This window comes from Nerophis lumbriciformis, linkage group LG08 (assembly GCF_033978685.3).
Source record: "Nerophis lumbriciformis linkage group LG08, RoL_Nlum_v2.1, whole genome shotgun sequence".
Classification (NCBI taxonomy): Eukaryota; Metazoa; Chordata; class Actinopteri; order Syngnathiformes; family Syngnathidae; genus Nerophis; species Nerophis lumbriciformis.
In genome coordinates this window covers 18747880-18892058 of record NC_084555.2, presented here as the reverse complement: position 1 = coordinate 18892058, position 144179 = coordinate 18747880, and the positions used below count along the sequence as shown (strand labels likewise).

At 39.5% G+C, this 144179-nt stretch overlaps 3 protein-coding genes across 7 annotated transcripts in view; 1 reads left to right on the top strand and 2 right to left on the bottom strand.

Moving 5' to 3' along the window:
• LOC133611528 (disintegrin and metalloproteinase domain-containing protein 17-like) overlaps positions 1 to 23987 on the bottom strand; it is a 32629-nt gene extending 8642 nt beyond the window's left edge. The window contains exons 1-19 of one of the 3 annotated variants that reach the window (XM_061968395.2): positions 23478 to 23987; positions 23122 to 23254; positions 19913 to 20046; positions 16546 to 16634; positions 13901 to 14090; positions 11541 to 11671; positions 11362 to 11448; positions 9738 to 9863; positions 9453 to 9597; positions 7798 to 7889; positions 7428 to 7580; positions 4558 to 4757; positions 4318 to 4421; positions 4101 to 4235; positions 3753 to 3883; positions 3591 to 3669; positions 3431 to 3519; positions 3285 to 3344; positions 2075 to 3162 (exon numbers count right to left, since the gene is read on the bottom strand). In XM_061968395.2, coding sequence (XP_061824379.1) covers positions 3079 to 3162; positions 3285 to 3344; positions 3431 to 3519; positions 3591 to 3669; positions 3753 to 3883; positions 4101 to 4235; positions 4318 to 4421; positions 4558 to 4757; positions 7428 to 7580; positions 7798 to 7889; positions 9453 to 9597; positions 9738 to 9863; positions 11362 to 11448; positions 11541 to 11671; positions 13901 to 14090; positions 16546 to 16634; positions 19913 to 20046; positions 23122 to 23254; positions 23478 to 23583 — 2268 coding nt within the window. In that variant the 5' untranslated portion in view covers positions 23584 to 23987 and the 3' untranslated portion in view covers positions 2075 to 3078. Of the gene's footprint in view, positions 1 to 2074; positions 3163 to 3284; positions 3345 to 3430; positions 3520 to 3590; positions 3670 to 3752; positions 3884 to 4100; positions 4236 to 4317; positions 4422 to 4557; positions 4758 to 7427; positions 7581 to 7797; positions 7890 to 9452; positions 9598 to 9737; positions 9864 to 11361; positions 11449 to 11540; positions 11672 to 13900; positions 14091 to 16545; positions 16635 to 19912; positions 20047 to 23121; positions 23255 to 23477 lie in introns of those variants that run through there. The other 2 variants (XM_061968393.1, XM_061968394.1) reach the window with 2 other exon arrangements.
• A 142-nt stretch (positions 23988 to 24129) lies between these two features.
• LOC133611529 (14-3-3 protein beta/alpha-like) lies at positions 24130 to 29858 on the bottom strand. Of its 2 annotated transcripts, none has more exons than XM_061968396.1 (6): positions 29702 to 29858; positions 28788 to 29208; positions 26191 to 26314; positions 25713 to 25876; positions 25542 to 25637; positions 24130 to 25130 (listed from the first exon to the last, which is right to left on the bottom strand). In XM_061968396.1, the coding sequence occupies exons 1-6, from the start codon at positions 29818 to 29820 to the stop codon at positions 25056 to 25058; spliced, it is 999 nt and encodes a 332-aa protein (XP_061824380.1). In that variant the 5' UTR covers positions 29821 to 29858; the 3' UTR covers positions 24130 to 25055. The 2 variants fall into 2 exon arrangements, with proteins under 2 accessions (XP_061824380.1, XP_061824381.1); XM_061968397.1 differs by having other exon boundaries at positions 28788 to 29147; positions 29702 to 29839.
• Positions 29859 to 56910: 27052 nt separating this feature from the next.
• On the top strand, positions 56911 to 138985 carry grhl1 (grainyhead-like transcription factor 1). Of its 2 annotated transcripts, XM_061968390.2 has the most exons (18): positions 56911 to 56970; positions 99195 to 99294; positions 99387 to 99525; positions 104579 to 104768; positions 108857 to 108930; positions 111721 to 111854; positions 111927 to 112159; positions 117354 to 117436; positions 117582 to 117735; positions 117821 to 117932; positions 118042 to 118136; positions 121860 to 122103; positions 122196 to 122323; positions 124945 to 124973; positions 125163 to 125248; positions 131897 to 131982; positions 132120 to 132184; positions 137623 to 138983. In XM_061968390.2, exons 3-18 carry the CDS (start codon positions 99506 to 99508, stop codon positions 137735 to 137737), a joined length of 1848 nt encoding a protein of 615 aa, XP_061824374.1. In that variant the 5' UTR covers positions 56911 to 56970; positions 99195 to 99294; positions 99387 to 99505; the 3' UTR covers positions 137738 to 138983. The 2 variants fall into 2 exon arrangements, with proteins under 2 accessions (XP_061824374.1, XP_061824376.1); XM_061968392.1 differs by lacking the exons at positions 56911 to 56970; positions 99195 to 99294 and having other exon boundaries at positions 99340 to 99525; positions 111927 to 111985; positions 112064 to 112159; positions 137623 to 138985.
• Positions 138986 to 144179: the final 5194 nt, after the last annotated feature.

Below are 144179 nucleotides of genomic sequence, written 5' to 3'. Positions count from 1 at the left end.
TAGTGGAAGATGGCAGAGGGATTTTCTTCCTTAGATTTTTCTTTTAGTGATATAGATGACATCCTGGAAACCCACAATGCGTCTATTTGGCCACATTTGGACAAATGTATGCGTTTGGATAAAACAATACCCAAAACGTTCATTTTAGTTGTTTACCTTGTAAGCCCAAATCAAAACTGCCCTCGACATGGAAGATGTGGGACACACATTAAAGTGAGTTGCGTTCAAAGTTTTACTTCACAAAACTATTATCAACTGTTCCCAAACACCACGCAAGTCAGTGTTTTTATGCCAAGCTTTAGATATATGCTGTTTTTATTTACTGTAGGTAGAGAAAATGAATAACATTTTAGGGGTGGGCCAAACAAAAGGCACACTAAAATAAATACATACAGTGGAGTGTGGGGACCCCCAGAGGGAGTTGTATGGTGTCCCCAGCTAAATGACAGTTAATAGTAATAGACCCTTATTGGGGCCATTTGGTTCCATATGTACACTCTCAGTTACATTAAGATAATTACCTATATAAGAACTTAAATGTAGGAGTTGGGGAAAAATGTCATTTTGTTTGACTCTGTTCCACAGTCAGGAAAATATTTACTTTAAATATGTTTAGTTTTATTGATATCGTTCATGCGTAGATGGAGTTTGATAAATGGAACGTGCACTTAAAAAAAAAATGTTGCCTAAAACATCTAAACACCTCAATTAAGGTTTTATATACCTGATCTAACTACATATGTAAGATAATAACAGGCACATGTATAATAAGATGTAATATTTACATAGTTTGATCATTTTAAGCATACATGACGCATTATTTTAAAAACGCATAACGACTTAAGCTTTTTTCCCCAACAACATACCGGTAACTGATTACTGCTCACTGCAGACTTCATGAGAGCCAACAAACACAATAAAATGTCACTTACTGTACAAGGTCTACTGTCATTAGGATGCCGACTGATATAATCTTGTTATATTCCCGTTTAGATGAAGAATGATTTATAATCCTCACGAAGAAAAGGTAGGTGGAGCCAAGTGACTTTTTTGTCGTTCTCGGCATTACAGGGTCTAAAGTGGCTGTCAAAATGTACCAACTTGTTGGAATTTGCCTTAGCCTTCTTCTATCCAGGTAAGATGCATGATTTATAATGTACAATTAACTTTCAAGGAGCAGGGAAGCGAGGAAACAGCTGACTACTCGATGATATAAACATAGCAGCATAAACTGGTGATCACGTTGCTGCTATAAATAGTTTGTCTGTGTTAGCGCTTACATTAACAATATCACTAATACATGGTTAATATTCTAGTCACGACATGTAAATAGAGTATTTTTGGTGCTTTTTGGATTCATGGGCGGAATAGAGAACCTCCCATTGGCTCCACTGTAAGCTGACATTTATATATGTTTATTTACAAGTTAGAATGCATTACAAAAAAACACATCCGTCATGTCTTTCGTAATGATTGTGAACAATAGGCAAAATTCCAAAAAAGTGCAGTTCCCCTTTAATGTCTCTTTTGTGAGACAAATATTTAGTTCCTTTGTCATTTTGACACTGGGGTTTCTGTTAAAACAGTAATTTAGCCTGTTCTGAAAATACTCCATTAGAGTATATATTATGGTGTTTGTTTATTACTATTATTGTTTCACTGTCTTTTATATATTTATTTGTTTCCTGTGTTTTTTCCCTCATTTTGTACATGGTATGCAATTTAAAAGAAATGTTAAAAAGCCAGACAAAAAGCATGTTTCTAGCTAGTGTTTATTCTAATAAACAATCAAACTGAGCATTTTTTCTCTTGTTTGTTGGAAAGTTGTACATTCATTTGTATATTTATATAATGTAGCTTTAATGTAGCAAGCTACTTTTGCTGTGTAGCTTGCTACAATTCTCTAGGGATAGCGTCCCTTGTAGCTTAGCTACATTTGATCAAGAGTAACTTGTATCTTAGCTTACTACATTTTCCAAGTAGCTTGCCCATCACTGCTAATACTTGGTTAATATTGAAGTCACGAAATGTAAATGGGTTATTGTTGACGCTTTTTGAATGCTTATTTATCGGATTTTATGGGCAAAATAGTGGAGCTCCCATTGGCTCTGCTGTAAGCAGACTTTAATTTACGTTCTTTTAATATTTAGAATGCGTTAAAAAAAATCCATCCGTCGTCATGTCTTTCATGATTGTGAATGATAGGCAAAATTCCAAAAAAAGTGCAGTTCCCCTTTAACATGTCTGACTAGGTCCCCACTTCAGGACAATGTTAAAATAAGCAAGGGCATGTCCACATTTTTATATTTAATCATGCTAAATCATTAAAAAATGTTTATTCAGGAACTTAGGTACAATACAGTGTCAAACTAGCTGCAACATTAGGAACACCTGCAAAGCCCAATACAAGAGGTGTATTTAGGTGTTTGTTACATTTGTCTTCTATAAAACGCCTCTAAGTATGAAGTAGAATTTGAGGCCACTGCAAACTAGTCATCCATACTATACAATTACAAATACAATAAGTAAAGTTTGGAGGCATACTAATAAGCAGCATATCATGCAAAGTATTGGCTAGCCACATCCCGGCTTTAAAATGTGCTCAAGTGATGTGTTCTGCTTTGCTTTGCCTTTGCTTTGTTGGCAACATCAGAATTAATTATGCTTCAAATTGTGCAAAGTATCTGCTGGAGAATTGTCCAGATCCACTTTGACGTGGAGGAGTGCTTTTGTGACAATCATTTGGTCAAGACTGCTTGCCTTGTATGCCTTCACAATTAAAAAGGCGTAATTTACTCCTGCTCAATATCAAAGTGGACATATGATTATTTTAATCTACATTTACGCCAAAGTCACGTCTAAACGCATGAACTTCATGATGTGATGCTTTGGCATTATTTAACGCAAGTATTCAACATTATAACAACATAAGTCAGAAAGACTAAATTAATTATGGGTCCCCTTTAAATACTATTATTACTATTTTTATTATTTGCACATACTTGATTACCTTTACCCAAAGATACAACTCTTGTACTGGGTTTCAATAAAATTTCAGGTGTAGCTAGATTTACGTTTTTATTTACAAGCCCTATTCATGCCCGGTGAGTGTAATTGAGCTACAGTAGATTGTTTTGAGGGATTGATGAACATGAATGGAACCTATGGAAGGAAGGGGGACTTAGTTGAAGTAAAAGGCTTCAAGCCCAACACAACATTTTTGATAAAAGTTGCAAAATACACAAAGGATTAGCTGATTATGGTGAGTGTGGCAGTACACTTACATTTAGAGGACGGTAGAGGGACATTGTGTTTTCTTCATACTGCTGGTCAAGTCTCTTGTCCTGCAGAGGAAAACAAGCATAATGATGAGGAAAAAGATTTTAAAGAGCTAAAGCTGCTTAAAAAGTAACTTCTGGGAGTTTCTTACCACACAGTGAACCAGAATGCTCAGAGGAATCCAGAAGACGAGCGAGAAAACGACAACCGACCCCACTATGTTATCAGCCAGGAACTTTCCTGATGGCAAGACATTAACCATGAGTACAAAAACATGTTTTCAGCAGGCTGTGTGATGTCAAACCATTCACCAAATGTGTTTATGTCCAGTTTGTCAATAAAGTCCCAGAGACGCTCAATCACATCCTGCACCTGCTTCATGCATTTTCCCTGTAGGAGGATCAACATAAGTAAACTGACAACGATGTAGTGCTGCCCAGAGTGCAGGGTTAATCGTAGCGGTTAACACTCACGTTCTCAACACAGAAGCCAACAGTGCACGGTTTTCCTTTGCGCAAGAAAAGGAAACTGCCATTCGTCAAGACGAAGGGCGAGCAGGTGCCGTCTTTTCCCCGGCAGCAGACTTTACAGGAATCCTCGGTTTCTGCACAGAAAATAGTGGAATAACCAACGTAATTCCACACTGGGGTAGTGGCACTAATAGTGTGTCTTGGAAGTTTTAAGCAGAACAGGAGATTGAGAAGTCACAGTCTAACAATCAAAATAAGATTAACAACTGTTCTAGGGCAGATGAAGATTTTAACAGACTTGTGCCACCCTAGTTTCGTGTTGGAGAAGACATGCGCACAACTGCAATGTACCATTGCAGGCACAGGATTGGAGGTTCTGCATTGCCTCACAGAACGGGTTGCACTCTCCATTGAGGCACCGGCCGTTGTCCACGCACACCGTATTGTCTGCGGCATTTGCAGGGGGTGGACACTGGCTGCTGTTGCCTTGAAGCGAACCAAAACAAAGTTGTAAGACAATGCAGGAATGTGCTGCAGTTATGGCATATAACCAACAGGGGGCGCATACCGGTGCAGGAGGATATGCCTTTACATGTAGCACTGATGGGCTCTTGGCATCTTGTACCAGCTTGCTCAAACCTGCAGTTCCTGCAGCATGGGCTGTTTCTGTCACTGTAAAAGAAAAGAGTAATGTGTGCACACATTCATAGTCTATCTTTTAGCAGTGCATTGTTTTTAAACAATATAGGGTAGGTAAAGCAGAATACTAAGTGCATTTTTGTTTGGCGTCTTGAGACAGATGTCTTACCTACACTCTGAACCGAACTTAAAATTGCAGCTGGACGAGCAGCAAGAGTCGTCATTGAGGTGGAGCAAGCCCGGGTCGCACTCCTCCCCTTCTTCCACTCGGGAGTTGCCGCACACCTTGCTGTTCCTCTCCTTGAAGCACACAGGGGCCTTGAAGCGCAGCGTCTTTCCGATGGAGATCTTGCTGCATTTGGAGAAACGCTGGAGGGAGACAGGCTTTATCGGTGCATTGGCGACAATAAAACAACAGAACTTTGCTCCATCAACTGTAGTCTTGAAAATGCTTGCTGCCAAGGCACAGAGGACTCCAGTTTGCTCATTTAAAAAAAAATTGCCATTCACACTTTGTATCACACGTTGCATCAATGACTGGACTAATTCCATGTCTTTCGTCATCAGCACTTTTACCAGTTGCAGTTATGTATACTGTACCAGTCTTCTGGCAAATTGAAAAGTCGCCTACATGGACAATCTGCGGCGATGGCAGCAAAGATGACTGCCTAAAAATGTATCTATGCAACATCTATGATGTGTTGCATTTTGATTCGCATAGCCCGCTGACTAGGCAGTGAATATCAATGCCTTTTATGTAAAATTACCAAAGTTTGCACGATAAATTGGGAACATTTTGGGTCATTAAAAAATGACCAGGAAGTTATTGAAGACAATGGTTCACCCATTTGCAAAACCTAAATCTAATGCAATCCAAATCTAATCCAAAAGGATCATTACGTAGTTTTACAGGCCAACTTAAAAGTAAGACATAATAACCGAGTTAAATTATGTTAGTGGCAAGTTACTCCATGAAGAATTTAAATAAATATAAAGGTGTCACAATCAGTAGCTTAGTATTGAGTCAGTTAAGTGTAAACAAACAGCCACAAGTACTCCTGTCAAGGGCTTCATTCAGTCACCATTTAATGTTGCTTCTTCATTTCTGTGTTGAATAAATTACAAGCATTGTAAGTTATTATAGCAAGTGGAAAACACTAACAAAACATCAAAAGCCTGTAGGATAGCAGCACTATACCATGGGATATAATTATGTGTATTGCAGTTATAATTAACGCAACATGAAATAATTATCAAAAATGAATAAATATGCATGGATGACAAGTACACTTGAGTTTATTACTCACATGAGTAACATTTTCCCCTGGGGATCAATAAAGGTGATCTTAGTTTTATATTAAAATACAATTAATAATTTATTTATTCATAATTAATAATACTTTGTTTATTTGTATTATTTTGTACTGCTATCATGTTATTAGTTGATTACTGTTATATCAAACAGTAATAAATAAGACTTTAAAATCTATGCCTATTTGATTTTATATTTTTCCCCGCTTTTTTAATAATCAATGAATGCACAATCATTGTGATAAACGTGAAACAGTGATTATTAGACTATAACCATTCCGTCAAAATCTATTATTGTTGCATCATTTAGGGCCACTTAAAGAAGCGAGGAAACAACAAACCACACGATGATGTAAACATAGGGACACCCGGAAGTGATCAAGGCACCGCTCTAAATAGTTTGTCTGCGTTAGCGTTTATAATATCACAAATACTTGGTTAATATTCAAGTCATGAAATGTAAATTGAGAATTGTTGGCGTGTATTTAATATTTAGAATGTATCTTTTTTTTTAAATCCATCTGTCGTCATGTCTTTCATGATGATTGTGAATGATGGGAAAAATTCCAAAAACAGTGCAGTTCCCCTTTGAAGCTGGAATGTACTCTTGTATCACGTAGCTTGTGACCCCTCTGACGGCACCTTGATCCATTTATAGATCTTCTGTGGGGGCTGGCGCATGACTTGTAATCCTCCTCTAAAACAATAATGGGCAGAATCTCCTGAATGAGCAAACACAGCTGTTAACTCGATATTTACCTTGTTGTGAAGAGTGAGCAACATTGACACATTTGTTGCCACTGGAAATAATCATTCAGAAACATTTACCGGTATTTAGTTTTAAGGGATGTTTTACTCATAAACCATAGGAAAAGACCTTCGTAAAAATGGACTGGGCAACCCCTGAACAAGTCACAGCAGTGAACAGGCGAATTTGCAATGCTATTCGGCCTTTCGGGACATGGGACAAGAGAGCTATACAGTAATTGAAAATTTACAAAGCCTATAAATAATTATTGTAACAACCTGCTGGTAATGTTTAAGTTAATTTGTTACTGGTGTTCAGTGTTCCCATGTTCGTGAACATACCCTGCCTGAAAGATGAATGACGGGGAATGAGGAAGCGTTGTATGTGAGAAAAAAAAAAAGACAGAGATAGACGTGTGTTCACGAAAAAAGAATATGTCTCAGAATTGAATCTGTCAGCACAAGAATGGCAATACAAGTTAAAAAGAGTGTCATACTTTGTGTGACTTTTTCTGGACAAAACAACACAAGTTGAAAAACGACACATTCAGTAATTGTTTTTAAAACGCACCGAGATATTATGTACACAATGTCAGTTTGTATACAAATGTTCAATTGTCAATTATCCCATACAATAATGTTTGCATTTCAGAAAACGTTTCCTCTCCTGTACTTAGGGATCTTCCTTGGCAAAAAGGGACCAATCACAGCTCTGCGGTCTGTGTCGCTGCCGCAAAGCTACAATTTATTGGAGCTGCACGTCAAATTCTGTGGCAGCCTGCAGGATATGCAGGGGGAGGAGCAAGACAGCGTCGCTTACGCAAGTTACGTGACGCGAGAATATATACCAGGCTTTAGTGGTATGGCATGGTTTACTGGTCCAGTTTAGGCTTAAAAATGCCAGCAGCGAGAACTGGCATAGTCACAGTTTGTTACAGCAATATGTAGTGTATGTAGTAGTTTAGGTTTGCAAATAGGTACCTTGTTGTTGACATGGTCTCCGCTCACAGCGATTGGGTACATGACAAACTTGCCCCCATGATCGTCACTGGGAGCACAGTATGGAATGTTGTCCGGATCGTGCTCTGCGCCAAAGTTATGACCCAGCTCATGAGTGGTGACCAAATCCGCCTCCTTAAGAGAACACATCAGTGAGTTTGTGGTAAACATACGGCAGTGTTTTCATTGGTTTAGGGGTGTCAAAGTAACAAATATGTGCTCACATAGTAGTATCAACATGAACGTATACACATTTAATAAACAAGATTTATTACATCACAGAAATTGCGGTCAACAGGGTGCTGCAGAAATTATAGGAATGATGTTTGTTTTGAGTGAAGGTGAACTAGACCTTTGTTAAAATGGTTTTGCCATAATTCTTGGTGCTGGTCAAGCCGGTGTTGAGGTAAGTTGGCTTCTTAGCGGACAAAGATGGATAATATGCTGTTCAAATAACACAAACAAACATTAGTATTTGCCTGCTATAATGTACATGCTATGGATGTTTAATACAGTGGAACCTCGATTTACAAACCCCCTCATTGTAAAAACTTTTCAGTTTACGAACTGCAGACCAAATAAAAATATGCTTTGCTGTACGAGCCTTGTCTTGGTGTACCAACTTTTCATGCACACACTGTGTTCCTGCAGGGCAGTCATTTTGTGCTTGACAGCATATCCATCTCGAGTGTTCATTTAGTCAGTCAGCAGAGTCCTGCCTTTAGGTACTGTTGTACTTTGTGGGCTTTTAAAGTTTTTCTTTTAGCCTTTTTACAATATATATTTAGTTATGCTAGCTCATTATGTGCCCAAAAAAACAATGGAGAAGCGATGTGTGGTTTAAATCATTCAGTTTATCCACAGCGCTGCTGACACTGCCCCCACCCCAAATCATTGTAGAGACCTACAGTTTGAAATCTTAAAACACCATACTTTGAGTGCACCACAGGGCTAGTGACTGTGTGTGTGTGTGTGTGTGTGTATGTGTGTGTGTGTGGACTGTAGAAGCAGGGCGGCTGCATAGACATGAAAATATAAACGGTAATAATGATAACCAAGGTAAAACTCCAGAGGATTAGTATTATGGTTTCAAATTGAAATTACCGAAAAACCGTGACTGATAACTGCACTTTGATAAACTCAAGAACTAACTGGCGCCAGCTCGCAAGCTTAGATGCATTAAGAAACTACTTACCCCACTTTAAACTCATGTAAACACATTGATGTCTGAACAACTGTGCACATTCAACCTACAAGGTGTGCTGTCTTAAAACAGTAATCGTTCTATACTCAGAGGAATAAGGTTAACGTTTCAAGGAGGCTTTATTTGTACCTGTATGTAGGTTTGTTTTGCATTGTAAAATAGAGGATGACATCTGCATGACATTAAAATGTACCCTATATATATGTTTCAAATACAATCTTAGCCATTAAAACACATAAACACTAAAACACTATCAGTGAAGCATAAGAAACATGCAACATAGTGGGTTTTCTAACAATGAGTCTATTTTAGTTATCTAAAAAAATACCATCATCAAAAGATTTCAGTGTGTGTACAAGTACTTTTTGAACACATTCAACAATTATAATAATAATAATAAAGATAATTTTGGTCACGTTAACTGTAATATGAAATTTTCATGTCGTTACATTCCTAAGGCGGTTTAAGGAGGACAGTTCAGTTAGTTGTCGTTTTTTGGCTTTGTTTATAAAGGGATAGTTAATCCATTACGCCCTTGTTATGTTTATTTGTTATACAATACTGAATAGCGCTTTCTATTTTTAACTAAAATATAGACTTTTGGCAGGGCTGGATCCGAATTCGTATGTTTAAATTGTTTCTTATGAAAATATTTGCTTCAATATACAAACTTTTCTATTAACGAACCCTGTTAAAAAACGATTGAGTCTGTAAAGGAAGGTTCCACTGTATACACAAACAGCACAATTGGAAGACTAACCCATTTTACAACGGTTTTATCAAAACAAGGCTGGGCTTCTTACGTTTTGGGCAGAGGCCGCCAAGGGCCTGAGCTTTGGAGGGAGCCACGTATGCAAGACCAAGGGTGCCCTCGTCAAAATCCTGGTAGGTGAAGAGGTGGGCCAGACACACAGTGGAGGCGTTGTCAGCAATGTCTGAGCTGAATTGCTGAACGACACAGGAGATAATTTAGGAGCCAACGTTACCAACTGATAAGAACATTCTTCAAATGGGGAGGCCTAAGATGTTTTATATTCACTTTGCCACATTTTGAAAGCTCCTATTTATAGTAGTTTATCTCCACCTACCTCCAGAAGCTTCTTTACATCCCACACCGCCTTTCCTCGCACAGGACTGTTCTCCATGTTGTAGTGGACCCAGCCAGTACCTGCGCGGCCCGGGGGGGGTTTTGTGGGCTCCTTGTGAATGATCATCTGCCAATGAGAGTACATATTTCTTTAATATAAATTATTTTTTGCAAAAGACAGCAACTTTTGCTACCATCCTAACTTTAAACCAAAGTAAAGTCAATCAACAATAAATACATGTGTTGTGTTTTAAACCATAAATATGCCCCTTAAGGACTGAGGTCATATTTTCTTCACATTCAGGGTAAAAAAAAAGAACACAACTGGCGTGGATGAATGAATCATGAATGCATATCTTTTGAGTGAGAAAAGGGTAGTCAGAGTACAATAAACAGTGTCTCTATTCATTGCCAAAGCCAGCGGAACAAACTTAATGAGCCGAAGACAAAAGCTTTCAGTTCCTCTTAAAGATGTATTTTCTTCAATGCGGGAGGCAGTTTTAGTCTACTACTGACTTCCTGGGGTGACTAGGCCAGAATGGAAGACACACACCTAGGGGTGTAACGGTACGTGTATTTGTATTGAACCGTTTCGGTACGGGGGTTTCGGTTCGGTTTGGAGGTGTACAAAACGAGTTTCCACACGAACATATGAAGTAGCCGCCTAAGCTAAAGTCTTAACAAACTGCTCCGCTTTCTGCCTCTTCTCTGTCAGTACTCTGCACAGCACCCAGCATTGTACCACCCACACAACCATCTGATTGGTTACACGCTTAGCGGTAACAGCCAATCAGCAGTACGTATTCAGAGCGAGACTCTCCTCAAATTATAATAAACACTTCCCAGTCAACTACTAGTAACATCACTATGAGCCCGTTGACCTTCTAGAAATATAAAAGGCAGCTCAGCTCGCTCGCAGTCCTGGCTTGAGGTGAAGGCTAATTAGCTTTTAGCGTAACGTTAGCTCATTTTGCGGTGTGTGTGTGTGTTACGGACAGCAAAGCCCTGTCTGTCTGTTATTTCACTTTACCTTTTTCTGTGTTGAAGCAGCAAAAAAGGACATTATGTTAAATGAAGAGTTTGTGTCTCTGATAGTTGATATAATAATGTAACTGCATCATTAAGCCTACATGAACTCCATGGTGTTCAGGGATTAATAATCTCTCCTATTGCTATTGTACTATTTTTTTCAGCTATAGTTACATTAATCATTAGTAATGGAGCAGCCTAGTTTTGAATGGCAGGGTCCCTGCTATCACATGTTGATAAAAATATAACATTTACATATTAAAAATCAACTACAGGCTTCCCAAATGCTGTAATAAATTAAGCATGATGAGTTGACTTGAAACAGTTTAATGTTGCACTTTTTATATGTAGAAAAAAAGTTTTGTCATTTTATTTAATCTGAGGCAGTTTAATGTTGATTAACGTGGGCAGAATTATTATAGTGTTCCCAATATTAAAAGGATAAAGCCATTGTTTACAAATTTGGTACATAAATAACCAAAAAATTTATATTTTGTTGTTTTCTTACTGTACCGAAAATGAACCGAACCGTGACCTCTAAACCGAGGTACGTACCGAACCGAAATGTTTGTGTACCGTTACACCCCTACACACACCTGATTTATTTGGACACCATAGCCTATAAACTCATCGTCCCAGGTTGTGTTTCGGTAAATGTCATCTACTCGATCAATCAGCTCAATCTAAAACAAAGAAAAAAAGCGATTAATATTATAACAATACATCTTAGTAGACATATTACAAAAGCTGAGGTGGCAATTGAAGTATGTCTGACCAGATAGTTGAGAGTGACGCTCTCTTGTCCGCGTCCCATGTGTTTAAAGAAGCGGTGATCTGCAACCAGTAAAAGAGGGCACGTGTTCTTCTTGTGGTCGTGGACCTGACGCTTTTCTCGGGGATGAAAATCTGCAAAGGGTTCCGGTATGGATTATATAGTTTCTAAAAATACATACTGAACAAGAGTGATACCTTGTGACTTATTACTGACATACGTGCAAAAAGATAAACATTACCGATATGATACACACATAAAAGCATAAGCCCTGAAAGCATGAGTTTTCAGAGTGTTGCACTGTGAGTCTCCCCTCAAAGACTAGACTAATTAGGGGTAATCCAAACCTCTTTACCCATTACAATATTGATTATGAGCCTCAAGTATTGACATACAGATGCGATAAGATATTAGCGGGAATTATAGAGGGCAGCATGGCTCAGGTAATAGAGTGGATGGCCCCTAACCTGACGGTTGCAGGTTCGATCCTCTGTACCCCACTGACCATCTTTGAGGAAAATATTGAATCCCAAGTTGCTCCTGATGCTGCATCATTAGTAGGTGAATGTGGTACTGTAATAGTGTCAAAGTACCCAGACAACTTTTGAAGGTAGAAAAGTGCTATACAAGTATTTAGCTTTTATACATACTTTTATTTTGTAGTGTGGTATGTTAGAAAAGGCTCGATTAAGTAAAATTACTCAAAAAGAGATAAATAGTAGGTATAGAAAACACTAACCCATTTAATAATTACCGCCTGGATGGATGTATGCTGTCTTTAAGCTGAAGGGGAGTGGTAAATACTTTTTGACCACAATAGTTAAGTTAAGCTCATGACACAGTAAATTGAATAATGCGAACACTTTTGTTACTGGATACTTACTAATACGCTTCTGTCTTTATTCGTAGTATGTAATTACAATCGGATACTTGTTTACATTGACAAATATGTTTTAGACTCTAATATTGTTAAATTAAGTACACCTACTATGTGGCTTGTGTGCTATTGTGTGCATAGCTGTTGTGTAGCTGCTAACTCCTAGTAGCCTATAGCCTACCAAGTTTTATCTTTTGTAAATGCCATCCATCCATCCATTTCCTACCGCTTGTCCTTCCCGGACTGGAGCCTATCCCAGCTGCATTTGGGCGGAAGGCGGCGTACACCCTGGACAAGTCCTTTTTGTAAATGACCACTAAAATACAAGAAGAGACTGTCCTTGTGTACCTACTAGAGGACATTTAGATCTTAACTTGCTGTCCAGCATTAAAGGCTCTACAGGACTGCTTGTATCGGAGATACTAAATGCAAGCCAATATAATTTGATATTTGTTTTTTTTGTTGTTGCTGATATTGGACCGATCCAAAATCAATATCAGATCGTGACACCCCGAACTATAAAATTATAGTACAACACTATAAAATAATTTTCTGCTCACCGTAGACTCTGCTTACACACTCACTGTAAAGACAAGAATGTATTTTGCTGAGTTAAGTGAGTATATCACGTTTGAAAATGTTTTATTTTTCTTGAACTGCTGCAGCTCTCCTGACACCTTCTGTAAACAATGTAAATCAAGTTCCCAGCTAGCTTATTCTTGTATTAAAATCTTAAATTTCTTATGCTAGATTCAGCTGTCAGTATGATGCGAACGAGCATGCAACTATGTGAATTTGTGTGAATTATATTTATATAGCGCTTTTCTCTAGTGACTCAAAGTGCTTAACATAGTGAAACCCAAAATCTAAATTACATGTAAACTAGTGTGTGGGTGGCACTGGGAGCAGGTGGCTAAAGTGTCTTGCCCAAAGACACAACGGCAGTGACTAGGATGGATGGATGTGTACAAGTGGGCGTGTTTGTGTAAGCATAAAATTTGCAATACTCTCTCCAGAGATGTGGGTGTGCTCTTGTCTTTGACAACAAGCACTGGAAGACAATGCAGATTCATCTCATTGGCTAGGAATTTTAATGCCTCCTTCAAGCAGAACTTTGACCTCAACTCACGTCCCCTGTGAGTACTTTCGACCATCCAGTGGGAGGTGTCAGTTTTACATTAGTCTCTTTTAATGTTCAATGCTTTACTTTTCCAAAACAGCACTGTTGTTTTACACAATACTCTACAATCAAAATAGTGTATGTGCACAAAAACACTTATGACAGCTCCACAATCTCACACCCACGCCTTATGTCCCTAACTACTAGGGCCTCCTTCCGCTTAGACATTTGTTATCCTCCTACTCTTTGTTTCCCCTTAATCATCAACTTTTTTCATACAGTATATGATCTTAAACCACTTCAACGCCTCATCTTCCTCTAACGAAATGCATAAAAATTATGAGGGGCAAGTAAAAGCAGACACACCGTTTGTATTGTCTGTCACCTCAGGCTCGCCCCGACCCGCTCTGGTGAACTCTGGCAGCAGGTCGTTGGTGTCTGCGTGCATGTAACCACACACTTTAGGAGAGGCGATGCGGCTTAGATTCTTGATGTCTTCAGAGCGATACACCAGCAGCCTGCCATCGGCGACGGTGTCTGTAAATCTCCATAAGGGCTGGGGCAGAAAATAAATGGCAAATAATGGACACAACTAATTAATAAATCAGGGTGGAAAAAAATCTTATTGCATTGACTAATACAGGGTAACCTCTACATTAAAACACCTCTAATGTGGTACAATTTGACCAAAAGTTTCTGGGTAAAATCATACGAGACCTCATGATCTCTCACTATCTCACAAGACTTTAGCTTAGTGACAATCTACAGGAATATTAACTCCTTCGGCCATACCAGCAATGGCAACACAGTAATTGGTGATTATAACCATAGAACAGGGTTATGTCCTGGTTGCTCAGTAAAATACAATGTTAGGTTCATGGCTGAAACCTCAGGTTTGCTATGGTCCCAAGTCCCTACCATTTTAGGGGCACATGATAAATACAATGAATGTTAACTATGTATTAAAGATGGACGAATTTACAGTCTTTATGGGCCCCCATTGGCTCAATCATAACTCAAACCCTGCATAAGTCAGCAATAAATCAACAACAATAAAATAAAATTGCACTAGAAAGTAGATTGCATTTATGTAACAACTTTGGTCATACACAACATCAAAGTTAAGGGGAATACACACTTTTTATTTGCCCGCCACAAATAAACTTGAACCGCCACAATTAAATTTGGTGAAACCTCTCGCTAATAAACACATTATGATGTCTGTAAAGTAAGCTTGTCGTTAGTTGACATGGTAACTATGCTACTTAACACATCCCATAAGCACCTGGGGCCTCATGTTCAGAGAGTTGCGTGGCTTTCCTACTAAATATGGATGTATGATCAAATCCAGAAAATGGCGTATGCCAGTAAAAATTTAGATGTATGAAAATGTTTGCACGCACAAATCCAAGCACATTTCTTTGTTACATGGCAGTCTACTTGTAATCGACGGCAGATGTGCGTGGCTTGGCACGCCCAGGGTACACTCCCTTATAAATATGCAAATCATATTGAAAGTAGCCATGTGACTGACAACAAGCACTGCCCAATGAGGCTTCTTTCTGCTGACACAGAAAACAGCACACAAGCTATGAAGAAAAAAAAATTGTTCGGGCATCAGGAAAAAAAATGAAGAAAAAGATGAATGTACATCACCAAAAAAGACGAGCGTTTGAAAAGATAATCGCTGAAACTGTCCCTATCCTTCGCCGCAACTGTGTCCCTGCTGCTCAACCCCCCCACCCCCACCGCCCGCCACCAGAGGGACCGCCACGCCCTAGCCCTCCCCCCCACGGATGACCATCCCCGGTATGATACGTAAAACTTTATAAGGGTGGGTGACTCTGATTCCTCCTTATAGAAATATAATTTGTGTAACTTAAAACAAAATGTGCTTATACAGTATACCTGCTGGCCCCAGCGAGATTATACAGTAGTTTTGTGGGAAAAAAATGTGTTTTGATTATATATAACATTTTAACGCTATAAAAATGGATATGAAAGACTTTGACTCTTGTTTTATTACTCAACATATTATTACAATATACAGGCGAGGACTGTCGCAGCGGTCCAGTACGTGACAGAGTCAACCCAAACCCTCCTGCTGCTGCCTGCTGGAGTCACAGAAAGACATTGTGGCGAAAAGATTGCCTAGATAAATTATAACATGTCCTTGCCAATAGTAATATCAACGTGAAGCATCAAATGCATTGGCCAAAAAAAATGATTTTTTGTTCTTGCCTCGATTTTTTTTTTCTCCAAATGTAGTTGAGTCCGAATGCCGAGGGGAATGGGGTGTAATTGTACACAAGTCTTTGATGAGCACATCAATCAGTTTGAGAAGTAAAAATGTGCACATTTTTATGTGAACTGTTACCCAGCATCACTTGTGTGTGTAGCTAAAGTATCCACAGTTTGTAGAAATGTGTGTACGCCAGCTATGATGAGTTGCCGTGAGCCAGCGCACATTTCCACGTCAATGTCAGTTTTGATACAGCTCACCTTTGCCGTAAAAAAGGGCATACGGCAGATTTTTGTGCATATGCTAGCTTTATACATGATGCCCCTGGTGTATTAAGAAGAAGTAGCAGGAGTAGGGATCGGTGAGTGCTGCCAACTTAGTGGCATTATCCATATATTTAGGGAGTGTTCAGACTGCTCTAAATTGTCTTTTCCAAAAAGGGGACAAGCGAGTAATCCAGGCACATTTTCTGGTCCTGTTGGACACTTTTGGAAACTAAGGTAAAAGCACGTATTCTCCCACAGATAGATTGCAGTCCTGCAGCAACACATTATATGCAATGGTTAACTGTCTTTACACTTTTATGACCAATAAAAATGTTACAATAATTGCCTGTAGTGTGTACCTAATAAATGTTTTATAGTGTCAACAGCTTGTCTATTAAAACACATTCACTTTCATTATTTGCCATAGTTCAAATGTTGTGTTTCAAAATAAGAGCGGCGTTGATTGCTGATCACAGGAAAATGACAATGACTTATCCTCTGACCTCTACATTGTACTCTGCTTCTTCAGTTAAAATGTGAGCTGAAAACTCCTCTCCATCGATGTGTGCCTGCACACGAGAGTTCTCGTCACCTGAAAGCACAAACATAAAAGCAGCAAATAATTTTGAAGATCGTTTTCTTGTTAAATGATGAAAATCGTTACCAGAACAACACAACTTACTACACAACGGATTTGTCTTAAGGATTTTTAAACAACAAAGAAATCCTAGATTAGGGTTGTAGGGTATACCAGTTACGAACAAAGTACCATGGTACTAATGAATTTAAAAAAGGTACAATATTGCCCTTGAAAAATACTGGTACTTTATCCACATGTTGCCGCGCTGCAGTGACGTCAGGGCCGGCCCGTGGCATAGGCCGTATAGGCAAATGCTAAGGGCGCCGTCCATCAGGGGGCGCCACGCCAGTGCCACAAATGTTGGAGAAAAAAAAAGAAAAGAAAAAAAGTTGGTACTATTATTTCTAAATACAAAAAATAATCCCACGTTAATTAAAATGCAAAGTAAAGCCTATTTAATAGAAATATTATTTGTTACAACATTACGCCCCCTCCCCCCCCTGTCCCCCCGCACGGTGCGCCCCCTCCCTTCCCGTATCATGACTCTTTTTGGACGTCACCACATCAAAAAATCAACACAAGATGTCAAAACGGCCAAAACTGTCAGGTGCCCAGGGAAGAAAAAAGAGAAAAGAAGAGGAGGAGAAACGAGAGGTAGCAGGTAGGTGAGCCGAACATGAAATGATTTGTCTGTTACAGAATGTGATAGTAACCCGGCTTTTTAGCATTAAGCTAATGTCACATGATTCGGCAATTGCTAATCAATAAATAGCTAGTTCTGTTTTAATGTCGGGTTAATATTGTGGAGGGGGCTAAATTGTTATGGAAAATAATAATGTAACGTTAGGTAATTACAGTACTCCCACCTTACATTTTTCAGGGACATTTGTATTAGATCTTTTAAGCAGCTGTTTTTTGTTTACATTGTTATTGCCTTCTGGTTAGCTATGTTTGCCCTGCAGGTAATAGTCACTTTTCCACCCCTTTATATATTAGGTATAGTTGTAAGTAAAAAAAAAAAAGGTGAAAGACAAAGCTATTCGGTTTCTTGTGAGTATATACACTTCACTGCCGATGTGGGGGGGGGGCGGCACCTAAAATCTTGCCTAGGGCGCCAGATTGGTTAGGGCCGGGCCTGAGTGACGTTACTGGTAATATGAGCCCCGGCGCATTGTGGAGTTAAAAACTCAGAAGTGTCAGTCAAGTGTCAATCCATGCCCTACATGGTGGAAAACTACATGGTCAAAACAATTGAGAACTACAATTCCCAGAATGCCAAGGGAAAATGGCCGCCAAATTACTGATTGACGGCACCTGAAAAGGAATGGAGGTTCAGTCAAACTCATTCACCAAACAAGCTGCATGCAAGGAAGAACAGCAAGCGGCCATAACCACAAGATCTATTCTACAATTTTCTCCAAACACACCAATGGTCAGTGAATATGCTTGTTCATTTGATGATGATTGAAATGCTTAACTTGTACCTGCAAGCTTCTTAAGTTGCTTACTCAACTACGGTATCTTAATTTGTGTTCCCATGTTTAGTTTTTACTCGTTTTTACTAATTGATTTTTATCTAGTCTGCACTTTGTCTGTGTTATTATTATTATTGGCTTTCATCTAGTTTGCACTTTGTCTATATTATTACTATTATCATTATTATCGACTCATTCTATTTTTTATTTTCCTATTTTAATGATGTTGGATCTGTGTTGTTGTTGGGGACAAGTGTTGTAAATTAGCTTTGGCTACAAACACTGTGATGCATACATTGGATAACTGTTTCAGATGTCTGTTTTTGTATCTGTCCCTATTTCAAATAAACCTATATGTATGTATGTATGTATGTATGTATGTGTTTGTTTGAACTGCTGGGTTTAAGTTGAATTACTGCATTTCAGTTTGAGCATTGATTGCATACTGTGTTTCACAAGTTAAAAGCAAGTTGTTTAAAGTTTAAAGCACGCGTACAAGTTTAAAGCTTAAGTTAAAATGTTAAATGGGATGAGATGGCGACTTGTCCAGGGTGTACCCCGCCTTCCGCCCGAATGCAGCCGAGATAGGCTCCAGCACCCCTCGCGACCCCCAAAAAAGGGACAAGCGGTAGAAAATGGATGGATGGGTTTAAGCTTAAATTAAAATTGCAAATGGTTAAAGTCAAAACGTTTAAAGTCAAAGCTTATGGTTTGTTTTAAAGTTAAAAGTACAGAAGATTAATGCAAAGTTAAAGGATAAATTCCCGTTTGTTTAACTCTTGCTAAAAGTTAAGCTTGAATTTAGAATGTTAATGTTTAAGACTTCGAGAAAAGACTATCTACAAGCTCGTAGCCATTCTTGTACTTTCTTTATTCCCTTTTAATTACTCTAATTGTTGAATGGATTTAGTTCAGTTCATTTAACCTGCTTGTTCCATTCAATTGATTTAGGTTAATTAATTCATTTAAAATGGTTAATTCGTTGAACTTTAAATTGTTTTAAATGCTTATCCGAATTAAACCATTAATACTTAAAACGATTAATTCATTTTGACAAGCAATGTGTTTGTTTAAATCATTATTTAAAAGTTTAAGGTTTACAAATTCAAGTCAAACCGATTCTTTAAAGCCTGTTTGAGTTTAAGTGTTTAGAAACATTAGGTTTAAACACCTAATTGGAAAGTTAAAACATTATGTAGAAAGTTTAAAACATTCAGAGGTTTAAAAGCATTTGTAAAACATTGTTTGAAAATACCTGTGTAATTACATTGTTAACATCTCTGTTTCTGTGGTTTGAAGGTTTACAACCTGATGATTATTTGAAGATCAGCTGAAATGAAACCAACAATGCTTCAAGTTGGAAAATAAAAAGTTGATCAACTGGAAATCATGAGTTGTCCGTGTGTCCTTTTGGAGTAGAAGAGTGGAACTTAACACACATATTGAGTAGCATGCACACACAAGGAGCGCATGCAAGCTGAAACTACCGTATGTGGAGACAAAAGGGAGAATGGCAAAAAAAACAGCAATTCTACTGGTTAAAGAGGGAGCATGAAACGCAATATGGAGGTGTTTTGGTTTCAAAACTAATCAAGGTGACTCTTTAAACACTGAAGCACCGCTGAGTAAGCGATGCTTTAAAATATGCCTTGCCAAAGTTGGCAATACTATAAACTTATGTTAACATTCAAAGAACATCCAGATCTGCACAAGGAGTTTAAAGAGCGACAGGTAATGTAGTTAACTAGCTCTCCAGCTGGTTAACTACATACCTTTTTTTTTTTTAAATATAAAAATGATCTAAAATCAACTCACCGACAACGTGTCCTGTGAAATAGTTCTGACGTTGAACATCGTAATTCTCCTCCCTTCCAAGTTTATCAACAAACACGGCTTGAAAGTTCTTTGTGAAAAGGTCTGTGTTGGTGGTTAAGTACAGCTTGAAATATCTGAAAACATAAGTATGTATTAGTGCTGTCAAACCATTAATTTTTCTAATCAGATGAATCACACTTTGGAATTTGGATTAATTGTGATTAATCACAGGTTATTGCCTGCTTGCAAAAATTAACTTTAATTGAAAGATCCCAATATTTGAACACATGCAATTTTGTCATCCAGAAACATTTTTTTAATGTTTTACTTGAATGCACATAATTTGGTCGAAACTTGGTAACAGTTTTATCTATAGTCCAGTCAGAGTGAATTCTGAAGTGAAATTTGCCAGCGAGCGCACCTGTCGGTCCCCTTATTCATCTTTGCACTGACTTATGCATTGACATGACTGACCGTAGAACAACCTGCTTCTCCATTTAGGTAACCATTTTTAAGGTAAAGGAGCATCCATTCATCCATTTGCTACCGCTTATTCCCTTCGGGGTCGCGAGGGACGCTGGAGTCTATCTGAGCTACAATCGGGCGAAAGGCGGGGTACACCCTGGACAAGTCGCCACCTCATCGCAGGGCCAACACAGATAGACAACATTCACACTCACATTCACACACTAGGGCCAATTTAGTGTTGCCAATCAACCTATCCCCAGGTGCATGTTTTTGGAGGTGGGAGGAAGCCGTAGTGCCCCTAGGGAACCCACGCAGTCACGGGGAGAACATGCAAACTCCACACAGAAAGATCCCGAGCCCGGGATTGAACACAGGACTACTCAGGACCTTCGTATTGTGAGGCAGACTCACTAACCCCTCTTCCACCGTGCTGCCCAGGTAAAGGAGCATGTACGCTCAAAATAACGTAATTAAAGAGGCTGTTATAGGGCGTTAACTCAAATACATACGTATGTAACAACACGCACCCTCATTAGCTTTGGGTGTTACTAGCTAATGATAGTAAATTGGAACGTTAGTGTTAGCTATTAATGAATGTATATTGTATCATAAAAACAAGACTGCTAATTGTTTGTTGCTTCACTTGGACTGCTTTTGTATGTGTGCACCCGCTCACTGAGCGTACGTGTGGACAAGACATGGTGAGTGACTGTCGTGAACGCCAATCTTTTTTTCGCACCGGTAAAACTTTTTATTACACAAACTTAGTAATTGTGAAAAATATACACAATTCTAACACAAATGTATTCTGTTAAACCACTAATGGTAACATAAGCTACCCAATAGTACATTTTTGTTTTGAAAAATTTAACTGTTGCACACAGCCCCTATAATCTGCATATGTACACGACGCATGGCGCAGTGAAAGAATGGCCGTGCGCGACCCGAGGGTCCCTGGTTCAATCCCCACCTAGTACCAACCTCGTCATGTCCGTTGTGTCCTGAGCAAGACACTTCACCCTTGCTCCTGATGGGTGCTGGTTAGCGCCTTGCATGGCAGCTCCCTCCATCAGTGTGTGAATGTGTGTGTGAATGAGTAAATGTGGAAGTAGTGTCAAAGCGCTTTGAGTACCTTGAAGGTAGAAAAGCGCTATACAAGTACAACCCATTTATTAATCAAATTAGTTAACTAAATATTTTTGACAACCCTGCTGTATATTACTACAGTGATACCTCGGTTTTCGTATGCCCCACTTTTTGACAAAAAAAACACTCCCACAGCTTGCCCCATTTTCTCTAAACATTGTGCGTAACAAAATAGTCCACATATCATTTTACGGGATTGAGTACCCAAACAAAGACTCCCACGCATAAGTGACTTGGTCTTTATGCTTTCATTGTTGAGTACGATTTCAAAATTTGCCTCCACTAGGCCAGAGAAAGTGGTAAATGACAGCACTTAAATGAAAAAGGAGAGAAACACTATTGAATAAAATAAATAACTCATAGCAAAGTATGAAAGTGGTGTTTTCTTCGCTCTTCCTGCCCCTCCTCTCTCACTCACTGCCGTCTTCCCCAAGAAAAATCTTCAGTAAATGTAAAAGTGATGTGAAATGTTTGTTTATTCATTTTTATTTATTCATATGTATTTTGCATGTATAACTAATTATTCCCTATGAAATGTGTTCTGCATGTTAATATTTTTAGTGTCTAACGGATTTATTGGACTTTCATGATTTCTTATGGGTAAAATTGATTCCATTTTCATCTGATTTAGTCTTTGTGAGGGATGTTCCGATCAGGGTTTTATCTTGTCTATTCCGATGATCAAGAAGTGAAATTGGCCGATACCAATACTGTTCACATGTATTAACTGTAAATATGTTTATCTATAGTGAGTGGTATTGCCAGTTTAACAAAATCAACATAATATTCAAACTAGTTACTTCTTTTTGTGTATTACGTACAATTGTTTGAGCAAAACAAAGTCAATAGTACACAATAACCCTTGAATATGTAAACAGCTAGTTTAGCTATTAGTATGCTTGCTCCTAGTTTGCTCTTGGTGTGTAACATGTTTATTCTCATCCCCCAGTGGTAATTCACCGTACTTAAAATACTAAGAAATGCAGTTTATTTGGCGTGATGGAGGTGATTACTATTAGCTTACGGGAGCAGCTCCACACCGTATGGAGACACATAATTAGCTGCCAGCCGCCTGTTAAAATAAATACAGTGTAGCCCGAGGAGATTTGCAATAGCATTATTTGGAAATGACAATCAAAACTTTTTCACAAAAATCGGCCAATACCGATCCGTGGCCGAACAATTTGCACATACTTTATTGGCTACACCCAAGTCCTTATTCAACCCTTTGCAACAGATTACTATTAAAAAGCGAGGTACTACAGGACTCATATTTCAAACTGCACAATTAAATAACATCTGGATAATTTAGATCAAGGAATCAATGCTTATTAGAGGTTACATTTTTGTATTGATGCACGCATGCATCACAACAAGGGAGAATACTAATTCAATTACTACAAATAAGAGGTATTTAGTTCAATGCCAAGGCCAAAATGTTACAAATTCTTATGATACAGTGGTGGGTGTAGCCAATGAAGTATCCCTCAATGGGTTCTATAGTACATACGCACAAAAGTAAACTATGCATACTTTTAACCTAACATGTACAGTATTCTTAATTCTACAGGAACCACAAGATAAATATTTCCAACCTTTGCAAGGCTCTGAAGATGACCAAACGCTCTAGGTGGGACGGAGTGTTTACGTCCCTCTTTCTCACAGAGTGTAGCTGGAGGTCTGACACTGGAAGGACCTCAAAATCAGACAGAATGGAATGAAGCGCATCTAGAAGACATGGAGAAGACGATTTAGGTGGATTATCCTGGTATTTACTGTATTTAGAACAGCAGTCTGGCTAAAAACAAGTTTTTTGTAACTGGCCCAACCAAATAACCTCCCAATTTTACAAAAAGCTATTATAATTAAAGCAGTTACAGCTAAAATATCATGTATAATTATATTAGTAAACGATGTTATTTACATATAGAAAACGGCTAGCTAAACTTACCAATCTCGGCGCGTGCTTCGCTGTTTTCTTCTCTGGTAATTATTGCCTTAACTGCTCCGAAAACACAAAAATGACCTAGAAAAACATATAACCATATGCTCAACATTGTGGGAAAAAACAATAAAAAATTACAACGACGCCGTCATTGTCACTAAGTTTTGTCAGCTCGTCGGGGAGGCTAGAGCTAGCCGCGTAACCCGGAAGTTCACACTTGACAACGCGGCGACTTCCGCTTTTACAATAAAAAAAAGGTCACTCCGAAAAAATATTTTCCTATATGTCATGAGAAGTGGTTTAGCAAGACAGAGGTGGACAATTAGAACATGTATAAGTTTGTTATAGTTGAAGTAGATCAATATAAACAGAGACATAATAGCTCTTATGTGCACGTAACATATGACGTCAAACATATACTGCGCAAGTCTACAAATTTGTGAAATATTTCTTCCGGTCACGTAACATATGACGTCAAACATATACTGCGCAAGTCTACAAATTTGTGAAATATTTATTTTCTGTGCTTAATGCAGTTAAACGGTGCAGAAAATATGTATTTATTTTTTAAACACCAGTCCCATATTTCCTCAAGCTATATTTCACCTGCGATATGTGGAAGTAAAGTACATTGACAGACACACTAGGAAAAAGCAGATGGTTTATAAAATGATTTATTGATGTTAACATAGCTGTTACACAGGGATTCAAACGGTTCCACAAGGCTTTATAGGGGACTACAATTGAATGAATAGCAAAACAATAGTGGTCCAAATCTCTAATGACAATCACTGGACAGACACACAGTTCACCCTCTTTTAGGATGTGTAGAAACCTGCATTGAAAAATATTTAACTTGACACTTGTACTTATGTGTTACAGCATTTGTTCCCATTCCAGTGTACTATCTCAAGAGACATGCAATGACAGAATTGTATTTATCTTCCCATTAAAAAGGTCCCTGCATGTAAATCAGTCAAGCCTCCCCACAATTTCCCCCTCCCCCCAACAGACATGCTTCAGTGAAAAAGTGGCATCATAACCAGGGCATAAAGTGAGGATTAATCCAATGAGCACTAAGTATTTGCTGCCAGCATGCACAGAACACTGGCATTCCCTGCAGCATGAAAAAAAATAAACATCTGAAGCTGAATTTCAGAATCTCTAACCGTACCACATAATTTTGTTTAGACAGGCCAGGAAGAACAAACCAGATTACTCCCTAGAACAAGAAGACAAATCCGAAGATGAGCTTGCAGTTTGATGTTGGGGACATTTAGGGCTTCTGCCTAACTTTAGGAAAGAGCATAATACCATATCAAGCGATCAATACTTTTCTACAGCTGAAATTGCACATACTGAAAGGCCAGGACAGACAAACCAAGGGAATGGAAGGTTTTGCTTTAATAAGTCATCCTAATCCATTAATGTACTTTTTTCTTCTCCAATTCATTTTTTCATGATTTTTTTTTTTTTCAACAATGGTAGAATGTTGGATTGGAGGAAAAGGAATGAACGATGTGTAAAAAGTTTTTTTTTTTTATCCTTTTGTTGTTGGAGACCAAGGACTCTTCTTTCTCTCTTTTAGTTCTCAGTGTCGCCGCCCTCGCCTCTTTCGCCGGCATCGCCCTCCTCGCCAGCGGTGTCTGATGTCCATAGCTGAGAACATACAAAACATCAAATAGTCAGTTCACAATTTAATGCAGTGGGTTTTTCGTGAGGCAACAGAAGACTTGCAGCAGCTTGAGAATAATAAAGAAAAACATTCTAAAAACCTGCTAGGTGAGTACAGGCAATAAAATAAAACACATTATGCATTTTCTTTGTCAGTTTATGTGCAATAGATCAGGTAAAAGCCTACCCTAGGAAAGTTAATGAGTACCAGCCAAATAAGCACAATTCCAAGTTCTGATATAATGGACAATGAAGACAAAATGGTGGATACATGTGTAAAGGCCAGGATTTCAAATTTGCTCCAAATACTCTACAAATTACACCACCTGAAACTTCAAATCTATGCAAATGAAATTAAATTCTCATTTGGTGTGACGCTAGAACAGAATGACTCACTGTCAGATTGTCCCTGAGGAGCTGCATGATGAGGGTGCTGTCTTTGTAGGACTCCTCGTTGAGGTGGTCGAGTTCAGCAATGGCGTCGTCGAACGCCTGCGAGCAAAACAAATGTTTTTGGAGATCCATAAACAAAATAATTGAGTATGATTAGTCTGATTGCTTACACACCGTTTTAGCCAGCTCGCAAGCTTTTTCTGGAGAGTTGAGGATCTCGTAGTAAAAGACAGAGAAGTTAAGTGCCAGACCCAAGCGGATAGGGTGTGTGGGGTCCATCTCAGTCTTGCTGATGTCAAATGCTTCCTGGTACGCTTGCTGCGAGTTCTCAATAGTCTCTGTTGAATTAACACACACAATTCAAATAAACTACTGGTCATGTATTAAGGCATCCTATGAAATGTTCTTACACATTTGCTCATTTGTTATGGTTATGTAGTGCATTGCATAATTTTTTTTATTCAAACTATGGTCAAAATGTAGGCGTGTGTTTTATTTCCCTGGTGTATAAAAGCAAAGACAACTGCCAGCCACTGGTGCTGTGACATCTTTTCCAGCCTAAGGTGAGATAATCTCACACATTACAATTGGAATATGAATATATTTGAAGCATAAGAGATGAAAAAAAGAATAATTATGGCAGTAAACTTACTTGATTTGTCATCGCCAGAGGCCACTTCAGCAAGGTATCTAAAGTAGTCCCCCTTCATCTTTAGGTAAAACACTTTGCTCTCAGCTTGTGTGGAGTTTTTAATTAAATGTGTACTCAGCAATGTCTGCAAGGAGAAAAGAGGAAATATTCATCAATACACATTTGTATGTCGACCTTCAAATGGGGAGGAGGGGGGGACAATATAGGTGGGCTTCACCAAAGTAGAACATTAGAATTACTCTTACAAGCTACAGAGCTGGTGTATCACTATTTGGTCTATTTCTTGGGGACGTGCATTTACAGTGTCAAGTGGCAGCCACATTTGCACAATAAACGTTAAAAAGTAATTTAAATGTGTTATATACTCAAATCAAAAACATTTAAGACGGAATAAAAATATCTGAAAGGCCAAGGCCTCAAACCTGATAATTAAAAAAAAAAAAAAAGGATTCCAAACCTTGGCAGGAAAAAAGCACCCTTGCCTTCAGCCAAACCCACCCCCAGCAGCCACTCCCAAGTCATATAGACAAGCCATGATTGGATCAGTGAAAAGCATGCACGCGTGTCTCATGTGCTAGGCATTCCTTTTCCTGCGAGCTCCACAATAGACAAGAGGAGATGCTCTCTTCACAGTGCTTTCACACAAAGCTCTGACTTCAGATTGCAGCCCTCATGAGTGCAAACAGTGCTGCGAGATAAAAAGGTCACCAGCCTGACCGACAATTTGTCTTTTCTGTACTTATTGCCTTTTGCAATCTAATTTGGCACCAACTAATCAAAGCTAATTAAAAGTAATAGGATGCACACAGAGTAAAGGACACTTTAACACTCATTCTTATGAGATTGTGTAAAGGAGTGGGTTTAAGAACTACATGGACTGCAATGCAACAAATATTTAACATTACTGCACAAGTTTATATATGGCAGGTCTCTGGAGGCAACTGGCCCACAATCTGTTGCATTTACAGCTGGGTGGGAATTTTTACAATTACCCATTAAAGCTATGATTCATTTCTTGTCATGACTTTTAATATTGTAACATTCTCCTTGATATATTTGAATGCCTATTGTGAAAATGTGTTCACCATTAATCAAAGTAGACTCTCCAAGCCAGTGCAATCTACATTATGTCAAGATGGACGCAGGTACAACAAATCTCCCAGGCTGACAGTAATTATGTCACACAGGCATCAGTATTAACTGTAACCTGTGCACAGCCAGCAACATATCTTGAGTGCTCACTAACTCAAAACAAACCTGCTCTTATAGAGAAAGTTAGCAGCCCGTCAAAGGCTTTTCTAGACAGGCGAGTTGAGGCCTGAGGAGAGACACACCCTTCTGCAACACTCAGCAGAAGAACAACAAAAAGGCTGAGTCACTCTTCGGGAACATGCATGAGGGCTTACTAAAAGCGAACAGCCCCTGCAGCGTCTCAACGCAGACAGTTCAGGGGGGACATTATTGGAATCTTAACAACTAAGCTTACGGGCTAGATCTCCTCTAATCCACTATCAAGGCAGGATAGAAATAATGTAAAAGCACAATCCCTGCTATTACAAGAGATTAATTAAAGAAGTGAATGACCGCCACCTCTGGTTATCAATCAAGGCTTGGAACGCGTTCAAATGTAGGCTAAAGTCATTAGCTTAAAAACATGACCCTCATGCTTATCTGGTATGAATTGTTTATTGTTAATTGTTGCGCATGGCTTGTCACATTAGCTTTCCGCTATGTGCCAGATGCGACAGCATGGATACGGGCAGATTTATTGAATTCATAGTATTGTCCTTGTGAGCAGTGGCCCACTTACCAACCCAGTCGCACTATTTAATGCAGAAGTAGCTGCTATGATGACCTTATCAGTAAACACCTTCACATGACTCAAGACTATTGTTCTAAAATTCCCGAAACGCAGGAACAATAGGAAGACGACGTAATATTTTCATATACTACTAATACCGACCATGGAACAATCACACAGGATTGGAACCAACAGCAAAAGAGTGTGGTGACAATTGACAGGGACTAAAATACTTTTTAAATTAACGCGACAGAATTTGGCTGAATGTGTTGAGACATTATATGCACTGACATAGATAAAGCGTCAATACATGTACACCCGCCACACCTGGATAATATATATCACTCTAGGACTTGGGGCCCTGCAGCCTTTTGGAGCTTCATCGATCTCACAACATCAGTGCAAAAGTGCCAAAAAATGAGAGATCACCGCATATTTTAGCAAAGTCGATATGGTGCAGGGTGCTTAATGTCATTTTGTTCCAGATCTTGCAAGGGTGGGGTATGACTTCAGGATTAAGTAAGACTAGGTTACTTGCTGCTGTAACCTAAAATTGTTTGCTGCATTCTTACATTTAACAAAAATAAGACCAAAATGTTGTTCAATTAGGAATTTTGCATGGGAGGTGTATCCCCTCCATCTCTTGGCTGCTGCTGCCTCTGAGGCACCACTATGATAACATGGTTAGTATAGAATAGATAGAAAGTATTTTATTGATCCCTGGGGGAAATTCAGCACCACAGTTCATTAGATGCCTGGTTTTATCTTCTTTTTTTTTTAAACGGTGACACCTTACCAAAACGTTGTTGCAGATGTCCTGCAGCTCCTTCTCCACCTTCTCCCGATATTCCTTAACCAGTTGCTGCTTCTTCTCAGTCTCAGCCTTGCCTCCGATGCTGGAGATCACCCTCCAAGAGGACCTCCGGGCCCCCACCACGTTCTTATAGGCGACGGAGAGCAGGTTCCTCTCCTCGTTAGTAAGGTCGTTCCCCATTTCCGTCACCGCCTTCATGCACTCGGCCATGTCGTCGTAGCGCTCAGCCTGCTCGGCCAGCTTGGCCTTCTGGATAAGATCCGGTTTATCCATAGTTTGAGTGTTTTTTGTTGCCGTTAGGGAGCGGATGGGTTGGAAATGCGGGCGAGCGACAGTCGCGGACTGTGAAGTGGGAGAATGGGTGGAACAAGGAGTGGCGTTAGTCCCACCGCAGCGTGACAAGCTGAGAAAATGAAATGATCACATTAAGGGAGAAAGTGCGCTGGATGAGAAAACACCCTATGCAAAGAGAAACTCATAGCAAAAGGCTACATTTGATTGTAACGACGTGATTAGGAGAGTCTCAGCCGTTCTGCGGTAGAAAAGTATCGCTTTAATGCGATTATGTAACTTCAAATTAAAGTAATGGAACGGAATTGCCATAACCTGAACGTTATAAAATGGAGGTCTTAGCCGTGGACACGGGCAACAAGGATCTTTAATGGCAGCTGAGTCATGTCGGTACCGCAGCCCGCCACAAAGCTAGCTAGCTCGAAGGCTAACAGAGCTAAACCTCCTGGCTTAAGCTAACGGGCCACTCCTATCAATGAAAATGTGTCACACCGAATCGCAGCTTTAAAAAAAAAACCCACCTCCTTATTCTATCAGCTATAAGACAGAACTCTTGTACGTTCACGAAAACACACCAGTTCAAAAAAACACTCGACGTTTCTCACCTACTGAGGTCCAAAATCGCTTCACAAATTGTTCCGATTCGAGGGATTGGGCTGAAAGGCAGAGAACACGCAGCGGCAGCTAAAGTCCAACTGAACTTGATTAAAGTAGGGCGGATCATCTAGGGCAGGTGACTGTCCTATTGGAAATCGAGATGTCTTTTGAGTGACAGGAGGTTTCGAGGCGCTGGCCAATAGGCGTCGAGCAATGGGGGGCGAGGGGGGAGGCTATCAAAAGTAGTTTGACCGACGGGAACGCTGCAGTGGCTGAGCGCACGGGGTTTCCTCCAATTAGAGCAAGGGAGATGACGTCACCGTGTTGCCATGGCGACATCTGTCCAATCTCTCCCCGCTTTCGCACGATGTGGACATTGAAAGGCGGGCGTGGCACTCAGACATGGCATTTATTCAGCTTTTATTCATATTTGCTGCTTCAATTGAGCAACGGTGAACACGGTAGCGTTATTGTGTAGATTCAATTCAACAACGACAACAACAAAGGTTCCTTTAGCTGACCTTTGTACTTTTTTGTGCCCCACCCTTGCGTGTCTTAGTCACAGCAAGGGTAACTGCCTGCATAATGGTATAAAATCCTTATTAATATTAGCCATACTGAATATATGACCATTTCTCACACTGTGAAGCGCAGAGATTCTCAACAGGAAACAACAGAAAGGCGGCTGACATCCTGTTCACAACCAACAAAAAAACGAACAAAAGTAGGCCATTTCTTTTCCGCTTGTACAGACTCGGCATTTGCCTCCCAGTCTATACCGTGCTAAGGAATTAAGGTGCCTATTTCAGTCATGAGAACTGGCATTCTCAGTTTTAGAGCATCTTGTCCGCAGAAGGCCAGATGGCTAGAAATAGCAATATTAATAGGATAGGAAATCCCTTGGTGTCAGCTCTAGTTTTGAGCTGCAACTGCATATAATAGCGAGCAACTCGGTGCCGTCTGAAAAAACCTGCTTTCTGATGTTTCATTCGCTTTGAAAGATTTGGACAAAAGCGGTCAGTTTACTCCGTCTTACATCTGTGCTCATAACTGTACTGATAAACGTCTGAAAGGATGATTTGGTACATTTTTGCCTGAAAATATGCTTCAAAAGTCTCAAAATACACACCTGGGCGACAGGGGCATGGCACCAAATTATGAGCCCCTGTACACAAGACTCCTGAAGGCCCCCTGTCCCACCCTAAACCCAAACGTTGCCACCCTATACACACACACTTGTTTATGTGCACTTAAAAAACTAATTATTTCATGGATTTAGCTTTTTAAAACACATGTAAACCCCCTAATTAGTTTATTACACCTAGGATTAACACATCTAGAACATATCTAAACCGCTCAAATAATTTAATTTTTATTTGTATTGTATTTTATTTTATTTTATTTTTTTTACAAAAAAGTGCAAACAAATTCAATACAAAGTGGCCAGAATATGATTTGAAATCATCATATAACCTGTTATTTACTTAAATATAAATATAAATATAAATATAAATATAAATATATATAAAGTTTTCCTTTACTTCAGAGTGGGAAGTAAAGATTAGTTTATACAAATAGGATTATCCTCAGTTGATAATACGAATCATAAAAATGGGTTAAATGTGGATTAAGAGTTCCCCTGTCTTTGAAAACTAGTGACGCATCCGTTTCTAACTTTAATCGAAGGTCCTTGAGCGCACTACAATTATCTGTTAGGAGATGCAAACGTGAAACTTGTACATAACTTTCTCATATGCTGCCACAAATAGATTTATTATATGTTTCCTTTCTACTACACCTTCATATTTGTTCCAAAATGCTGGTGCTGTATGTGAATGCATTTTTAGACAATATGATTTGCCTGAGCGGCGAGGAGACACAGAGAGTAACAAGCGGTAGAAAATGGATTAGAAAGGAAAGATTAAAATAAATAAATAAATAAATATAAAATACAATTACAACTTTTTTTTTTAACTTGGGACTTCCCGTGGGCCAGATTTTGGATGCTGTGGGGCCGGATCCGGCCCGCGGGCCGTAGTTTGGGGACCCCTGATTTAGAGCCTGTTTTTGTCCAACGGGGAAGCTACAAGTGGCTGTTTCATCGACGAGGTACGTGCTAACTTAGCAGTAGTAGCCTAAAATGCTAGCTAACTTTTTTAAAGTGTCATTTACAGTTCTCTTATGTTGTCATTTTAATGATTATGTTGTGTCCCCTATACACTCAGGCCCCTGAACAGGTTTTATCCGGCCCGTGGGATAAGTTTGTTAAGTATAAAAATTTACGTGACATTTTTGAATGAAAGAAACTGCTGTTCTAAATGTGTTCACTGGATGTCGCTATAGCAATTCTTTGTATCTTTGTTGATGATGCTACATATGTACAAAATAAACCACATGATGTTAGTACATCAGTCAAGGAAAATGATCAAACTACATAAATAACATACTGTAATTTGATTTTGATATAATTTTTTCATCTTGATAGATTGAAAATGAACACCAATGCTTGTTCTATTTTCAAACAAAGAAAACAATCTGGGGTTGTCTTTATTTTTAAGTTATCGTGCCGTGATTTTACCAGTCCGGCCCACATGGGAGTTGATTTTTCTCCGTGTGGCCCCCGATCTAAATTGAGTTTGACACCCCTGGTTTAAACGGTTTAACATAGATACATATTATTTATTTAAATTCAGGTTTGACAAAAATAAAAAAGGCAAAAATAGTTGCCAACAAGGTGTCCCTTAATTATGTTGGCAACCACACCCCATTATTTTAATCGAAACTGTGCTTTATTCAATGTGTCACGATGCACTTGTAGGTGCTCGATGCTTTTCACTGCAAAGTGGGTGGGAACCTGTTGCATAGCAATTAGGCCTTTGTGTGCTCCAGTTCACAGCGCCTCTCTCACCTCTAATTCGAGGTAATTAAAGCATTGTTACTCGGCGCATTTCAAGCACACACCAGGAAATATAAAAAAGCAACATCAGTCGTGCATGCTCGTGCGTGGGAAATTGTTAGTTGGTATGCAGTTCACTTTTTCACCCTACGGCTGCTTTTTGCATGAATAATAAAGGACTCCCTGTGCGAACTATGTGCGCCTTGCAGCGAAGACTGAGGACATGCTTTCTGCAGTTGAGAATCAATTGGGAACACCTTCCTTTGCAGTCCCGCATGCTGCATAGCTGCAGCAGCCGCCAAGCATCATTGCACCTTGTCTGGGAAGAAAGAGTGAGATCATCATTCCAACAAATGCTTTTTTAAAATTTTTCTACTGATGCAGCAGAGAAAATGCAAAGGCCATTAATTATTGATGCAGAGTAATTAGCCTCACAGCCATGCTGGACAAGAGCACATGGGACTGATGTAGTCAGAGGTCAGTGCTGAACGGCGGCGATCCAATGCGGAAGTGGACGTCTTTTTATTTCTGGTTACGTTAATCATGTGGTGTGTTCCATTTACCTCGGAAGTTTGGAAGTCAGAGCTGAGAATGACATCACAGCTGAGTTGTGAGTGTTCCAGTGAGGAGGTCGGAAATCAAGATGGCCACATCCACGAAAGCTATTTTTGCGATTGCCTTGTCTTTATATAAACAACTTATGGAAAATATGCACCCTTTCTGCAGCCTTCAAACACAGTGGATGAAGAGGAAACAGCAATATTGCTAGCAATGTAGAACGTATAGACACATTAAATAAATGTATTAAACGCAACAGTAACTTTACGATATATCGTATATGGCTGATTTAGTGCGACAAAAACAAATCAAAAGGGCTAATAACGGATATTATAGAAGCGAATATCATTGTTTATATCCAGAGCAGCCATTTTTGAAACCAACTTGGGGGTGGTGAGGATGCTCCGACTTTCCGGGTCAGAAACTTGACCTCAATGGGCGTTCCGGTTGAAACTCCGACTAGTAACTCACGACTTCCCAGTGCAAATAGAACACACCAATAAAGCAGGGATACTCAACTAAATAGTTGTGATAGAAAAGCTCAGTGGCCTTGTGGTTAGAGTGTCCGCCCTGAGATCGGTAGGTCGTGAGTTCAAACCCTGGCCGAATCATACCAAAGACTATAAAAATGGGACCCATTACCTCCCTGCTTGGCACTCAGCATCAAGGGTTGACATTGGGGGTTAAATCACCAAAATAATTCCCGGGCGTGGCCACCGCTGCTGCTCACTGATCCCCTCACCTCCCAGGGGGTGATCAAGGGTGATGGGTCAAATGCAGAGGATAATTTCACCACACCTAGTGTGTGTGTGACTATCATTGGTACTTTAACTTTAAGGACTGGGAGGACTTCTCCCTTCACCATTAGCTTCATTTTGTGCACTCCGGAGAATCAGCGTCCTCTGCAGTAGGCATTTGATATTGGTGCATTTTCTTTATTTTGTCAGAGTTAAAGGACCGCTCTGCTGTTTTTTAAGACCTGCTGCAAAAAAGATAGTTATAGCACTGTAGTGTTTTTAAGAATCTGCTGCAAAAGTGTAATTCTCTTCCAATTTTTATGAACTGATAATGAGGGCCACAAGTTCCATCCATCCATCCATTTTCTACCGCTTGTCCCTTTTGGGGTTGCGGGGGGTGCTGGAGCCTATCTTAGCTGCATTCGAGCGAAAGGCAGGGTACACCCTGGACAAGTCACCACCTCATCACAGGGCCAACACAGATAGACAGACAACATTCGCACTCACATTCACACACTCGGGCCAATTTAGTATTGCCAATCAACCTATCCCCAGGTGCATGTTTTTGGAAGTGGGAGGAAGCCAGAGTACCTGGAGGGAACCCACGTAGTCACAAGGAGAACATGCAAAGGGCCACAAGTTGAATAGCCCAAATGTTGAAAAAGAGAGGACCTAAAATGGAACTTTGAGGAATCCCAAAAGTATGACTAAAAAAGTTGAAGAAATGACTACTGACTGCATTTGAAGTAAACAAGCTACAGAAACACCTAAGTTAAATAAATCCCATTGTGAAAAAATGTGGAACTGCCAAAAAGGAGAGGAAATAAAGGGGTTCCCTGGGGAATGCCCCTGTATTGTAAATCACAAGTTTAGACCAAAGTGTACAGACTTTGCATAGCAAGAATTATAATGACACAAGAAGAGGAATGAACTGTAAGCTGCAACGTGACATTTGTTTAGTGTTTATGTGACAAGACTCACCTCCCAAGTACAACTAGTAATCTTCCTTTCTAATAAAACTTTGTATGTGTTATTTTTATGGTTAGCTGGTTTATGGTCAAAGAATATTAACATGTAAAATGCACTTTTTAAAAAAGAGTGGTTAACTTATTCTTACGCTTGTGTGAGCATTAAGAATGTTATGTGATGTTACTCAAAACAGAGGAGGAAATATTATATGTTGGTGCCATTTTGACCATGGAACAGATTATTTCTATTATTTCCTGTCACAAAAAAGGTTTTTAGTTGTCTAATTCAGACCGATCTCTACTAAACATCCAACAAACAGTGTGTGTTTGTATGTGGGTGCGAGCGTGTGTGTGTGGGTGTGTGTGGACGTAACAACAGAAAGCTGAAATGTCCCACAACGGATGGCAAAAGCCGTTGTGATTCAATCTTGTTGTAGCGGAGTTTGGCGATGGTGTGGAGGAGTAAAGCTACATGTTGCACAAGAAGTTGGCCTTTCCAAGTGGAGATATTCTATCTCATTTGTGTTTCCATTCTTTCATCGACATACTGTTGCTTGTTTTGCTGGTGGACAATTTATCATCAGTAAGCATTATTTGCGTGTGAATCGTGGTCATTGACTAAGCGCTACGCTGTATCCATCATGCGTCACTTCCTGCTCCAATGCAAGCCTCGCCCTTCTAACTGTGTGGTCGACTGAAATGGAAAAATCATTTCATAATTTGCTTACTCCCTGAGATTTTACTTCATAAGCACATGAGAGTATACCGAATGCTAGAATCTGGACCAGGAGATGGGCATAATCGTGCTGTGTCGTGGTACAATGTGGGCTTTTATGAGTCATCAGTGGGCAGTAGGACTGCAACTGCTGTGCAACAAGGCTGGAGGGAAAGTTGCTACTTGTAAATGAAAGGACTAACAGGACAGTAGCAGTGCTGGCTTTAGGCTTTTTGTGGCCCTAAACAAGATTTTGTTTGTGGCCCCATTTCAGTCTTTAACATTGCCAGGGTTTGATTTTATAAGTCGCCCAAACAACCGCATAGTGTGTATGCCAGGAGCCGACCCTGGGGTGTAGGATTGTACAATGATTCTCCAGAGTTGTCTGACCAACAATATGGATTAATAAAACTACATAAAAGTAAAATAAAGTAAAAACCATTCATTCTTTGCGGAAACATAATGGAACAAAAAAACATCTGCAACATTTAAATCAATATTAGTAAAACTAAATCAACTAAAAAACTAAACAAGACCAATACTCATTCTTTGCAGATATGTGACAGGAAAAAACAAACATCTGCAACATTTATTTAATATTATTAAAACTAAATAAAAGTAAAATGAGATTTACTTGTTGCAGACACACAACAGCTACGTAATGGGACACACGACGAGCATTTCCAACATTTTTGTCAATATTTACGAAACTAAATAAAACTCAAATACAGGAAAACAGTATTCATTCTCTGCAGATACTTTAAAGAACAAAGGAAAAACATCTGCAATATTTGAGTCAATATTAATAACATTAAATAAAACTAAAATACAGTGAAACTATTCATTCTTTGCAGACATGAAACAGTGACCTAATGGGACACAAGATGAGCATTTCCAACATTTTTGTCAACATTTATAAAACTAAATAAAACTAAAATACAGAAAAATACTTTTTATTTGCAGATATGTTAGAGAACAAAAAAACCATCTGCATTATTTAAGTCAACATTAATACAATTAAATACATCTAAAATACAGTGAAACTCTTCATTCTTTGCAGACATGTGACAGTTACGCAATGGGACACATGATGAGCATTTCCAGCATTTTTGCCAATATTTATAAAACTAAATAAAAATCAAATACAATATAAAATACTCATACTTTGTTGGAGAACAAAAATAAATAATCTGCAACATCTGATTATATTACATCCGGAGATGCTTTCCTCTTCATTCACCTTAGGTGAATGGAGCCTTGGCCAGGAGGACTTGATATCATCAAATGGTATCCAGCGGTCATTGGGTGTTTCGACCCTGAACCATAACACCCTACCGCTGGTGGGCCGGCAGTGGTGGCCAAGTCACTGCCTATCTCCTCCTCCTGGATTCCAGCTCATCTCGTCTCTCCTGCTCCATAACCAGCAAGAGGCCCTCTCTGCTGCCTCCCCCATCCTGCGAGCTGCTGTCTTTCTCTCCTTCCCTGTTATTCCCAAGGCTGTGAGCATTCTCCATACCGACTGGGCAGGGAATCCTCTGCAGCCGACCTCGACCGGGAACAGCCATGCCTGCCATCCTTTTCCCCTGCATTCATTCAAAAGGTCCTGGTATTTGGCACTTTTCCTTTCGAAGGCTTGGTCGCACCCTTCTTCCCATGGGACTGTGAGTTCTATGAGAATGATCTTCTTTGCCTCTTCAGACCACAGCACCACATCCGGTCTTAGGGTTGTCTGGACAACCTGGGGGAATTGCAGCCTTCCTCCCAGGTCTACCTTCATGTCCCAAGAACGGGCCATTTGCAATAGGCTCTTCCTTGATGTTGCTGTGGTTGGTGGCTTTTCTCCCTCCCTCACAAACTGGATTGATCTTGTTCTCCCTTGTGGTTGCCGTTTCTTGCATCTCTGCTGCTCCAGGGTGTTAGCCAGTGTCATGAGCACCTTGTCATGACGCCATCTGTATCTCCCTTGGGTGAGTGCTGTTTTACACCCTGACAGGATGTGCGCCATGGTACCCTTCTGTCCGCAAAGCTTGCATAGTGGATCCTCTCTCATACCCCATCTGTGCTAGTTTGTTGGAGTCGGGAGTGTGTCATACACTGATCTCAGCAAGAAAGAGATGCGGAATGGTTCCAGCTTCCATAGATCTGCCCACGTGATCTTTCTCTTGGGGAGGTCCCATTTGGTCCAGGCTCCCTGGGACGCTAGTTCCACTGCTCTTGATTTCCGACCTTCCTCTTCCAGGTTTCGTACTTCCTCCTGGATCATAGCTCTTCTTTCCCTGGGTTCTGCCTTACTCCACTGTTGGACATGGGAAGTTCCAAGACCTTGTCTTCCTGTGCATGGCGTCCCTATGATGTCACGTAGCCTCAACATGCTCTCAGCTTGTGCAACAGACGTGTCAGCTGCCCACTTGCGTCCTGATCTTGTAGTGACGCCTGCGTGTCTGACTTGTTCGTCCTGGGAGTCTCTGTATGTCATAAAGACTCTGCACTTTGCTACCTTGAATTCCTCCACCACGGATGACAAGGGAAGCTGGAGCTGTCCTGATCTTATGTAGAGGCCTACTGATGTGAAGCTTAGAGGGATTCCCAGCCATTTTCTGAGGTACTTATTGATCTTTCTCTCCACTCCTTCTACGCATGTCATAGGGACGTCATACACCGTCAACAGCCACATGAGTCTTGGTAACAGTCCATATTGGTAGAGCCATATTTTAAATTTACCAGGGAGTCCTGATTTTCCAATTCTCCTCAGCCACTCTTCTGTCTGCTTTTCTGTACTGGTGATGTTGTTCCTGTCAGTAAGTGAGCTGTCAAACCACTTTCCAAGGCACTTTATAGGTTTCTCCTCAAACGATGGAATCACTTCTCCTTGCACTTGCAGCTTGAACCTGTTCGTCAGTTTACCTTTACAGATCACCATGCTCCTTGATTTTTTTGGGCTTAAACTTCATTCTGGACCATGTTGCCATGTGGTCCAGAACTGTTAGCACCCATCTCGCCTCCACATGGGTTGTGGTCGTCACGGTGAGATCGTCCATGTAACCTCTTATTGGGGGTTGTCGAATGCCTGATTCCATTGCTGGTCCTCTGGCTTCTTTCCCAGCAGCTGTTATGAGGAGGTTCATACCCATGATGAAGAGGATGGGGGAGATTGTGCATCCAGTTACGATTCCCTTTTCCAGGTTTTGCCACTGAGTTGTAAAATTGGCTGTTTTGAACCGTATCTGGATGCCTCCAAAGTAGCTGGTTATCATTCCCTTGATGTGCAGAGGGATGTGGTAATGGTCTAGTGCAGTGTGAATGAGGGTGTGAGGGATTGCTCCGTAGTTGTTAGCCAGATCGAGCCAGACAACAGTCAGGTTGCCTTTGCTTGCTTTGGCCTCCCGGATCATCTGACTGAGAAGTCCGGTGTGTTCCAGGCATCCAGAGAAGCCTGGGATTCCACCTTTCTGGATAGAGGTGTCAACATATCCGTTCTCCGTCATGTATAAGGTCATCCTTTTTGCCAGTACAGAAAAGAAGATTTTGCCTTCTACGTTTAGAAGTGATATTGTACGAAATTGATTTATGGTTGAGGAGTTCTCTTCCTTTGGCACAAAACAGCCTTCTGCCCTCTTCCAGCACGATGGAATGGTGCCCTTTTTCCAGATCCTCCGGAACAGCATCCACAGCCTCCGAAGGAGCATCGGGCATTTCTTATACACCTTATAGGGTATACCACTGGGGCCGGGGGCAGATCCTGTTCTGACCTTTTTCACCACCTCTTGGATTTCCTTCCAGGATGGTTCACTGATGTTGAGCTCCTTTCTTGGTTTTTCCAAGCTGTCGATGTTATGGTTGGCACCCAGGGCCTGGTTTTTACAGGTGTCATTGTGGGTTTCCCTTAAGAACGCCTCCACATCTTCCCTCGAGCTGGTCAGCATTCCAGATTTTGCTTCACCCAATAGTTTCCTGGTGAATCTGAAAGGGTCTTTGGTGAACTGTGCTCTTCTGTTCTCCCTCTCCTTCCTCCTCTTCCGAATGCTTTCTGCTCTACGGAGTCTACAAAGACGTTCCCGGAGTTGCCTTGTCAGATCCTTGATGCCTTCCTTTTCCTCGACTGTGGCTCTTTTGAACTGTTTGTTTAGAGTTTTAATTTCCTTCCTTTCTTCCTTCTAAGATTTCTCTTTCTCTTCTGCTTGGCTGATGCGCCATTTTGGTGTTAACCTTCTTGGCCTCCATCCCAAAACGCTCCCTTGCCAGATTGTACGTTATTGTTGTGAGTGTATTGACTTTCTGTTCAGCTGTTCCTGCTAGTGTGGCTTCTAGCACTTTGTCAAGGTCTTCGTCTAGTTGGTTCCATTCTTTGGTGTCACTCATCTTGGGCCACTTAATTCGTTCTCTCGCAGGGTGGGTTTGGCTCTCTGAAGAGGTATTGGGTGGATCCCGCCTGAGGTCTTGAGGTGGCACAGGTGCTGAGAGATCTCCAGTGCTGTGGGGCGCTTCCTGCCTGGAGCTCTCCTGCGTCTCACCAGGTGCTACCGCTGTGCGCTGCACCTGTGTCCCCCCTTTTCCACATGTGGTCCAGGCTTGGTGTATTTTAAGCCCTCTTGTGTTTTTGCAGGTCTTTCCGCAATGACACTTTACCTCCAATACCTCTCCAGTTATTGTTGTTTGGGTGAGCCGTCTCTTTGTCCGTGATCCATTCCTGGCCGTTACCGTTGTGTCCGTCCCGTTGAGTCTCTCATCCTCCCCCCCTCTCGGGCGACTCTGGGGGTATTGCTCATTGTGAATTTCCGTAGCTTGGGTTGGTGCCCTCTTGCGAGTGCTGTGCATGAGGTTGCTGGCCTCATCCACCCACGCCAGTCTTTCCTGGAGGTCATCTGTCTTTCCAGAGTCACCGAACTTCCTCGGTTGCCATCCAGGCTTTCCTGGAAGTCACTGGTTTCCCAGAAATCTATGATTATATTACATCCGGAGATGCTTTCCTCTTCATTCACCTTAGGTGAATGGAGCCTTGGCCAGGAGGACTTGATATCATCAGATGGTATCCAGCGGTCATTGGGTGTTTCGACCCTGAACCATAACACCCTACCGCTGGTGGGCCGGCAGTGGTGGCCAAGTCACTGCCTATCTCCTCCTCCTGGCTTCCAGCTCATCTCGTCTCTCCTGCTCCATAACCAGCAAGAGGCCCTCTCTGCTGCCTCCCCCATCCTGCGAGCTGCTGTCTTTCTCTCCTTCCCTGTTATTCCCAAGGCTGTGAGCATTCTCCATACCGACTGGGCAGGGAACCCTCTGCAGCCGACCTCGACCGGGAACAGCCATGCCTGCCATCCTTTTCCCCTGCATTCATTCAAAAGGTCCTGGTATTTGGCACTTTTCCTTTCGAAGGCTTGGTCGCACCCTTCTTCCCATGGGACTGTGAGTTCTATGAGAATGATCTTCTTTGCCTCTTCAGACCACAGCACCACATCCGGTCTTAGGGTTGTCTGGACAACCTGGGGGAATTGCAGCCTTCCTCCCAGGTCTACCTTCATGTCCCAAGAACAGGCCATTTGCAATAGGCTCTTCCTTGATGTTGCTGTGGTTGGTGGCTTTTCTCCCTCCCTCACAAACTAGATTGATCTTGTTCTCCCTTGTGGTTGCCGTTTCTTGCATCTCTGCTGCTCCAGGGTGTTAGCCAGTGTCATGAGCACCTTGTCATGACGCCATCTGTATCTCCCTTGGGTGAGTGCTGCTTTACACCCTGACAGGATGTGCGCCATGGTACCCTTCTGTCCGCAAAGCTTGCATAGTGGATCCTCTCTCATACCCCATCTGTGCAAGTTTGTTGGAGTCGGGAGTGTGTCATACACTGATCTCAGCAAGAAAAAGATGCGGAATGGTTCCAGCTTCCATAGATCTGCCCACGTGATCTTTCTCTTGGGGAGGTCCCATTTGGTCCAGGCTCCCTGGGACGCTAGTTCCACTGCTCTTGATTTCTGACCTTCCTCTTCCAGGTTTCGTACTTCCTCCTGGATCATAGCTCTTCTTTCCCTGGGTTCTGCCTTACTCCACTGTTGGACATGGGAAGTTCCAAGACCTTGTCTTCCTGTATTATATATATATTATATATTAATAGAACTAAAATACACTGAAACCATTCATACTTCGCAAATATGCGGCAGTTACTGTACATATTGGGACACATGACGAGCATTTCCAAAATGTTTGTGAATATAATTGAAACTAAATAAAACTCACATACAGAAAAAACACCTATTATTTGCAGATATGTTATAGAACAAAGAAAAAACATCTGCCACATTTTAGTCAACATTATTAAAATCAAATATAACTAAAATACAGTAAAACTATTCATTTTTGGCAGTTACGTTATAAAACGAAAAAACAAATGATAATTTTAGTTGATATTAACAAAACTAAATCGAAGTAAAATACAGCAAAACTATTCATTCTTCGCAGTTACATAATGGGACACGTCTTGCGTTCAGGTCGCATTGTGGCGGTGGTCGTGATTCCAAAATGCAGAAGGAATGCAGGAAGCAACATACAAGTAAGGAAAGTCTTTGAATTCTTAGACTCGAGGCAAAAATACAACAAAACAGGTTATGCCACTAGTAAGCGCACGAGAAGCATGGGATAGCAAATAAACAAGATGTGTCGTAGCGTAAAGCTAGCCCGAAAGCACAACAGTAGAATAAGGCTCAAGAGAATGTAAGTAAGTAGGCCGAAGCTAATATTTCTAAATTAGTCATATTGAACTACATTACTGTTACTATTAAAGACGGTGGAACAGGAGCAAGACCGCTTACTCTATCACTACTTTTGTAGTACATCATGGACGAGCTTGTCCGCCAATTTAATAAGCAACCTGTACACTTTAATCGATGTCCTCGGCACACTGTTGAGTTGATTGCACAACTTGACAAGATTTGTCATTTTTCAAGCTAACACACAAAGAAAGACTAGTTTGTTTCCTTATTTGACCATTTTAGTCACTCATCATTTTAAAAGAATTCTTAAAGAGAACTGCACTATTTTGGAATTTTGCCTATCGTTCACAATACCTTTGAGAGACAAGAAGACAAAAGGTTGTTGTTTTTTTTCCCGATTTCTAGCATATTAAAATTGGCTCGTGCTAGGTGGCCAGCAATGCAGCTCATGGGAACAATCAATTCTACCTCTAAATCACTTTAAAATGCATTCAAAAGCCGTCAACAATACTTCATTTACGTTCCGTAACCTGTATAATAACAAAGCTGTAGCAACATTGTTATTGTAAAAGCCAACAGTGAAGAACTCTTTTTCTAGTGTTGTAACACATCGCCATGCTACAATATAAGCCGTAAAAACTAGCTACGGCAAGAGAAAAGCTAGCTTCTATGTCAGTATAAAACGCGTTTGAGTTTGAAATGCACAACACTGTGACACCAATTTGTTCTGACTGAAAAGCATAAAGAATCTATTTATAGTATCTGTAAGTATTAGCCCACATTTCATGTTTTGTTTGTATATAGCTGAACTAGCCAGAGAGTGTGTGCAGTGTAGTTGTACTAACACGCATGAGGTGTCATGGTCAAATATTATAGTGGCTCACTCGATGGACAGTTGTTTGTCTGGTCCAGCTGGCTGGGCATTTTCCCAGTTGATTTTGGGTAAACAATCCATTTATGTCAAAATAGCTTGGCTCCAAGTTCCATATTTATAGCGTCGTCGCTTTCACCTCACTCTCCCGGTTTCCGTCTGCTCCAACGTTTCACCTTTTCAGTAATTCAAAGCGGTTCATTAGGTCTTCAAAATTATTATGCAATTTGTTATTCTTATAGCAAGACATGGATGTTTACTTGCGTACCTGACGGTTTTGGCTACAACTGTTGCGACAGCATTCATGTTGCGGCTTCTAAAGCATTAGTTATTAGTAGTTTGTTGACAATAAGTCAGAACTTCATATTTAATAAGATAATGATTGAGCATTACTTTAGTGTATGGGAGTACCATAACTTTGGAGGTGGTGACACCCCGGACAAGGACTAGGTCTATCGTATTACCGTTGCGATGCGTGGGTTCATTTATTATACGTTTAAGACCACAGCTATCAATTATAATCTGGAGCACCACGCACTGAGTGTCTGACGGGGTATTCTTATGGATTATAATTATATTATCTGCGTGGGTCACTAGATCATCTGTACGCTGCTATGGAAACAGAAATCAATGCAATACATTATAGGACAAATAAAACACATCTGCAACATTTTCATCAATATTAATAAAACTACATAAAACTAAAATACAATAAAATTATAGATTCCTTGCAGACATGCGACAGTTACGTAATGGGACACATGACAAACATTTCCAAAATGTTTATAGAAACGGATACATTCCAACAAAGCAAAAATACTAATTCTTACAGAAAAAAAACATTCGTAAAATTTAAGTCAATATTAGCAAAAGTAAAATACAGTGTAACTATTCTTTCTTTGCAGACACACGGCAGTTACGTAATGGACCAACACTTTTGCCAATGTTTATAAAAGTAAATAAAATACAAATGCAGCACAAACTCTAATTATTTGCAGATACGCAATGGAACACAGGGCAAACATATGCAACATTCCACTTTGCGCTTTACTTACTGCGGTCTTAGTGCATCGTGGATTTTAAAGTACCATTGAGTACATTCAAATTTGAATACTCGATTAAGTTTTCATGTTAAAATGATTTGAATTTTAAAATACATGAAGGGGTTAAAGGACATAAGATATGTTTATAAGTGTGTGTGGAAGGTGCGTGGAGTGTGAGGAAGATACTTAAATTAAGTGAAATAGTTAATTTAAATGCATACATCAATCATTAAAAAATCCTAAAATAAATAGCGCCCCTACGTTGGGTGGTCTGCAATAATCGGAGAAACACTGTATACCTAAATAAAACTTCAAAAACTACTCATTATTTGAAGACGCCTAACCTTAATGTAATAAAGCTGTAGAGGAATAGTGGTGTACAGTAAGTAATAGGACTTCAGTGGGCACAGTGTTTGTGTAGTAAATGTACACTTGGTTGGTGAACACAAATTCTACAACAGTGCTCAAGTGGTCCACCATTGTTGTTTCGGTTGTGGACCACATGCCTGATATCTTCTGATATCGTCCGATCTCAGTTAAAATAGTGTCATGTAAACAGCCCCTACAATCTGTCAGCGCTCCATACTGTATGATCTGATGATACTGTATGTTTCAAGTAGACCTGAGCTCTCCCAGTCCTGGCCTGAGGGGCTTTTGGCTCCATAGACAGAGTGACGATGTCAGCGGGCTGCAGACTCAATTATTCACCAGCACGCCTCATTTCGGATCAATTTTATTGATTGGCAACTTTGGATTATTTTCCAATGCTTGTAGTCCTCTGATGCATGAGCATTTTATGTTTTTTTTTTGCTTGTCCAAAGACACTTGAATTATATATAATGTGATAACAAGCACGTGCAAAGAGTAAAAGGAGGGTTTGAATGGTCCAGGCGGTTATTATTAAGAGGCTTTGCAGGCAAACATCACCCGAAGGTCACAGCACGTGCCGCAATCATTCCGCAGGACTACACAGGATGGTTACGTAATTCAAAAGGCGAGGGCAAATGCAACAACTCGGCTCGTTCTCTCACTATCACACACCCACTTGCAGAAAGCAAAAATCTCCAAAGTGTACGCAGTTCTTCGCCCACGTTGCTCTGCACATTATTGCTGTAAAACAGAGCAAGCCACAGTACATCCTGTGTCTTGTTATTCGTATTTTTGTTCTCCCTAACCGGCTGTAGCGCTCCCTGTCTTTTGTGGTTTGGCCCTGCACGCCTGTGGGGCACAGATTTGCACAGAAGATAAAGTTAGTAACAGCTAGATGGCTTGTGTGGGGGTGGGAAATTGGTTGGAGAGTGTCAGAGTAAATGAGACACATTAGGGGAAAGAGGACAATTTTCAGAACAGAACTCAAGCCGCGGTGCTTTGGTGGCATTATCTGAATGTGAGACGCTTTCAGAAGATATGTGGCGGTGTTATCACTAGGCAAACATCATAAGGCGGTTGCTTTTATGAGAGAATTGCACAACTTCTGGAGTAGTTTTTATGACAGTACTAGTAAGTAAGCTAATGGTTAGCTACAGTATGGAACACATTGAAGTACAGGAGCTTGTCATGTTTATGTCTACCATTACTTCCACTGAAGGGATTCTATTTTAATTAGCAGGGGTTTGTTGGTCTGTGTGTAACTTCCTGTTTTAAAAAAAATATGTAAACCAGTTTTATCATAGGTGAAAATGTAAAAAAAAATATATTAAAAAAAAAAAAATGTAATAACTAAATACATCTCAAATATATAATACATTGTCTAACAATTATACAATGAATTTAAAATATTTTTTCAATTAAAGAGAGAGAGTGTTTCTTTTTTGGGATTTTTGCCTATTGTTCACAATCATTATGAAAGACTTTAAATAATTGGTCGTTAAGGGAATAAGCGGTAGAACATTTTAAAATAGGTAAATATGTAAAAAATATATATTTAAAAAAAGTAATAACTAAGTATGTTTAAAAATTTTGTAGAACAAAATATATTTTATAAATATTATGTCGTAATAATTTTATCATAAACTATATTTTAATCACTTAAATGCGTTTGTTTTTTTTATAAATGTAATGTTACTCTTCTCCTGAGCTGCCACCTTACCGTGGTAGAGGAGTTTGAGTGTCCCAATGATCCTAGGAGCTATATTGTCTGTGGGCTTCTATGTCCCCTGGTGGGGTCTCGCAAGACCAACAGGTCCAAGGTGAGGGACCAGACAAAGAGCAGCTCGAACGACCTGTATGGAAACTTAACACAAAGAACCCAGATTTCCCTCGCCCATGCAGACACGGGGCCCCCCCTCTGAAGCCAGACCAGGAGGTCCCCGTGGGGACCGGCCAGGCACAGCCCAAACAGGAAACGTGGATCCCCCCTCCAATGGGCTTACCACTCATAGGAGGAGGCATAGAGGTCGGGTGCAATGTGGGCTGGGTGGCAGCCAAAGACAAGGGCTCTTGGCGGTCCAATCTTTGGTTGTGGTTGTGTCATCAGATTTGCGGTCGCATGTTTTGGAGAGAGAGATTTGGAGCAATCTGGACAACCATACGCCACCTCAGGAGGGGGAAGCAGTGCATTCTCAACACCGTGTATGGTGGGGATGGTGTGATGCTGATGTTGTGGATTGGTGGAGGGAATCATTCGAAGACCTCCCCAATCCCACCTACACGTCTTCCTATGAGGAGGCAGTGCCTGGGGAATCTGTGGTGGGCTCTCCTATTTCTGGGGCTGAGGTTGTCAAGGTAGTTAAAAAGCTTCTCTGTGGTAGGGTCCGGGAATGGATGAGATCCGCCCGGAGATCCTTAAGGCTCTGGATGCTGTGGGGCTGTCTTGGTTGACACGACTGTGCAACATTGCGTAGACATCGGGGGCGGTGCATCTGGATTGGCAGGTAAGGTTGGTGGTTCCTCTCTTTAAGATGGGGAACTGGAGGGTGTGTTCTAACCATCGTGGGATCACATTACTCAGCCTTCCCGCTAAAGTCTATTCAGATATAGTCGGATAGTCGAACCTCGGGTCCAGGAGAAACAGTGTGGTTTTTGTCCTGGTCGTGGAACTGTGGACCAGTTCTATACTCTCGGCAGAATCCTTGAGGATGCATGGGAGTTTGCCCAACAAATCTACATGTGCTTTGTGGATTTAGAGACCGACTCCCTCTGAGATCCTGTGCGGAGTACTCAGTGAGAATGGGGTATCAGACTGCCTGATTGTCGCAGTCTGTTCCCTCTATGAACGTGTCAGACCCATTTCCAGTGAGGGTTGGACTCCGACAGGGCTGCCCTTTATCACCGGTTCTGTTCATAACTTTTATGAACAGAATTTCTAGGCCCAGTCAGGGCATTGAGAGGATCCGGTTTGGTGGCTGTAAGATTAGGTCTCTGCATTTTGCAGACAATGTGGTTCTGCTGGCAACATTTGGCCAGGATCTTCAGCTCTTACTTAATTGGTTCGCAGCCGAGTGTGAAGCGACTGAAATGAGAATCAGCACCTCCAAGTCCAAGTCCATGGTTCTTGCTCGGAAAAGGGTGGAGTGCCATCACCGAGTTGGAGAGGAAACCTTGCCCCATGTACCTTGGGGTCTTGTTCACGAGTGAGGGAAGAGTGGATCGTGAGATCGACAGGCAGATCGGTGCGGAGTCTGCAGTGATGCGGACCCTGTATCGATCCGTAGTGTTGAAGAAGGAGCTGAGCCGGAAGGCAACTCTCTCAATTTACTGGTCGATCTACATCTATCCTCACCTATTGTCATGAGCTTTGGGTTATGACCAAAGGACAGGATCACGGGTACAACCGGCCAACATGAGTTTCCTCTGTCTGGTGGCGGGGCTCTACCTTAGAGATAGGGTGAGAAGCTCTGTCATTCAGGAGGAGCTCAGCGTAAAGCCGCTGCTCCTCCACATCGAGAGGAGCCAGATGAGGTGGTTTGGGCATCTGATTGGGATGCCTCCCGAAAGCCTCTGTGGGGAAGTGTTTAGGGCACGTCCGGCAGGCAGGAGACGCATGACAAGTTGGGGGAACTCTATATTCCAGCTGGCCTGGGAACGCCTTGGGATTCCCCGAGAGGAGCTGGAGGTAGTAGCTTGGGACAGGGAAATCTGGGCGGCTCTACTTAGGCTGATGCCCCCCGGATAAGCGGAAAAAGATGGATGGATAGACAGATGGAAATATTATATGTATACAGTATATACATGTATATGTATATACAGTATATGTCTATATATACATATACAGTATATATAATAGGGCTGTCAATGTTAAAGCATGTGATAAATTAAAACAAATTATGGCGTTACCATAAATGAATGATGATTAATCTAAGTTTAGGTTTTGACCGGCGCCTGAAGGCAGCACGCATTACACAAGCAGTGATCACGTCACACGCCAGTGATAGTTAGAGCAATGTGCTCTGCGCCCACTTTCGCTTCAAAATGAACCTGGATGGAACTTTAGTTAAAACTGACATAATTAGTTAGTCTTATCATTGGCGCACATCAAGTTTAAAATAGAATCTTAAAGCGAAACATGAACGTGAGGATGGCGTTGCTAGCACAAATGCTACTTAAATAGGGTTGCCAAACATCCCTTGAAAAATAAATTGTACCGTATTTAGAAACAAAAGTACGTGTTGAGCTGTCAAGAGACGCACATTGTCCAGTATTTTTATTAACTAAGTGGCCAACTGAGCCGATTATTTTTTTTTCATGTTCCCGGGTTGGTGCACCCTGTAATAGAAAAAGGTAAATCGTGAAGTCACACGCTATCTATCTATCTATCTATCTATCTATCTATCTATCTATCTATCTATCTATCTATCTATCTATCTATCTCAGTGGTTCTTAACCTGGGTTCGATCGAACCCTAGTGGTTCGGTGAGTCAGCCTCAGGGGTTCGGCCGAGCCTCTGCCGTGGAGGTCAAGACACACCAGACTCATCGTGTAAATAAAAACTTCTCCCGATCGGCGTATTATGAATACAGCAACAGCAGAAGTCACACTGATTTGCAGGTGTGTAATTTGTTATGAGTTAATGCACTGTGTTGGTTTTGTTCTTTGAACAAGGTGATTGTTCATTTTGTGCACCAGTAAAAAAAACATAACTTTGTCTTGAATTTGAAAAAAAATAACATTTTATTTGTCACCAAAGAAGGGTTCGGTGAATGCACATCTGAAACTGGTGGGGTTCGGTACATCCAACAAGGTTAAGAACCACTGATCTATCTATTATAGAGATTGCTTCAGTGATGGCAGTGAGGCCTTGGTGGATATCTATGCTGCTTCTGAAGTATTATGTAAAATCCACAGTAGTGTATTCTATATTTGCTACAGGCGTCAAGCCAGGACTGGTACAAATATCCTGCTGCGGGGGTCTATAAACACACAAAGGATATCCCTGGAGGAAGTCCCACCTCTTCAATAGCCTGGTCCCGACAGGAAAGCCCAAATATGGACATATCCTCCCATATATTATTTATGCAGCATGTAACTCCTGACTTTAGCAGAATAATCTATTTTTAGCCATGGAGCATAATATGCACTATTGTTTCACATGCACGAGGAGCTCTTTAACACTAAATAATGTGTTTTGTGGCTCAAAGTTCTAGAAATGATCAGAAAATCAATCTACTGCTAGTTCTCCTAGTGTAATGTCCACTGTCTTGACAATCCCTTTAGGTATGTTTCTTTAATAAAACAATGTTTCTTCAATTAGATGAGTCACGCATTTGTAATGTCAAATAAAATCAAATTGGTTACTTTTGTGTTTTGTGTGAATGTGTGATTTAGCATGTTTTTTTCCCCTGGAAGCAAGAAGGGGCTTGTTGAGAGGCCTCCCTCTCTCCTAAGGTGACCTCACTCAGTTATAATGCAGTCGCATCAGCCCCCCCCCCCCCCCACCCCCCACCACCACTTCTACCGTCCCTCTCATGTGCCATGTAGCCTCCATCTGCTCTTCCTCCAATAAGCCCCCCTTGCACTCAGCAGTAGCCTACATAACAGCTATCTGATGCTAAAAATCATATCTATAAAACTGTGCAAAACATTTCCTATTAGAGTTGCTGCTTCAGTGACAACATAATAACAATTTACAAATGCAATGCATCTGTTTGTTAGCTAGTGGGTTACTTCCCGTTTCAAGCACCATTTTGATTCTGATTATTCCATTGATGCCGTCATGATTCAAACGGTGAAAATAACGTTTATTTACTTTCGCAACTGATAACATTGGAAAGTGAATCCAAATGTTGACTGTAGCTCACATATGTACTCTTATTCAGAGCCTCACTCATATGTTCTTCTGATGCCCACGCCTATTTTTGTTGTTTTACATTATCCTGCTATTTATTGTTTTACCGAGCCAAACAGTGGGTGTCAAAATGGAGGGATAACTGCGGGCCCCAAGCACAGGGGGCTTTTAAATATGAAATTTACAAAAAATCATTGATCCAACGTACTGTAGTGTTGTTTATAAATTGTACTGGCATGGACCGTGCTACTCACTGTACCTTGCAGTTTTCAAATAAAACAATGTAACAACTATATTATTGTATGCATGTTAACATTAAAGATAGCTAGCAATTAACACTGTATTTGCCAGCTAGCAATTAACGCTCTAGTTGTCAGCTAGGGATTAGCGCGCTAGTTGCCAGATAGCGCTCTAGTTTCCAGTTAGTAATTACCGCTCGAGTTGTCAGCTGGCGGTTAGCGCTTTAGTTGCCAGTTAGCGATTAGTGCTCTAGTTTCCAGCTAGCGATTAGCCATCTAGTTGTCAGCTAGCGATTAGCGTGTCAGTTGCCAGCTAGTGATCATTGCTTTCGTTGCCAGCTAGCGATTTGCAGACTAGTTGCCAGATAGCAATTAGCGCTCCAGTTGCCAGCTAGTGATTAGTGGTCTAATTGCTAATTAAAATCTCCCATTGAAATGATTTAAAGTCAATCTAATTGGTGCTTTGGCCCCCCAAAACAGCATAATTTTAACATTTAACATGCCTTTTAAAAAGTAAAACAAACTTTTGGATAAGAAATACTATGTAAAAACAATACAATAAAATGTACTACTAACAACCCAGTAATTTTATGAAGTAATGTAATAATAATGTACAGTATTTACCTTGAAGAGTGGACTTTTACAATATCGCCTTCCAGCTGCTTCTCTGTCAAACACACTATCAGCAGCTTTTCCATATTTTCATAGGTGAATGTCCACTATGTAGATATTTTAACATTCTTGGCTGTCCTTGACACACACTTTCTTCCTTTCCATCATTGGAAAAACAAACTTATGTTGATCTTGAGCTGTAAGCTAAGGCTAGCGAGTAAAACCAGATGTTTTGGGTGGATCCTATGGGGTTTGTGATGACATTCGCTATGCCAACTAATGGTGGGGATGCTTGTAACGCAAATGTTTTGCTTGCGACTTAAAGCATAACAATTAGCAGAGAGACAGCTCTTATCTCAAAACACTCTTAAGTTAGGGCACTCTTAAGTTGAAGTACCACTGTATTGCAATACTATATGGTATCGTGAATCAAGAATCGTGATATGTATCATATCGGTAATAATAGTGCAATGATGCAAAATGGCGATCAAGGTCTTGAATTGTCCTTTATGCAGCAAAAGCAACACATTATATTTCTTTATGTAGTTTGTGGTGAAATTGGGAAGAAATCATATCTGATTTTTGTTTTAAGTTGACATAGGTTGGAGAAACATAATCGAAATTGTTTTCACCATTGATGCATTTAATATTATTTTGATATTGTCAGCGGTTCTGCTAATACTTATGTGTGTAATCATTAGTCTCAAAGTGTGCATTCAGAAAGCAGCAGCTTGTAAAACCAAATTCATCCACTACACACACTCAGACGATCTGCATCCTGTCATGATTCATCTCCGCCAAACCTTTCCTCATCTTGCCTCAGCTTGTCACTCTCCTACTCTCTGACTTTGGCTGTTGCCATGGAGACAAGAAAGAAAGGAGAAGCAGACTCAGAGTGCGTGACCTTTGAACAGCGAGGTCAGACACGGGGAGGATGCCAGGACAGCGTTGTCACCGCCAAGTTAGTCAGTGTTGTTGGTTCAGTCAGACAAAAGAAGAAGAGAATAAAAGGGCGCGTCAGCGTCTGCCTTGTGCCTTCTCGTCTTGACTGTATGTTATTTGGACTGAAGTGTGGTGACGCTACTGGTAAATAGACAGAAACTGGCACACAAGCAAATCCTATACTAAACAGCCTTGTCACCTATAAAATAGATAGTGGACAGTTTATTCAATGAAAATTCTAAAATGTCAGTAAAATATTTCTTCATACACATTTTGTATAATATAATGTAATATAATATAATGTATATTATAATGTATAACATACATATTATATAAATATATTTGTATTACCAAAAATATTTAGAATTTAAGCTCCATCAACAGTTAATTTTATAAAAATTCTATAATGTCTGTAAAATATATTTTAATATACGTATTTTGTACAACAAATTGTAATTTAATATTTGATATAATACTATATATATTAGAGTGTCCGCCCTGAGATCGGTAGGTCGTGAGTTCAAACCCCGGCCGAGTCATACCAAAGACTATAAAAATGGGACCCATTACATCCCTGCTTGATACTCAGCATCAAGGGTTGGAATTGGGGGTTAAATCACCAAAATGATTCCCGGGCGTGGCCACCACTGCTGCTCACTACTCTACTCACCTCCCAGGGGGTGATCAAGGTTAATGGGTCAAATGCAGAGGATCATTTCATCACACCTAGTGGTGTGTGACAATAATTGGTACTTCAACTTTTTAACTTAATATATAAAGAATGTTTTTTTCTACCTTTTCAATTGTGTCCCTATTTATGTAATTTTATAATAGTAATAATCATAATAAATCACAACAATTATTCAAAAAGTAGTGTAGTCTTATTTTCACATTTAAAGTTGGTTGAACACAAATATATGAACGTAATGCAACAAAATATATCTGCAAAGTCTTACTTGACAAACATAATCATGAATATTATATCAGTACTTAAAATAATACATATTATTAATCAGGAATTACTGTATGCTATCATTCAAAAATTTAATTTATTTTTTTGGCTTTTTTTTGTTTTATGTTTTCTCTGTCATATCAGAGCAGAACCACCCCTTAAAAAACTAACCAATATATGTATCCATGCTTTCACAAATAAATTACTGTTTCATTTGTTAGTTAAACACAATATTGTACAGTCAGTAATGGCTTAGATATCGTGTAACATATAGATATTTTGATAGCATGATGATGCTGCTTTCATCCTTGCTTCCATGTTGCCAGAAGTACAAAGATACAATGTTAGCATCGGATCAAATAATGACATTCAACATTATACTTAACATATTAAAAAAACATTAACTTGATGAGAAGCAGCTGCCTTTTCTCCCCTTGTCACATTTTCCAATACTGTATCACTGTGAATACGTTTACTATAGTGCAGTTTCCATGGTAACCGGTGGCACACAAGCGTTTCAGGTGCAGAGAACTGGGAGGTGAATTAGCACATGTGTTTGTAAGAGGCAGTATGGAGGAGTAGGAGGAGGAGGAGGAGGAGGAGGAGGAGGAGGAGGAGGAGGAGGAGGAGGGAATGATGCTTGCTTTGCTGCACTTCCTGTCTTTATGTCCTACTTCCTGTTTCCTCTCTATCTTTATGTTTGCCTTGTAGCCTTGTTTTGTTTTGCCTGTCAGGACTTGTCTTTGAGTCTTCAGCTCGGTCACCTTTGTTTGTACATGAGTAGAAAAAGTTTACATTTTCACTCATTAAAAAGGATCCATCCCTCCAATTTTTGTGATGTAAATTCATATGACACCAAATTGGAAGACAACTTCTTCAAAGTGCAAAGGGAGATATATTCAATGAATAATAACTATATGTATCTTAGGGATCAAAAAATAAATTAAGTCATAAATCAAGACTTTAGAAGAAGCACTATGTCATTGCTAGTGAAATATTGGCTATGTGAAATGAGTTCTCATCTGTTTTTAAGGATTTAATGCAATAACAATGCTTGTCAAAGATCCTCTCTTTGACAGGATTGCTCTGTTTTTATAACGATCTAATGCACAAGTGCAAGTTAAAGATATTCAAGAGAAGAAGAGCGCCTTGTTGTCAAAAATGTCCTGCATAAACGCAAAGCAAATATTCTCTCTTTCTCTCACAAGAGCTGATGTTTTTAGGCATCTATTGGAGGAAAACACTAGACAAAAATCGCCTATATGACCCATATGGATCTAATGTAAAAATACCAAAGGCTGTTTTGAAGAATCCACACTATATGACAGAAACCCTCTGCTGTTTTTTAATGAATCTGCTAGTCAACTAGTCAAATAGTTTATATATGGCAACAGTGCTCTGTTGCTTTTAAGGATCTATTGCAATAATACTTGTCATAGCAATTTGCTGCCACAGAAAAAAAACACTCAGCAAAATCATCAATCTATCAGGAGTGCTCTGCTGTTTTTAAGATTCTGGCAAAAAAAGATGAGAAAAAGAGTCTCTATGTAACAGAAAATTTCTGCTGTTTTTAAGAATCTGTTGCAAATATGCGATTAAAATCATTTATATGACATAAACGTCCTGCTGTTTTTAGCAATATGCTGCCAAATTAACACTAGTCAAAGATTATATATCAGGAATGCTCTGCTGTTTTTAGAAATGTATGGCAAAATGCTACTTAAATATTCTCTATGTGCCTGAAAACTTGTGCTGTTTTTAGGAATCTGATGCAAAATGCTAGTAAAAACAATAATAAAAATAAACAAATAAACATTAGTCAAATATTATTTACCAGTAGTATTCTACTGTTTTAACGATCTCTTGCAAAAATACCAAAGGTGCTTTGCATAGTAAGAGCGCTTTACTGTTTTTAAGAAAATACACTGCGAACGCAACAAAGATCCTCTACACAGGAGCATCAGATGCCAATCAGAGATTCTTTGTGAGGAATGTTCTCTATGGTAAAAATGCTACTCAAAGATTCTCTATATGCCAAAAAATGTTTTCCTCTTTTTAGGAATCTGCTGTAAAATGCTAATAAAAAATCCTCTGTACGACAAGATTGTTTTGCTGTTTTTAAGATCTAATGCAAAATTGTTACTCAAAGATTCTCTATATGGCAGAAAACTATTTTAGGAATCTGCTTCAAAATAACACTTGACAAAAAACATCTATATATCAAGAGTGCTCTGTTGTTTTTAAGAATCTACTGCAAACATAAGAGTAAAAAAAAGCTATAATAGAGGAGCCCTCTGTTGTTTTAAGAGGGCCTACTGCAAAACAAGTCAAATATCCTATATATGACAGTAACCCTCTGCTGTTTTTGACAATTTACTGCAAAAAGGAGTTAACGTGGCTCTATACGGTATAACAGAAGTTGTTGTTTTTAGGAATTAACTGCAAAAACTAGTCAGAGAGTTTTGTGTGTGTTTTTAGAAATCTTGGCTAGTCACAGATCTTGTACGACACACAATGGTTGCAGATTATAATATGAATTGCATTTTTACCAAGATAATACAAAAATGAGACAAATATGTTTTTGCTGAAGTGATGTTTTTAATATTTTGGATTGACACTATTAGCTCCAAAAACCACAGTCACAAACATTAAGTATTAGATATCATTGTTGACAAAGCTCTTGCATGGGTACTGTTTCTGTTGTGCAGATGGTTATTTTTAGTCATCACAGCTAGGTTTAAGGGTCTGGAAACACACAAATTGAAGAGAAGAAGAGGCACCAATGATGAATGGACCTAAAGAAACCTTTCAAGTGCTGCTGCTGACCCTTCAGTCGCTTGCCAACAGCCTGGCTCTGTGTCCATACAGCTTGAGGGTGCATGATCATTAATACAACACCTCTCATTACTATCAGGATAAAAGAGTAGGGGCAAATAGGAAGAGAATAGGGAGAGAATATCATATTGTGCAGACAAGGATGATTGCAAATTGTGAAATATTCATGAGATAGTGAGCAGCTCTAATAGTGTGTGACTATCTGGGGAAAAACTAGCATTATGAGAGGTACCCTTGCAAAGACTGCCAGTATAATTTAATTTTAATATAATCTAATTTATGATAACATTTTTAATTAGAGTGTCCTAAAGGAACAGTGCTCTCAATTCTCGTTTACTTTGTTAAAAAAAAAAAAAGTTAGATAGACCCAAAATCCTAATGTAATATTACACTGTCCTCTAGTGGCGGTGAGCCCACACTGTACATGTGACGTTCAGGTGTCCTGCGGAAAAGGGTAAAATTATTAGCCGTGGCACTTGTTAAAAGTCTAGTCCAACTAAACACTATATTACGATGGTTGTATACGTATTATTAAACTTTAACTATACACACGACAGTTACTTCCCGGATGTAATAATAAATAAAGCAAATGGCGATACACTGCACTTCAACCTGCTGTGTCATCGCCAACACGGAAACACCGAAGATGGCGTAATAGTGGCTAACCTGGCACCTGCAGTAATATGCTCAAGTTTTCACCTGTTGGTGGTACACAAAAGAGATGCAGTTTCTGGTGATTGGTTACCAAAACACCACTTGTTTAACGATCACTTCTCCACTTGCCACTACTTGTCTGGTGTGTATGTCATCATGACAATTGAGTAATGGGCCCCCACGAAGTGTCACTCTCCCGCTGTTTACCTAGTCGCTTGATCACGTGACCAAGATTCCAGGAAGTAGCGCGTTAATTGACAGTTTTAACCGGAGCAGCTCACGGAGATGACTAAAACACAAGCAGAACGTTGTTAAGTGTCAATGTTCTTGTAAAAAGGTAAGTAAAGTTGATTTAGCATAATATGACCTCTTTAAGTTGTTAGGCAAACATCATACCTTCTGCTTCTTGTCCTGCTGAATTGGGTGATACTACAAACTATCGATCTAAAACCAAGGAAAAAATCCTATATTTTCCAGTAAAATCCAGTAATTTAAGAACTCAATTGGTTCTTGAACGGGGTTCGTAAATAAAAAAAATTGCATAGTGAAGCAAATTTTTCCATGAGAAACAACGTAAATATGAATAATGGCCAGTCTCGATAAAAGCCCATATTTTAGTGAAGGCTTGTCCACTCTGACAATATAATCAATCAATCAATCAATGTTTATTTATATAGCCCTAAATCACAAGTGTCTCAAAGGGTTGCACAAGCCACAACGACATCCTCGGTTCAGAGCCCACATAAGGGCAAGGAAAAACTCACAACCCAGTGGGATGTCAATGTGAATGACTATGAGAAACCTTGGAGAGGACCGCAGATGTGGGTGACCCCCCCTCTAGGGGAGACCGGATGCAATGGATGTCGAGTGGGTCTAGAATAATATTGTGAAAGTCCAGTCCATAGTGGATCTAACATAATAGTGAGAGTCCAGTCCATAGTGGGGCCAGCAGGAGACCATCCCGAGCGAAGACGGGTCAGCAGCGCAGAGATGTCCCCAACCGATGCACAGGCGAGCGGTCCACCCCGGGTCCCGACTCTGGACAGCCAGCACTTCATCCATGGCCACCGGACCTGTGCCCCCCCCCCTCCACAAGGGAGAGGGGGGCAGAGGAGAAAAGAAAAGAAACAACAGATCAACTGGTCTAAAAAGGGGGTCTATTTAAAGTCTAGAGTATACAAATGAGTTTTAAGATGGGACTTAAATGCTTCTACTGAGGTAGCATCTCTTACTGTTACCGGGAGGACATTCCATAGTACTGAAGCCCGAATAGAAAACGCTCTATAGCCCGCAGACTTTTTTTGGGTTTTGAGAATCACTAATAAAGGGCTATATAGTATCAAACAAATATTACAAGGGGAAATGCATGAACTGTCTCTTTATTAACAAGCCAAAATAACAACAACAACAACGACAAGCTCAACTGTGCTGTATGTGCTGCTCTGTTAACATGCGCGCGCACACAGAAGTCGCTTTGGTGCTCTCACAAACGACTAAGAAATCGCAAAAGTCCTTAACTTTAACCCGAGAGGAGAGAAACAAGCAGACAGAGGGAAAGAAGGGAGGGGGTAGGGGAGAGGCGCGGTGTGTGTTTGTCTGTTGGGAGAGACAAGGCTAAACGAGAAGTAGACTTTTTCTCTGCTATGAAATAAGTCCGCTTTGGCATATTTTTTCAGAAAAGTCTGTTCTCATCTCAATTAAAAACTTGGTTGTGGTACGAACTTTTCAATACGAGCAAGCACAAAATGGCTGCCAGCGGGACACAAAATTAATGAATAAAGCATTCGTACACAGAGACATATGGTTTGCATACAGTGGCATACTTGGCGAGATCTAAAAGTTCTTAAACCAAAATAGTTTGCAAATAGAGAGCTTTGTAAATTGCGGTTCCACTGTATCTCCAATATCGATACTGCTATTTTTAACCGGCAACTTTAAAGATCAGTAAAGGATTTATTTTTGCTTTGAATTTGTTGATCGTGGTGTGTGGAGTTTGCATGTCCTCCCCGTGACTGCGTGGGTTCCCTCCGGGTACTGCGGCTTCCTCCCACTTCCAAAGACATGCACTGGGGATAGGTTGATTGGCAACACTAAATTGGCCCTAGTGTGTGAATGTGAGTGTGAATGTTGTCTGTCTATCTGTGTTGGCCCTGCGATGAGGTGGCGACTTGTCCAGGGTGTACACCGCCTTCCGCCCGATTGTAGCTGAGATAGGCTCCAGCGCCCCCCGCGACCCCAAAGGGAATAAGCGGTAGAAAATGGATGGATGGATGGATTACATTTTTTTACATACACTTATCTGAACAAAAGAAACAAGTAATATGTGATATTTGGGAAAATAAACATTGAAGTGAAGTGAAAATATCAGAGGTGGGACCAAGTCATTGTTTTGCAAGTCACAAGTAAGTCTCAAGTCTTTGCCCTCAAGTCCGAGTCAAGTCCCGAGTCAAGACAGGCAAGCCCTGAGTCAAGTCCAAAGTCAAGACTGGAAAGTCTCAAGTCAAGTCCTAAGTCATGCATTTTGAGTTTCGAGTCCTTTCAAGTCCTTTTAACCACAGACTAATATATTAACACAGATTGTGTATGCTTTTCAAACGCTGTATTTATTTCTTAAAACAAGTGCATTTTAAATTGCAGGAAAGAAAATTGTGCTGACATTGCACTTTATAATAGCACTATTAACCAGTCATTTTAAACATTAACTCATTCCTTTACAGAACAAACACATTGAAAAATAAAGTGCAAATGTACTTATTTGTACAAAAGTGTTAACATTGAAAAAACATGATATATACGTGAACATAACAAAAAAGTTGTACTTTTTATATGGCAGGGCCCTATGCTGCATTGCATTTGCAAAAGAACAAATTAGCCAAGAGTCTGTCAGTCATTTGTGCACGATGGGGGCGTAGTATGATGCCACCATGGCTGAAAACTCGCTCCACTGGAGCACTGGAGGCAGGCACTGCCAAGACTCTCATGGCCACTCGGAACAGTGAAGGAAGAGTCTTCATGTTCAATGCCCAGAACAAAAGGGGGGAGAGAGTTGTTTTGGGTTGGTGCACTACTTGTAAGTGTATCTTGTGTTTTTTATGTTGATTTAATTAAAAAAAGAAAAGAAAAAAAATTATTTCTTGTGCGGCCCGATACCAATCGATCCACGGACCAGTACCGGGCCGCAGCCCGGTGGTTGGGGACCACTGAGGTAAACAACCAACAGTATGTCAGAAAGCTAGCTAAAACGGTACACATATTCATAATATAGTATACATTTTAACTGACCTTTATTTGACTATTTTTGTCTTTTTTTAGGTGGCTAAAATACGCGGTGCTGCTGACCGCCGTCTAACGTTACGTGTGATATATTGACTAACGTAACCCTGCTTAAAAAAAATCACTGAACAAAAAGTATGAATAAGGTAGTGAACTGCAACAGATTCCCGTGTTTGCAATAACGTTATAACGTTAGCAGTGAGTTTACAGCCTCACTGATTTAACTACACAGCAAATAAAAGTCACGTTACTTAGCCAATAAACGTTATCTTACATTCAAAACTTACCGTTCTTTGTGCAACTTCAAATGCCGGACGAAGTTGGAAGTTGTTGCCTCTCCATCAGTCATTTTCGAACCGCATGTGTTGCATACTGCAAACCGTTTTGTGTTGACCACCTCGTAATTTTTATACCCAAACGAAATTATTTTAGGTATAATTTTTTGTTCACTGGCGTGTGGTTTGGACATGTCTTCTTCGTTGGTTGTCCTGCAATTTGATTGGATGAATGCTGTGTGATGAAAACAAAGTAGATCTAATTTGATTGGCTGTTGTACTGAGAGCACACCAGCTGACACACGCAACGCTGATAGACAAGTACACAATGAAAAATACGGAGCGCTCCCGAATAACTTTTTCATCTTTGGGTTTTGGGGAAAGTAGCAAGTCATGTCAAGTCATGTCAATTCAAAAGGCTCAAGTCCAAGTGAAGTCACAAGTCATTGATGTTAAAGTCGAAGTCGAGTTGCAAGTCTTTTTACATTTTGTCAAGTCGAGTCTAAAGTCATCAAATTCATGACTCGAGTCTGACTCGAGTCCAAGTCATGTGACTCGAGTCCACACCTCTGGAAAATATCAATCTCATCACGCTAGTGTCGATTCGATTCTGATACTACCTGAGTAGCAATAATATCGATATTTGGATCTATCAGCCCCCGTGTACAGTAAAGCTAATGATCTTGTAGAACTCATATTGTTTTTTATTTTATTTGACAAAGAGGATTGTTGGACTTTTTCCCACGCGAAAGCCACACACAAACCGGAATGAGGTGACAAGTGTGCATCCGCTTTTTCTTAGTGTCAAAACATGAGTCCAAACGGTTGGCCCGAAGACAACAGAAACTGGGACACGCTCTGACATGCCCTCTGCTGACTGTATCAACCACTAACAAGTCAAGTCCGACACTGTGTGCGCGCGCGTGTTTGTGTGTGTTAGTGTGCGTGCGTGCGTGTGTGCATGCGTGCGTGTGGTGCGTGCCTGCTTGCGTGTGTGTGAGAGTGTTAATGAGTTTGTGTGATGATATAGCCTGCACTGATGTGACACCTGTCTGATTTCTAACGCAGATGTTAATCAGCGTCATGCAGTTTTATCACAATCCTGCATCAACATTTGTTTTGAAAGACCACACAATAAGTTGATCATATTAATTTTTAAACGACATACATATACAACATGTGATGGCTCTGTAAGCACACGCATTAGTAAGGGAATCTCAAAATAGTATCAATACTAAGGGTAGTATCAGTATTAAATCAATACGAGGGAGTTTTTTGCTAATATTGTTGTATTCATACACTGTTCTATTGATTACAAGCTTAAAATAAGTTCTCGGACACATGAGGCCAATAGTAGTTTTCGCTTTTGTTTATTTATTTTGTTTAAATTTAGTTAACCTATCCGAGCCTATCCTAGCTGCACTCAGGCGGAAGGCTTGGTACAACATGGACAAGTTGCCACCTAATCACAATTTTTTTCACCAAATTACTGCAAACTAAAAATGGTACCATGGTTACATTTAAGGTAAAAGTCTGGCGACTTAACTGCCATTTTTTAAAACCATAAAATCCAGGGTCGTTGTTTTTACAGTGCATTAATGTACATAGAAAAAATGTGCTTTTACAGTGCATTAATGTAAATGGAAAAAATGTGCTTTTACAGTGCATTAATGTAAATGGAAAAATAGTACGACTGTTGTTTCCAAGGTAAAATTCTGGTGACCGAGCTGCCAGTTTTCTTTTATCGGAAAACCTATGGTCGTAATTTTTACAGTTACTACTTTTAGAGATCAATCAATCAATCAATGTTTATTTATATAGCCCTAAATCACAAGTGTCTCAAAGGGCTGCACAAGCCACAACGACATCCTCGGTACAAAGCCCACATAGAGATGTACATCGTTAGGAATTTATTGATACCGATACCAATATCGATATTCCTTATGAATACCGGTATTCATATGTACTCTTATCGGTACTATTTGTTAGTGGTCTTCTTCTTTCGTGTAACGTCAGATGTCCAACTCGGTGTCGCGTAGCCATACCCGCATCTCTGGTCCTAGGTGGAAGAGGCTGGCTTCCAAGGGCGGTGTAAGTGGTGTAAATAAAGATGTGAAAAAAAGAATTTTTATTCTCACAACAGGTTGTACACCACCAACATTATGCAACATCTCAAACTAGGTATGTCTTTTATCAACACCTGCTTTTTAAGTCTTAAACAAGTCAACTATGTTTGCTGTGCAAAGTTGTCATCTTGTAAAGACCACACAGATCCATCACTGTGTTTCTATTAATTACAATTACCCTCAGCTGGAAATAATATGTGTGTATTGCATTCATGTGCAGAGAACATATTTTTTGACATGTTGTCATATCAAATATCAAATATAAATCAATACAATGTTAGGTAGGTGTGCATTTAGGCAAAATGTGTTTGCTTTATGGATTATTTTATTACTTAATTATTCTCTTTTTTGAGTGGATTAATGTTGACTTGTGGATTACTGAATCGGTACGAGGACGGTTGATGAAGCTCGGTAACGGCAGTTATGTAAAGCGCGTTCACTTCAAATTAGGGATTTAATGGTATCAAATCTCACTATGCGATATTATCACGGTATTAAGGCCACCCCCCCCAAAAATAGCTTAAAAGTAGTATGGTGTTAAATGACGTGGCAGGAATGTTTAGGATAAACACACTTACTGTAATTGAACACAAACATAATGCCAAAATGTTCTAATCATATTTATTACTGCATATATCTATTTTTAAGTGCAAGGAATTGTGCAGGGACATCCACTGTTTCAATGTAAAATCCAGTGTAAAACAATAACTTTAGTGTCCTTCAACTAGGGATGTCCCGATCCAGGTTTTTGCACTTCCGATCCGATACCGATATTGTTTTTGCACTTCCGATCCGATACCGATACTGACCGATACCGATACTGACCGATACTGGCCTATCCGAGCATGTATTAAAGTTTAAAGTTATTTAGCCTACTTAGTTGTCAGAATCATTTTGAAAAGGGTTTTAGTACTCTTGATAACAACTAGCCAGCTGAATTAGGGGAGTTTGAATAATACACAATGGTTGGTAACAAGAAACTGACGTGTTTGTTCAAGGATAAACACAAAATAGACACAATTATACATGACAAACAGAAATGGCATCATTGAAACTAGGGCTGGGCGATATGGCCTTTTTTTAATATTGCGATATTTTAAGGCCATATTGCGATACACGATATATATCTCGATATTTTGCCTTAGCCTTGAATGAACACTTGATGCATATAATCACAGCAGTATGATGATTCTGTGTTTTGATTGATTGATTGAGACTTTTATTAGTAGGTTGCACAGTGAAGTACATATTCTGTACAATTGACCACTAAATGGTAACACCCGAATAAGTTATTCAAATTGATTCATGATACAGATATATACTATCAGATATATACTATCATCATAATACAGTCATCACACAAGATAATCACATTGAATTATTTATAATCCGGGGTGTGGAGGGGGGCGCCTGATGTAAGTGTCAAAAAGACAGCCAAAAGAGTTTGATATGAGAATAAATCTAAAGTTAAAATATAGGGTAGAAATGCACCCATTTGCAGGAAATGTAGTCTTGATTTTCAAAATGTTCTTTCAAGGCTTGCATGTCTACATTAAAACATTCTTCTTCATACTGCATTGATATATGCTACTTTTAAACTTTCATGCAGAGAAGGAAATCACAACTAAAAAAATCACTAATTTTTTCATACGGTGTTGATGTGGAAATTTTTGCCTCGGCATTTTGATAGTATGGACGTGTGGCACCGAATGGAGATAAGCGTCTCGACAGACGTATATTTGAACAATGTTGATGAAAACGGTTTTCTCTGTCGTGTCTGTGTGTCTAAAATTGTTATGCGCTTATTTTTTTATTTGATTTTGTGCGTGGCATATATTTGCCGTGCGCAGAGGACGTTTGAGCAGGCGTGCACCTTAGCGGCTGTGATAGCATCACAGCTAACGTTAGCCATGCTGCTACCTCTCTGCTGGGAAAGGACGTATACGTATGTGACGTGTGACGTGACAGTATGTGACGTGTGTAAGAAGTTGCGCTTGCTGTCTGTGAGAAGGAGACGGAAGAAGGAGTGAGAAGAGCCTGTAGTGCAATGCCAGCAGCTAAAAGCAACTGCGTGAGAATCCATAGACCTGTGGATGTGTTGAAGGTGTGCTGGAAAATGCGGAACGGAAATAGGGAGCAGCAGAAAAGTGGAATGTATTATTTAAATAGGTGCGTTGGAAAACACGGACCGGAGTTTTTTTTAAACTGGATTTGGATCGGCATTTTCCCATGCCTTGCCGATACGCATTTTTTGGCAAATATCGGCGGCCGATCCGATCCAAATATCGGATCGGGACATCCCTACTTTCAAAGTTTAATTTCGGAGAAGCAGTGTCCTCCACAGTGGACATGTTCATAGCAGTCTGGAAAAGGCTGTTTCTCAGAAAGGTTCTCTAACAATTTAACTTTTGATAATGTAAATATGTGGACTTCTGGTTGTTCATGGACGATGCAGGGCGTGAATAGCGCGGGCTCCGTGGATATGTGACCTTTTTTATGTTTTATTGGCACTTTTGATAACTCCAGCCGTCAACTCTACCATTCTTTTTACTAACCTGTCGTGTGCAGCTTCGCTTTTGTAGATTGCGCCTATGAATTCCGTGATGTCTGGCTGAGGAAAATTTGACAAGCCAAGCCACTCCAAGCCTCATGCGTCTCTGGATCCAGACATCATGGAGGAGTCTGTCGTTGCTCTTTTTAGGAGCGTAAGTCTGAAGATGGACGAAATGCGAGACAGCATCCTCTACAATTTTAAACCTGTTGTCAGAGGAAATATAGCGGCTGTTATGGAGCCATTCGAGATCATTCTCTCGTCCCATAGCGAGGCCATGGCTAGTCTGGAGCTCGCGGGTAATGCTAACGAGCGAATCAAACACCGTACTAGAGTCAACAAGCTAACAACCACCATGGATCACCTGTCTAAAAATGCGATGATCTGGTATCGGAATAATGTCCAACTAGTGGGCCTCCTCTAGAGCTGTGAGGGCCCTGGTTTGACCGAGTTAACTGCTCAGTTTTTGCAAGAAGTTCTGAGGCTTGACGACAAGCCCATGTTGGACCGTGCTCACCGGACCATGCACGCCAGGCAAAAAGATGGCAAACCTTCTCGGCTACTCGTTGTACGAATACATTTATTTCAAGTCTGGAACCAGATTCTACAACGGGCGGGTGAGGCTTCTCCGGTGTCCTATATGAGCGAGAGGATTTAAATTTTTCCCGACTTCGTGAGCCGCCTTTGCTGCGGTGAAGAAAAGGCTACATTCATGTCCCAACGTGAGGTTTGGACTTCTCTTTCCAGCGACTTTGTGGGATCACTGTCCAACGACCAGACATACAGATTGGATGATCCAACAAAGACAGCGTACTTTGTGGACAAAAACATTAAAATGGGAGTTGCCTCAGATTCGATCTAGGAGGCATACTCGCTGGCCGCCACCATTTTGGAGCTGGAGGACCACAAATCCCAGAAGCATGAGCTATCTTGCCTTTTTTAACGACCGTGCTCTACCTTATTCAGATGGTATAGTTCCTATGTTCTGTCAAAATTAATGCCAAGTATTTTTTGTATTATCTTATTGACTAATTTACAGGTTGTACAAAACCCAAAACCAGTGAAGTTGGCACGTTGTGTAAATCGTATATAAAAACAGAATACAATGTTTTGCAAACCCTTTTCAACCTATATTCAATTGAATACACTGCAAACACAAGATACCTAACGTTTGAACTGGTAAACTTTGTTATTTTTTTTGCAAATATTAGCTAATTTGGAATGTAATTCCTGCAACATGTTTAAAAAAAGCTGGCACAAGTGGCGAAAAAGACTGAAAAAGTTGAGGAATGCTCATCAAACACTTATTTGGAACATTCCACAGGTGAACAGGCTCATTGGGAACAGGTTGGTGCCATGATTGGGTATAAAAGCAGCTTCCATGAAATGCTCAGTCATTCACAAACAAGGATGGGTCGAGGGTCACCACTTTGGGAACAAATGCATGAGCAAATTGTCGAACAGTTTAAGATCAACATTTCTCAACAAGTTATTGCAAAGTATTTAGGGATTTCACCATCTATGGTCTGTATATCATCAAAAGGTTCAGAGAATCTGGAGAAATCACTGCACGTAAGCGCCAAGGCCGAAAACCAACATTGAATGCCCGTGACCTTCGATCCCTCAGGCGTTAAAAACCGACATCAGTGTGTAAAGGATATCACCACATGGGCTCAGGAACACTTCAGAAAACCACTGTCAGTAACTACAGTTTGTCGCTACATCTGTAAGTGCAAGTTAAAACTCTACTATGCAAAGGGAAAGCCATTTATGAACAACACCCAGAAGCCCCGCCGGCTTCATTGGGCCCGAGCTCATCTAAGATGGACTGATGCAAAGTGGAAAAGTGTTCCGTGGTCTGACAAGTCCACGTTTCAAATTGTTTTTGGAAACTGTGGACGTCGTGTCCTCCGGACCAAAGAGGAAAAGAACCATCCGGCAAAAGCCAGCATCTGTGGGGGTGTATTAGTTGGGGTGTATTAGTGCCCAAGCCATGGGTGACTTACACATCTGTGAAGGCACAATTAATGCTGAAAGGTACGTACAGGTTTTGGAGCAACATATGTTGCCATCTAAGCAACGTCTTTTTCATAGACGCCCCCTGTTTATTTCAGCAAGACAATGCCGAACCACATTCTGCATGTGTTACAACAGCGTGGCTTCTTAGTAAAAGACTGGCCTGCCTGTAGTCTTGATGTCTACTTTTTACTTTTACTTGAATCATATTATTCTAAAGTGACGCTACTCTTACTTGAGTATAATTTTTGGGTACTCTACCCACCTCTGACAATAGCTAACTACTAACAGCAAGCTAGCCCTCCTGAATGTAAACAAATGCCATGGGTGAGTTTACGCAGTCATCGACTGTAACAATACCAAGTACAAGAGCCATACATAGTGTATAGTGCAATAATTTACGTAGATATATGTTATTATCACAAAATCTTTTGTCTTTTCTTTTTGTTTATGAACCCATGAAATCTGTCCCTGGACGCAGGAGATCTTTAATTATGACCAATGTATGATCCTATAACCACTTGGTATTGGATTGATACCACAATTTGTAGTATCACCCAAAACGTATTTAAAATGTCAAACAACAGAAGAATAAGTGATTATTACATTTGAACAGAAGGGTAAATAAAATATGTTAAAACAGAAAGTGAGTAGATATTGACAGTAAATAAACAAGTAGATTAATAATCCATCATAATTTAGACAGAATAATATAATTGAAAATTACACAGTGATTTACAGCATACGTCAGCAGCCAAATCAGGCGCTTTTTGCTTACTACTAAAAGACAAGTGGTCGAGTATGTTCACTATCTTATTTAATGACAAAATTATTATTTTTTCAATAAGAAACATGTTTAATGTATCATTACATTTTCTTTTAAAATAAAGCCAAAAATGAAATTTTGTTGTGCTTCCCTTTAATTTGAAAAGTATAGAAAAGTATAGAAATACATTTTGGTACTGTATCGGTACCAAAATGTTGGTATCGGGACAACCCTACAATGCACTACTTAATACTCGGAGGAGACTTTAACTGTTGGCTCAATTCCCAGCTTAAACGCTGATCACCCAAAACTTGCCCACCAGCAAGGTCCGCTCAGGTAATTCTGCCTTTTATGGAAGAATATTCTGTGTCAGATGTCTGGCATTTTTTAAAATCCCTCTAGAAGGTAATACTCCTTCTTCTCTAACGTCCATCACACATTCAACCGCATTGACTACTTTCTAGTTGATAATACATTACTTTCATCTATATCTATATACAAATATGATGCAATTGTTATTTTGGATCATGCTCCAATTTCAATTGATGTACTCTTTAAAGGGGAACTTCACTTTTTGGGGGACATTTTGCCTATCGTTAACAATCATTACGAAAGACATGGATGTTATTATTTTTTCTTTCTGAATATTACATACATGTGATCAAAAATCCGCTTACAATGAAGCCTAAGGGAGCGGCTCTATTCCGCCTATATAGCCCTTAAAAAAACATCCAAACGCCTCTATTGAAGTTTTATATACATGATGTATGTATATATGTAATGTAGTAACAGGCACATCAACATTTAATATTTACGTATTATGATACCTTTAAGCATATGTGGCACATAAATTAAAAAAAAAACGTATCACGTTTGATTTTTTTTTTTCATCAATGATTATTACTCACAGCAGACCTTATGGGAGCCAACAAACATAATAAAACATCACTTATTGTACAAGGTCTGTTGTCATTGGGATGCCAACTGCTAGAATGTTCATATATTACCATTTAGATAAATAATGACCATATTGGCAGCACGGTGGAAGAGGGGTTAGTGCGTCTGCCTCACAATACGAAGGTCCTGAATAGTGCTGGGTTCAATCCCGGGCTCGGGATCTTTCTGTGTGGAGTTTGCATGTTCTCCCCGTGACTGCGTGGGTTCCCTCCGGGTATTCCGGCTTCCTCCCACCTCCAAAGACATGCACCTGGGGATAGGATGATTGGCAACACTAAATTGGCCCTACTGTGTGAATGTGAGTGTGAATGTTGTCTGTCTATCTGTGTTGGCCCTGCGATGAGGTACCCCGCCTTCCGCCCGATTGTAGCTGAGATAGGCTCCAACACCCCCCGCGACCCCGAAGGGAATAAGCGGTAGAAAATGGATGGATGGATGGCATAATCCTCATGAAGAAACGGGGTGGGGGAAGGAGGGGAGACCAAGCGTCTTTTCGTGTCGTTCAAAGTGTTCCAACTTGTCGGAATACAATTTTTTATTTACTTTATTTACAACTTTTATTTACGTTTATTTACAAGTTAGAATGCATTTAAAAAATCCATCCGTCGTCGTGACTTTCATAAAGATTGTGAACGATAGGCAAAGTTAAAAGAAAAGTGCAGTTCCCCTTTAAAAACCTAACAACCACACATGTGCCATGGTGTCTAAATACACGATTACTTTTAAATCAGGACTTTGTGGATTTTGTTTTCGTGTCAAATAGATTTTTTTGTGCTCTTTAACAAGACTCCTAGGATGTCGGCTTCTGTAATCTGGGAGGCACTGAAGGCATACATTAGGGGGGACATTAGGGGGGAGATAATATAGCCTATACAAGTTATGAGAAAAATAATAAATTGACTAGTTTGACACAACGCATATCTCTGTTAGACAACTTGTACTCTACCTCTCAAAACACAAGCACTTATTCCAGAGTGCAGTTGTATGTGGATTCATGTCAATATTTGCCAAATTTATTTGACTGATGCATGTTTTTTTTCTAGATCATTTTTTGTATTTTATATTAACCATCATTTTTGTGGGTTACTTGTTTGGGAGAAAAAAATAACATTTGACATGCATTTAATTGTATTTCTCAAATGTATATGTCAAAAATTCAATAAACAAATGTTTAAAAAAAAAAATTATGATAATATAAATACCTCACAAACTGATGTTTGGCTTCTCTGGCTTCAAATATATTTTCTGGATGACAGTTTATGAGGAGGCGACTTGTCCAGGGTGTAGGCTGCCTATTGCATGAGTGCAGCTCGATAAGCTCCAGCCCGCCCGCGACATTGAGAGAAACAAACGGTGGAATATTTTTTTATTATTGAACGTTATTTATGGTGATTACCTACGTGCTATGCGACGTGACTCTGTGTTGCCTTGGAAACGCTTGAGACGAAAGTATTGCTTTGCAGAATGCAGACTTTCTTACCTCTGCCAAAGAGGTTATGATTTCACCAGGGTTTGTTTGTCTGTTTATTGGCAGCATTACTCAAAAGAGTTATGGATAGATTTTGATGACATTTTTCAGGAAATGTCCAAAAAAACATTTCCTCTCATCGACTACGAACATACTTCACTTCCCGCCCCGTACAGAGGTTTCTGGGAGATATACCGGTAGTTATTTTTCCAGACATAAAAAAACCGCTGATAGTTTTTGTCTGATACCATCAGGCGTCATGATATTGTGAAAACTTTAAAAGCAAAATACCGCGGTGTCTAAAATATCGTTACACCACTATTTCAAACAGATACTAACCCTTCGCGTGCGTGACTTTAAAGAACTTTTGAGGAGGAAACATTGTTGTGTTACAAACTTTTGTGTGGTGTTGCTTACTTATTTGCAATTATTCCAAGCTGATTATCAGATCCTAAGTTTGGGTGAAAACGACAAAAAAAAGGATCACAAATATTTTTTTCATATCATTCGATTAATCTCACAATTTTTTACATTGTTTTTACCTGACAGTTTTAAAGCATCTGTACTAAAAAACAAATAAACTAGATGTTGGTTGAACATTTTAACATTTGGAGTAAATAAAAAAAAGGAAATTTATTCAGAAAAAGCACAACAACATAACAATGGACTACCGTAATACATTAGAGTTTACATGTTTTCAAGTAAAAAAAAAGCACACAAGGATGCATCAATTATTGTTTCAACACTGGTAGTCCAACTGTAGTATTATAAGCTGTCAAGTTATCAATAATTTACCAATGAAGATAGGTGGTCGCGTCCACAACTTCCAAGCATTAGCAGTAGTAGCACGGTGTCTTTCACACATCTTTTGGACGACAAGTAGTCATCAAATTTGCCAAAGAAAGATATCACATGATATGTAGAAGTCATATGGGAACTGTTCGGCTCTGTATTTTGGACCTAGTTTCGTATTTTGAGGTGGCCGGGTCCTGGAGGCAGGCACAGGTATGGTCCGAAAAGGATGCAGTGTTGCCGGCTAGAGTGCTGGACCCTGGATGGCCAGACTCTCTGGAGGTGAGTGTTTGTCAAGCACACTGTCCCCTTTATTATGATTTGTCCTTATCCTCTCAATGACAGCATCCCAGTCACATTACGCCAATTTCCACAACTTTCTGCATTTAGATTCTGTCTTTAGCGGGCCTTGATTCCGCGCCCTTGATAACTCCAGGTTGTGGCTGACAATTATTTTGCTGCCATCAGATGCGCATTAAGCTCCAAGTTTGGTCATTCTGTTCATATCTTTGATTCGCTTTATTTCTGCATAGTGGGGCGGTTAATGGTCGACTCCGATTGGCTGTTCTGCCATGTTTGATCAAATTAATATATGCTCACAGCTAGGGATGTATATCGTTAGGATTTTATCCATACCGATGCCAATATTGTGAAGTGAAGTGTGAAGTGAATTATATTTCTATTGTCACGAGGTGTTGGTGACGAACCCCAAGATGCAGAGAAGGCAGGATTGGTGCAGGAAAACATAATTTAATGTCCAAAATAAATGTAAAACACAAACCAGGAACTAGGAATAGCCAAACTGAAAACAGGAACCAGCAAACAGAAAAACTGGAAACAGCTAACGGCTAACTGGATATAGCTAACAGGAAAACAAGAAGCTAGGAGACACCAAACTAGGGCTGGGCGATATTGGCTTTTATTAATATCTCGATATTTTTAGGCCATATCGCGATATACGATATGTATCTCGATATTTTGCCTTAGTCTTGAATGAACACTTGATGCATATAATAGGGCGCATTAAAGGAGTCATATAATTATTATTTTTCTAAATTGAAAACACTTCCTTGTGGTCTACATAACATGTAATGGTGGTTCTCTGGTCAAAATGTTGCATAGATGATGTTTATGGGGCCATGTCCTTCGCTATGTAATAAGTTACTGCGAACGTTATCTCCTTGTGTTTGTGACTATGTTTTTCATATGGTGTTGATCTGTAAATGGAAGACGTCAGGCTCATTTGTCAGTGCAGGTTGTTTTGGCATTTTTTTGGGTGTGGCACCGGCCGGAGATGTTAACGTGCGGAGTTTCAAGCACTCTTCATTCTATCGCGGGTGACTTTTTAAATGAAAGAACAAATTAGTAGTGCTGCTACTAATGTTCCCTCTAATTGTTCATGTGTCTGAGCAAACACAAAAACTCCCTTAGCATTCAGTGAACATCACACGTGGCAATACCAGCAGCACACCTGTCTCAAACCAATCTTTTATAATAACACTCAAATGAGAGGAGTCATTTTCACGAGATTATTTTGTAATATTAGTGATTTGGCCCACTTGTAATGAAAATAAAAAAAATCTTGTTTTTCATAAGCTATGGATTAGTATTGTACAGTATGTCTGGGTGGGGGTCCTGCTTTGGAAATCATTTGTACCCCTTTCAGAGATCACATTAGTTGCCCTTAAACATCCTCATGTTGCACAATGAAATGTAAGCATAGGATGAAGTGTGCATTCCTGTAACTTTCTCTAGTAACAGCATTCCATGATTAATATAAATACATTAACATTAATAATAAATGACAGTAGAATAAGCACACGTATGACTGAGGAGTCATAGTGTAACTTTGTGTGGTGTTTGAGTTGTTCGACTTTTTGTGTGGCCATAAACGCACCAGTGGCTTAGTGGTATGCGTGTTGGTGACAGATGACAAGTTGGTTTTGGCCTGGTTTGTACGGCAGAAAATGACTAGTTTTTCGAGATAGAAGTTTTTTACTCATGTTTTTGGTGTGGTTATGGCCGAATATAAACAGTTTTGCTCAATAAAGTGATCGATATAATTCCTGTCCTCGAAGCATCTCGATAGACGTTACAATAATTGAACGGTGTTCAATTGAACGGTGTTGACGAACACCGTTAGGTCCGCTTGTTGTCACTGTCACTCAGAGTTGCATTGCAAAATTATACAGAATAAATGTGTTTATTTTGTTGAGAATTCAGATGGGATTTGATTTGGTGCGCGGCATATATTTGCTGTGCGCAGAGGACGCTTGAGCAGTGCGCAATTGCGCAGGCGTGCACCTTGGAGGGAACGTTGGCTGCTACCTTTTGTAGAAACGCTTCTGCTGCATACTTTGCATATTACTGTTGTCTGCTGAATATCTTCCCGCTAGAAGCCAAACTACCGCCAGATGGTGGACCCCGTGCTGTTTTTTTTGGGCATTAATTGTTCTTCCTCCATTTGTGATCAGTTTCGCACCTTCTCTTGTATTGTAACTCCCACCGCTCCGCTTGTACCACCTGCCTCAGCTAACGTTAGCCATGCTGCTACCTCTCTGCTGGGCGAGGGCGTATGACGCTACACGCGCGACAGTATGTGACGCATGTAAGAAGGTGGGCTTGTTTTAAGTCTCTGTGAGAAGGAGAGACTAGAAAGAGTGAGAAACGCCTGTAGTGTAATGCCCGCAGCTAAAAGCAACTGCGTGAGAACGTTTACTCCAATATCACGATATCACGATATAATCATTTTCTTTATCGCACAGAGGCAAACCCGCGATATATCGAGTATATCGATATATCGCCCAGCCCTACACCAAACTACAAATAGCTATCAGGAACAGCTTACCGCTACGGCGACAGCGCCAAGGACAAGTAGTCACGACGGCTAGTGATGACATCGACACGTATTAGAGACAATACTCCAGCACTGACTGGAGGGCAGGGCAGGTATAAATAGCAGCCGGCTGATTGACACCTGGTGTCAATCAGCCGGCTGCTGAGGGGAAACAGCGCTCAGGGAGACAAGCAGGAAACAACCAAAATAAAAACGCTGACAGGAAATAGACAAACACAGAGGAAAAACAAAAAAATAACCTAACTGTCAGGGACAAGCCTGACAGTAGCCCCCCTTCCGATAACGGATACCAGACGTTCTAGGGGAAAAAAACCCAGAAAAACAAAAGTCCAAAGTCACGGGAGGGTGGAGGGAGGACAAGGCGGTGGGCCGCCAGGCCAAGTGTCCCCGCAACCAGCGGGGAAGAGTCAGGTGGCGACGGTGAGTTGAACGCCGCCGCAATTGGCGAGGCGGTCGCCCATGGAACGACTACATCCGTGGCCGACGAGAGGTTGGTGGTGCCCTCTGCTGGCCCACCGGAGAGGTTCGTGGCACCCTCCGCTGGCCCACCGGAGAGGATGGTGGCGCCCTCCGCTGGCCCACCGGAGAGGATGGTGGCGCCCTCCGCTGGCCCACCGGAGAGGATGGTGGCGCCCTCCGCTGGCCCACCGGAAAGGATGGTGGCGCCCTCCGCTGGCCCACCGGAGAGGATGGTGGCGCCCTCCGCTGGCCCACCGGAAAGGATGGTGGCGCCCTCCGCTGGCCCACCGGAGAGGATGGCGGCGCCCTCTGCTGGCCCACCGGAGTGCATGGCGGCGTCTGCTGGCCCACCGGAGTGCATGGCGGCGTCTGCTGGCCCACCCGAGTGCATGGTGGCGTCTGTTGCAGACCCACTGGGGTGAGGAGTAGCTGTGCCTCCCCAGCTGCACAGCTACTCATAGCCCCCCCCTCAAGGGACAAATCCCAGATGTCCCGAGATAGGCCCACAGATGAAAGGGATGGGTGGGAGAGGGCTTGAAATGAGGCCGAACTATTCTTCAATTTAGCCATCATCACAAGAATCCTGTCAAGCCTCTCCGCCATCGAAATCTCTGCGTGGTTCGTGTTAGGCTGGAGTATTCTGTCACGAAATGTTGGTGATGAACCCCAAGATGCAGAGAAGGCAGGCTTTGTGCGGGAAAACATGATTTAATGTCCAAAATAAATGTAAAACACAAACCAGGAACAAAGAATAGCCAAACTGAAAACAGGAACCAGCAAACAGAAAAACTGGAAACAGCTAACGGCTAACTGGATGTAGCTAACAGGAAAACAAGAAGCTAGGAGACACCAAACTACAAATAGCCATCAGGAACAGCTTACCGCTACGACGACAGCGACAAGGACAAGTAGTCATGACAGGTAGTGATGACATCAACAAGTATTAGCGACAATACTCCAGCACTGACTGGAGGGCAAGGCAGGTATAAATAGCAGCCGGCTGATTGACACAAGGTGTGGCCAGGGGTCAATCAGGGAGACAAGCAGGACACAACCAAATTAAAAGCGCTGACAGGAAATACAGACAAACACAGAGGAAAAACTAAAACATAACCAAACTGTCATGGACAAGCCTGACATATATAGCGCTTTTCTCTGGTGACTCAAATCCCTTTTACATAGTGAAACCCAATACCCAATATAAGTTACATTTAAACCAGTGTGGGTGGCACTGAGAGTAGGTGGGTAAAGTGTCTTGCCCAAGGACACAACGGCAGTGACAAGGATGGCGGAAGCGGGGATCGAACCTGGAACCGTCAAGTTGCTGGCACGGCCACTCTACCAACCGAGCTATACCGCTCGGTTGGTATTATAATAAATATTGATATTCCTTATCGATACCGGTATTCATTGGTACTCTTATCGGCATTATTTGTAGTCTGTCTAAATAAAGATGTGGAAAAGCTACATTTTTATTTGCATTTTTATTAGCACAAGAGGTTGTGCACCAGCAATATCATGATTTAACATCTCCCAGCAGGAAAGTATTTTATCGGCTTTTTTGGTCTTAAACAAGTCAACTATGTATGCACTGCAGGTGCAATGTAGATGTTATGTCATCATCTTGTAAAGACAACACACACTGTGTTTCTATTCATTACAATTACACTAAGTATATGCCATCCATCCATTTTTTTTTACCGCTTAGCTGTATAATAACATTTAAAATAATAGTAAGAAAATAATAAAGTACATTCAAATATTGCATGACATTCTTGTTCATTCACAGACCTTTAACATGCTATCTCATATCAAATATATAATATAAATCAATACAAACACTTAGCATGTTACATGAGTGTGCATTTTGTAAGAATAAGAATTCTTGTTTGTGTTTATGTTGCACACGGACCTATTTGAGTGAAAGCCAGTGTTGACATACTGTATGTGTCTGTGTTGTGTGTGTATTATATAAATAAAAGGACCCGGTGATTGTTTAAAATTGTCACTTTTTTGAGTGGATTGTTATTGGCTTGTGGATTACTGGATCACTTAAAGGACGGTCGGGTTTGATGAAGCGCGTGTTGTCGTATGTTAAGTGGCATTCACTTCAAACTGACACTTACTCTTGTTAGCATGCGTAACTTTGGGGGCGAGGAGGAAATCATTTGACAAACTTAAGTGTGGTGTTTCTTTATATTTTTGTGATTATTCCAAGCTGATTATTATCTACCCATGCATAATAGCAGCACTTGAACTGAATGTGTCAGCGAGTCATAATGACGATGGTCAGCTGGATAAACAAATACTGATAGCAGTATCATTAGTCCAGAATCTTAACGGTCTTTAGACCGGCCAAATTACAAACCGGTACCAAAAAATACCGGTACCACTCATAACTTATCCCCGTGATCGACCTGAAATTTAGCACAATCATATAATCGCCCAGCCCTATCAGACCCTAGCCGTGTCTTTTTTAATGCGTTGCAGTGGCACATGAATAAACGTTGCAGCGTGCGTGTCATAATTATGACAGTCAGCTGGAGAAAATAAAAATACCTATAGCTGTATCATTAATCTACAAATTTAATGAGCCTCTTAGACCGACCCAATTAGGAACCCATCCATCCATCCAGCCATCTATTTTCCACCACTTGTCCCTTACGGGGTCACAGGGGGTGCTGTAGCCTATCCCAGCTGCACGCGGGCAGAAGGCGGGGTACACCCTGGACAAGTCGCCACCTCATATCGCACCTCATCAATCAACCTATACCCAGCTGCATGTCTTTGGAGGTGGGAGGAAGCCGGAGTACCCGGAAGGAACCCACGCAGTCACGGGGAGAACATGCAAGCTCCACACAGAACTAACCCCTGTGACAAAAAATACCAGTACTTGGTATACATCCATAATTACTGGGAATGAAAAAACTGTTATTTTTACAGTAAAATTCTGGCAACTGAGCTGCCAGTTTGTTTGTTTTTTTAATCGTGAACCCTGCGGTCTTTGTTTTTACAGTGTGCCTCATCTGCATGTCACTCCTTTAGACAAAATGTTTTAGTTGAACTCCAAACTGCCTAATATTGTGGGGGCGTGGCTTGGTTGGCGGGCGTGCCAGCAACTTGACGGTTCCAGGTTCAATCCCCGCTTCCTCATGCTAGTCACTGGCGTTGTGTCCTTGGGCAAGATATTTTACCCACCCGCTCCCAGTGCCACCCACACTGGTTTAAATGTAACTTAAATAATAGGTTTCACTATGTAAAGTGCTTTGAGTCATTAGAGAAAAGGGCTATATAAATATAATTCTCTTCACTTCAATATTGAAAGTAAAAGTCAAAGGTTAAAAGACAGGGAGGGAAGTCATGTAGCGAGTAAGGTGTGAACAGGCTTGTGATTAATGGTCGTCATCACTTTGGAAACAAGAAACCAAACTTGACAGGGGAGAAAAGGAGGCTTAACCAGGTGAGAAAAAAAAGTGGCCGAGCTCGTTTGTCTGTCTGTCCCACGCTTTCACCAACAACTGCTCTCAGTAAAGCCGCCACGTGAAACACTGTGATTAACACACGCTGCCTGGAACCGAATGTGATGGCTTATGACAATCAAGCACTGTCTTGTCCTATTGGACTCAACTTTAACAGACGTTTTCTGTCATGTAGATATTTATTCTAAATAGAGACGACAACTTTCCCAAGGATTTTGTGAGTTGCGTTCACGTTTACACAGGAATGTCGTAAGTTGCGTTTGACGACATTCCTCCAAGAGCTAGCGCTCAGCTGGTTATGACGCTTCTTTAGGAAACTTTTATAAATGTGAAGTGAAGAGGAGATGTATGTTGCTACCAGTGCGAGATAGCACACACATGCAAAGAATGATGTTTTGTGTGTAATTTGCCTGCAAACACTGTGATATTTGCCCATGAAAATGTCTGCGCTTGAAGCTTAATAAGATGCTTATGTTCTCACTCAGGATGAATATGTAGTTATTGAGATCACATGCAAACATCAGTTGTACGCACACATACAAGTTTGATTGATTGATTGATTGAAAAGTTTATTGACATCTTAAAGAAATGAATCCATGTAATACTTTAAAAAGGCAAATGGATGGCACAAAAAGCCAAAAGGCTTATTTCCATTGTGGTCCATTAAATATTCATCACATTTGACACATTCAATAATAAAATATATATAACCTGCAATATGTATATAAAAAATTATGTTAAAAAAAATTGATAAATTATGTACACAGTACACACCTGTACACAGTATACATGTCAGGTGATTTGAAAAACAATGTATACAAAAAATGGGGGTGGGGGGTATATACACTATGTACATGACACTATGTACATGATTATGCACATGTTGACTCCAAGAGTGTACAAAACAGAATGAGAAAATATATATACACTATAACCACATATAAACCTGCTTGATGCTTCGGAAAGTTGCTGGGAATCAATTTTGGTTCAGATCAGGTAGAGGTTGAGCTGAGCCATGATTTTATGGTAGTTTTAAAATTTAGTAGGAAAGTTCGAATTTTAAGGTCTGTTGGTAGTGCATTTCACTGTGTGGTGGCAAAATAGTAGAATGCATTTTTTCCCATGAGGGTCTTGAATTTGGGGGGGACGAGGTCTGAGGAACTCCCTCTCGTGTAGTACCTGTGAGCATCACTTACTCTGGTGAAATAATTCGACAGGTACTTGGGGACAGTTTCTCTGAGTATTTTAAATACCAGGCACATTGTGATTTGGTGTACTCTTTCCTCAACTCTAAGCCATCCCAATTTGGTAAAGTGGGCTTGAGTTAGGTGAGGTTGAGCAGGAGTCTCACCAGCTTGTTTTGGGAAGTTTGCAGTTTTGTTTTTAGTGCATGGCTTGGGGATACTGGTGAACCATGAGGTGCAGGCGTAGTCAAAATGACACTGTATGAGGGCACCGGCAAGGGTCTTAAGTTGTTGATAAACGTAGAAATCCTGCCCAAAAATCTCGTTTTATTATTGATCCTGGTGATTGCTTTTAATGCCATTTTTTCACTCGAGAGAGTGTTGTCCAATATACAACCTAGGTAAATTACCTTGTCTTTGCTGGTGATTATGGTATCACATGCTTTAATCGTAAAGCCCGGGGATTTACCTAGGTTGTGCTTGGACCCAAATAGGATGGACTCTGTTTTACCCAGGTGTAGATTCATAGGCAATGTCTCCTTTTTTATGTGTGTGTTTTGGATCATTTATTTCACGCAGTTGCTCTAAGTTTCTGTGCGCTCATTCATATTCATTCTTAATTATATATTTTTGGTTGTGCGACTTCTCAATTTGAACATGACCAAGTGCGTCAGAGCAATTAGGTCGCAGTATAGGCTCATTGTTACACACAAAAAAAGAGGTATATTTAACAAGGAAGTAGTAATCTTTTACCCAAAATGGCCTCAAAAAACATTAATGCAATTGTTTTTTTAAAATATAAAATAAATGTTTTAAATATATTTTCTATTTTTATTTATTTAAACATTTTTTTAATGTAATTTTATTTTTCATTATTTATTTTCATGCACTATATTGAGATCATAGCATGACATTTTATGATTTCATAATAATGACAAAAACAGTTTTTTATTAACATAGTTGTATTGTTTTATCAAAATATATAATAAAATAAAACCAAAAAATAGCAATAAAATTAAAAAAAAATTTTTTTTTTAATTGTGGCCAACACTGTGGAACAGGGGTTAGTACGTGTACCTCTCAATACAAAGGTCCTTGGTTTGATCCTGGGCTCGGGATCTTTCTGTGTGGAGTTTGCATGTTCTCCCCTTGACTGTGTGGGTTCCCTCCGGGTACTTTGGCTTCCTCCCACCTCCAAAGACATGCACCTGGGGATAGGTTGATTGGCAACACTAAATTGGCCCTAGTGTGTGAATGTTAGTGTGAATGTTGTCTGTCTATCTGTGTTGGCCCTGCGATGAGGTGGTGACTTGTCCAGGGTGTACCCCGCCTCCCGCCCGTTTGCAGCTGGGATAGGCTCCAGCAACCCCCGTGATCCCGTAAGGGACAAGCGGTAGACAATGGATGGTGTGTAAATGTGATTGTATTATGATTAAGTTTAAATACAATTTTAAAGGGAGCGATAAACACTCACTTAGTGTGATACAGTTAATCTGATGGTTTGATATAAGAACACTGTTTGTTCTCCACGGGTCGCCACCTTGTCGTGGTGGAGAGCCTTGTGTGTTCCAATGAACCTAAGAGCGATGCCGTCGGGAGCCTCGGCTCCTGGTAGGTTCAACCATGGCGGTAAGGTCGAGGGGGAGGTTCCAGACGAAGCGCGATCCAAAAAACCTCAACGGCGGAACTGGCGGAGGATGACGCGTCCCCCCCGGCAGTAAAGGCGGATGAAGGTTAAGGGTGCCTCACTGCCTACTGGGTGCACCGTGTGTGTTTGGCTACGGGAGTAAACCCCTAACGACAAATCTGTTGTGAAGACCCGCATCAGGCAGCCATCAACAGACCGGTGTGTTGGCAGTCTTCTGCAACTCCTTCCTGCAGAAGGTCGTCATGAGCTCCTCATGCCACTGGAAGATGTAGGGGGGAGCCAAGGTAGTGAGGGTAGTGACTGCGCACCACTTCCTTCACTCTAATCTACTCCTTGCGCAGGCCTGCTCCAAACACCCCCACCCCCTTTCCCACCCCATCCCCTCCCCTCCAAGTCCTGCGGCGATGGAGAAGGGTGGCAGATACAGGTCAGGATGTGACTGGGAGTATCTAGCCCAACTCTGCACGCAGGCGGCGTGGGATAGACGGTCGCTGAGGTACGGGACGGAACAGCGTGTCTCTTCGGCAGCTCCCCACGTGACTGAGCAGCCCCACCCTGCTCACCCTGAGATGGGAAGGGCCTAGAAAATGTGGCCTAAAAATGGTCTGTTCCTCCACTCCCGGGCAGCCTACCGCAGCTGCCGGGTCATCCCCCCCATGCGGTCGAAAACACAAGAATAAAACCCGACTGACACTCACACTAGCGACTTGGAACGTCCGTACGCTTTTGGATGTGCGTGATGATTCATCTCGTCCCCGCAGAAGAACAGCGTTGGTGGCGCACGAACTGAAGAGGTATAACATCGACATTGCGGCCCTCAGCGAGACCCGCTTCCATGGGGAGGACTCCATAGCCGAGGTGGGAGAAGGATACACTTTCTTCTGGAAAGGGCTTCCGGAAGGCTCCCACCGCCTCCATGGTGTAGGCTTCGCTGTGCGGACCTCCCTACTTCAGAAGCTTCCCGAATCTCCAGTTGGCATTAGCGAAAGGTTGATGACCTGGAGGATTCCCCTCACCAATAACCGTTACTGCACCCTCATCAGCGCCTATGCCCCAACACTGATTGCCAACCCTCAATGTAAGGAAGAGTTCTATGCCTCCCTGCACTCCGCCATCAGCAAAACACCACTCACTGACAAGCTCATCCTTCTAGGGGATTTTAATGCAAGAGTGGGCTCGGACAGTGTACTGTGGAGGGAAGTGATGGGTCGGCACGGTGTTGGCAAGCTCAACAACAATGGTCTCCGTCTTCTCACTCTATGTCCTGAGCACCAACTGGTCATCACAAACACCTTGTTCCAACTGAAGAACAAGTACAAAACATCCTGGCAACACCCTCGCTCTAAACACTGGCATCTCCTAGATTACATCATCACCCGCCAAGCGGACAGGAAGGAGGTGCGCATCACTAGGGCCATGCGTGGAGCTGACTGTTGGACTGACCACCGCCTGATCAGAACAAAGATTGACTTGGAAATACGTCCTCAACAGAGAAAAACACCACCTTCCAAGAGGCTCAACTGCGATGCACTGAAGTCCATGCACTCCGTCAACCAGCTCAGGAAAAAGGTAGCAGATCAGCTGTTCAAGATTCCTGAAGTGCCACCAGATCTGGACACTGGACCTACCTGGAGCACCCTACGCACTGCCCTCCACCAGGCAGCCGTGGAGTCTATAGGGTACACCAGAAGGCGACATCAAGACTGGTTTGACAATAGTGCGCCAGGAATCTATGACTTGCTTCAGGCAAAACACAAGGCCCTTGCAGCTCACATATCAAACCCTCAATCCACCGTCCTAAAGGCTCAGCTCATCCGCCTCAGAAGTGAAACCCAGCGCACCCTCAGAGCCATGGAGAATGACTGGTGGACCCAGAAGGCCCGCGAAATACAACATCACGCAGACACCAACAACTCTCATGCCTTCTACGACTCCATCAAGTCCATCTATGGCCCACAGAGGAAGAACATCACCCCAGTTAGATCAGCTGACGGCACCACTCTCTACAAGGACAAACAACAGATCCTGGACAGATGGGCTGAGCATTTCAGGGTACTGCTGAACACAACGAACCCTGTACAGACAGACATACTCTCTGACCTCCCATGCCTGCCCCCTGTAGACTCGCTGGACTCCTCTCCCAGCTTCTCAGAGGTACTCAAGGCCATCAAGGGTCTAAAAAACAACAAGAGCCCAGGCCTTGACGAGATCCCGGGAGAAATCTTGAAGCACGGTGGATATCTCCTGCACCGCAGAATGCACCAGCTGATCACTGCCATCTGGTCGTCTGAAGTCATCCCGCAAGATTGGAAGGATGCTAACATCATAACAATCTATAAGCGCAAAGGCGACAAGGCAGACTGCGGCAACAGCAGAGGTATCTCCCTACTATCCGCAGCTGGGAAGGTGCTAGCAAGGATCATGTTACATCGAGTAGCAACTCATGTAACCGAAAACATCCTGCCCGAATCTCAATGCGGCTTTAGACGTGATCGGAGCACCGCAGACATGATCTTTGTTGCCAGACAGGTACAGGAAAAATGCAGAGAACACCGCAAAGACCTGTACATGGCATTCATTGACCTGTCCAAGGCCTTCGACACAGTAAACCGGGACTTGTTGTGGGAAGTACTTGGAAAACTAGGTGTACCAGCAAAGTTCTGCAACCTACTGCGACAGCTACATGATGGCATGCAGGCCTGTGTGAGCAACGGCGGCCAACAATCCCCATTTTTCAGTGTGGATGTGGGGGTCAAGCAAGGGTGTGTCCTTGCCCCAACCATATTCAACATGTTCATTTCCACTGTCACCCTCCTGTCCCATAAACACCTGGACCCCACAGATGGGATTCAGATACAATACCGGCTGGATGGTAACCTTTTTAACATCCGTCGCCTCCAAGCCACCACTAAACTCACCACCCAGCATATTCTGGAACTACAGTATGCAGATGACTGTGCTGTACTTGCACACTCACCAGAGTCTCTCCAGCGTGCACTGAATGTGGTAGCCTCCATCTACAGTGCCATTGGTCTTCAGATAAACACCAAGAAAACACAAATACTCGTGCAGGAGTTTACTCCCCAGCCAAATACGCCGATCTTCACCCTTGACGGGCACCCATTAGCCACCGTCCCCCACTTCACCTACCTCGGTAGCACCCTGTCGCCATCCTGCACCATTGACGATGACGTCCAGGCCCGTATTGGTCTGGCCTCTGCTGCCTTTGGAAGGCTACGGTCCAGGGTTTTCCTAAATAGGAATCTAACCATCTCCACCAAGACAGCCGTGTATAAGGCAGTCTGCCTCTCCACGCTGCTCTATAGTTCTGAAACCTGGACACCCTACCAGAGGCACATCCAGAGTCTCGAGGCCTTCCACATCCGCTGCCTCCAAAGGATCCTAGGTCTGACCTGGGAAGACAGGGTGCTCTACACTGAAATTTATGACCGGACCAACACACCCAGCATCACAGCACTCCTTGGCCAAAAACACCTAAGATGGGTCGGACATGTGATCCGTATGCCAGCCCACCGCCTACCCCGACAGATATTGTATGGCCAGCTTTCAGTCGGTCAAAGGTCTGCCGGGGGCCAGAAAAAACGGTACAAAGACCACATTAAAACTCTCCTGAAAAAGTGTGACATCAAACCACCAGCACTGGAGTCCCTGGCTGCTGACCGCCAGACCTGGAGCTCTACCTGCCACCAGGGAATCACTCATCTTCAGGAGAAGTTCACAGAGCGGAGAGCACAGCGGCGTGCACAAAGACACCAACGTGCCACAGCACCAGCGACCATCACTGCTGCCTTCCCCTGCCCCTCCTGTGACAAAGTCTGTGGATCACGCATAGGCCTGAGCAGCCACCTGGCTATGCACAGGCGAAAGGCACAACAATAACCAATCCAATACTTCGTTTGGAGCAACGTCATCATCGACATCGATGGACTGCCATAAGCAATTATGATTAAGTTTAAATACAATTTTAAAGGGAGCGATAAACACTCACTTAGTGTGATACAGTTAATCTGATGGTTTGATATAAGAACACTGTATCAGTCACTGTATTGTCAAAAACCTGGTCCCTAATGCTTTAATGGTACAAAGGAAAGGGTTCAATTCCCAGGAAACACTCCAAAATCATTCATGCTATTTACTCTGTGGCTACGCCTGAAAGAAAAAGCCAAAAATAAAATGTATATTAAAACACTGTAAAGTTAGTTTATGGAAACACGCCACCTAGAGTTTGTTAGCAGTATAGGCACTTTTGAGCCAATTCCAGAGCTTCATTTTGACTTGAATCTTCATAGAGCAAATATACAATTATTAAAATGTATAAAACGGTAAAGCAAAAGTTTTCCGTATCATCAAGTGCAATAAAGAAGGGAAAAATTATATCAAAAGCCGCACTATCGCATTTATTCCAATATGCGAACTAAAAAAAAATTGTCAGTTAAAGCGGTGGTTGGATAATGTCGTCAGGGGCGCCAAAAAGGGGGGGTAAACGAGACGGATTCTAGGGGCCCATGATGGAGGGGGGCCCAGAGAGGCCCCTAATGATGATGAAATTATAATACAGAAAAAATAATGACACTGTGTTGGGGGCCCTGTAAAGATTCTTTTCATGGGGCCCAAAATCCCTAGCGGCGCCCCTGAATGTCGTGTAGATTGGAATCTTATTTCTTTTGCCCTAAAATTGGTGCGAAGTGGCTCGGTTGGTAGAGTGGCCATGCCAGCAACTTGAGGGTTCCAGGTTTGATTCCCGCTTCCGCCATCCTAGTCACTTCCGTTGTGCCCTTGGGCAAGATACATAACCCACCTTCTCCCGGTGCCACCCACACTGCTTTAAATGTAGCTTAATGATGCAGATAATGGGTTACACTATGTAAAGCGCTTTGAATCACTAGAGAAAAAGCACTTTATATCTTCACACTTCACATATATCAACAATATTTACATACAATCATGGTCAAAAGTTTACATACACTTGTAAAGAACATAATGTTATGCCTGTCTTGAGTTTCCAATAATTTCTACAACTCTTATTTTTTTGTGATAGAGTGATTGGAGCACATACCTGTTGGTCATGCGGCAATGTTAATATTTGGTTACATGTCTCTTGGCAAGTTTCACTGCAATAAGGCGCTTTTGGTAGCCATCCACAAGCTTCTGGCAAGCTTCTGGTTGAATTTTTGACCACTCCACTTGACAAAAGTGGTGCAGTTCAGCTAAATGTGTTGGTTTTCTGACATGGACTTGTTTCTTTAGCATTGTCCACACGTTTAAGTCAGGACTTTGGGAAGGCCATTCTAAAACCTTCATTCTAGACATCACATGGACAAAGATAAGACCTTCTGGAGAAAAGTTCTGTGGTCAGATTAAACAAAAATTTAGCTGTTTGGCCAGAATACCCAGCAATATGTTTGGAGGAGAAAAGGTGAGGCCGTCAAGCATGGCGGTGGTAGTATTATGCTCTGGGCCTGTTTTGCTGTCAATGGAACTGGTGCTTTAAATGGGACAATGAAAAAGGAGGATTACCTCCAAATTCTTCATGACTACCTAAAATCATCCGCCTGGAGGTTGGGTTTTGGGCGCAGTTGGGTGTTCCAACAGGACAATGACCCCAAACACACGTCAAAAGTGGTAAAGGAATGGCTAAATCTGGCTAAAATTAAGGTTTTAGAATGGCCTTCCCAAAGTCCTGACTTACACGTGTGGACAATGCTGAAGAAACAAGTCCATGTCAGAAAACCAACACATTTAGCTGAACTGCACCAATTTTGTCAAGAGGAGTGGTCAAAAATTCAACCAGAAGTTTGCCAGAAGCTTGTGAATGGCTACCAAAAGCACCTTTTTGCAGTGAAACTTGCCACCCGGGGAAATCAGAAGTAGTTACCCTCTGATATGGCAAACAGTATCTTTTAATTACCTGGGCATTAATTTGTCAAAAGATCTAACACAATTATCAGAATACAAGTATCTACCCATACATAATAAAATAAAAGATGACAGCAAGATGGAACTTAATTCCTTTTTTTAGCCTTAGTTCTAGAATTGATTCCATTAAAATGAATGTATTGCCAAGACTGCTGTACCTATTTCAAACCCTGCCAATAGAGATTAACCAAAACCAATTCAATGAATGGGCCAAAATGCTATCAAGGTATATATGGCAAAGTAAAAGGCCAAGAGTTCGTCTCAAAACTTTACAATTGGTCAAACAAAAGAGAGGATGGGGTTTACCTTGCCTCCGATATTACTATTTTGCAGCCCAGATGAGAGCAGTGATATGCTTGTGCAACCCGTCATACATTGCTCAATGGAAAATTATTGAAGAAGAAATGCCCTCCATCCCTATACAAGCAATCCTGGCGGATAGCAATTTACAAACCCACATAAATAACATTGATAACCCATGGGTGAAATGGACCCTTAAAGTGTGGAAAATGATTATAAAGGAATACAAACTCGAGAGTGATATTGCAGTTCTTAAATGGTGTGCCTATGATACAGAGTTTACACCTAATAAATTAGACTCAAGATTTAAGGACTGGATATCTAAGGGTATAACAGCTTTATGTAGTGTAATGAAATATAAACAAATGCTTAGTTTTGAAACTATTAAAAGGACATATATATATTAGAAAACCAAGACTTCTATCGATATTTGCAATTGCGGCATTTTGTTAATATTAAGGTGAAAAGCGTCACAAAGACGAGTATATGTTTGATTGAACTGTTTACAAAAGCCTACAATTCAGAAGTTATTGGTAGAACTGTTTCTTGCCTGTATAAGGGTCTGTTGAATATGAAAACATATTCAACTTTATATATTAAAACAAAATGGGAGAAGGAAGGAGGGATAACTATATCTGAGGAAGAATGGACAATAATATGGAAATATCAATGGACTTGTACCAGCTCACCCAAGTGGAGGGAGTTTGGCTGGAAAAATTTGATCAGATTTTTTATTACACCTTCTCAGAAGTCTCACTATGATAACAACCCCAATGCCTGCTGGAGAAATTGTGGGAATTCAAATGCAAACCTCTACCATGTTTTCTGGGACTGCTCCACCATAAAGGACTATTGGAAAGAGATACACCAAGCTCTACAGGATATTTTTGAACGTGAAATACCCCTCGAAAGTAAAACTTTGTTTTTTGGACATGTACCTACCTCAGGAATGGCTGAAGAAAGATAAACACTTAATGAATATCCTACTGGTGGCTTGTAAAAAGACCATTACTAGGAAATGGATATCCCAGGAGAGCCCAACTTTGAAGCAATGGATGGAAACAACAATGGACATAAGATAACCGCCTTTATTAATTATAAATTGGAGAGATTTACTTCATACTGGGAAAATTGGGTCAACTATGTCATGCCCCATAAACCAGACTTTAATTTTTCGAATTAGTGATTGTACTGCAAAAAAAAAAAAAAAAAGGGATTACTCCCTATATGTGTATATGTATGTATGTATATATTTATATATATGTATGTGTGGGTATATGTATATATACATATATATATATATATATATATATATATATATATATATATATATATATATATATATATATATATATGTATCTGTTTATATTTTTTTAAATTTCTGATTACTATTATTATTAATGTATTATTATTTATTTTTCTTTATTTTTCTTTCTTTTCTTTTTTTATTTAATTGATGTATTTGTAGATATTACTTTGTTTTTGTTGTTGTTTCTTTCTTTGGGAGGGGGGGAGGTATGGGTGGGATGTAAACAAAAATATCTTGACATTTAGGGCAGACAATAGATATATGATTTATGTGAATATGATGTAATGGATAGGAATGTCTGATGCTGGATGTCAATAAAAATAAAATGAAAAAAAAAAAGAAAGAAAAGAAACTTGCCAAGGGACATTTGACCAAATATTAACATTGTTGTATATATACTTTTGACCCAGCAGATTTGGTCACATTTTCAGTGGACTCATAATGAATTCATAAAAGAACCAAATTTCATGAATGTTTTTTGTGACCAACAAGTATGTGCTCCAATCACTCTATCACAAAAAATAAGAGTTGTAGAAATTATTGGAAACTCAAGACAGCCATCACATTATGTTCTTTACAAGTGTATGTAAACTTTTGACCACGGCTGTACATACATCACTGCAACAAAATACAGCATTTTACTCTCATCTCACATTTTTACAATTGCCTCCCCAATTAAAACTGACATAGGGCTAGTTAGCTTGGGAAAGCTGGCCTTATATAATAGATAAGAGTTGTTGTGAATGCCAGGCATTATTCACAGCTCATGAGCTGTGTTTTAACGCTAAACACACACACAAACAATCCATTAAAAATACCATAATCCCATAACAACGCTCCTTACTGCACGTGTGTGTGTGCGTGTGTGTGAGTGTGTGTGTGAGTGTGTGTGCGAATACGGGTGTGCCGTGCTTTCAGTGTCTGTGACTGTTTGGAGTGTCATCAATGGGAAGAGCCAGATAGCATCTAACAACCAGCCTCAGCAAAAAGCCTTGAGCAGACGTGAGGATGACAAAATAGTATTGGCTGAGACAAGTCTTCAGTTAGACAATCCCACAATGTCAATAAATTAATATTTGCAGAGCAGACATGAGTGTGTGTGTGTGTGTGTGTGTGTGTGTGTGTGTGTGTGTGTGTGTGTGTGTAACGGAGCACCTGAGACGTGACTAATAACAATCAAACCTGTAAAGTTTAGACACTACCGCGTGATAACCATCTCGAGATGAGTCTTTGGTTGTTTGGCCAACAAGCACTTCTTCTGTCAAGAAGTGTGCTGCCGAGCTAACGGTTCCGCTGACTCGCAACAGACATTGTCAAGTGGCGCTCAAACAGGTGGGGACATGTGGACTGTGGATTTGCATCTTATTTACATCCCAGTTAGATGCCTGGAGTGAGGAGGGGGCGCTTGATTGAAAAGCAACTGTCTTCCAAGATGAAGGGATGGCGTTGAGATAGGAATAGATGAGGAAAAATAAGTGAAATTTAGGAGAAATACTGGGAAATGTCCTGTAGGGATAGGGTTGAGTCATTGGAGACTGCAATGATGCGTGTTTGCTGTCATTATTCATGAATTTATGATTCCCTTATTGAACCGCAGCTCTCAGGCACTCGTGCAGTTAAAAGACCTAGATATAATTATATTTATACTCATTTGTGTTGCCAGATGTTTATACAGTAATGGCTGTGAGGTGAGTCATTTTCAGTGGGTAGTAAAACCATACTGTTCAATCGATTGGCCACTGATAAGTATTGGCAAATTTTGAGAGAAAGTAAGTGATTGATTGTCTTTCAATCACAAAAGCCGATCTAGCCAGCAGCTAATTGTGTTAGCTCTCCTACATAAATGATCATCAACTCAATTGTGGCAAATAAACTGCATTTCTTAGTATCTTAATTATCAAGTGTTATTATCACTGGAGATCTAGAGGACAAAGCTAAACATGTTACTCACAGAGTAAAGTCTGGAATATACTCTAGCGTCGTGTAGCTTGCGTTGGCGACACCATCATGCACCCTACCCTGCGTAGTAGGGCTGCGAATCTTTGGGTGTCCCACGATTCGATTCAATATCGATTCTTGGGGTATCGATTCGATTCAAAATCGATTTTTTTCGATTCAGCGCCATTCTCGATTGAAAAACTATATTTTCCCGATTCAAAACAATTATCTATTCCAAGGGTCGGGAACCTTTTTGGCTGAGTGAGCCATGAAAGCCAAATATTTTAAAATGTATTTCCGTGAGAGCCATATAACATTTTTTAACACTGAATACAACTAGATGCGTGCATTTTTAAGTAAGACCAACATTTTTAGAGTAAAATAAGTCTCTTATTCTTTTTAATAACATTGTTATTCTGAAGCTAACCAATAATAAATAAAATACTTCTTACCATTAATGCGACTTCTTGAACAGGTGCGGTAGAAAACGGATGGATGGATTAAAATGCATGAGAATGTTTTATATTTTGAACGTTATTTTTAACACTGTGATTACCAGCGGAATTATTCATTACTTATCGTGTTAAGCAATGTCAGCTAAGATTTATCTGAGAGCCAGATGCAGTCATCAAAAGAGCCACATCTGGCTCTAGAGCCATAGGTTCCCTACCCCTGCTCTATTCATTCAATACATAGGATTTCAGCAGGATCTACCCCAGTCTGCTGACATGCAAGCAGAGTAGTAGATTCTTGTAAAAAGCTTTCATAATTGTAAAGGACAATGTTTTATCAACTGATTGCAATAATGTAAATTTGTTTTAACTATTAAATGAACCAAAAATATGACTTATTTTATCTTTTTGAAAATATTGGACACAGTGTGTTGTCAAGCTTATGAGATGCGATGCAAGTGTAAGCCACTGTGACACTATTGTTCTTTTTTATTTTTTATTTAAAAAAAGATGTCCAATGATAATGTCAATGAGGGATTTTTAATCACTGCTATGTTGAAATTGTAACTAATATTGATACTGTTGTTGATAATATTAATTTTTGTTTCACTACTTTTGGTTTGTTCTGTGTCGTGTTTGTGTCTCCTCTCAATTGCTCTGTCTATTGCAGTTCTGAGTGTTGCTGGGTCGGGTTTGGTTTTGGAATTGGATTGCATTGTTATGGTATTGCTGTATATTGTTTTGTTAGATTGATTAATTAAAAAAAAAAGAAAAAAAAAGGAAAAAATAAATTTATTTTAAAAAATATTTAAAAAATCGATTTTTTAAAAATGAAAATCGATTCTGAATCACACAACGTGAGAATCGCGATTCGAATTCGAATCGATTTTTTCCCACACCCCTACTGCGTAGCCCGCGGCAAGGCTTGCAGCCACCGCCAAAATAACCTAGGTCTGCGTTGCTAGTGACGCAGAGCTGTGATTGGTCAGTTTTTGCCAAGGAGGGTCCCTGAACAGAGGTGAGCAGACTTTGTGCTTGAAATGCACAGATTATTGTATAAAAAGAACAACAGTGATTAAACATTCGAATGAAAACTGATATTGTGTACTTAACATCTCGGTGTGCTGTAAAAATAATTACTGAATGTGTGTTTTTTAGCTTATTCTGTTGTTGTTGCATCCAAAAGAAGTCACAAAGTACGACACTCTTTTTACCTTGTATCGCCATTATCAATAATCCCATTTACCGTTACTTCACTAAAACTGACATAGCAGCTACACATTATTTACTTGGTTATGTGAAAGGGTTGTTTAAAAAAAGTATTTAAAAAAATCTGTGCATGCTGGTGGGCTTATAGGTCACATAGATACATACACATATTGGTGTTTTTTCCTGTATTTGACGATTAACTTGGAACTCATTCTGGACAAAAGATTTCCCAAGTCACTATGTCACACGGACGTCTCTCTGGACTTGCCATCATCAGCATCACTTGCACAACAGATTTGGTATGATAATATAATTAATGATTTTGCATTAATAAAAAAGCTATGATATATATGCTTAACCATGGGTCAGATAATGTTTTAATATTCATTTTATTCATTTCATTTTATTTATTTTATGTTTATGTTGGTGTGATCCCAGAATGCAGAGAAGGCAAGCGACGTGCAGACAGAAGGTTGTTTAATTCGGTACAAAGCGGAAGACAAATACCACAGGTCGAGCAAGAACTACAAAAGCAACACAACACAATGGCATACACTAAATAATAACTTAGCATGGACGGAGAGAAAAAGGTGGAACTAAATCGAACTAATTACCAACATGGAGCAGGTGTGCTGGCAGTACAAGAAACACAAACTCAAGGTGCTGCAAAACACACAGACCAAACAGGAAATACTATCAAAACAAGAGCACCAGGACAGGAAATGTCAAGTGGGATCATGGCACATTTGTATTTGTGTGATAAAGGATTTGTGCGATTTACATTTGTGTTTATGTTTAAATACTGTATTTATTGCTATCTTTTTGAGGAAACTAGTGGGATCGAATGGATGAAAAACAACTTTAAAGTGATAAGATCGGCAGTGAAATTGTATAATTACGCCTGATGCAAAGGGAGTGCAATGCACAGAAGAAAGGGATGTAGAAAAGTACCTTGGGGCACACCACAATGGAGAGTTTCACATGAGAGCACCAGAAGAAGAGAGTACAGGAACTGAAACAGTCTTGCGGATACACACCCATTATTTAAGAGGGACAAGATGCAAAACGCAATCAAGCGACGCCCTGCATCAACGTCAGATTCAGGTTCAATCCCCCTGCCGCTCAACCACAAGGTCTCCAAACCGCGCTGTGTCAAGTCAGCATCCAGGCAGACCCACCGCCATCAACAACTCGTATTCCCATAACCCCCCACCTCCTTGTTTTCATCCCTCACTGCACTGTCCCATGTCCTCAGTGCAAACATAAACAAGCTCCAAGAGAAGCAGGTGTCTTTCCTCTGGGATAAATAAACAGTAAACCAGGATCCTGGAGCAAGAGCTTCTGTGTGTTTGTTTGTGTGTGCACGTGCGTGTGTGTGTGTGTGTGTGTGTGAGCGAGAAGTTTGTTAAAGGGGGAGGGGGATTACAGTTAGTTTCTGTCCCACGTGTGTGGGTATGGGAGGCGTTGCTCCAAATATTGCTGATAGCATCTCCTAAGCCCCCTTTGTTTCTAACAAAGCTGTTTGTTTGCACTGAAGGCACTCAGCCTTTGGAGTGTCGTTTGTACTATTTTTATTCTGACCCCTCTATCAGCTATTTTAGAGGTTCAGTACCAAACAAATGAGATAGATCTCCTACATCCCTCGTTTGGGTGCATGATATTTTTTGGAGTCTTTAGCTGATTTGCCTGCTAATTTACCTGCAGGTGGATGGTAATCGACACTGTCCGAAAAATAGTTGGATAACACCAATTCTTCAAAGTGCAGTACAATCCACACTAAGTAAGTCAAATTATTGAAGAAGCTTTGTCTGCATTTTCTAGGGTCCAAAAAGGACCAGTATGATGTACGACTGCAGTGAAAAGCTGTTACCTCAAAAGATACGATGATAAAGTGTCCTTTTATTTAATTTTTTTATTTTATTTTATTTAATCTTAATATTATTTAAAAAAATAAAATCATTTTTTAAATCCTCTTGTAAACAGTCCCTACCTGTACTTGATTTTCTGGAAAAATCAAAAAATATATATTTGAAAATAATAATTTGAAAAATTTATAATTAAAAAGAAGTGTTTTTAAAGACATGTTTTGACTACTACTCCAATGGGAAATTGAAGTATACAGCAAAGTAGTAAAAGTAAAGTACATAAATACATTACAATGCTCGATAAGATTAAAGTTCAAGTTAATTTATGCTGAGTTAACTTTAACACACGTTCAAAATAGAGGTAACTTAAACAGATATACAAAGTAAATACAGCACAATACTGTAACATGTGTTTCATCCTTGATGGTAATTTAAAAAAATGTAAACCTACCTTGTCCAGTTTCATCCAAAAATGTAAGGTGTTATTTTTATCTACATTAATTTATCATTTTGATATTTGGAAAAAGGCAAAGACAATCCAGAAAATGTGATTGACAGTTCACAAAACATGCAAGTAAATACATAATCCAGGAAATATAAAAATAAATGAAGGAAAATATGGATATATACTGAATAAAATACACAAAGGTCAGTGGTTGATTAGAATGTGTAAGTTGGGGCCATGAAATAAATAAATGAAATTGGTGAAAATTAAATGTAAAAGAACGATAGTACAACAAATACCACAAACACTACTCCCCAAAAGATGGGGGCATTCAACTTTGGAGTGAAATGTCAAGATGAAGCTAAAATGCTAAAACTTAATTTGAATTTATCTCAACTTTTAAATGCGCATGTCCGATGTTTCACTACTTTTTTTTTTTTGCGCAACTTGCTTTCCTCTCAGGAGCTGAAGGGCAAAATTCACAAGGATGTGACCCATGAATGGACCAATAAATGGAGTGTAGGTTGAATTAGAATTGGTATCTAAACAGTGACATTATGACACCCAGACCCTAAACAATTTATCATTACCTTGCCATTGGGAGGCTTCAAACAGGAAGTGGCCACTGATTGTTGAGTGTCACAATGTCATCAATAGGATTCAATTAGGTGCCCCCTCCCTAAACGTAGATTACGCGCTGTATCAGGCCCCGCGATCCAAGAAGGGCCCCATTTTGTGTCAAAGAGCGCATTTAAAATTCCAATTCATGAATAACAGGACGCTTCATTGTAAATTTTACTGCATACCTATTCCTAGCCCTTTCCTGCTCCATCACTGATGAGAATATGATGCAAATTTTATTGTCCCCCGTGGTACGCGATCATACTGGTTTCGAATGGAATCGGGAGGTATGCAAATTTACATTTTAATAATGTTAATTTTGTTATTTTGCACAAAACAAATAAATCATTGTCCATTTTTTTTTCTTATACCTTGAAAAAGTACACTATTCAATGGACAATTAAAGGAACATTTCAAAAGGTATGGGAACCCTTTTTGGTATATTTTCATAACTTGAAATCTGATTAAGCACAGGATATATACATTTTGCACTTTATTGCTTATTTGTTTATCGGTTTGTACTATAATTTATGTTTTTATGTTGTTGTTTTTACTTAAATAGTACTATCTCCTCAGGCCCCAGCTTGACTACAGCTGCTAGTTGTTTTTCTCCCCGAATAAATCTCATTTCATGTACAACTGATGTTGGTTACATGTAAGACTGAATAATAGAACAGAATATAATCTGTCACAGTTAACATTGTCACAGATATTCACTGTGAAAATCAGTTGTTATCAACTCCCCATGACCTCAAGCAAAACCAGAAAACAAACAGTAGTAGTATGACAACAATGAATAAAAACAATTAAAAAAAACAAAACACCTTTAACAGTATAATGGGTTGTACTTGTATAGCGCTTTTCTACCTTCAAGGTACTCAAAGCGCTTTGACACTACTTCCACATTTACCCATTCACACACTGATGGAGGGAGCTGCCATGCAAGGCGCTAACCAGCACCCATCAGGAGCAAGGGTGAAGTGTCTTGCTCAGGACACAACGGACATGACGAGGTTGGTACTAGGTGGGGATTGAACCAGGGACCCTCGGGTTGCGCACGGCCACTCTGCCACTGCGCCACGCCGTCCATATAAAAACAAGTACCATATTTTTCGGAGTATAAGTCGCTCCGGAGTATAAGTCGCACCGGCCGAAAATGCGTACTAAAGAAGGGAAAAAACATATATAAGTCGCACTGGAGTATAAGTCGCATTTTTTGGGGAAATTTATTTGATAAAATCGAACACCAAGAATAGACATTTGAAAGGCAATTTAAAATAAATAAAGAATAGTGAACAACAGGCTGAATAAGTGTACGTTATATGAGGCATAAATAACCAACTGAGAACGTGCCTGGTATGTTAACGTAACATATTATGGTAAGAGTCATTCAAATAACTATAGCATATAGAACATGCTATACGTTTACCAAACAATCTGTCACTTCTAATCGCTAAATCCAATGAAATCTTATACGTCTAGTCTCTTACGTGAATGAGCTAAATAATATTATTTGATGTTTTACGGTAATGTGTTAATAATTTCACACATAAGTTGCTCCTGAGTATAAGTCGCACCCCCGGCCAAACTATGAAAAAAACTGCGACTTATAGTCCGAAAAATACGGTATTCTGAAATATGTTCATTAGCTGTTATCTTTTGTTTTTGGTTCTATTTCATTTTCAAACTTCCCATAAAGATTTCATTCCTGTAATTGAATTTCTGGAAAATCAATAAAAATAGATTTGATTAAAATAAATAATAATAAAATAAAGTCTGGTTAAGAAATTCTGCCTTGGGCCCCAACTTAGTGTATTGTTTTGTTAGGGTTCTATTTTCAATCAATCAATGTTTATTTATATAGCCCTAAATCACAAAAGTCTCAAAGGGCTGTACAAGCCACAACGACATCCTCGGTACAGAGCCCACGTAAGGACTTCCCATAAAGGCTTACTACCTGTACTTGAATTACTAGAACATTTATAAAAGCATATTTGATAAAAAACAAACAAACAAACAACTCAAGTTTGATTTTATTTTTAAAGATTGTTTCACCCCCCAAAAAAGGGGTGCATTTTTTATGTTGGGGGATCCCTCAAAATAAAATTCTGTCTATGGCCACAATTTAGTTTTTTGTTATGTTTTGGTTCTATTTTATTTTCAAACTTCCCATAAAGATTTCCTACCTGTACTTGTATTTCTGAAATATTAATACAAAGGCAATTTCCCAGATAAAATAAAAATATCAAAATTCGTACCACTTTAAAAGACTGCAATGAAACACCAGTTTACAAACTACTGACCTGTTTCTCTATTTCTACAATTTTCTACAATTATTAAAAAAATAGTTTAGCAACAGATTGGACAAATTCATGAATAAAAATGAAACACTCACAGACAACCAAAACGGATACAGAGCCAACATTTCAACATCAATGGCATTAACCAAAATAACAGAAGAGATTACCAATGCATTAGATAGTAAACAGTGTGCAGCAGCAGTGTTTATGGATTTAACAAAAGCATTTGACACAATTAATCATATCTTAATAAACAAATTAGAACAGCATGGCATCAGAGGGTTGGTCTTGAACTGGGTAAGAAGCTACTTAACCAACAGGAAGCAACTCGTGAAGCTAGGCGAACACACGTCTACAGAGCGGAATGTATTTTGTGGCGTACCTCAGGGATCAATACTGGGACCAAAATTGTTAAATCTTTATATAAACAACATTTGTACAAAGGACTTCAAATTATTATTATTTGAAGATGATACAACTGTGTTTTGTCCAGGAGAAAACACACAGAAGCTAATACAAATAATAATAGGAGAAATGAACAAATTAAAAAGATGGTTTGACAAAGACAGACTATCTTTGAATCTCAGTAAAACTAAAATAATGTGTAACAGTAGGGGAGAAAGTCAAACACAAATACAAATGGGCGGAGTAGGTTTTGAAAGAGTAAAAAAAACACATTTTGGGGTATAATAACAGATGGTAAAATTAACTGGAAATCTCATGTAAAAAATATACAACATAAAGTAGCAAGAAACACGTCAATAATGAATAAAGTAAAACATGTTCTGGACCAAAAATCACTTCATATTCTCTACTGCTCGCTAGTGTTACCATATCTGAGTTATTGTGTAGAAATATGGGGAAACAACTACAAATGTGCACTGCATTCACTAACTGTGTTACAAAAAAGGTCAGTTAGAATAATACATAATGTTGGATATAGAGAACATACAAACCCTTTATTTTTAATCACAAATATTGAAATTTAACGATTTGGTGCATTTGCAAACAGCTAAAATTATGTACAAAGCACACTATTACCTGCAAGAATGTACAACAATTCTTCTCAACATAAGAGGAGAAATATAACCTTAGAGGACATTTGTATGGACGTACAACACTTAAGATCATTAACATATCAGTATGTGGAATTAAATAATGGAATGGAGTAAGCAAATAAATCAAATAAAGCCCTAATATGATTCAGAGACTGTTCAAACTACAAGTGTTCACAAAGTCCAAAGAACAATTATGATGAACATCTTGAAACTTTTTTTTTAAATGAGATAATGATTATTTATGTATTTAATATTTGTTTACTTACTTAGGGTATATTTATTTATTGTTTATTTATTTTTATTCACTGTTCTGTTACAAACAGAAACAAGGAAATGGGATAAAACTGCTATGATATGAAAAGAGGTAAGACTAAATAAGCTCTGCTTCTTCCTACTCCTTTTCGGACATGCTGTAACGAAACAACTGGAAATATGTGATGCATTACATTGTATCGTATGCATTTTCAAAATAACTGAAACGGGACTGAACTGAACATATTTGATACAACAAAAAAATAAATAAAGTTGAATTTTTTCACATAAAAAAGCGTGAATTTGTTTTTAAAATAAAATGATGCCTACGGCTCTAATTTAGTGTTTTGTTTTGGTTCTATTTTATTTTCAAACTTCCTGTAAAGATTTCCTACCTGTACTTGAATTTATGTAATATTAAAACAAATATATTTAATAATTAAGAAAAATAAATAAAGTGTGATTAAACAAATATATATATAAATATAATAAATAATACATTAATAATATTCTGCCTCTGGCCCCAATTTCTTTTTTTATTTTCAAACTTCCTGTAAAAACCCCTATACCTGTACTTCAATTTCTGTATTATTACAGATATATTTTATAATAAAAACAATTCAGGTTGATTAAAAAAGTATAAAATAGGTTTCACATAAATAAAAAAGGCTCAAAATGTAATTCTGCTGGAGGCCCCAATTTGGCAAGGCCCTGCTTGCAACCAAGACTGGAAGAGTTGCAGAGAGGAACAGATGTCAGCTCCATGATAGAAAGCAAGTTGTGTTAAAAGTAGTGAAAGATATTTAAAATGAACACAACTGTTAAAGTTGCAAAAGGTCAAATTTCCCTAACCTTTTGTGAGAAGTGCATGTATTATGTTTTACTTTTAAATTAAAATAGCCAAATTTGATTTATAATGAACATTTTAGCCTATCAATCACATTTCATCACCATTGTAACCCACTAAAAAGTCAACAGTCAAATCTCAGACTATATTTCCATCCTTTCCACTCTTATGGTTTAGGTCTGTGGCCGTCTCAGCCAATCAGAGCCTCACAAAGGGCAATTGACATCGTAGCCCCGCCCCCAGGACACCTGTAATCCAATCGCAGGCGCCGTCACAGGTAAAACCGTCCTCAATTTTTCTGAGCAAAACCCCCCCTCCTCCTCCCAAAAAAAGCTAGTCGAGCCGACAAAACCCGTTCTGCTCCGTCAGGGACACGTTGTTTGTTGCCGCTGCCCTCATCCAAACGTTCGCGGCGGAGTTTTTCCACGCTTAAAGAAGACGGATCGGATTTTCAGTCCCAACTAGAAAGTCCAGTTCGACCGACCGAGATGTCACAGGAGCATGACAAGTAAGTTGTCGCTGGACTCGCCACTTTTCTCGCCCTCACAACAAACAGCTTCACACTATAACAACAAAAAAGACGCACTTTATTTATACTTTTCTGGACTTTTACATCGCATTTTTACAGTGGAGTTTATAAACGTCCATTTTTTTTCTGCTTTCGTTTGATTATTTTTTTACTTTAACTTGAACGCATTTTTTTTTTTTAATCTAGCTTGAGGAATATTTTAATTTTATGAACGTAAGTTTGTATCTTTATTCCATAACCTGGCTGTCACTCATGGGGTCCACCTGTCATGTCGGTGCCTGCACAGGTGGATTAACACCTGTCGTGACAGCACAGACGCCTGTTAGAATATTCAGCATAATACAAATAAAAAGACTCTCTTGTGAGAGTGATGGGTGTTATTTTTTTTTCTTCTTTTTTTTTTTTTCTTCCATTTTGAGATGTTTGATTTTGCCTGGAGCACTCACAGTTGGAGTCTATATATGTGTTTAGTCCTAATGATGTTTGTTCAGGAATAAACAGGAGAGAGGTGATGTCAGTCTCACATTGTCGTAGAGAATGTCCTATCTTTTACTTTTCTGCATGCATATAATTGTTTTTCCTCCATGAGGTCATCATTTTTTACCTTTTTTTTTGTTATAGTTTTTAGGGCAATGCGAGGAGACTTTTGAGGGGAATGAAATAGTACACCTGTAAGGCGTTGGCTCTAGTTTAACAATGTAAGCAAGCGTAGGGGCTGTTTGAGGATTTTAGTTGATTTTCCTCCACATTTGCTCACAAAATTTGTCCAAGAGAGGTTTTTAAAAATCCGACAAAATCATAAAAAAAAAAACCATAGATTCAATTTCCCTATATTGCACCCAAATAAAGCTTCTTATCAGGTTGCGGTTTAAGAAAGGGACAATTAGATCTAGGATTACTAATTACCACTTTGCATTGACCATTGAGAGTGGAAAAGTCTGCATTTGTTGTAGATACTCAGCATAGAAACTGAGCCACATTATCATTTGTTGTTTGTGTTCAGCTCAACACCCAGAGTGGAACTACGGTTCTTTTCTGGGACTTCAAATATCTCATATTAAACTTAATATTGTACTTCTAGCATTTTTGATTAAAACAGTTTTGGTGTCCGATTGGAAGGCGGAGTAGCAAGGCCTCATTATTAAAATTAACTAAAGTTTTCAATACCTGTGAAAACAAACATGAAGTTCAACACTCAGAAGCATTGAAACTGCACGGACTTGAGTATTTCGTGGTGCAACCGGCAGGGGCGATTGTGTTTACAAAGCTGCCGAGGCCGGCAGACAAAAGCACATCGGAACTTATTTTCCTCCGCAAGTGCGTTGCCTTATAAAAACAGAAGGAAGGTAAGAATGTGACCCGGTCAGGCGGGTCACCCGGTGGTTGTCTTCTGGGCCAATGAAGAAGCGTTCGGCGGTGCCCGAGTTGCCACACTGGATGAGCCTGTAGAGCATCTTTACTCAAAGCGCATCGGCCGTTTCGCGACCGAGATTTGTTGCACAATCCCAGAAGAGCCTGAACAACTGGTCCTGCAGATAAAGAACTCATTCTTGAGTTCAGTGACAAGGCCGTGATTGTTTTTTTTGTGAAACCCTCAAGAAGATTGCGTCTTCGTAATAATTTTTTGTTAAGAATAATCGTAAATGCTATATATCAGGGCTGTGAGTTCAGTTCCAAACTTGGGAGACAAACGTTTTTGGAGCAAATTTCTAAAAACACTAAAGTGCTTCTGTAATATAGAGGAACTTGGACCACTGTAAACACTTTGGCAGATCCCTCCAATGCCATTTTAACCTTGCTAGCAACCATAAAACAATGGGGTCTAAACTTGTGATTTACATAACTAAAGTGTTCCTCAGGGTACCCCCTTTAAGTCCTCCCCTTTTTGGAAGTCACTTTTTTTTCTCTTTTTTTTTCGTAATGGTATGACTCAGCCGGTGTTTTACTCACAACCTACCGATCTCAGGGCGGACACTCTAACCACTAGGAGATACCTGGAGCCAAAGTCATAGAGAAGTTTCTTAAGCACAAAAATTACGACTAAAGTGGTGAAGGTGTATTTTTATTTGCACTTTAATTAATTATAAGTAATCATAATATTTGTTTCCTAACTAAACTGTCAATAAAATAATTTATTTTAGCGCTGCATAATTGTATGTCAATTTATTTTTCATCAGTTTTTATGAGTGCCTTCTAATCAGAGGTGGGTAGAGTAGCCAGAAATTGTACTCAAGTAAGAGTACTGTTACTTTAGAGATTTATTACTCAATTAAAAGTAAGGAGTAGTCACCCAAATATTTACTTGAGTAAAAGTAAAAAGTATGTTGTGAAAAAGCTACTCAAGTACTGAGTAACTGATGAGTAACATATACACACATATACATATATATATATATATATATATATATATATATATATATATATATATATATATATATATATATATATATATATATATATATATATATGTGTGTGTGTGTGTGTGTGTGTATATATATATATATATATATATATATATATATATATATATATATATATGTGTGTGTGTGTGTGTGTATATATATATATATATATATATATATATATATATATACACACATATATATGTATACATACATTGATATATACAGTATATAATTTATATTTATTTATTTTGCCGTTTTTGTTTACATGTTAAAGGTGTTTTAATGAATATACATGCATGTTTAACACATATAGATTCCTTTCTTTCATGAAAACAAGAATATAAGTTGGTGTATTACCTGTATCTGATGACTTGCATTGATTGGAATCAGACAGTAGTGATGATAATGATCGTCCACGTTTTCAAATGGAGGAGAAAAAAAGTTCCTCCTTTCTGTCTAATACCACATGAAAGTGGTTGGTTTTTGGCTTCTTATTTGTCCAGCTTCCATATTCGTTTTTATACACTTTACAAGAAATACATTGGCGGCAAACTCCGTAGCTTGCTAGCTTGTTTGTGCTGGCTTTCGGAGACTCTTATTTTGAAAGCGCAGGCGCGATGGAGCGGCACTTTTATTGTGAAGACAGGACGGGATGAACGGTTGAAATAAAAAAAGGTATTTTTTCCTTCACACTTTTGATTGATTGATTGGAACTTTTATTAGTAGATTGCACAGTACAGTACATATTTCGTACGATTGACCACTAAATGGTAACACCCCAATACGTTTTTCAACTTGTTTAAGTCAGGTCATGTGACCCCTGACTCTGTTTGATTGGTCCAACGTCACCAGTGACTGCATCTGATTGGTGGAACGGAGTGAACGTCATCAGTGACAGTATTTGTTGAATCGCAGGCACTATGAAGGTCTGTCTGACAGACCAAAACAAACAAAGCGTGCATTAACAGATCGATAAAAATTAGTAGCGAGTAGCGAGCTGAATGTAGATAAAAGTAGCGGAGTAAAAGTAGCGTTTCTTCTCTATAAATATACTCAAGTAAAAGTAAAAGTACGTTGCATTAAAACTACTCTTAGAAGTACAATTTATCCCAAAAGTTACTCAAGTAGATGTAACGGAGTAAATGTAGCGCGTTACTACCCACCTCTGCTTCTAATGCAGTATATATGGTTAGCATTTATTTTGTAATCAACCTGACCTAAGTCTTGATAATGTTTGTGATTAACACATGGTTTTATATCATTTGACAAGGTTCTTCCTGTTAAACTGTAAGTAGGTTAGACATAATTATTGAATATCATTAAACTCAAGAGTATTATTACTAATTCAGTGTTATTATTTGAGTAAGCCTAAGGCACCTCTGTAGTGGAAAAGTTGAGCCCCGGGGTCCAAAAGGTTAAGAACCCCTGGTATGGAGGAACTTGGACCACTGTAAACACATTGGCAGATCCTTGCATTGATATTTTAACCTTGCTAGCAAACATAGAACAATAGGGTCCAAACTTGTGATTTACATAACTGAGGCGTTCCTTGAGACACCCCTTTAAGTCCTCTCCTTTTTGGCAGATAAACATTTTTTTCCCATAATGTGAGTTATGTAACTAAGGTGTTGCTGTAGCTTGTTTACTTCAGATGCAGTCTGTAGTCATTTGTTCAACTTCTTTAGTTCCTCAAGGTTCTCTATTAGGTCCTCTCTTTTTCATCACTTGGGCTGTTCGCTTGGTGGCCCGCGAGTTCCGTTAAAATAAAACTTGTGAGAGACTCTCTTTTTAAAAACACCAGAGTGCTGTCATAGAGATGACCTTTGACCGGGTTTACTGCAGAAGTTCCTTAAAAACAGCGAGCGCTATGGTAAATCTGACAAAATAAATAGTCTAAAATCAAATGTCTATGCTGGTTCTCAGGAATATACAAAATAAGACAAAAAATTAAGTGAGAAGAACGCTCTCCTAATTCCTAGCTTTCTGGAAATGTGGTCCCCAAAACAATTGAGTTGAATATCCCTGATTAATGCCAATATCAATAGTTACTGACAAAGAAAAAGTGGAAAGAAAAATGTATCCACCAGTGTACACCACATGGTCATTTGTTTACAAATCTATTGCACAACACAGCTGCAACAGAACCAATGTTGTCATAGCGGTGAAGCACAAACTGGATTTGTTGTGGTTTGTGAGGCCCTTTGAGGCACTTCTAATTAGGGGCTATATAAATAAATTGTGATTGATTGATTGATTGGCTGTTTAGCCAGCATTAAAACCCTTCAAGTTCCTTTGATAAACAACAGTATGAGTTTCACTCCAAGTGATGATGCAGCAAACATAGCTGCTGCCATCTTGTGGAGTTAATACAAACACCATTGAGAGGTTGCCTTCAGCCACAGCTGTTAATGCAGATGATGTTTGACCTGGTTTTAATTTGAGACCCTGGCGGTTATTTGCTTCTGTCAACTTAAATACAGCTGCATCCTCCAAGCAGCATTATTCAGCCCAATTCGACACTGGCATTCAAACAGGAGTTCAGAACATTCAGAAGACATATCCTCCTCATTGAAAAAATAATGTAGCAATGGTCTTGTTCTCATCACAATCACCTTTTTATTCAACAGCAAGCGTGCTGTCCTAGTCTTGCAGAATGACCCCAACTATGGTGCCCAACGTCGCTCTTTCACCACGGAGGATGAAGCCTGGAAATCGTTCCTGGAGAACCCACTTACAGCTGCCACCAAGGCCATGATGAGCATCAACGGGGACGAAGACAGTGCCGCCGCTCTAGGCCTGCTCTACGACTACTACAAGGTACAATAGCGGTGCTTCGCGACTAATAACCGAGATTGATAGTCATTATGAATATAGGAAATGTGTTAGAAAACGCTACCGTGGGAGTGTGCAAAGGTCTTTGTGGCAGCATTCATTTTGAAAACCGAAAATGGTAAGATTTCTCCATGAACCAGGAAGTAGAAGCTAGATAACAAACACAAAATATAAACAATAGTGCATGTGTACAGTTGTAACCATGTCACATTTTGGTGTGTTTCTGCATCCCAGAGTCCAAAATATTAAGGTCCTATTGTGCTACATCCTCCTCCATGAACCAGAAGGGAGCCTGCTAGCTAGCAAACACACAAACAAATTGCTTGGATTCTACCGACGCCACGTCCGAGTCACGTCCTGCCCTTTAAATATGCGTGGTGGTCAAGCTAGCTCTGTTTTTTTAATGGGTACTCGTAGGCGCCATTTAGCCTTTCTCGAAGAAGAAATGCCCGATGCTTGTGTTGTTTTCGGCTGTACGAATTGTTCAAATCGCGAAAGGGATAGACGTTTCTTCAGAGTTCCTCGAGAGGTAATCAAAAAGGGAGGAAGAGTGCAAGATTTTACAAAACTACGACAAGAAAAACATGCAGCTCACACTCCAGTCCAAGGGAGCAGAGTCTAAGAATGCATGAGTTTGCAGTGATCACTTCGTTAAAGGTTTGTTTGATATACTTTTAACTGTTATTATATCCCATGTAAGTATTATCTTGATATTATTTGTATTTCTTAAATACATTTTTGCTTACGAGTGTTTCTAAAAGCACCAACTTGGCGAGCCTAAATAATCCAATCCAATCCACTTTATTAATATAGCACATTTAAACAACAAAATGTTTCCAAAGTGCTGCACAACAATATTAAAAACAATATTAAAATATTATCCTTAGCTCCACCAATGACTGAATAAAAACAACAAATAAATACATGTAAAACCAATATAAAATAAATATGATTAAAAACGATTTTAAAGGGTAAAACCAATTAAACAATAGAAAGCAAATGTGAGCAAGACCGAAAAGAGTTAAGCTGTTACCAAAGGCAGCAATCAGAAATGAAGCTTTCAGCACATACACAATGTTGACATCTATAGTTATATTTTGATAAAGACGGGGAAAACATGCTACTCGTAAATGGCGCGTGTAACAGCAACAAACGTGGCATGTTAGACATGAGGTTAAATCATGAAATGTAACCTTACCCAAGCAAAAACGATGCATATTTACCCGGGAGAGTCTTGATACCAATTTCCTTGACCCAGCCACACACAAAGAAGTTGTAGACCTCCGTGCCTTTCCACGTTTTCATCTGTTTTGTTGTGTAGAATGATGTCTGGAGCTCAATATTTCGATATGTCTAGAAACGTGACCGATGTATAATCCTTTATATCAATAGATAAAGTATAGGGCTCTACTCCATTGCCAATTTTGATTTTTTGCTCGTGTCTGCTTTTTGCAGGAAGACTTACCGGTAAGTCTCTTTTGTACTCTGATAGTTAGCTTGGTTGACCACTACTGGTTTTCACTTCCGGGAAGAAGTCACGTGTCGAAATACAAGTGGATATATGTATAGCACTGGGGATGTTTTGATCAGGGTTTTATACTGCCGATTCAGATACTGATCATCTATGAGATGGATCAGCCGATGCCAATACCGATCACATGTATTAACTGTAATTTTTTAAATTTGAGTCCTATTGACAGTTTTACAAAATCAACTTAGACTGGCTGACTAGATCTGACTAATCTAATTTATGAGCATGAACTGATGAAGCTTGGACGAGAAGCGAAACGTCTTCTAAGACAAACCAAACAGTCCAGTTGATATCGATAGAATGCCCTGAGATTACAATGACCTGGATGAATGAGAATATCCATAGACAACATTTGAACTAGTTCTTTAGTCTTTATATACATGCAACCAAACAATTGTTGGCGCAAAACAAAGTCAACTCAAAAGTACACAATAACTAAACAAAATAAGAAAAACTACTATATACTACTGTTTACTGTTAATATTTTGTTTTTTTGCACTCAAAGTCCCTCTGTGTCCAATGGCTGTTATTCCCTGAGTTACCAAAAATGCCATAAAAATATTTTGAGACAGTAAAAATATCAATCTAATAACTGTAGTATCGATCATGTACTGATACTACCCTTGGTATTGACACCATCAATTCATGGATTGCTCCGTCCTCATCATTCATGTCGTGTACTGACTGTGACAATGCTGACACGCCAACAGTTGTTGTTATATTATCTTCACTCTCTAGACTCTAGAAAGACTACTTGTTAATATCCTATTAATAGCTGCTTACTTTCTGCTGTTCCAACTACAATTCTTAAAGATTACGAATCACCTAAGTATTTTTTGATGTTGTTTAAAGCTAGCTTAGCGGTTAATTTAGCTTTTAGCATGCTAGCTCCTGGCTTGCTCTCGGTGAATGACATGTTTAGCCTCATCCTTCAAAGATAATGATACTTAAGAAATGCAATTTATTTTCTGTAATGGAGGGGATTATTATTATGTTAAAGAAGTGGCTCCACACTGTGTATGGAGACACATCATCAGCTGCTAGCCGCTTGTCAGCCGGACTAAAGATAAATACAGTGTCATCCTAAGGGGAATTGCGTTTGTGATCGACATTAAAAGTCATTAATCCATACTTGCCAACCCTCCCGGATTTTCCGGGAGACTCCCGAAATTCAGCGCCTCTCCCGAAAACCTCCCGGGACAAATTTTCTCCCGAAATTCAGGCACACAATATAAACAGCGTACCTGCCCAATCACGTTATAACTGTAGAATGATCGAGGGCGAGTTCTTGGTTTCTTATGTGGGTTTATTGTTAGGCAGTTTCATTAACGTCCTCCCAGCGCAGCAACAACACACAACAACAGCAGTCACGTTTTCGTCTACCGTGAAGCAGTTTGCCTGCCATAAACAGCAATGTTGTGACACTCTTAAACAGGACAATACTGCCATCTAGTGCATTTGATGAAAGCACTTTTTGCGTGCCACACAGCAATGCATCATCAGTGAGGGCGTTCAGCATGGTTAGAAAAATAAATGATAAATGGGTTATACTTGTATAGCGCTTTTCTACCTTCAAGGTACTCATAGTGACAAATAGAACAAGGATGGACAATTCAACCCTTAACTCAACAATGAGTAGATGAGTGTTGTGTGTGTGTATATGTGTAAATAAGTGAACACTGTAATTAAAGTATTTCTTTTATTTATTTATATATATATATATATATATATATATATATATATATATATATATATATATATATATATATATATATATATATATATATATATATATATATATATATATGTATATATATATATGTATATATATATATATATATATATATATATATATATATATATATATATATGTATATGAAATACTTGACTTAGTATTTTTTATATATATATCTATATATATATATATATATATATATATATATATATATGAAATACTTGACTTGGTGAATCCTAGCTGTAAATATACTCCTCCCCTCTTAACCACGCCCCCAACCACGCCCCCGCCCCCGCCCCGCCCCCACCTCCCAAAATCTGAGGTCTCAAGGTTGGCAAGTATGCATTAATCAGCAATGGCAATCATGTACTTTTTCACGAAAATCGGCCAATTATAGTTACACAATGTCAACAATGTTTATAACTGTATATTAGATCCCAAGTTCTATTTTGAAATCTTGACGAAATAACGATTGATACAAGCAGAGAAGTTAGTTGCTAGGCTAATTAACTTGTTAATTTCACAACTTGGCTGACAGGCATATAGGTAGCGTCCAAGAGCGCAAGTTTCTTGGCTCGTGCGGCAGCTCCGATGACACAATCACTGTGGACTCAAACTCAATTAAGCGTGCAGACTTTTGAGGTGCAGGTTAAGCGCCCAACCCCTGCTTTAGGCTTTACCGAAACAACACGCAAAGAGTGTTTCGCAACATCTGTGAGGTAGAGCCAGGACGGACATGTAACTGAAGACAGCAGCTTGATGTGATGTGGTCAGATGCTCAGCGGCTGTGTTTACCCTCCTATACAGGTGCCCAGGGAAAAAAGAACAATAGCGCAGAACAAGCCTGATGCTTTGGTCTCTGATGTGGATCCCAACAAAAGGTAAGGGTCACAATGTATAACAGCAGTGGGCTACCATGGAGGGGCTGTAGCATTTTCTCAGTGTCAAGGTAGAGGACAACCCGGAGTAAATCATGGAGGATGTTATGTTCTCAATATGAGTGAAATAACTAGGAGATTGCAATAAAACATATTCCTTAGCTCAGTGGTGCCATTTTTTTTGTCTGTGAGGGCCAAAGTTAAAATAGGTGGCAATTATCCACCTATTCATGTTGAACGTGTATGAATATGTATTACATTTGGGAAGCCACCCGTTGGTAGGCCAAAGGAAAAGACCCAACATGCCATATTTGGGCACCCCTGCCATAGCTGTTGGACTGTTACTTAATGACTTTGCTTTATTCATAACCATTATGTTAAAATTAGCATCATAGCGCCTCCCTCCTGTCTGCTATCTCGGTGCATCTCTCCAGGTCCCTGCTGTGTTTGTGTGTGTGTGTGTGACCGAAAGAAAAGCTCTGACTCGCTGAGGTAGAAGTCATTCAGAAAACAACTTCACATTCAGTAATATGGTAATATGTTTATGCAATGATAATGTCTGGTTTTACTACATATTTTGTCTTTGACATGTCGCTTCAGATCTCAGTATGATGTAGGGAGATACTGTTTGAATACCAAAAAGTAGGGATCTCCCGGTCCGATATTGATATTGGTCCGATATGAGTAAAAAAACAAGCATGGGAAGATATTGGCTTGTATCCAAAATCTCCCTTTACTTGTGTAAAACTGGATAGCCGGTTAACATTTAAATGTCCTCCAATAAGCACCCAAGGTTGGTCTTTTCTTGTATTTTATGCAAGTTCTTTAAAAAAGGGTATAGATGGTAACTAAGCATGCAAACCAGACCTACAGTCGTGGTCAAAAGTTTACATACACTTGTAAAGAAAATAATGTCATGACTGTCTTGAGTTTCCTGTAATTTCTAAAACTCTTATTTTTTTGTGATAGAGTGATTGGAACACATACTTGTTTGTCACAAAAAACATTCATGAAGTTTGGTTCTTTTATGAATTTATTATGGGTCTACTGAAAATGTGACCAAGTCTGCTGGGTCAAAAGTATACATACAGCAATGTTAATATTTGGTTACATATCCCTTGGCAAGTTTCACTGCAAAAAGGCACTTTTGGTAGCCATCCACAAGCTTCTGGTTGAATTTTTGACCACTCCTCTTGACAAAATTGGTGCAGTTCAGCTAAATTTGTTGGTTTTCTGACATGGACTTGTTTCTTCAGCATTGTCCACGTGTTTAAGTCAGGACTTTGGGAAGGTCATTCTAAAACCTTAATCGTAGCCTGATTTAGCCATTCTTTTACCACTTTTGACGTTTGTTTGGGGTCATTGTCCTGTTAGAACACCCAACTGCGTCCAAGACCCAACCTCCGGGCTGATGACTTTAGGTTGTCCTGAAGAATTTCGGAGGTAATCCTCATTTTTCATTGTCCCATTTACTCTCTGTAAAGCACCAGTTCCATTGGCAGCAAAACAGGCCCAGAGCATAATACTACCACCGCCATGCTTGACAGTAGGAATGGTGTTCCTGGGATTAAAGGCCTCACCTTTTCTCCTCCAAACATATTGCTGGGTATTGTGGCCAAACAGATCCATTTTTGTTTCATCTGACCACAGAAGTTTCCTCCAGAAGGTCTTATCTTTGTCCATGTGATATCTAGAATTAAACAGCTAAATTTTTGTTTCATCCGTCATCACATGGACAAAGATAAGACCTTCTGGATGAAAGTTCTGTGGTCAGATGAAACAAAAATTTAACAACAATATTTCAGTCTAAAACATAATAAACATGGGGACGGCGTGGCGCGATTGGGAGAGTGGTCGCGCCAGCAACCTGAGGGTTCCTGGTTAAATCCCCACCTTCTACCAACTTCGTCACGTCCGTTGTGTCCTTGAGCAAGACACTTCACCCTTGCTCCTGATGGGTCTTGGTTAGGGCCTTACATGGCAGCTCCCGCCATCAGTGTGTGAATGTGTGTGTGAATGGGTGAATGTGGAAATAGTGTCAAAGCGCTTTGAGTACCTTGAAGGTAGAAAAGCGCTATATAAGTATAACCCATTTACCATTTATCAAATATTTATACGGTAGTTGCATATCACTTACAGATACAAAGTCTCCACGGCAGAAGTGTATTGGAAAGTATCCAGTAACAAACGCGTCCGCATCGTTCAATTTACTGCATCATAAGGTCTATTACATTAATTATTTTGACCACGAAGTGTCACCAAAAAAAATATCACTTTAACAGTTAAATCTGTCAGAGTTTTGAGATAAGATCTTTGTCTAGGCTAATTGTTATGCTTTAAGTTGCAAGAAAAAAAACTCTGTGTCACAGTGAAACCCATAAGATCCGCTCAAAACATCTGGTCTTACTCGCCAGCATTAGCTTATAGCGAGAGATCGACATAACTTTGTTTTTCCAAGCATGGGAAGGAAGAAAGTGAGTGTGAAGGACAGTGCTGAGAAGAAGAAATTAAAGAAATAAATAATTAAAAACATGACAGTGTGTAGCTGATATCTAAACATTCTATTGTATTGTCTTTCATATTTATTTTATTTAATCTTTTTTTAATGTAAAAGTTAGTTTTTGTTTTTAAAAGGCACAGTAGGTGTTAAAATGGTGCTGTTTTGCGGTGAGCGAAGGACCAATTAAATAATATGCTGATATCGTATTAATATTAGTATTTGCCAATACCCGTATTAGAAGTGAAAAAGTTGTATTGGGACACCCCTACCAAAAAGCTTTTTACTTTGTGTAGACACCAGCTTCAGACGGGACATCCCATGCCTTCCCTCTCAGAGACAGGCATGGAGAACAGGATTCAGGTCCTCAAGGGGCCCTTCAATATTCTCCAGCTAGCCCCGGACAAGAGGACCCAGTTCCCATCACCAGGTAGGTCCACTAATGTCAGTCTTGCCTCTTCCACCCAGAAACCATCTGACTCTTGTGTGTGTTTCCTGTCAGACACGACCGTCACAGTGTCCATCGCCGCCCTGCAGAATTACCCGTCCGTCAAGACGGAGGTGCCTCTCCACGGTTTGACTGTGCCGAGCAGTTGCGCTGAAACTGACAACCATGTGGGCGTCTTCGACCGCCCTCAGCTCGCCCACAATTCGGTCCAGTTCAGCCCCGCCACGCAATCCCGCACGCCCCCGGACTCCACCTTCTCGGAGAGTTTCAAGGACAGTTCCCAGGAGGTGAGTGTTTCCATCCAATGCCTTCCTCTTACAGAATCCCGTTATTGCACCTTCCTTGAGAAAAAAAGAAAACCCCACCAACCCCTCCTCTCTTCAGCGCTCTCAGATCAGACAATAGCTCTTTTACCTGATCCCATGGTGGAGCCAACGGTGGGCTCAGCCTCCCTTGGTTTTATTTGAACATGGCCAAATAGCGGCCAGTGTGTTATTATGCTATTGTCTCAGCTACACAATAAAGTGCTGTGCTGTTCTCCTACAATGGCCAAAGCCTTTCCTCTATCCCCTTTCGCTTTGCTACCTTGGAGGGGATTTACCGCAGAAAAGAGTAACCTAACTAAACACTTTGGGGGTGGGGGGGACATGGAGACGTTCGCGCTCAAAGAAATGACAATAAAAAGAGTCACTTAATTAACCAAACGAAAACTCTGACTGGAGGACGCAATCGCACAATTCTACTTTTTGAAAATGTTCCTTATCTTTAATACACTATATTGCCAAAAGTATTTGGCCACCTGCCTTGACTCACATATGAACTTTAAGTGCCATCCCATTCCTAACCCATAGGGTTCAATATGCTGTCGGTCCACCTTTTGCAGTTGTTACAGCTTCAACTCTTCTGAGAAGGCTGTCCACAAGGTTGCGGAGTGTGTTTATAGGAATTTTCCACCATTCTTCCAAAAGCGCATTGGTGAGGTCACACACTGATGTTGGTCGAGAATGCCTGGCTCTCAGTCTCCGTTCTAATTCATCCCAGTGGTGTTCCATCGGGTTCAGGTCAGGACTCTGTGCAGGCCAGTCAAGTTCATCCACACCAGACTCTGTCATCCATGTCTTTATGGACCTTTCATTGTGCACAGTCATGTTGGAAGAGGAAGGGCCCTGCTCCAAACGGTTCTCAAAGGTTGGGAACATGGAATTGTCCAAAATGTTTTGGTATCCTGGAGCATTCAAAGTTCCTTTCACTGGAATTATGGGGCCAAGCCCAACTCCTGAAAAACAACCCCACACCATAATTCCTCCTCCACCAAATTTCACACTCGGCACAATGCAGTCTGAAATGTACCGTTCTCCTGGCAACCTCCAAACCCAGACACGTCCATCAGATTGCCAGATGGAAAGTGTGATTCATCACTCCAGAGAATGTGTCTCCACTGCTCTAGAGTCCAGAGGCGACGTGCTTTACACCACTGCATCCCACGCTTTGCATTGGACTTGGTGATGTATGGCTTAGATGCAGCTGCTTGGCCATGGAAATCCATTCCATGAAGCTCTCTGCACACTGTACGTGGGCTAATTGGAAGGTCACATGAAGTGTGGAGCTCTGTAGCAACTGACAGTGCAGAAAGTCTTTGCACTATGCGCTTCAGCATCCGCTGACCCCTCTCTGTCAGTTTACGTGGCCTACCACTTGCTGGCTGACTTGCTGTTGTTCCCAAACTCTTCCATTTTCTTATAATAAAGCCGACAGTTGACTTTGGAATATCTAGGAGCGAGGAAATTTCACGACTGGATTTGTTGCACAGGTGGCATCCTATGACAGTTCCACGCTGGAAATCACTGAGCTACTGAGAGCGGCCCATTCTTTCACAAATGTTTGTAGAAACAGTCTCCGTGTCTAATTACTTGATTTTATACACCTGTGGCCGGCCAAGTGATTAGAACACCTGATTCTGTTCATTTGGATGGGTGGTCAAACACTTTTGGCAATATAGTGTATATATGAAAGACCTGATTTACAGTATTTTACGGGCTATAGAGCGCACCGATATTTAAGCCGCACCCACCAAATTTGAGAAGAAATGAATAATTTTGTACAAATCAGCTGCACCGGACTACAAACTGCAGATATATACTGCCACAAAAGATTTTGTAAATGTTTATTTAGATACCCGAACTGTTTCCAAACAGTGCCTGTCACACGGCAGTAAAATGGCTCATCAAACAAAACAAAGGTCATCGTCATGGACCAACTCGCTGCGGAAGCTAGCTTGAACCTACTCCCTGGTGACGTTTTGGTGAATTTACAAAACTGAAACGATACAAAAAGGATGCAATTGTAATTTAAAAGAACTAACACAGTTCACCTGTAAATATGCTAGCATATTTGCTAATGCTAACAACGCTAGCTTGATTACATTACGATAGCACGTGCAAATATGCATGAAAACACTCCTACAGACATCACACATGGGATGATTTAGTAAGTATGAATTGTTTTAGTTATATTGTAAAACTTACAAACATTGCTTGGTGTGATAAATGAAAATACTTTTCGAACAGAAATGCTATTGACGATTGTACTTCCAGTTCACGGCACAAATCAGGAAGTACATTTTCAACCCGCAGCATCTGCAGTGAGCAAACTCTTCGAAAAGAGGGCACCATAGCACAAACAATAACTCACCTTTTCAGTGTCACTGTCAATGTAATATGACTATTAGTTGAACACAAAACATTGTGGCCGTTAGTGAAGAAAAATCTATAAATTTGCCACACCGTTTTATAAGCCAAAGGGTTCAAAGCGTTTGAAAAAGTATCAATCAAAGTTTACTTATATAGCCCTTAATCACAAATGTCTCAAAGGGCTGCACAAGCCACGACGACATCCTCTGCTCAGATCCCACATTTGGGCAAGAAAAAAACTCAACCCAATGGGAACAATGAAAAACCATGGTAGGTTTACACCAGTATTTGTGTATAATTTGTATGTAATTAATTGATAAAATGCTTACATTAATTGCGCCTTGGAGCCACTGAGGGGTAAACAAATGAGCGTACTACCTGTCTGCTACCAGCAGAGGGGCTCCTGATGCAGTTTTAACTAGCTCGTGGTCTGAAGAAAAGCATGACGCCAACCCCTGCCACTAGCAGACCTCATAATTCCGCTCAAAATAACAATGGCAAGGAAATTCTTCCATCCCTTAATTTCTTCTAAAGCAGTAGTGTCCAAACCTTTTCCACTGAGGAGCCACTGAAGAATCAAAGAATGCAGTGGCCATTTTGATATTTTTCCCTTTCATAACCAATATATAGATTTTTTTAGAAAGAAAAAAATATTTTGCATGCCAGATTCGCATTAGTTGCGTCTGTATTTCCACTTTCCCCCCCACATTTCTACTCTTTGCTTATTTTTATTCCTTTTTTTCTATTAAATTTTTTAACAATAGTATATTTAGAATGAATTTACCATGAATTGATTTACATGGACCCCGACCGACTTAAACAAGTTGAAAAACGTATTCGGGTGTTACCATTTAGTGGTCAATTGTACGGAATATGTACTGTACTGTGCAATCTACTAATAAAAGTTTCAATCAATCAATCAATCAATCAAGAATGTGTGGTGGGCCATTAAAAAAATTAGCTGCGAAGCGGAAATGGCCCCTCAGCCATATTTAAAAAGATGAATAAAATGATTGATAATCATTTATAGTTCATTGGTAACTGCAACGTAGGTGAAAAACTATCTTGAATTTCAACTACTTTTTAAAAGTATAATTTTCCTTCTCATTTTCGGACATGCCAATATGGAAATATGCGATGTACCATTATGTAACTGTATGCATGCTCAAAATTCATTAAAAAACCTAACCAAATACTGTACTTACATCCATCCATCCATTTTCTACCGCTTATTCCCTTCGGGGTCGCGGGGGGTACTGGAGCCTATCTCAGCTACAATCGGGTGGAAGGCGGGGTACACCCTGGACAAGTCGCCACCTCATCACAGGGCCTTACATCTTTAAATAAAAGCTTGGTAATACTGTAACTTACCACTAGGTAGCGCAGTTGTTGTCTTGCATCAAACTTGCATTCAATTAAAAGCTAAGGAACTTGTTTTGTATTTAATAAGCTGATAAAAAGCACAAACAAACAATATTTTATCACTTATCCAATTTTATAAGATACTTTTAAAATCAGCTGTAAGCAATTACTATCAACATTATTGAGAAATTTAAAATATTTCACTCTGTGTAGTGAATATACTCAAAAATATGGAGTGAAAGATTTTTGCTTTTTGAATTGAACTATACTTAAATAAATTTACTTTTTAAAAATGTTTTAATACATTGAGTGGCTTGCACATACCCCCAGAAAATGTAACGCTTAAAACTTTTTGCGTATTGAAATATGCATGGTGTGGAATTCCAAACATGTCTGGTGGATACATGGCGGTTGTCAATGTCAACGGCTCTGCAGAGGAAAATTTGTCATACTGTCATTTATGTTTTTTAACTGACTCTATGGGCCAAGATGGAAGCAAATGTCCTTTGAAAAGCTTTTTTTTCTTCGGTATAATTTTATTGTATTATAACTAGGGTTTTCCCGATCCGATATCGGATATCGGTCCAATATCAGTAATAAAAAACAAACATAGGATGAGATCGGCTTGCATGTAAAATGTCCGATATAAGCTTCGATACAAGCAGTCCTGCAGCGTGTTTACTTGTGCAAATCTGGACAGCCAGTTAACATCTAAAAGTCCTCCATTAAATACACAAGGTTGGTTTTTTCTTATATTTTAGTCAAGTCAATAGGCTATAGGCAGCTACACAACAGCTAAGCACACAACCTTGACATACATTAAAAGTGACCTTCATTGAACATTATTGCAGTCCAAAAGTATCAGATAATCATAGATGCATATTACTCATACAAAGTCTCCAAGGTAGAAGCGTATTAAAAAGTGTTTAGTAACAAACGTGTCTGCATTATTCAACTTACTGCGTTATGAGCTTGAAAACGTAATGAATTATTGTGACCATTCTACATGAAAACGTAATTAATTATTGTGACCATTCTACATGTTGCCAATTACCACTCCACTTCAACTTAAAGACAGCATAATTCCATTCTAGACAGTTAATTATAAATAGGGTAGTGTTTTGCATACCTAGCATTGTTCTTTGTTTCGCTAATTTCACTTGATCAAACCTTTTCCTCGCATTCCACACTACAAAATAATGAATGTATTTTGGTGCTGATTTCCCTATGGTCCAATCCTCACGGCTCCAATATCAGAAGTGGAAAAAAATCAAACATTACAGTATGGTATGATCTGAAAAAGATGTCATATTATATAAAGGACTTTTAATTTAGCTTTAGCTTTGGCTAAAGTTTCATAGTAAAATTAAGTTGTGGGTGTTGCAAACTTATTTAGCTAAATTTGACCTTGTCCATTTGTGCGCTGCAGGTCTTCTCCTTCCCGGGCGATCTGCAGTTACGCATGTCTTCCATGACGTCTGACGACTACACTCAGTTTGAGACGGTGCCGGGGTAAGTCGCTACCACGCTGCAGAATGGCCTCCGTTCTTTGCCTCTCTCAAGGGAAAGATGAGAACGTACACAAGCGTTTGTACGCTGATTGTTTTTCCAATAAGGCACATTTCTAATATTTTACTGTTGGATGTGTGTGTTGTAGGAATAATTTTGAGTACACACTGGAAGCATCCAAATCGCTGCGTCAGAAGACAGGCGACGGGACCATGACGTATCTAAACAAGGGACAGTTTTACCCCATCATCCTGCGAGAGATTGACAACAAAGGCCTGCAGCAACCCATCACCAAAGTCAGGGTGAGAAGCAGCTCGGTTCACTTCATCTATTTGCTCATTGCAGGAAGTGAAATAGTTTTGAAGTGGAGGATTTACTTTATTACAGAGTGTAGTGATGGTCGTGTTTGGAGAGGAGAAGTGCAGAGATGATCAGTTAAAGCATTGGAAGTACTGGCACTCCAGACAGCACACTGCCAAACAAAGGTGTCTTGATATTGGTAGGTGGAACTTTGAATTGATTGTGTGTGCTTCAGTTAGACCACATGAAGAAGCATTAGGTGCATGTGCAAAATCTGTGCCAAATACTCTCCCGTCTGCCATCTACAGCCGACTACAAGGAGAGCTTCAACACCATCAGCAACATTGAAGAGATTTCCTACAACGCCATTTCCTTCACATGGGACACAAACGAGGAGGCCAAAGTAAGACGACCAAATAAAACACCCACGCTCTGTTAAAAAAATCTACAGCGGAAAATATGAGGAAAAATTTTACCATGAATTGATTAACGTGGACCCCGACTTAAACAAGTTGAAAAACTTATTTGGGTGTTACCATTTAGTGGTCAATTGTACGGAATATGTACTGTACTGTGCAATCTACTAATAAAAAAAAAGTGTCAATGCTGACATAAATGTACAAAAAAATTACTAAAGTTGAAACAAAAATGAAAAAATATCGTTTTAAAAAAATAGTTGAAAAGAAAAAAAATATGAAAAAAGGATGACAAAAACAACAAAAATACATGTGGGAAATGAGAACAATTTTCAATCGTAAAACTCCATATTGAAAAGGACAAATTTATTGTATCTAACAAGAAAGTTCACCATAAAAAGTATAGTTTTTTTTTGTAAAGAGTGGGAAATCAAATCTAGAAGGCAAAACATTGAATACAAATAGATAGGAAAATTGCCACATGTATCAAAAAGATAAAATGAAAAGTAAAACAAGGGGGTTAAAACGACTAAGAAAAGTGGGGGAAAAATGCAAAAGGAATTTAAAAACAAAATATAAATGATGCTAGGAGGAAGATTTTTTTTAAATTAGTAAAATAATTGTTTCACTTAAATTAAATTAAATAATCCACAACATAAAGGTAATTACATTAGAGAATAAAAAAGATGTGCCAAGAACGGCAAAGAAAAACTAAAATAAAAATAAATGAAGAAATCCATTTTTAAAAATGACTTTAAAAGAAACTAAGACAAGAAATGCATTTTACTTGCAGGAAAAGGGGCAAAAGAAGAAAAAACCTAAGAACTACAAGAACTAAATCATCCAGACTAGAGATAAATTGTATTATTATGTTTATTTTACCTAAAAATACATATATTTATTAATTTAAAAAAAAACAAACTAAATGCATGTTTACTATATTTTGCTAAAAAGGTCAAAATTAATTGTTTTTTTATTTGTATTTTTTCTGACTCCTAAAATAATTAATTTTAAATGATCATAATCATTCATTTAAAATGACCATATTTAATTATTAAAATAATTGCTTGTTTATCAACAACTTTAGCGTTTTATTCATTACATTTTGAAGTATATATTCCTTAAGATTTATTTATGCAAGTTTGAAGTATCAATTATCCAAACAGTTTTGTTTGCATATTTTCAGGATATATATATATATATATATATATATATATATATATATATATATATATATATATATATATATATAAAGAACGAAACCTTTTTTTTTTTTTTTGTCACTTTTTTTCAACCTGAAAATACTTGAGAATTTTAAAAGTATTAAATTATTCAAATGAATAAAACAATGCACAATACAGGGAAGCAGAATAAGCTACTTGTATGAAAAAGGGGGGGTGGGGGGGAAATCGGAAAAACTGAATTAATAAAATAATAAAAAGAGTGGGGGGTGGGGGGAGGTGACACATACAAAATGGCTTTAGCTAACAAATTGGGACTTTAAACATTATTATGATAATGTACAAGACATCGACACACTCTTGTTTGCCACCTCCACCAACATGTACCAGCTTTTTATAAATGACACCAGCAAGTGGCAACATAAAGTATATTGGGGAAACTCAGCAGCTGGGCTAAACTAGATAGTCCTTTTTTTCAGGGAATAATTAATCTTTTCACTTCTCCTTTTACTCACCCTTGTTGTGGCCCTGAGTTTGGAGGACGATGAATTATATAATTGGGCCTCAAAAAAGCCTTGCAGCGTTTTACTAACAATGAGTGAAGTCAACTGCACAAACATAACACACACATGCGCGCGCACACACTCACACTCAAACAGACCAGCACACACATGCGCGCGCACACACTCACACTCAAACAGACCAGGATGTGACATCTCATGACTCCAGGTGTGTGTCCATAGGATGTTCATCCTTTGTGTGTGTGTGTGTGTGTGTGTGTGTGTGTGTGTGTGTGTGTGTGTGTGTGTGTGTGTGTGTGTTTTTGTCAGCGCCTCTCCACTTGTTTGTTTGACGAGGACCATGCTTGCGTGTGTGTCATGTTTTGCCCTGCAGCATTAATGCATGAACAAAGGGCATTAGGTAATGTTTACCTGACATTTAGCTATGTTTAAAATCTAAAAAAAATACAACCGAATCTATGTTTTTAATAAAAATGTGTATAGTTCAATGTCTGTCTCCAAAATAACCTTTTATTATGCCATTACAAAGTAATCCCTGTTGACAATACAAGCGCGACAATGTTATAGTAGAGAGCAGACCTCCACCAAGGCTGAAAAACCTCTTTTGGATCAAGTTGTCCTTCTGCAAGAGCCACCTCTTGCATACATATATACATTTTAACCGTCATATTCATTAGAGACGTGCATCTTACAACAACCCGCAATTCCATTCCGATGTTTGGGGTGATGATTCGATTCAAACTTATCCTCCAAATATTTAATTAGGTATAAAAATGATCAAACATTTTCAAACCGGTTACAAAAGTTCCTCTTGGCTGCTGACGCATGACATATACATGCAGCAAGTAGGCCAAACATGGAGATGGCCTAAAACGTCATTTAAAAAATGGATTCTTATATCCATCCATCTATTTTCTACCGCTTATTCCCTTTGGGGTCGCGGGGGGCGCTGGAGCCTATCTCAGCTACAATCGGGCGGAAGGCGGGGTACACCCTGGACAAGTCGCCACCTCATCGCAGGGCTGGATTCTTATAATTTTTTAAAAATTAAATCATGAATTTATTTGGAATCTGTCAAAATCAGAATCACAATTCAATTTTTTCTTTTTTGAGCACCCCAAGTATTCATGCACTATTCGTTTACAAACAAAGGGAAATGCAAGGTTTCCGTTTGTAAAAAATAAAAACAAAACATTAGTCTACTTTTTTAGTAATTTTTTTTATTAAATCTGCGCCAAATCTGTGTCAACCATGTCGATAATCTAATTTAATCTGGTATTTTAATGAATACGGTAATTGTTTTTCTCCTTTTGTAGGATATTGTAATGTAGGAACTACATTTGACCACTAGAGGGAAGCACAGAACACTAAATGAGAGACTCCTTTCAACAGCATATGTGTGTATATATATATATATATATATATATGTATGTATGTATGTATGTATGTATGTATGTATGTATGTATGTGTGTATGTATGTGTGTGTATATATATGTATGTATTAGTAAAAATCTATATTGCACAATATGTTCATAAAAATAAATAAATATGTCTTTTAACAGAGAAATATAAATGTATTGATAGAAAAAGTTCATCACCTGACGATATGAGCAAAAAGTCCAGTTTGCCCACATTACAATCTTGGAATATGGTCAAAGGGACACTTCTTTAAAAAAATAAAAAAATACACTGAGAAAGCTCATATATTGATAAAAATATAATAAGATTATATTTTACTACTAGCGCGAGCATTAGACTAGTCTGCTCTCTGCATTTGTTACTATTATTGAATGTCATTATTATTGTTTATTTCTAAGAAAATATATACAAACATACATTTTATAAACTAAACTATTTTTGATATTCACTTCAATATTCTTTTTTGTTTAATGTGAGATTTATCTATCCAAAGTTTGACTGGTAGTGTATTTAAATCACTTGATTTTTTTTAACAATTCATCCTCCAAGCGATCTTTCTAATGGATCCCCCTGGTTCCCCCCGTGCAGATCTTCATCTCGGTCAACTGTCTCAGCACGGACTTCTCCTCTCAGAAGGGCGTGAAGGGCTTGCCTCTCAACTTGCAGATTGACACGTACTCCTACAACAATCGCAGCAACAAACCCATCCACCGAGCCTACTGCCAGATTAAAGTGTTCTGCGACAAGGGAGCCGAGAGGAAGATCCGCGACGAAGAGAGGAAGCAGTCCCGCCGAAAAGGCAAGGTGGTCGACATCAACCCTGGCCTCTCCTGTGAGTGGAGACCTGTCTAGAATCTTTTATGACGCTATCATGTTGTTGTTGTTGTTGTTGTAAATATACTGGGTGTCTGACTTAACTCACAGTCGTCGATGTCAAAGGGCCGCTTCTGCAGAAACGCAACGACGTGACCATCTTCAAGATGATGACGGACATTGAGACCCAGCCTGTCCTCTTCATACCTGACATGCACTTCTCCACCTTCCAACGTCATGTGAGTTGCGACACACACACACACACACACACACACACACACACACACACACACACACACACACACACACACACACCCTCCCAGGTCATGATGACCTGCTCGCTCACTAGCGGGAACAGCCAGTTCTCTGTTGGCGCTTTGATAGAAGGCTCTAATTACTGATGGTTATCATTCACCAGTCTTTACTGTGTGCTGCACACCTCATCTGCTCACAGCGACAGAGGTAGATTTGTCAACAAATAGGGTCGAGGCGAAAGATGCCATCTAATGTCTTTGCACGTGCGCGCGACACGTACGCCTAACTTGGCTTTTAATCAGTGTTGATGTGCAGTAGCTGGCAGCCTGCAGGAGACGTGTTCAGTGGAGATTATGACCAGGTTGACCACGTCATGTCACATGGACTTGTGTGCATGTGTGTGCATAATTAAAGGTTTCCTGCAGATACAGTCAACACACCTGTCCGTGTTTCTAATACATTCATTTAAATCTAAGGCTACCACATGTAAAAAATAAAACGTCTCATTCTTTAAATAGTTTGTAATACAGAAAGGTAAAACTATATGTGTTAATCATGTTCCACAAAACCGTGACTATTTGTTTTAAAATTAGTTTGAAATTTGAGCAACACGCACACACACATTCATGTATTTGTTACCTTCTTGAGACCTCTGAAAAATGCCTACCTCTTTAGGACCACCCTTTCTAGAGATATAAAGATTTGTATTTACAACATTAATAATATATTAATACTTTGTAAATATAAAAAAGGTAAGCTTTTAGTTAATTTTTGAAATTTATATTTGTTTGTTTTTAATCTTCATTATTTACTTCAAGTTATTACAGTATGTCTCTATATATATATATATATATTTTTTTTTAAAATCAATTTTGGCCAAAGGGGGCGCATTTCAATTTCTTACACACACTTGTTATTACATATGTTGGCCAGAGGGGGAGCACTTAAAATGTTTACACATACTTGTTATTTCATATGTTGACCAAAAGGAGCACTTTTAAAACCGACCCACAGTTTTCAGCACAGTCTCACTCAAGAGCAGACAAACATTACAGGGAGACAGAACAGGACCGCTGACGGGTCAGCCAACTTCCTGCGCCCCTTAAAAAGGTGGAAAACAGGTAAACATTGGTGGGGGCGAGGAATAATTAAAAACATATTCAGTCTAAGGCTGCACTCCCGGGGAGGGGGTCCAGACTGAGACCAGGAACATTTTTTGCCATAGCACACACAAAAAAGTTACAAAGAATACACAAGACTTGCAACAGTCAATTTGACAAAAAATCCTCCTTTTTGGGACCACCCTAAGTTAGATAGATTTCACCACCAGGGGTGCAAATGAGACATTCTCTATTAGATGCAATGGTTTTCTGTATTGGGACCATGGTTTATAAATACAAGAACACACACACACACACACACACACACACACACACACACACACACACACACACACACACACACACACACGGGAACCTTGATCCTATATGGTTGGATTGCTTTTCAGTTTATACCAAACTGTATTGATAATTTACCATGATTCCGACATGTATGTGCACTTCATGTGTATATTCTTGTACATTCCTTTGTGTGCTTAGTTTTACTGTAACTTAATTGTGGAGACTTTCAATTACCAATCTCAAGTTGGAAGTTTTGCATCTCTAATTTAAACGACCGTTTTCTGGCTAACCAAATTCCAGGGCAGAATAACACATGTAAATAAACCACGGGTGTACAAAGTGCGCCCTGTGTTGCATTGTAGTAATAAAATAAGCAGTGACAATTGCATAATACAGCAAACCGATGTAACTTAACAAGTAAAAGATATGTTGATACTAATAACACAGATTTGTCTTTAAATATATGCATACCTTTTTTTTTTTTTTTTTTTTTAAATCTTTTTTAAATTTTTAAATACATGCGTCGAAACCAATTATACAAACTATACAGTGACTTATTGGCCACGCCCCCGTAACCACAAATAGATGATCAATCTGTGGGAAACACTGCCTCTTCAACAGACACGAGGCCACATCCTCCTCCACTGGTTGTGTTGGTGCGAAAATGGGGGTTTCTGTCGTTTTACCTCTTCCCCCTCCCTGAACGTAACGTCTACTTTGCAACATCGGGAGGTTATTTTTGGTGTTGCTGCTGAAATTGAACCTGCTTCCAACTGTGTGTGGCCTCGTGGCTATCACTTTCTGATAAACTCTGCAGTTCCCTGTGTTCCGTGTGCCTAGAATAGAACTTTATTAACAGCAGCATCTGCAATCAATAAAGGAAAAAAAAAAGCAACATTTGTTCTTCTGTTCATGAATAAATCTATTAGTTTGGTCCCCCTCCAAGTATAGCAGCTCAGTGGTTTGGACAAGGATGAGGTCACTAAAGTGGGTCAACCCTGTGAACTTGTGTGTCGCCTCTGAACTGACTGTTTTTGCTTTCTCCGAATCACAGCGACTACACTCACTTTCCCAGCATGCATCAGTCTTTTTTGATCTTATTTTTGAACAAACTTAATTTATTTATCCAGGACGTTTCATGCACAGGCAAGATGCAACACAAAAATCTGAGTCTGACTCTCTTTGCCCTTTTTTGTGTCTTGCAGCCTTTCGCAGCAGAAGATGGAGAAGAAAGGTGAGGTCGCTTTTACTAACCTGGCCACCATCCTAGTAAAAAAAAAAAAAAGGCGCGAAGGGGGAACATGTTGCTTCTAGGAAATGCTTAAAAGGCTTTTGTGTTTGTTCTCGTGTATCCTTTATTGCCTGTTGACTGGCTGCTGAGGGCTCCTAAGCGCTGATTTATGTATTTGTGTGTTCGCCGCAGCTCCGGCATGAAGAGGTTACCCTTCAGCGATGACGAGTTTGGGTCGCCGCCCGGCAAGATGGCCCGAGCAGAGGAACCTAAGAAAGGTATGCAAATGTGTGTGCCGTGTAAGGAGGGAGGGATGAAGGAAGGGGGCGGGGGGTCTTTCAGGAAGAAAAAACGTGTGAAAGCCGGTGCGTGTGCATGTGAGCTTGTTCTAGTAGCCTCTTCTCAATTTCAGCAGTGTAAACAATCACACACGTGTCCCAAGCTGTCACTCGATGGCTTCCAACTAAACACGGCTGCCCTTTACTCTAGATCCTTTAAAAAGTTCAATTAACTCAGGGGTGCCCAAACTCTTTCCAGTGAATTGAAGGCTACGAGGGCCACTTTGATACGTTGTGTACATTGAAGGTACTAAAACCAATTAAATGTATGCTAAACTATCTGAACAAAACATCTACGATAATAAATAATAAACAAAATACGTCTTACCATTAATGCGACTTCTTGAACAAGTGCGGTAAAAAACGGATGGATGGATTAAAATGCATGAGAATGTTTTATATTTTGAACGCTATTTTTAGCACTGTGATTACCAGCGGAATTATTCATTACTTATCGTGTTAAGCAACGTCAGGTAAGATTTATCTGAAAGCCAGATGCAGTCATCAAAAGAGCCACATCTGGCTCGCGAGCCATAGGTTCCCTACCCCTGCGTTAGACCGAATTGAACCCAGCAGGCACAAGACATTACAACAACGTTGAAAACTTGTTGAATTAAGTCCTGACGTTGAGCAACTCAAACATAACATTGAAACAACATGCCTTTTGACGACGTTAAGACTTAGACTTGGACTTAGACTTAGACAAACCTTATTGATCCACAAGGGAAATTGTTCCAAATTGTTTAATCAATGTTGGGTTCTGACAGATTTGACCTCTTGAAATGTGGTCATTTTCCAACCAAAAACGTGTATCCAACGTTGGACATCAACGTTGTCTCAATTTACAAATACAACTATTTTGTCACGTTGTTTCAAAGTCAGTTGTAAAGGACATGTGTGTATAATCAACGTATCAATGTCTTGTTAAAGTTAAAAGTTAAAGTACCAATGATTGTCACACACGCACTAGGTGTGGCGAAATTTGTCCTCTGCATTTGACCCATCCCCTTGTTCACCCCCTGGGAGGTGAGGGGAGCAGTGGGCAGCAGCGGTGCCGTGCCCGGGAATCATTTTTGGTGATTTAACCCCCAATTCCAACCCTTGATGCTGAGTGCCAAGCAGGGAGGTAATGGGTCCCATTTTTATAATCTTTGGTATGACTCGGCCGGGGTTTGAACTCACAATTTACCGACCACTAGGCCACTGAGTCTTGTGTATTAAATGATGTGGCGGGCCACATTAAATGATGTGGTGGGCCTGTTTTTGGCTCTGGGCCATGAGTTTGACACGTGTGATATACAGTAAGACGCACAGGTTGTTGGCCATTTTGGTTTTCAGGTCCCATTTTTGGTGGTATTTGGACTGGTTCTGTTTTTCGGTTTTGTTTGGGTAATGTTCTAATTTGGGACATGTTTATTTTGTCCGTAGAGTGTGTCGTGGGCTGATAAATAACGAGATGCAGGCCGCAAATGGCCCCCAGGCTACACATTGGAAACCCCAAAAATAACTAATGCTGGAAAAAAATGGTCTAAAATGTTTTTAAAGTAGACCCTCCAAAGTCATCAAATGTCCCTGGAGTCGTACTAATCAGAACATTTCAGGGAAGAAGTTGTTTTGCAACATTTACTCCAAAAAGGTAGAGTGCCAACGTGTGCTGAATGAGACCACAGTTCAACTAACTAGTGCAGGAATGTGACAAAATTACATTTGGGCTAAATTGTCTTTTAAATTTTATAATGTTTTTTTATCATCAAATCACATTTTAAAGTGGAACACCCTGGAAGTCATCACAGTTTGACTAAAGTTAAGTTAGAAATACACCCCTAAAGTCACATAGACGTAACACAAGACCATACAGTTCAATCAATCAATCAATCAATTCCTTTATTGTCATTGTCATAATAACTCTTAAGTCATACATGTCAACAAGATTTTGTTTGAGCTTTGTCCAGCGGCATAGAAACTGCATTGATGTGAAGGTTGACAATAGTTTACATTTTAGCATTGTCAGGAAGATCGCGATAAGAGGGACGTGGGGGTGGGAAAAGTCAGAAGTCTGATGGGTGTTACGTTGATGTTGCAGCAATGCAATGTCCAGAGCACAATTATTGAGGTGGTGAAGAGTGAGGTAATAAGATGGTCCGGGGCAGCAAAGGGGCAGGCTGTTCATTTAGCAGTCTCACAGCCTGGGGATACAGACTGTGAGACATTCTGGTGGTCCTGGCGCGAATCGATCTATACCTCCTTCCAGAGGGTAGCAGGTTGAAGAGGCCATGTGCTGGGTGGTATCTGTCCTTCAGGATGTTGTGTACTCGCTTTAGGCAGCGAGTTGTGTACATGGCACTCATCTCTGGGAGTATCGTCCTTGTAATTTTCCCCGCCACTTTAACCACTCGCTGGAGGGCCTGTTGGTTCGCTTTAGTGCAGCTAGCAAACCACACTAAAAATCCGTAAGTGAGGACACTGCTGATGGCACAGTTGTAAAAGTTTACCATTGATTTCTGCAGAATGTTTGCGCATTTTAGTTTGAGTTAGTATGAGAGGACTAATACATGTTTGGCTGTTTTTTTGTTGTTTAGGGTTTTTTTTTGTATTCCAAAAACAGAACAGACGATTAGACACAGGAAGTCGACCCAAGTAAAGATTCAATTTGGACTGTAAAAAATGATAGAAAATGTTGAGATGTTTGCAAAAATATTGTTTCAGCATTTCGGGGGAAAAAGTCCTTTTACAACATTAATTCCAAAAAGGTCGTGCACCGTTGTGTACTGTATGACGTTACATGAAACCACAGTTCAACTAACGAGTGCAGAATAGTGAAAATTAAATTTAGGCAAAAAAAATTTTTTTTAAATTTGATACATTTTTTAATCGTCAAATCACATTTTACGGTGAAACCTCCAAAGTCGAAAGCTCTAAAGGTTGAACAAATCGCAGTTTGACCAAATTTTTCAGGAAAAATACACCTCTAAAGTCATACAGGTCGACCATACAGTTCAGCAAGTATCAAAGGATTAACAGAGGTTTGGCTATTTCTTTGGCTTTTTTTTTGTATTCCCAAAGAAAGAGCAGAACAGACGAATAGACACAGGAAGTAACGGGAAGTAAGTCGACCAAAGTACAGACTTTACCTCAACTAACCAGTGCAGGAGTGTAAAAAGACGCATCGAAAGAAATTGACATCTTGGCAAAAATGTCTTTTTTGTTGGTTGAACATTTCAGGGAAAAAATAATTTTGCAACAGTTATTCCAACAAGGTAGCATGTGTACTGTTTGACATCACGTGAGACCACAGTTCATTTATTGAAAAAAAAAAAAAAAAAAAAGGAAAATAGATTTTTAAGTTTGATTAATTTTTGTATTGTCAAATTACATTTTACAGTGGAACCTCCAATGTCGAATGCCCTAAAGGTTGTACAAATTGCAATTTGACCAAAGTTTTTAGGAACAATACACCTCTAAAGACATATCGCAAGTTTAGCGAGTAGCAAAGGATAAACGCATGTTTGTGTTCTTTTTTTGCATTACAACACAAATGCCAAAGAAAAAGCCAGACAAATAGCAAGGGGAAGTAATCCGACCCAAATACAGATTTAACTACAACCAACCAGTGCAGGAGTGTAACGATGTTAGAAAAAATATGACATTTTGGCAAAAATGTCATATAAATGAATTTTTTTTTAAATCACATTTTTACAGTCAAACCTCCAAAATTGCAATTTCCCCACAAAAATAGCCCCTCTGAAGTTCAAACCATGACTCCAGTGTCATCATACAGGTCCTCCCTTTGGTGTGGTTAACTTCTTTTTACACTTGACCTGTTTGAACGTTAACATGCAAATAGAATGTTTTATCACAGTAAGGGTTTGACTCTGGATCAGGTTAATTCAACGTCCATCCTACGGGGGAAATTGTTTGAAAATTCAAACAATTCGGAGGTCAATCAGCATCCGGATTGTGTTTGTCCTCGTAAGGGGCGCTTATTAGGGGCGATAATAAATATTTTATTGGGAGCACTGCAATCAAAAAGTCCATTTAAACAAGAGCACTTATGGTTACATCACTGATCCTAATCAAAGTTCCATAACAACATCAATGCTATTTCGCTTTCTATCCTCTCTAATGTTCTTATTATGCTTCCACAGTAAAGTCAATGGTTTACAGATACTTTAACTTTTCAACCAAATAATCAATTAAAAGGAGTTGAGAGTTATTTTTAAACCTTAACATGAACCTTCTGTGTTTGACAAGCCTTGACAGCGGTTCAACCTGTCCGCCTGCCAGAGGTGGTTATGTTGTTGTCTAACAAAGCTGTCAATCATTTGTTCGAATGACGACAAACACATTTTTACACGGCGACACTGTGGCTCCAGCCGATCATGAGTGAAACCAAACCATTTTTTTCCCTCCAACGGCACAGAAATGACTCATGCAAGTGCAAAGTAGCGGTAATTGTGCAGATGGACAAAATGCAACGTTTAGATGCCTAAAATATCCCTAGTTTCAACTTGGAAAACAATACAAGAACAAGTATTTAGATTTATTGTCGGTCTACTCTTGAGTTTCTTTGTGTTTGAAGTCGTGCGTGATGTTTACAGTGTGGCTCTAAGTCACTTTTGAGAAGTTTGCATTAATGACCCTTTATAGTCCGTATAGTTCTAGTCAGGCATACCTGCCGACATATAGGAAAGTATGGGAAAAGAAGATAGGGTGACAGGTGTGGGTTAGTCACCACCAATAACATACAAACTTAAAGGGGAACATTATCACCAGACCTATGTAAGCGTCAATATATACCTTGATGTTGCAGAAAAAAGACCATATATTTTTTTAACCGATTTCCGAAATCTAAATGGGTGAATTTTGGTGAATTAAACGCCTTTCTAATATTCGCTCTCGGAGCGATGACGTCACAACGTGACGTCACATCGGGAAGCAATCCGCCATTTTCTCAAACACCGAGTCAAATCAGCTCTGTTATTTTCCGTTTTTTCGACTGTTTTCCGTACCATGGAGACATCATGCCTCGTCGGTGTATTGTCGGAGGGTGTAACAACACGAACAGGGACGGATTCAAGTTGCACCAGTGGCCCAAAGATGCGAAAGTGGCAAGAAATTGGACGTTTGTTCCGCACACTTTACCGACGAAAGCTATGCTACGACAGAGATGGCAAGAATGTGTGGATATCCTGCGACACTCAAAGCAGATGCATTTCCAACGATAAAGTCAAAGAAATCTGCCGCCAGACCCCCATTGAATCTGCCGGAGTGTGTGAGCAATTCAGGGACAAAGGACCTCGGTAGCACGGCAAGCAATGGCGGCAGTTTGTTCCCGCAGACGAGCGAGCTAAACCCCCTGGATGTCTTGGCTCACACCGTCCCTTATGCCACCGAAGATGATCAAGAGAAGAATATCGACCCTAGTTTCCCTGGCCTGCTGACATCAACTCCAAAACTGGACAGATCAGCTTTCAGGAAAAGAGCGCGGATGAGGGTATGTCTACAGAATATATTAATTGATGAAAATTGGGCTGTCTGCACTCTCAAAGTGCATGTTGTTGCCAAATGTATTTCATATGCTGTAAACCTAGTTCATAGTTGTTAGTTTCCTTTAATGCCAAACAAACACATACCAATCGTTGGTTAGAAGGCGATCGCCGAATTCGTCCTCGCTTTCTCCCGTGTCGCTGGCTGTCGTGTCATTTTCGTCGGTTTTGCTTGCATACGGTTCAAACCGATATGGCTCAATTGCTTCAGTTTCTTCTTCAATTTCATTTTCGCTACCTGCCTCCACACTACAACCATCCGTTTCAATACATTCGTAATCTGTTGAATCGCTTAAGCCGCTGAAATCCGAGTCTGAATCCGAGCTAATGTCGCTATAGCTTGCTGTTCTTTCCGCCATGTTTGTTTGTGTTGGCATCACTATGTGACGTCACAGGAAAATGGACGGGTGTTTATAACGATGGTTAAAATCAGGCACTTTAAAACTTTTTTAGGGATATTGCGTGATGGGTAAAAGTTTGAAAAAAACTTTGAAAAATATAATAAGCCACTGGGAACTGATTTTTAATGGTTTTAACCATTCTGAAATTGTGATAATGTTCCCCTTTAACAACCATTAACCTATACACCAGATTTGGAAACAATTGGATACATATGATAGGAAAAACTTTTTTTACGTCAAACAATTACAGATCTGGAAAGTCCTCACCAAGGCCTGTAATATGACATATGACTCCAACTGGTTTGTACAAACTTTTTGACCCAGTGAACTCTGACCTCCAATGGCTCACACAGAGGGTGAAATATGAGTTTGGAGACATTTAGTTATAAAAGCGGGAAGATTTTTTATTTTTTTAATAATTCCTTTTTTACCATGAGATTTAGCACATTTTCTCACTAAAACACACTTTTGTTTGAGTACGTCATCATGTAATGACATTTTTACAATCTACGTACGGATTTTGAAAGCTCTCAATGAGGTCTTTAATATGAGATATGACTCTGTTTTTTTGGCAGATTTCATTTTTGACATTTTTACGGGTGTGTTGTAATGGACTGCCTGTACATGTGTGTCCTTCTTAGTGCTGCTGTACGTACGTAAGGAGACGGAGGAGGTTTTTGACGCTTTAATGCTGAAGAATCCCTCACTGAAAGGCCTGGTGGATGCTGTAAGTGACAAAAAACCCAAAAATTTCTTTGTGAGACCCTCCTGTGTGCAGCTTTAACTATAGCAGCTAAATCAGGATGCCCACTTGGTCTAGTAAGATGAAAAACTACGTTTTTTCTTTTGTTTTTTTTTGTTCAGATTTCAGAGAAGTACAACTTGCCGCTGGACAAAATTGGAAAAGTATACAAGAAGTGCAAGAAAGGGTACGTATGAGTCATCCCAGCAAACCTGACTTACTGGTACTTTTGATTGTCATACTTTTTCTGTCACGTAATCAGGCATGCATGTTCATAAACATGACGACTGTAACTCCATCGCTTCTCACCACCACCTTTTAACAATAGCTTTCTTAATTGTTTTTTTTATAGACGTGATAGGCTCTTTATGAATGTCGTAAACTCCTGCTTAACTACCTTTTCTTTAGATGGCAAACTAGTTGAGGCTATGTTTTTAAAAATATTATAATTATGAACATATTTTATAATATCCCTCTCAATGAGTCTGCCTTATTTTCCTTTTGTGAACAGAAACTCAAGGGCTTGAGGGCCACTTTTGATTTTTAAAAGGAACCATTGAAAAACTAACTAAACATTTCCCTGTTAATCATTTAATTCATTAGGGGTGTCCCGATTTTCAACTTTTTCACTTTCCTAACCATGACTATATTGAAGCCCTGCGTACTGACCGATACCGATATTAATCCGATGCGATATCAGCGCGAATCATACATACTTTTTTGTTTTGTATGTGGAATTTAAGAAAAGGCTTGTTCAAGGGAAATTCCTCATTATGAAAAACACTGACCTATTTATTATTCATCATCTGGAAAGGACTGTTTAGAAGTTGAAGAGGAGTGATAATTGTTATCACTCCTCTCCGCCGTCTAACGTATTCTGTAAAGGAATTAGTTAAATGTTTAAAATGACTGGTTAATAGTGCTATTATGAAGTGCAATGTCAGCACTATTTATTTTCCTGCAATTTCAAATGCACTTGTTTTAATAAATAAATAAATACAGCGTTTTAAAAGCATACACAATCTGTGTAAATATATTAGTCTGTGGTTAAAAGGACTTGAAAAGGACTCGAAACTCAAAATGCAGGACTTGGGACTTTCCAGTCTTGACTTTGGACTTGACTCCGGACTTGCCTGTCTTGACTCGGGACTTGAGGGCAAAGACTTGAGACTTACTTATGACTTGCAAAACAATGACTTGGTCCCACCTCTGCAATATAGCATACTTTGTTTTTTTGCTGATATCGAACCAATCTCAATATTGGCTCAGGACATTCTTAAAATCAATCAGGTTGCACCCCAAGTCACAGGTATGCCGACAGAGGTGACTATCTTGTCATTTTGTACGCATTGATAGATTCTGGAGTGGTTGCAAGTAGAGATGTCCGATAATATCGGCCTGCCGATATTATCGGCCGATAAATGCTTTAAAATGTAATATCGGAAATTATCGGTATCGTTTTTATTATTATCGGTATTGTTTTTTGTTGTTGTTTTTTTTAATTAAATCAACATAATAAACACAAGATACACTTACAATTAGTGCACCAACCCAAAAAAACGTCCCTCCCCCATTTACACTCATTCACACTCATTCACAGAAAAGGGTTGTTTCTTTCTGTTATTAATATTCTGGTTCCTACATTATATATCAATATATATCAATACAGTCTGCAAGGGATACAGTCTGTAAGCACACATGATTGTGCGTGCTGCTGGTCCACTAATAGTACTAACCTTTAACAGTTAATTTTACTCATTTTCATTAATTACTAGTTTCTAGGTAACTGTTTTTATATTGTTTTACTTTCTTTTTTATTCAAGAAAATGTTTTTAATTTATTTATCTTATTTTATATTATTAATTTTAAAAAAAAGGACTTTATCTTCACCATACCTGGTTGTCCAAATTAGGCATAATAATGTGTTAATTCCACAACTGTATATATCGGTATCGGTTGATATCGGTATCTGTAATTAAAGAGTTGGACAATATTGGAATATCAGATATCGGCAAAAAGCCATTATCGGACATCCCTAGTGGCAAGTAAAAGGCTGACTTAATATACGTAGGATTTCGTTCGACGAGAATTTTCGCCAAATGTTTGTTACAGTTTTTGTAAAAAAGAAAAAGAGTTGCGCTCAACAAACTACACTGTTTGCCCCATACATCATTCAGTGGACTCGAGGTCCCAAACAAAGAATCCCACACATTTCAATGACTCCAATATAATCCACTATGAGGCCAAAGAAAGTTGTGAGTACCAGCACTTTGATAAAGAAGGCGAGAAAAGCTATTCTAGCAAAGTATGCGAACAAGAGTCTTCAATTTCTGCACGTGAAAGTATATTTATTCTCTATAAAATGTGTTTTGCATTAATGTATTGGGGTACCTGCAACAGATGAATTGGATTTGCATTATTTCTCATGGGAAAAATGGTTCCAAAAATGGTCAGATGAAGACTGAATAGTACGAAAAACAGACTACTAACAAACACTATAAAAAAACAATAACGTGACATGATGAGTGTTGGGCGACTGCGTTTTGTCAAGAAATTATCGTTTCTATATTAAGAAATGAGGCTATATTAAGCAATATTTATCGACTGTTAAACAATATTGCTAAAAAAAAAAAAAAAAAATTTAGAAAGAAATGCAATTTTTTATAGCAAATTATAATATTTTTGATAAAACAATAAATATTGTACACAAAGATTAAGATTTGATTTTCGATGACATATACACTGTAATTAAATACAGGTGAGGGAAACTTACTATTTTATACTGTCCAAGTAAAACTGGGCTAAAATACCTTCTTTTATAGATTTAAGTGACGTTATGTATGTTTCTATATTAAGAAATATTTTAAACATTATCAAGGATTATCCTTATATTATCCTTGTTCCACTTCCACCGTGCAAAAACAACAGTTTAAAAAAAGCATTAAAGGGGAACATTATCACAATTTCAGAAGGGTTAAAACCATTAAAAATCAGTTCCCAGTGGCTTATTATATTTTTCAAAGTTTTTTTCAAAATTTTACCCATCACGCAATATCCCTAAAAAGTTTTAAAGTGCCTGATTTTAACCATCGTTATAAACACCCGTCCATTTTCCTGTGACGTCACATAGTGATGCCAACACAAACAAACATGGCGGAAAGAACAGCAAGCTATAGCGACATTAGCTCGGATTCAGACTCGGATTTCAGCGGCTTAAGCGATTCAACAGATTACGAATGTATTGAAACGGATGGTTGTAGTGTGGAGGCAGGTAGCGAAAATGAAATTGAAGAAGAAACTGAAGCAATTGAGCCATATCGGTTTGAACCGTATGCAAGCAAAACCGACGAAAATGACACGACAGCCAGCGACACGGGAGAAAGCGAGGACGAATTCGGCGATCGCCTTCTAACCAACGATTGGTATGTGTTTGTTTGGCATTAAAGGAAACTAACAACTATGAACTAGGTTTACAGCATATGAAATACATTTGGCAACAACATGCACTTTGAGAGTGCAGACAGCCCAATTCAGGTGCGCTAAGAACATATATTTTTCCAAGATTTCAGCACTCAGGTTAACCATACCCAGAGGTGGGTAGTAACGCGCTACATTTACTCCGTTACATCTACTTGAGTAACTTTTGGGATAAATTGTACTTCTAAGAGTAGTTTTATTGCAACATACTTTTACTTTTACTTGAGTATATTTATAGAGAAGAAACGCTACTTTTACTCCGCTACTTTTATCTACATTCAGCTCGCTACTCGCTACTATTTTTTATCGATCTGTTAATGCACGCTTTGTTTGTTTTGGTCTGTCAAACAGACCTTCATAGTGCCTGCGTTTCAACAAATACAGTCACTGGTGACGTTCACTCCGTTCCACCAATCAGATGCAGTCACTGGTGACGTTGGACCAATCAAACAGAGCCAGGCGGTCACATGACCTGACTTAAACAAGTTGAAAAACTTATTGGGGTGTTACCATTTAGTGGTCAATTGTACGGAATATATACTGTACTGTGCAATCTACTAATAAAAGTTTCAATCAATCAATCAAAAGTGTGAAGGAAAAAAGACCCTTTTATTTCAACCGTACATCCCGTCAAAAGCCTAAAGACTGACTGCACAGTTCCTGTCTTCACAATAAAAGTGCCGCTCCATCGCGCCTGCGCTTTCAAAACAAGAGTCTCTGAAAGCCAGCGCAAACAAGCTAGCAAGCTACGGAGTTTGCCGCCAATGTATTTCTTGTAAAGTGTATAAAAACGAATATGGAAGCTGGACAAATAAGATGCCAAAAATCAACCACTTTCATGTGGTATTAGACAGAAAGGAGGAACTTTTTTCTCCTCCATTTGAAAACGTGGACGCTATCAGCACTACTGTCTGATTCCAATCAATGCAAGTCATCAGAATCAGGTAATACACCAACTTATATTCTTGTCTTCATGAAAGAAAGGAATCTATATGTGTTAAACATGCATGTATATTCATTAAAACACCTTTAACATGTAAACAAAAACGGCAAAATAAATAAATATAAATTATATACTGTGTATATATATATATATATATATATATATATATATAAATGTGTGTATATATATATATATATATATATATATATATATATATATATATATATATGTGTGTATATGATATGTGTGTGTATGTTACTCATCAGTTACTCAGTACTTGAGTAGTTTTTTCACAACATACTTTTTAAATATTTGGGTGACTACTCCTTACTTTTACTTGAGTAATAAATCTCTAAAGTAACAGTACTCTTACTTGAGTACAATTTCTGGCTACTCTACCCACCTCTGACCATACCTAAATACACAAAATACTGCATTACACAAGACTACCCAAATGTACTCGAATGATTGAAAAAAATAAATGTTTTTAAGCTAAATTATTGGTGAACACAGTTTATGTATAATAATTTACGTAAAACCGCAAGTAATGAATAAAGTTTTCATCAATTAATATATTTTGTAGACATACCCTCATCCGCTCTCTTTTCCTGAAAGCTGATCTGTCCAGTTTTGGAGTTGATGTTAGCATCTGCTTTGAGTGTCGCAGGATATCCACACATTCTTGCCATCTCTGTCGTAGCATAGCTTTCGTCGGTAAAGTGTGCGGAACAAACTACTGACCATTTCGTCGGCTTTCCCCACAGCCTCGTATTTTGAACAAATTTCGTCCAATTTCTTGCCACTTTCGCATCTTTGGGCCACTGGTGCAACTTGAATCCTTCCCTGTTCGTGTTGTTACACTCTCCGACAACACACCGACGAAAGTGAGAAAATGGCGGATTGCTTCCCGATGTGACGTCACGTTGTGACGTCATCGCTCTGAGAGCGAATAATAGAAAGGCGTTTAATTCGCCAAAATTCACCCACTTAGAGTTCGGAAATCGGTAAAAAAAATATATGGTCTTTTTTTCTGCAACATCAAGGTATATATTGACGCTTACATAGGTCTGGTGATAATGTTCCCCTTTAATGGCCGTATGGGGCTCACGGTCCCTACTTTGCTGGCCTCAGACATACTGCACAATGCCTAGTGTACATGATGTCATGTTTGGCTCATCATGTGATGATGACTGTCTGTCTGACAGGATCCTGGTGCACATGGATGACAACATCATCAAGCACTACTCCAATGAAGACACCTTCCAAATCTCCATGGAGGAGCTGGGTGGCATGTACAAGCTCACCCTCAGTGAAATCTGATTGGACGACATGAAACGACAAGGAGAATGTGGAGGATAAATGGTTTACACTATCCAGTGATGACGGACTCTTGTATGATGTTATGATGTTACGTAAAAAAATGGTATTTAAAAAAAAAAAAAAAAAAAAAAAAAGCCATATAGCTCTTAAGGTGCCACATTGTTGATAAGTATGTGTTGTTTTCCTCCTGATGATACTTTAATTAATTATGTGCAAAGCTCCTGTGTGCTTCTGCTGCTATACCTCATTGTTTGCAGCAGCAGTTATGAGTAGAAACATCTCTTTTAATCATAGCACTGACCATCTGTTATGTTGAAGAGCGAGTAGAGCTCACAATATGAGCAAAACAGGGACGAGGAAGCCCCTCAATGTTAAAACAACATGGCAGTATTTAGCGCGTAAAATGACCAATTAGAGTAGCGATATGTAAATGGTTTGAATTTGTTGCTTGTAAATGAGATGGACTCAAATGTGAAAGCAAGTTCAATATTGGCCTCTTTAGTATTAAATAGGCTAACTTGTATCTTCCCTGTAGATGAAAAAAGTGATCTGGAGTTGGCAATATGGATTTTAGGTCATGAAAAAAAGTTGCCATAAACCATGAAATATGTTGAATTAATGAATGAAATATTTTGTACATAGTAGCCTTTGCAAAACATGCTTAAAAGGTTGTATGTCCTCTTTGTATCGCACTACTTATTGTGTATATATTTATTAAGATAATGGTTGTGGGATTTTTTTGCATTATACATTATAATTAGATGTCTTTACTCCTTTTAATATGTCTTTTGTATGGATTTATTAATGTGACAAGAATGCACTAAGTGCCTAATAAAATCACGTCTGCTGTCTTCCCCCATTGAAACCTTTGAGGGATAAATAAATAGCGGTGACAAAATGAGGGACTACACTGCTGAATGTGCAGGAGCAGACGTGTGGGCATGGGCCCAGGAAGCACAGGAGCGTGTGGAGAAGACGGTCTGTCAGAAGCCAGGACGCAACTTCCTGTGCTGACCCTTTAAATATTTTTTTTTTAAAAGGGCTTCCTGTTTTTTTTCTTGCAAGTTGTGCAGTAGATACAACTAGACATTGCATCAGAAATGAAATGTTGTTAAGGAACTATAATGCTGATTAAACAAAATATTACATTACAGCACAACATAGCAATCAATGGATAGCATGCAAATATACAGAAGGCCCCCCAAGAGGCTGTGAGAATATTATATATATATATATTATATATTATGTAAATGAACGCATTTTAAAGTGTAATGGATTGTTGATCTCACATACAACACTCAAAAATTGGAAATATTGGCTTATTTTTAATATTTATTGAAATCAATATTTGAAAGAAATATTAGTTAAATGATGAATTAAGTAAAAGTTCTACAGTTAAACTAATGGATTTTGTTTGTTTACCACAAAAGTATGAAGATGATTCAACTTAACAAAAATAGTGTTTAGATTTATACATACACAAATGTTATGTTGATTCAGCAATAAAAACCAAATAAATATACGAATAGAATTTCTTAAATATATTTGTTGATTCAACGTAATTGAAAAAACATTTAAAAAAATGCTAGTCTAATGTAAAATAGTTTATCCAAGAGAGATTTTCTTCAAAAATCTATTTTGTTAATAAAATTGTAGTTAATCAGTATAGTAGCCAAAAAAAGCTAACTTCACATAAAAAAGAATATGTATTTACTGTATATGTATAAAATAAGTATTTGATTTTCTATTTCTTAAATATAAATGTATTGTTGATTCAACATCATTGAAAAAAATGCAGTTTTATTTTGCTAGTTTAACATAAAATATTAAGTTTATCCAACAGTGATTTTGTATCTTCTTCTGGGTTCACACAATTGTAGTTTAGTACACAAAAAAAGCTAACTAAACATAAAAAAATATATATATTTACCCCGCCTTCCGCCCGATTGTAGCTGAGATAGGCTCCAGCGCCCCCCGCGACCCTGAAGGGAATAAGCGGTAGAAAATGGATGGATGGATGGATGTTTAAAATAAATATTTCAACAAAAAAACTAATGAATATATAATGAAAATATATTTTTTGAATTTAATGATTATTATTGATTGAACTTAATTGAAAATGTTTTATTTTGCGAGTTAAACATAAAATACAACGTATATCCAACAATAATTTTATGAACAAAACTCTTGTAAAAAAAAATACATAAACAAAATAAATAACACAATGATGAAAATGTTGTACTTTCACTCATAGTCAACTCAAATTATATATATATTTTTTTAAATGTATAAGCCTCCAATATATAGCCAATTAAAATAATATTTGTAAAAGTAGACTCGATGAGCTATTTGAACAGTTTTTATTTGTCTGTTTATTATAATTATATATTTTTTATTTTATAGCCCGGCATGTATTTTTCAAGTCATTTTTGGAGGTCAATGTGAAGGACAAGCGATGACGTGGACAAGGTCTGCAGCACATGAACATGCAAAGTTAAAAGCTTTACTGTTTTTCGTGGAGGCCATAAGTTTAGTCGGTGCTGTGGGTGTGTGTCCACAGTTCATCATGATAACACATGACAATGGTGACACTCACACCTGGCGGGTTCATTTAGTTAGAATTTAACCAAGCACCTAAATGTTATCATATATTGCAGACCTTTTTTTCTTCCCCTTTTTTAAATCTATCCCTTCAGGGGACACCATCTGCTCTTAGTCTTTGTCATCTCTCTCTCTCTCTCTCTCTCTCTCTCTCTCTCTCTCTCTCTCTCTCTCTCTCTCTCTCTCTCTCTCTCTCTCTTTCCACTCTGCCAACTTTCCTTACATGTCCTCATTTCACCTCACACTTGCTGCCTTTGTGCTGAGAGGGCTGCCACGCTCTTTGCTTTTCACGTTTTTGAACAGGAAAAACATAAAAGCAGCTAAAGGCTGATTTTTCTTCCTCTTGAAAACACATCATATACATTTGTAGGGCCTCTTCAAATTGACATCAGATTAAAGCATTGATAACTGCAATGTGTTTACGTCTCACATACACTCGTGAATGTCACTCATTTTGGGTCATTAATGCTTTTTTAAACTGTTATTTTTGCACGGTGGAAGTGGATCAAGGATAATATAATATAATATAATATAATATAATATAATATAATATAATATAAAATAATATAACATAATATAATATACCGTATTTTTCGGAGTATAAGTCGCACCGGAGTATAAGTCGCACCTGCCAAAAATGCATAATAAAGAAGGAAAAAAACATATATAAGTCGCATTTTTTGGGGAAATTTATTTGATAAAACCCAACACCAAGAATAGACATTTGAAAGGCAATTTAAAATAAATAAAGAATAGGCTGAATAAGTGTACGTTATATGAGGCATAAATAACCAACTGAGAACGTGCCTGGTATGTTAACGTAACATATTATGGTAAGAGTCATTCAAATAACTATAACATATAGAACATGCTATACGTTTACCAAACAATCTGTCACTCCTAATCGCTAAATCCCATGAAATCTTATATGTCTAGTCTCTTACGTGAATGAGCTAAATAATATTGTTTGATATTTTACGGTAATGTGTTAATAATTCCACACATAAGTCGCTCCTGAGTATAAGTCGCACCCCCGGCCAAACTATGAAAAAAACTGCGACTTATAGTCCGAAAAATACGGTAATATAATATAATATAATCCTTGATAATGTTTAAAATATTTCTTATTATAGAAGCATACATAAAGTCACTTAAATCTATAAAAGAAGGTATTTTAGCCCAGGTTTTCTTGGACAATATAGAATAGTAAGTTTCACTCACCTGTATATACCTACAGTGTATATGTCCTCGAAAATCTATTCTTAACCGTTGTGTACAATATTTATTGTTTTATCAGAAATATTATAATTTGCCATAAAAAATTGCATTTCTTTCTAAAAATATGTGTATTTTTTTTTAGCAATATTGTTTAACAGTTGATAAATATTGCTTAATGTAGCCTCTTTGCATACTTATTCTTATCTTGTATCTTTTTTAACCCATATCGGTATGTTTGTTTTTAATCCCCTTATGCTAACAGTTTTTTTGAATTTTTTTAAAAATTTACTTTAGTCAGTACATTTTTGTTTTAATGAGATTACCTAACATTTTATTTCTCATTTGGTTTATATTTATCAGTAGCCTCCAATACTTCCTCTCCATTTTAGCATGTTCCTTTTTTTAAGCCATCATTATCATTTTATTTTAGCCATTCTTTTCCTTATTCATTTCAATTCACGACTATATATTTATTTCCTTATTTTGTACCATTTAATTGTACTTTGTTTTTTTTTGCTAACTCCCCAAATCAATCTTAAAAAAATGTTATTTATTTTTGCTATTTCAAGCTTTAAAATATATTTACTTCATAGATCTATTCTTCGCTGTTTGGCGTTTGACTATACGGCCTATGAAATAAAACAATACATATTTAAGCAAGTGTCACATATTTTAAGCCTAAATTAAGTATTTTCATGCATAAAAATGGCTAGATTAAGTTAAAATAACAAATCTAAAGAACTGTACTGTTTTGCACAGCAGATACTGATTATTTTTAAACAAGTTGCAGTATTTTCACAGGTTAGTGGTTGTGTTTAAGAACTTTGTGTGTATGTGAGAGAGTTTATATTCCTATACAGTAAGTCTTACCTTTGTCCAATATGCATTACAGTACAGTGCTCTTTTTTTCATTACTATGCCTACTATATGTTACATGCTTGTAAATGTTTTGGACTTATGTTTGCTTTTTCTCTGTGTGTGGTATTTTACTTCCTGTCCTGTGTTCTTATTTTATAGTACTTACTTCCTCATGCCGTGCACAGGCTTCCATACCTGTTACCTGATTGGCAACTGGGACACACCTGTACCAGGTTGCCAATCAGTCTGCTATTTCAGTCCGACGCTGGTCAGATCATTGCTGCGCTTTGCTTCACGTACACATGTTGTGCCCGATACAAAAGTTCAGTGTCTTGTGCATTTACTGGTGCACTCGCCTTCTTTTGTTTTTCCTCCACTCCTTTTCGTGAGTGAGTTTTCTGTTCTTTTCTCTTCTGTGGCTGAGCGCGACTTTTTTCATATTAAATCATATTTTTTACTCATCGTCTGTCTCCCGTCTTTGCATCCTGGGGTCGCGCCGCTCAGCTGCATTCCAGCTCTTGACAAAATGATCCGACCTTTGAGTGACCTCGCAGGGACTCCAGTCCCCAAGTCTGCTGGGGAATTTGAGGAGCTAACACTTGTTTCGTTTTGGCCACATGGTCGGACTCCTATGCTCCTCCTCAAGCTCCTCCACACCCATCACTCTCATCTGTGAGATTCCCAGGGGACGTCTGGCATCCGTCACCTGAAGGAGGCTAAGGAGGGCTGTGCAGCAGCCGCCATCTCCAGGTCCGCTTCCAGTGGGTCTGCCGCCTCCAGTGGGTCCGAAGACGCCACCTGCTAGACTTCCAGCCCAGTAGCTCGCTCGCTCGTCGTAGAGGCGCCCGTGGGACGCCCGCCGTCCTCGTCTGTCACGGAGGCGCTTGCCTGGCGCCCGTGCTCTTCTTCCTCCACAGCGCCGGAGGCACGCACCCTGCGCAGGTCCAACTTGCGGCCGTCCTACAGGCCAGCAGCCGCTCCGCCTGGGACTCTTGTAAATATTAATGGGTTGTACTTGTATAGCGCTTTTCTACCTTCAAGGTACTCAAAGCGCTTTGACACTATTTCCACATTCACCCATTCACACACACATTCACACACTGATGGCGGGAGCTGCCATGCAAGGCCCTAACCACGACCCATCAGGAGCAAGGGGGAAGTGTCTTGCTCAAAGACACAACGGACGTGACTCGGTTGGTAGAAGCTGGGGATCGAACCAGGAACCCTCAGGTTGCTGACACGGCTACTCTCCCAACTGCGCCACGCCGCCCTCCCTTGTTATGGACTTGCTTATGTTTTTTTTTTTCCATGTTACGTCTGGTATCCGTTAAGTTGAGGGGGCATACGAAGACCCCCGGCGTCATGAGTAAGCCATGCTTGCCCTGGGCGGGGAGCAGGTAAACATAGATCAGGGGCGTCAAACGTAAGGCCTGAGGGCCGGATCAGCCCCGCGAACAGGTTTTATCCGGCCCGCGGGATGAGTTTACTAAGTAAAAAAATTTACCTGAAATATTTGAATGACATAAACTACTGTTCTAAATGTGTCCACTGGATGTCGCAATATCAATTCTTTGTATCTTTGTAGATGATGCTACATATGTACAAAAAAACAAAAAAAAACACATGATGTCAAGTCAAGGAAAATTATCAAACTACATAAATAACATACTGTAATTTGATTTTGATATCATTTTTTTTATCTTGATGGATTGAAAATTAACACCAATGAGTTGACTCATGGCCACATGATCACATAATTTATTCA

What these genes read in the sequence shown, in the direction of transcription:
- LOC133611529 (XM_061968396.1), bottom strand. Translation starts at nt 29,820, where the DNA reads ATGATCCGCCCTACTTTAATCAAGTTCAGTTGGACTTTAGCTGCCGCT. An exon ending in ACATCTGCAACAACGTTTTG is followed by an intron (nt 26,315 to 28,787) that starts GTAAGGTGTCAC and finishes TTCTCCTTGCAG; the next exon opens with ACATTGCTGAGTACACATTT. An exon ending in TCCTCAGGGACAATCTGACA is followed by an intron (nt 25,131 to 25,541) that starts GTGAGTCATTCT and finishes GTATGTTCTCAG; the next exon opens with CTATGGACATCAGACACCGC.
- grhl1 (XM_061968390.2), top strand. Translation starts at nt 99,506, where the DNA reads ATGTCACAGGAGCATGACAA. An exon ending in GATGTGGATCCCAACAAAAG is followed by an intron (nt 108,931 to 111,720) that starts GTAAGGGTCACA and finishes TACTTTGTGTAG; the next exon opens with ACACCAGCTTCAGACGGGAC. An exon ending in ACACAAACGAGGAGGCCAAA is followed by an intron (nt 118,137 to 121,859) that starts GTAAGACGACCA and finishes CCCCCCGTGCAG; the next exon opens with ATCTTCATCTCGGTCAACTG.